We start from the raw sequence: 106887 nt of genomic DNA, 5'->3' as shown, positions 1-106887 counted from the left end.
TTTTCATCATTGGGTTTCGACTTTACTAAAGTATTTCAATGATCTATCTATAAAACGGAGTACACAATAAATAACCATGGAAGTCTTGTTTTCTGTTTCTAAAAATGCCCGTGTTTAATACAACTTTATATACATGGAGTGATAGGATAAACTAATGTAAATATGCCATACTAAAACATAATCAATGTTTTAATGTACACGTATTTACAGTGTTTACAATATGTACCACTTTTTGCCATTGATCACATTTGGTCGCTTTTCGGTCAGAGATTGATGTAAATTAATATAAAAGATAAATACTAGAAATGATAAGATAAAGAAGAACTATAGGAGATGAAGAAGAAGAAAGAAAGTAAGAAAGAAAGAAAGAAATAAAGAAAGAAAGAAAGAAAAAAAGAAAAGGAGAAAGAAGAAGACGAAGAAGAAGAAAAGAAGAAGATGAGCAGGAAGAAAAGACGAATAAGAAGTAGAAGATTGATTATTAAAAAATGAAAGAGGAAAAAGAGGAATTAAAGATATATAAAAAAATAGAAATGGTTGAAGGCAGACAATAGGAAACTATAATGTATTAAGCTGTTAATTGTTTGATTATAAACGACAAATATCATTTGGATGTCTTTATTATACATAATTTGAAACCAGAGCTTAATTAGGGAATACGTCTGATTAGAAAGCAACAAATAACTTGGTCATTTATGTAAAGTTAATTTACAACACCTGTATAACTACACATATAAACACAGCTTGTTTCTCAGAAACAGAAATCCAATGCCCTATGTCATTAAATATATTTACAAAGTAGTATATCTACAAAATTTTATTCGTACCATCGAGAGAAACACTATTCATGGGTGTACGTACTTAACATGGTTGTTGTAATATGGAATAAACAGCATAATTTTGATTTCTGTCGCAGAGACCTTACTTTACAAAACCAAGTCCTCTGACATTATGAATCAGAATTATTGAATAAATTTACATAAATTATGTACAAAATACTGTATGGTGTGTAGTCGCCTCAAAGTAGTTTTGGCACAAGATCTCAATACCATTTCATGTATGTAGTAAATGGAGATGGGCTCAAAATATAATTCTTACAATCACAAAGTTGCATTAGTTTTCTCGGATCTGATTCACTAAGAGCTAAATTAATCTCTTAAGAAGCCGTATACCAATCAGATCTCTTAAAATTGATTTCATCTCACTTGAATTTGATTGTAGTAACTCTTTCCGTACACTTCTATACGAAACGTGAATTCCATTCCATTTTTTGCGGCAACGTGCCATTTATAAAGCACGAGCTTGAAATGTCGAAATAATACTGTTCATATTGTTAAACCTCTAATCACATTAAAGTTCGAGAATATGATATTATCGACATACTAATTAGATTTATTTCTGCCGCATCACACGTCCCCATCCCTCGCTTATTATAATTTGAAAACGAGAAAGTTAATACATGTATATCACATGTAATTATCATGGGGTGTGAATTATCGGTGTGTGTTTGTGGGTGTTGGGGGGAGGGGGGGTCACTCATCACATTGTGCTGCGCATGCGCGTCCATGAAATATGTCGAAATGGTCTGTTTTCTGCATCTCGGCGTCAACGCATTTTTGTGTTTATTATTAAAATAGAGGGTGTCTTTCAGCTTCAAGTGCCGTTTCGAAATTCAGGGTAATAAATAGCAGATTCTATGTCATCTAGGCGTTTTACGCCACTTAGGATATGGCTTATATCTATGGCATTTGTAGACCCATGTTTTCTTCGATAAAAAAAATTACTTCGCGTAATACTTAAAGTTGTGCTCTATAGAGGAATGTTCTACAAATAAAGTGAAGAGAGACTTCAATTTTAAGAGGGAAAGGTCGAAATTAGCATACCTCTTTAAAACAGCATTAAGGATTGTTGATACATGATGATGTCACACATGGGTGGGTGTGGGAGGAGGGTGTGTCCTTGATTTCTGAATTCCTACTATTGTGAACCCTCCCTTATCTGGTCCATATACCTGTACTCTATCTGATTGATTTATCTACTTGATGAATGATAAAAAAACACCCTCTAGAAAATGGTAGATGCAGTTTTCTTCGACGGAACAAAAACTATAACGTCATAGCACAAACTGTCAGGTCGGTTACAGGAACAAACGGCGCCATAACATTTTCAAATGCTTTTTTGGTATCGCAAAGTGAAATAAAAATGTCTTAAATCAAGGCTTATGTTCGACGGGGGCTCACATTGGGTAATTTGAGAAGGGATTTTATTTTATATTAGCATGCACGCTACGTTAGCTTGATTAAACCGAAGTATGTCGAGTCTGGACGCATGTCTACTGTTCTTGACGGGTATGACGACACCACACCCACGTGGTCACCGGCCTCCAATAGCATCACACCGCTAGACTGACACGATCCAAATCTGTATGAAAAATGAGAAGAAGAAGGAGGAGGAGGAAAATAAGATGCAAGATAAGACGAAGAAGAAGAAGAAAAGAAAGAAGAGGGAGAGAGAGAGAGGGGGGGGGGGTTAATTGTTAATAATGGGATACATTGCTCTTTTGTATATATATGAAAAAAATCAATTTTATTCATTTTGATTCATTCAGTTATCTCTTTACTGGTCCATATAAGTTTCTTATTAATTTCTTGGCATTAAATATCAGTGAAATCCATTTGAAGGGTAACAGTCCAACAGATGGCTATTTTGTCAACATTGCAGCACGGCAATAGAACCCATGTCCTTTGTGTTGTTCTTTTCTTTACAGTTTGTTAGTTTCAACTTACATTGTACACTTTTTATACCCATGTTTGTTATATATGTTTATAGTAGGGCCTCCAAGGACAACAGTATATCAATTACTGATGGAGCCACCCTACTAAAAAAAGACTAATGAATAAACACTAAATAAATAAAATGAATAAACGATATGATAATCATCTTACCTGGCAAACGCTGAACCTCTTACTCCCATGCACTTAAGGAAAGGGTCACCATTAATGTTCGTAGAAGCAGCATAGAAAGCCGACTTATCGTAGAACAGCACCTAAAATCAAACACGGTAAAAATATATACTTCAGAGGTAGAGTTTTATTTGAATAGTGGTTGAAATTAATTATGATTGTTTTTGCTAAGTATTTTTAATCTCATTTGCTATTTTTTTTCATTTCAGCTCGAATGTAAGATTCATTTACAATGTAGGGTTCAATAGAACATCTTTCAACATTATAAGACGGGTCCATGGTAATAGACTTGTCAGTTATTTTTTTTTATTCAAGTAAGTTGTATTTCATTTTAAAAGCCAAAATGTAGAAGCAAATTATTTCACAAACTGAGAAAAAGGTTAATTTTTTCCCTATTAAAGTCATGTCAGTGCACCCTAAGTCATGTCCAAAGGGTACATCTCTGCATGTAGCACCTTATAAAAGGGGATATAATGTCTTTGGATGCATAGTTGGAAAAAAGAGCCCCCAGTCATTGCACTCGAAGGGTGCAAAAGTGCACCTTAAAAATGTGCAAGGTGTTTGAGATGACAACAATATAAAATGAATATTCAATTCAAGCGATATGAACAAAAATTATGTATGGTGAGAGGAAAGTATAAATGGGTTTCATTTATCTTGTAAAACTATAAAGCTGATAAAATGGAGAGATTAACTGAAAAGCAGAGTTTGTTGAGTGCATGTGGATCTCTCAAATGAATATTGTTATAGAGTTGGTTGAAGGTACGATAATTCAATGCCATTGAAATTATACATATATGTTTTTTATAAAATCGCATCGAGTAATTATTTAGTGTGAAGATTAAGATGAAAAGTGAAAAATAAGACAAGATGGGGATCAGAAAATAGACACAAGATTGCATCGTACTCACGCTACTATACACGAAGTAATGACCGCCAGAGAGAACAGTCACGTTACCATCACGACCAAGCGAAAAACCTCCTGTTGTCGTGCTAATAAACCACGAGTTCAAGTGACCGTACCGATCTGAAACATGAAATAATTAAATTTTGATGGAATTTTTCATCAATAGGGTGTGTACTTATTATTCTGAAGTTTCACAGATCACGAGCTAGGTTCTAAGCCTTTGATTATATTCGATATCAACTTTCTTAAAAAAAAACGTGTTAGGTTATATAATTTTAATTTGATTTGACTCGAGTTATTCCAGATTATTATTCATTATCATTCATTCAATTTTTATTGGTATTCTATTTGATGCATATCAGTTTATTTCAGTTAAGTTCGTTTATCCAATCATTTAAGATAAAAATAGATGCACTGATGACAATGAATGATGAATGAAATTTGAAAGATAAGGATGCCCCTAAAAATCAAACGATTGATGGGACACCTGCAACACAAATACATGTACATAAAATAAGTAAATACTTAGCGTATGATCACAAATCCAGATTACATGACAGTTCCGTTTAGGATGAAAAGATTAATAAATCATAATCACAAAATTAAAATCAAATTAAAGTAAGTCCCTTCTAAGCTACGTATTTACTCTTATAGGTTCTGGGACTCTGTATGAAAACGACAAAGGATATAAATGGTTTAACTCTTAAACTATGTTATTAAAGGAAACAAATAAAAAATATCAACAAAAGTTGAGAGTTCAGCTTTTAAGCTTAGTATGATGAAGCTTTACATATCGATTGAATATTTTGTAAGAAAAATTAATACAGTGTCTCTGTGATTATGTCTTTTTATTGAGAAATTTAAAGAAAAACATCTTGAAAATGATTAAAAATATATTTTACCGAGTCTAGTTAGTCCAGAATAAAGGTCTTCTGGCATTGCCTGAAGGTGAATGGCGGCCAAGGGAGTGGTAGACGTACCAAGCTGAAAGAAAAATTAATTGATTTGTCATTTCTTATTAAGATACGCCATAAAATTAAATATACAAAACAAATCATATAAAACGTGAATCAAACTAAAATATTTCCTAGTTACGTCAGGGTTCCCACAGCCAGGGAAAATCCTGGAAAAAATTGTGGTCATGGAAAGTCAGGGAAAAGTCAGGGAATTTGGAAAATTTGTGGAAAGTCATGGAATTCCATTTAGCTCTTGGCTATGGAAGCTTTCTAGTTTGTCGTGTCTCGCAGCTCTCATACCCTGTGATCATACTCTGCTATTATAATTGGTGTTCAAGATTTCCATTTTTCCCAGTTTTGTGACATCCCAAATTCTACATGACTCCCGGGACCTCACGGGAAGTCACTGAAAGCAGCAATTTAGTCATGGAAAAGTCATGGAATTCTGTTTTCACATTTCTGTTGCCTGTAATTGTTCTAAATGATTTAATAAAGCTCTCCTCTACCAATGTGTAACATACATCGTGTTGAATGGAATAACGTTGTAATGAGAATAATTCAAATTTATGCAATTACAAAATAAAATAACTATCATGATTTGATTAGGGATAAGGTTGTGCGATAAACGATATGTCTGTTTGTTTTGCCTCTCCATCTCCAACCTATTTCTCCTCTATTACTTATTTTTTCTCTCTATCTCCCTTTCTATATCTCTTTCTCTCTGTCTTTTTTTCTCTCTCTCTCCTTCCTCTCTTTCACTATACATGTACATGTATATAAATTCATGATAATAAAGTTACTTTCGGAGATAACAATTGTAAACATAAAAAAAAACTTCATCAGTGTTTATGCTTTGTATATAGTAGTTTGAATAAATCGAACAAAAATAATTAAAAAAGAAAAAAAAAAGAAAGAGCCGTTTTTCATATTTTAGCTTACCTGTGAAGCAGCAAGTCCAGCAGTCATGGATGTTCCTTTTCAAAAGAGTAGGATAGTCAAATGAACAAGAACAACATTCAAATTTGTATAAATTATTCTTGACAAAACATTAATTTATTCATAGTACCTAGTTTGAGAAACCTCACATAATAGTCAACGCGTATATAGTGCAATATTTTACAATATTGCGGAATTATCAAAAAGTGAAAATAAATTTGATAAACAAATAAGATAAAAAGCTAATTTATATATAATTATTTAAACGATTATAAGACTACGGATATAACTATGAAACCTATACAATGAATAATAAAGGTAGAAACTGAAACGAGTAAAAAAAACAAAACCAAAACTTTGATAAATACTAAACCAAAAGTCTGAGGGAATAGGTTGTATTTTTTTAAGTGCACACCTAGTTATCAATAATGCATAAAGCATTTCCATTTTTTTGAAAGCAGGATAAAAGAGCATTGTAGATTAAATGCCTTGTATCAATTTTTCAATCGATTCTTTGACTATCGGACCTGATCTGAAAAAATAAATGGGCAACCATAAAATCAATGAAAAATCATCAGAACATAATTGAAGAAAAAAATAATGCACTGGATATGACCAAGGACCTGACAAAGAAATATAAATATAACAAAATTTCATTAAACAGACAGATGGATGAATTGAAAATAAACTTTTATACAGAATTAATGATAAAACACATGGATTGATATCTTTTCTTTGTCATGTTTTGGGTTTTTATATTCTAATCAGGTAAATCTGTGTTAAATATTAAAATTCGAGATTTATAATAAAAACGTATTAGTATATACATATGATTAAGAACAATTAAAGGACAAGTCCACCCCAACAAAAACTTGATTTTAATAAAAATTGAAATATTCAACAAGCATAACACTGAAAAATCATCAAAATCGGATGTAAAATAAGAAAGTTATGACATATTAATTTTTGCTTCATTTCACAAAACAGTTATATGCACATCACGGACAGTATGCAAATGAGGGAACTGATGACATCACTCACTCACTATTTCTTTTGTATTTTATTATATGAAATATGATATATTCAGATTTTCTCGTCAGTGTCATGTGAAATGAAGTTCTTTCCTCCCTGAACACGTGGAATTCCATTATTTTAACATTTTGTGGTTCAGGCAAGGAGGTCCTAATTGTCATATTCGTAAAAAATGAAATATTGTGTAATTCAAACAATAAAAAAACAAAAGAAATAGTGAGTGAGTGACATCATCGACTCTCTCATTTGGATGTAACTGGCTCGTTCATATTACTATTTTGTTAAAAATAAGCGAAACTTTGAAATTTCATAACTCTCTTATTTTACATCCGATTTTGATGAAATTTTCAGCATTGTGCTTGGCTGATTTTTCTCTATTGATTCAAATCAACATTTTTCTGAGGTGGACTTGAAATTGTCAATATAATCATACCTGGGGGCCCTTGTGGGCCAGGAGGTCCAGGGGGTCCTTTTACACCCTTTTGCCCTCTAACACCTTGGGGACCTGGTAGGCCCGGGGGTCCTCCGATACCGGGCTGACCGGGACTTCCTGGTACACCCTTAGGACCAGCTGGGCCTATAGGGGCAAAAATAGAGAGAATGGGATTGATTTCATGGTCGTTCATTTTATCCAATACGCCGAATATGATTTAAGCTGAAAATACATTCGCATTTTTAACTTGTTCATACGCAACCAAGTAGCAGATAATTTCAATAGCTAAGTTAATGATAAAATTGTAACTTGTGTTATTAATTATAAAAGTGTAACTTTGATAAAAAAAAACTACTCAAAAGAGACGAACTGTCATTCCCTGAGAGTAACCAGTTCTCGATCGTCACACGACAATAAGTGACATGTAGGTCATAAGTCAGAGGTGTTGTGGCTCAGTGGATAAATATCAGGACTGTAAACCACAAGGTCCGTGGTTCAAACCCCAACGCAGCTCAGGCGTCCTTTGGCAAGGCGTTTATATACATTTGCCACTCTCGACCCAGGTGTAGTAAATATGTGCCTGGTAGAAAGAAATTCCTTGAATGCTCGATGCGCCCGATCAGGGTAGCCGTGCTAAAGCCGGGGTAATAGTATGCAGCGCTTAGAAACATTTGTATTAAGCGCTATAAATGTTGCATATTATTATCATCATTAACGAAGTAACACGACACAATCGTACAAGAACGCCCGATCTATTTCCTTGTCTTCGTTTCTAATCGCACGCCATATCAAACCATTGCTCACTGTTCGTTCGGCTCATTTGGTATTATCAATCAATTTACTCAAAGAGGTGAACCGAAAATCATTTATCCTTCGCTTACCGTTCGTTGATAAAATTTGACAAAAGTTACTAATCGCATGATTTGACGGACATTTTATTTGAGTTCGTTGAATTCGTGAGTATTTTGTGCATTTTTCCCATTCGTCACCCTTCGTCCGCCTACATTCGGTCAGGTGTGAGGGGGCTTTAACTTATATATTGAAATATATGTTTTGACTTCATAATCCGAAAGATGTGACTGGGCTTACTGTTGGCGTTCTGTTAACATGGTTAAGATACCAACAACGTTTCTGTGCGTCCGGCACTGGACATTTGGATTTTAAACTGGAATATACATTTGTGGACTAACCAGACCTGATTCTTCAATATGTATAAATGACTAAGTTTTTTTTTATTATTCTGTCATTTGTTGTATGTAAATAAATAAGAAAGAAGAAGATATTTTATCCAAAATTCTTTTGATTATTTGTTGCCATATCGTGACAACAGTAGTAAAAATTGATTAGCTAACATTTTTTTTTATATCCGAGCACATCACTAACCGCTAACGGCCAAAAAGTAGAGAAAAAAAAATATGACGTCATCACCTACCTGGTTCACCGGGGATGCCTGGATTTCCTTTGTCACCTTTGACCCCTACGGCTCCATCCTGCCCGAAGACGCCATCTGCGCCGGGTTCCCCCCGTTCACCCTTCTCTCCTGAAACAAAAATCAGTGTGGCATCAGTGCAATTACGTTAGCTCCAGTTACTAAACGTTTTGTTTATATGTGATGTACATGTAATTTTACCTGACAGTGATATTTGGTAATAAAGTCAATTCAAATTATCTGCGGGGGGGGGGGGGTGCGCTTTATATATTTCGTTTTATTGGATCATATTGGGTATCATTAAAAACGTGAGAATTTTACGTGTACCAGTTATGTTTTCGTCAATACTCGATAATTACATGGCATTTTTTCATGCCCAAGACAATGTCTGAAATACTTTCAATTGATATCCATTAAATTGCATTGTCTTCCTCCGTTCGTCCGTCCCCACCTCTGTCACTCCCCGGCTTTCCTCCCTCAGACCCTCGCTCCCCCTCCCTCCCTCCTTCCGCCCCTCCCTCCCCAAGTCCCTCCCTTCCTCAGAGTTCCTCCGACTCTTCACCCCCCCTCAATAAGCTTCTTATGAAAAGAGAGAAGTACACACTTAAAAATGTAGGGCAACGTACTATACTCTGTTGGGTAATGTATGTTGGAAAAAATATATTCTTGGCAATTTTTATTTATTGAGCAAATGTTTTACCCAATTATATTTTTTAAACCAATAGTTGTGTCGACGGTATGTTGCTCAGTGATCTTTATTCTTTTTAAGAGTGTAGGTCTATTCTTTTATTTAAATGCATATTTAGATTCTATTAATTTTGACTGGGTTGACAATACTTTTGTATATTTGAAATACAAATTGTATTGACTCCACCCATTCTTATAAGACATAATTCAAGTTTTGAATAGATTGTTTTAGAGTGTTTTACCTCTTCTGCCAGTCGATCCTTGTCTCCCTCTTTCTCCTCTTGGTCCTTGTTCACCCTTTGGGCCTGTAGAAGAATGTATGAAATTACAGTCAAACCTGTATTAGTGGCCACCTGTCTATAGTGGCCACCTGCGTATAGTGACCACTAAAACCGGTTCCCATGGAGAAAGATTTGTAAGAACCTGTCTATAGCAGCCACCTGTCTATAAAGGCCACATTTTGTGTTTCCCTTGGGTGGTCACTTTAGACAGGTTTCAATGCAACGCATGTATGTGGTCACAAACATGACAAAGGGCATGAAAGGGGAATGGCTACATATCTATAAACGCAATGAATCTATGTGCGAATTCATTTCAAAATCACAAGGCTTTCGGAAAGGTACTAGCCTTTAATAAGAAATCGCCTTATTTACGTTAAGAGCCGAGAAACGAAAGGATACACTGAAGTGTATTGACAATTCCATCGTCAAGGCAGTGAAAGTGTAATAGATTCACGCTAACGCGGTTAAGTCATCTCGGTAAAGAGCATCGTTGACGAACGATACCGAGCAGTTCTACACACGTTAGGAAGGGGGGGGGGGGGTGGCAAAATGATGAAGATAAAGTAATATGCTTTAAACAATAACAATAAAAAAAGAAATCAATCATGGCATTAGGATACTAGGATAGGTGTGGATCCATGGGTGCTGCACGCACTGTAAAAGGTATTGGGTAGAATTTAACCAGCACGAGGGTATAATGTATCCAACCAATTTTGGGAATTATTTTACCCAATGCGGAAGCATATTGTCCAGTAAGATTTAAAAACACAAGTAGCAATTGCTTAAGAACGGGCAAAATTTTCATCACACTTGATTAATAAAAAAAATGCCCAATGTTGGTTGGACAAATAATTACTCTCATGGAGCATTTTTACCCAATATTTTTAGAGTGTGTGTGTGTGGGGGGGGCACATACCATTTGGCCGAAAACTGACATTGTGATTCCCCTTCCATGCTTTTCAGTGTTATGAGCTATGAGTTATGAGCGAGAAACTCTTTCGAACTTTTTGATATAAAAATGGGAAATTTGTGAAAGAGTCATGTCATGTTATAAAGAAACGGATATTACATTTCACCCTATTTTTCGTCTTCCTCATCTCATTTTCTTTGTTGGTTTTGGAACTTTTTTTGAAGGGGCATGGCCTCCAAGCCACCATTTGTACGGTTTATTGTCCAATGCAAATTCGTCCGATTGCCAACTCGTCTACTATCATGCGGTCTACCATCAGTTCATCCACCATGCACATGGTCTAATTACAAATTTCCATCCACTCACCTTTTCGTCAAATAACCAGTTGGTCCAATAGCCATTTACATGTACTCTATAAACCATTTGGTATAATAATGGATAAGCGTTAATTGGGCGAAATGAATGAAAAGAAAATGGGTATTAGACCAACTGGTTATGAGACAAAAATGGCCATAGACGAACTGGTGATTAGACGAAGTGATTATTGGACCAAATGGTTATTGGACCAATTGCTTGTTAGACGAAATGTTGATGGATGGAATGGCATTCCACTAAATGAAGTTAAACCACGCGATGAGTGGACGAGTTTGCAATACACGAATTTGCAATTTATCATCATTCTGTACGCCAGTATGCCAGTGGTACCTTCATTGATTATGGTCCATTTATTCGAAGTGATATCACCTTTAAGATTGTCAGGAAGTTCTTTGACAAATATGACCCACTTACTATACATTGCCCTTTGATTTTTATGAAACTCTGCATCCCGCCCCTAAATGAGATGAAGTGGAGCGTTGTGGCCCAGTGCATTTGTCGAATCCCAGTCATGCAGAATTTCCTTCAGCAAGAAATTTATCCACATTGTGCTGCACCCGACCCAGGTGAAGTGAATGGGTACCTGGTAGGAAGAAATTCCTTGAATTCTTGGGCGCCTAGGTAGCCTATAAAGGTAGCCCAGCTAAAGCCGGGGTAATAATTCCAAGTCCTTTGGAAGCACTTAGAGACGTTATTCATAATGTATCATGCGCTATACAAGAACTGAATATTATTATTATCATTACCTGGAGGACAATCACAGCTAGCTGCCAGCATCTTCCTGCCGATGTATAAGCGGGCATCCTCCGTCTCACCGACACCCTTTAACCCCTCCTCATCCGCCTCCCTCAGCCTCAACTCCGACAGGTCTCGTGTTTGCCTCATCACCCTCCCCTCCAGCTCCCTGACCCGGTGGTACAAGGTGATAGATGGAGCCAGAGACACGGCCAGCACCATACACAACAAAGCAGCACCCCGGAACACCGGGCGGGCTCGGGACAGGATGCCCGTAGGGGCTGTCCCATTTGACGCGGTGCGTTTGGATGCATCTGTACCATATAGGAGCAAGCAGAAATAAGATTAAGACATCGGCATATTGATAAGCCTGGACATAGTTAACTTAATGTAGATTATCAATGTCTATTTACTTATGCTTACGTAAGCAAAACATTTATATTTGTATGTTCTGGCATTTCTTACATGCCTTATTAATATGATAAATGATAAAGTTAAAGAGGCTTAAAGCCAAAGTATATCTTAACTATATATCTTGTGTATATTTTCCTTTTAATTAAAAATGCCTTTCTTTTTTTCTCTCTCTCTCTTACAGTGTCAATTTTTTTTACATGCAAAATAGTTAAAGCAGGACAAACTCTTTGTCCGAACTCTACTTATTGAATAAAGATAAGAAAATAAAAAACACATTTTTTCCAGATATTTTCCTCTATTTGAATACGCCCTGGCGACTTTAAACATGATGTGATGATGTTGAACAAACCACACTCTTTCCCCCCTTTATTATGCTTAGCGGTTTTAAAACGTTTTTGCCCGAATGCTGCTAAATCGAGTGTTTGAGAAGATTAAACGCCGTTTCGTCACGTATCTATGTCACCTAGTTCATTTTAACCGCCAAGTCTGGGGTAAAGAACATGATTTTCGCGCGCTTTGCCAGTGGCATATCGGCTTTAAACTCGAATGACAAAGTCGTGTCGCATCGCCCATCGCTAATGTGTGTACAAAGTATCTAATAATGACACTCTACTCTGTCGGTTTGATCAATATAACTCCCTTTAATTCTCAGTGATGGTGAGGGAATTATTCACGATTCGTGTTCTTCATTTATTTTTAAGGACAAAAGCTGCCATATTCTGTAGATACAGTATATGTATATATAGCTTTTAGGCGTATAGGCCTGCATTGTTCCTGATCTGTTAAATAAGGATCTCTTTCAATACCGTTAACACACCAATCTATTATATTTCATTGTCATTATCATCTCATTCTTCCCCTCGTCACCCTGTCTTTGCTTTTCATTTCTTCATCCCGCTCTCCCATCTCTCTCTGCCTCATCTCTATCCGGCCTTCTCTCCCTCTTCACCCCCCTCTCTTCCTCCTTCATATATACCCCTGTCTGTATGTCCGAATTCGTTCTTAAAACTCTTAATTTAGAAGGGATCAAATAGAATTTCGATATCTTTAAACATATTCAAAGACATACAGACGCATGTGGGGGAGGGGGGGGGGGAGGGAACCATAATGTGTCAATAACTGAAGTAAATTCAAGTGAGGTTTCAAAGCATATAGGCTTATGAACACTTGGAATTGCATAGGTTCGAAATAAATAAATTGACCCTTTGCAAAAAACACCCCACAGTAAGTTTTCCATCTAACGATACCTTCCATAGAATCCTTGATTTTGATTGGTTGTTGAGTATCGTTGCCATAGTAACAATGGATAGCAAGTTACAAGCAATACCAGTAACTTTTACGCAGCAGGTAGGCCCGCTCTAGTCAATGACCAGTCGAAATACTAATTTGATTTGAAACCTGAAAGCTTTCTTTTTAAATCTCAAAGAACATAAGATTTAAATAAGCAACCAACCTGCATGGTAGCGCGATTTTTTTTTTGCTTTGGTGACAATTGCTCTTTGGCCAATTTCTGTGAAGATACGAGGCGAGGGGATATGAATATGATATTGTTTTTCTTCAAAATAATACGAGTTTAAAGTTTTTAGGCTTGAAGTTATGTTTAAGTTTGGCTTTATTTGTGGATTTCTAGTAGGAGCAATTGTCTCCGGAGCAATCGCAAATTTTTTAACCTTAAATTCAAATCTTTAAGGTTTAAATCGAAATCCAGATCGGCAAGTCCGATTCACACAATATCTGGATTTACTTTAAATCTATTAATTTTGAGTCGTTTTGACCAGTATCCTTTTATTCTTAAGCGAATTATCATTAATAAAATTATCATTTGCTTTAATATTTCATTTCATTTTGGCGAGTTTAACTCCACCCTCATTTCGATGTGCGTGATGATGGGTAGGGGTTAGTCACCAACAAGGTTACTCGCTTCACAGGTGCGCGCCAGCGTAAGCCTTCCCTCAAACAAACGAGTTCGCATCTTATCCCACCTAACAAACAGAAAGTTCAAACTAAAAGACGACATCGCAAATTTGTAGTGGCATTAATCCTAAACCTCCCCGTTGGCAGATCGCTCTTTTCCAGCACTGCACTTTTTTCAGCGGAGAATGAATCCCGGGCATGAATTCATCACAAAGTGCTTGTTGGAGATGTTTAGACGATTTACTTTTCCATTCACTCTTCCCGAGTTTGTATTATACACAATGCCCGTAACGAAATTTCTGCTTCACACGCGTTTGGGGTTTTCTTTTCGATGAGTTTTTGTAAGGTGAAAGGGAAAGTTGAGTCCTATTGAATCATAATGGAAATCTTAAACAGACATGAAATTTTCAGGCAAGGATACAGTGATGATTTCGGCAGAGTTTGGATGTTGCTGATAATGACGGAGACATACATATTCCCCTAATTATCGGATGGTAGATGAAGTTGTTTGGGAATTTATTCCTTTTTGGAAAGTTCATTTTACTCTTATACTTTCTTTGAACTCTTGATATTAGTCCATTAAATAGTTAAGTGATGACATTTATATACGTGTGTAGGTGTGTGTGGGTGGGAGGGGGACAATAACAACACACACACACATTCAGAAGTTCAATTTTAACATGTTTGTTTTCGTTCATTGACAAAAGAAAAATTGGGGAAGGGGTGTCTGCCCCCAATTTCCAGCCCCCGTTTTTGCGGTCCCTGAAAAAATACGTGTTCAATACAAGGACATTTACATTCAAGATTATATAATGATAATAATAATCTTGAACTAATAATCTAGTGAGTGCATTAAAAATTGAAAGTCACTCCTTTCTCGGAATATGGTGTTATCCTGTGTATTCTGCATGTATATCAGAGTTATAATAGTTTAGTGAAACCGTCCCTCAATATTGAATGCACTCTGCAATGCTGTACGTTGGGTTCAGTGTCCTGGGTATGACCGTTCAGGACCATCGCCAGTCACCACTCGACGACACCCCTGCACACAATCAAGATGGTCAAACTAGCGTCGTCATTAATTACAAATGAAATTGCTTTCGAGTGAATTGAATTCAGAACGGTTTGCCCATCGACGAGATCTTCTGGAGTGGGTTATTCTATCCCAACCATTTTGTATTCATATGCCAGTACCTACATGACAATATTCTTATTGAAGCACTTGAGCTTGCCAGGTAGAATATTGCCAGACATGTTCCCTGTCAGTCGAGACTAGTACCTCAGTCACACGAAACGAAATGACTCCTAAACGATCAAAGCTATTACCTTATTTCGAATGGCATATCATCGATCGGTCCGGGACCGGTTTGGTGGTGTGAATGTAGCGTGTTTTGATGGAGATAAAGGGGCCAAGATGCAGGTTAAAGTGTAAGTTCAACTGACGTTTAGTTGGAATAAAAAAAACAATGGATTATTATTAAGAATTGAGAATAGATATAGGCTTTTATCCAGAATATCACAAATTGTGGATTTTTAAAATGTTATTGTCGTCACATGAAAGCAGCTGCGCTTATTCCTGTAGGAAATAACAGTGTCACACAATGTGTTTACATAGTGGGTTTCCGGTATGTTCCCAGTGTCAGATAAGCGTGTTCACGTTGTGTTCCCAGTGTGTTACCAGTTTCTGCACATAGTGTATTCATAGTGTGTACACAGTGTGTGTAGGAAAGAACACAGTGTCACACAATGTGTTTACATAGTGTTATTCCGGTATGTTCCCAGTTTGTTCACAGAGTGTTTGCAGTGTCAGATAAGTGCATTCACATTGTGTTCCCAGTGTGTTACCAGTTTTTGCACATAGTGTGTTTTGGGTGTGTTCACAGTGTGTGAAGGAAAGAATACAGTGTCACGCAATGTGTTTACTTAGTGTGTTTCCAGTGTATTCACAGTGTCAGATAAGTGTATTCACATTGTGTTGCCAGTTTTTGCACATAGTGTGTTCACAGTGTGTACACAATGTGTGTTTCAAGTATGTTCCTAGTGTGTTCACAATGTGTTCACAGTGTTAGATGTATTCACAGTTTGTTACCAGTTTTTGCACTCAGTGTGTTCATAGTGAGTATACAGTGTGTGTAGGAAAGAACACAGTGTCACACAATGTGTTTACAAAGTGTGTTTCCGGTATGTTCCCGGTGTGTTCACAATGTGTTTGCAGTGTCAGATAAGTGTATTCACATTGTGTTCCCAGTGTGTTACAAGTTTTTGGACTTAGTGTGTTCATACATTTGTAGAGTATGCACAATGTGGGTAGGAAAGAACACAGTATCACACAATGTGTTTACATAGTGTGTTTCAGGTATGTTCCCAGTGTGTTCACAGTGTGTTTGCAGTGTCAGATAAGTGCATTCACATTGTGTTCCCAGTGTGTTACCAGTTTTTGCACATAGTGTGTTTTGGGTGTGTTCACAGTGTGTGAAGGAAAGAATACAGTGTCACGCAATGTGTTTACTTAGTGTGTTCCCAGTGTATTCACAGTGTCAGATAAGTGTATTCACATTGTGTTGCCAGTTTTTGCACATAGTGTGTTCACAGTGTGTACACAATGTGTGTTTCAAGTATGTTCCTAGTGTGTTCACAATGTGTTCACAGTGTTAGATGTATTCACAGTTTGTTCCCAGTTTTTGCACTCAGTGTGTTCATAGTGAGTATACAGTGTGTGTAGGAAAGAACACAGTGTCACACAATGTGTTTACAAAGTGTGTTTCCGGTATGTTCCCGGTGTGTTCACAGTGTGTTTGCAGTGTCAGATAAGTGTATTCACATTGTGTTCCCAGTGTGTTACAAGTTTTTGGACTTAGTGTGTTCATACATTTGTAGAGTATACACAATGTGGGTAGGAAAGAACACAGTGTCACACAATGTGTTTACATAGTGTGTTTCAGGTATGTTCCCAGTGTGTTCACAGTGTGTTTGCAGTGTCAGATAAGTGCATTCACATTGTGTTCCCAGTGTGTTACCAGTTTTTGCACATAGTGTGTTTTGGGTGTGTTCACAGTGTGTGAAGGAAAGAATACAGTGTCACGCAATGTGTTTACTTAGTGTGTTCCCAGTGTATTCACAGTGTCAGATAAGTGTATTCACATTGTGTTGCCAGTTTTTGCACATAGTGTGTTCACAGTGTGTACACAATGTGTGTTTCAACTATGTTCCTAGTGTGTTCACAGTGTTAGATGTATTCACAGTGTGTTACCAGTTTTTGCACTCAGTGTGTTCATAGTGAGTATACAGTGTGTGTAGGAAAGTACACAGTGTCACACAATGTGTTTACATAGTGTGTTTCCGGTATGTTCCCGGTGTGTTCACAGTGTGTTTGCAGTGTGTTACAAGTTTTTGGACTTAGTGTGTTCATACATTTGTAGAGTATACACAATGTGGGTAGGAAAGAACACAGTGTCACACAATGTGTTTACATAGTGTGTTTCAGGTATGTTCCCAGTGTGTTCTCAGTGTATTCACATTGTGTTCCAGTGATTAACCAGTTTTTGTACATAGTGTATTCATAGTGTGTACAGAGTGTGTTCAGTGTGTGTGAAGTGTATACACAGTGTGATTAATGTGTGCCCAGTGTGGTCAAATAGTACGTTCACATATTACGTTCCCAGTGTGTTCACATGTTTTGTTCACACGGTGTGCTCACAGTGTATTCACTGTGTGTTCTCAGTATGTTCACCATGAGTTCACTGCGTGTTCCCAGTATGTTCACAGTGTGTCTCAGAGTTCACACAGTCACCTATATATATGTTAAGATATCATTCATACTGATAAAACGCTCAAATTTGCTAGTATGAATACATTTTTTTTTACTGTGGACATTTTTCTCCCAGTGTTAGTACTAAAATGCTCAATTTAAACAACGTAAATATTATTTACATTGTGTCCGACACTGTTTATCCGCTTCTTTGATTTTTTTTTATTCCCTAATCGATGAATTTCAGATTATGGAATTGATGTAGAGGTGAAGAATACTACTTTAAACTACCAAAAACACTACTTTCCTTGATTTTCGATTCATTTTTTTTCCTAGTTTTGAAATTTTGCCTCGTTTCTTAAATAAAATCCTTTTTCAATATTCTGGAGCTCTTGGCATGCTCAATGAGTATTGCGTTTCGACCAGCTAAAACACCCCTTTTATACGCCATTTTTTCTGGTATGGTATAATTGCCCCCCCCCCCCCCCCTATTCTCGTCGGATTTGTAGATCATAGACAAGCACGTGACCGGTTTGTCATTAGTGGTAGTCAGAGGAATCAATTTGACATGCGACTATGATCGATCTAACAACCGTCATTAAGTATTCTAGCAGCTTCTTTATCAGTCACATGGCGTTACACCACCAGGCATTGTGTACAGTGGTAGCCACGGGGTCCCCGGATAGTTAATATCCGTATACGGGGTAATATCAAAGCAACCTCAATGAAAACGGTGTTTGATATTGCACGGCGGTGCACAATACGTGCTATCGCCCTATCAAAGGGTGACTTTGCTACCTTTTATCATATATACATGCATATGATCATTGAATGGTTTCCAAATATTTCAGAAATTCAGCATTTTTTGTATTCAACATTAAGTTCTTTCTGTATAATAACGCTGAACAAAACACTGTGATGTATTGCGAGACACTCGACTATCACAACGAATTTCAGATCTTATTTTCGTTCATTTTTGTATTTTATTCATGCTATAGCTGCTTTATTGGGTTTTGATTTAACGACTTATTCATTTTCTAAGAATGTTACTTCTAAATCCATTATTTAAAATGTAATTTTCAAATTGGACTTTTAGAGCCTAACACGTTCGCACCAAAATGTTTTATACCAACATTCTTTACAACATTAATGGTACCTCTCCAGCAGTCATTGACAAAAAAAATGAAAAAAAAAATCGTTTATGATTTTTGCGCCTATTTTACCGATGTCCTCTTCGAACACAAAGAGGACTGTAGCTAAAATGGTGATATACATTTCATCCACAGTGGCATCGTCGATTTACCAATAGATAAACCCCCTTAACATGGATAAGAGTTGAATGCACCATAATATGAGAGCATTGATCAGAATAATCATGAGGAATATTTTTTTCGGTTTATATTTCATTATAGCAATCTGCATGACGTTTTTGTGATCCCTAAGAACTGGCGTACGGATGGTAATTAGCCTATTACTATCGACCGGATTGGGGTAATTCCATACGATATTAAGCCTCGGATGATCAACAATGAGAATGTGATGAGAGAAGATAATGGGATTGGCACATCATCAGTAGCATCCCCGATTCAATCAGGGGTTATATGGTTACAGCATCAGTCATATCTCATTTCGGTATGTGATACGACTGGGATGAACTGAGTTGTGAACTCGGAGGGATTGGAGGGGGCTGCTAGGGGTGCATGGGAGGGATCTGAGGGGGTGGGAAGGGTGGATGGGAGGATTGAAGGGGGCTGCTAAGGGTGCATGGGAGGGGTCGGAGGGGGCGAGAAGGGATGCATGGGAGGGATTTGAGGGGGCTGCTAGGGGTACATGGAAGGAATAGGAGGGGGCTGCTAGGGGTGCATGGGAGGGGTTGGAGGGGGCTAGAAGGGGCGTATGGGAGGGATATGAGGGGGTTGCTAGGGGTGCATGGGAGGGATTGGAGGGTGCTAGAAGGGATGCATGGGAGGGATTTGAGGGGGCTGCTAGGGGTACATGGAAGGAATAGGAGGGGCTAGGAGGGGTGCATGGGAGGGATAGGAGGGGGACTGGTAGGGGTGCATGGGGAGGAATGGAGGGGGTCTGGTAGGACTGCGTGGGCTGGTGGGGGTTCATAGGATGGAGGGGGGGGGGGTTCTGGTTGGAGTGGTGCATGTGAAGGGGAAGAATATGAAGAAGGGTGGTATGTGGTTTGTAGGGGGTGATCACGGTGACAAGAAAGGATGGTGAGACTGAAATTTAGATATTGATATGCATGTATGATGCATTGACGGATAGCTGAGAGGATAAAGCAAGAAAAATAGATACAAAGAAAAACAGGGCTTGCAGCTTACAGAAATAGAGAGAGAGAGAGAGAGAGCGTTGGATATGAAGACGGAGAGAGTGATAGAAAGATATTGATAGAAATAGAGATAGGTATATTTATATTGATACAGTGACAGATAGAATGAGGTTGTGTGAGATATAGAGAGAGAGAGAGAAATGGGGGGGGGGATGATGGAGAGTGAGACCAAGAAGTTATAAATACATTGTAATCCATTGATTTCCATTATATATATTTTTCCGTCATATAATGTTATTCATGTGATATAACTTTACGAATATATAAATAATAAAAATTCAAAATTCTATACACAGACTTAAAGACGTATTACAGACGTAATACTAGAGAGCATAGTCACACTCATGTGTAGTCCCATCATCATGATCATGAAATTCGCCTATGCCACATCGTCATGATGGTGTTTATGATGGGAGATGAGGGTATCTATTCCCCAATAGGGACCGGTTACACGAAGCGTCCTAAACTTCTATACTTGACAACCATCTCATCGACAAGCGAATTATTTTCAATGTTTTATGTATCAATGTGATTTCGGTGAGCTTGGTCTTATGTCATAACAACGATGACACGATTTGTGAAACGCGACCCAGATGATGTCAGTACGTGATGTAGACACCGTCGTGCTTTCTGTCAACGCACGCCTGTCTATTACAGATATCGAATGCATATCTCAGAAAATATGACAGTTGACTTCACTTGTCTTGCAAATTAAAACATCGCAATAATGACAGTATCATCTTCATATGTAATCTACCAAAGAGTGCATGTAAATATTGATCCGTAAGCTCATAATAAATTACGGCTCGACAAAATAATCATGAAATGCAGTATCTGCAGTTCCCCACCGATCTACACAGTCATGTAGTATGGCGCAGAGGGATAAAGAAAATCCAGGAATTACATATTTATAAGCAATGAAATGAATAATTAATGTAGGCGTTAGTGCCTGTGGGGACGATGGATGGATGAATGATTTATGTAAGAATATAAGAAACCATGCGCCAGAATCAGATGTAAACAATAAGGATTTCAGACTATTTCTAAAAGAATATTCAAGTAAATTGAGGATCGCATCCTTATAGTTGAAGAGTGTTAGAGAGATGAAGTTGAATTCTTTTGGACATTGACTTGATAGAGTATCCTAAGTATTAACACTCAGCCGCACTGTGAATTTAAAAGTGGGGGTAGGGCTGAACATGTATAAACTCACAATTTTGATGTTCATTTTTGTGTGTGGTTATTATTCAACCCGTGGGTGTGTGCGTATGTGTGTGTGAAGGAGGAGTGGGGCGAGGTCCCCCTATCCCCAGCCCCGCGACCCTTGTAGATGAATAACAAATGGGAACTGGAGCTTAACACATTCAAGGGCAAGTTAAGATGTCGATTAATCTTCGGCAACATATTTGCGCTCCCCTCAACAAATATTTTCAATCAAACATGTCTGTGATCAAATTCGACACCTGAAGCCATTTATGTTCACCTACGATCACCCGTTCCTTCAATTCTAATCCAGTTATTTTGTAATAACCCCAACACATGACGGTATCAAACGAATAGCTGTTCACTACCAAAACTACAACTGGACAAATCAATACCAGTTTGCATGTAATTGTTTTACCTCACCTTCATTGAGACCAGGAACGAGTAGCATAAAGAATTGTCATCAAATGCAACTTTAGAAATCAATTGCAACTCAATTTTGCACCAATCAGTAGCGCATATAATACGGGACTTGCTTTTGATATTTTTCAATTTGCATTTAAACAGAACCCTTTATGATGGAACGAGCCCCAGATGAGATAGTCAGCTCGGAATTTTTCACAAGCAATTCGAAAATTCCCAAGCAATCGGTACGATGAAGAGTAGCTATGTACGATGCTGATTAGAGCCGTTTTAATTACCAAAAAATGGAGATGCTTAAATGATTTAACACACACACTTGAAATTAAGGGAATAGTCGTCTTCGCCGGAGTGTATTTTTTAAAACATTTTTGTTTTGTTATACTATTTAAAATTTGAATTTTGATTGTCAAATATTGATGAAAAAATAAGTAATTGCATTTGTTTATCAAATTAGACAAAAAGGTGACAAATTAAGCAGAAAATAAGTGAGTATGAAGAAACGATTAGAATACTAGTACGCTATTAAAGAAGAAGGATTTTACACTATGAAGTAGAAGAAACTAATATTCTAAATAGGGAAAATGCAAAAGAAATGATTCAAATAGAATGAATAAAAAAATGAAATAGAGCAAATCAAATTGGATGATTACAATTCATGATTTTATCTGGTAATCATGGAATATGGACCTGACATGCGTATGATTATGAAAAAATGAAAATATAATAAATTTCAATGTATTAAAACTGCACACCCTCCGACAACGGTTTCTCATTGAAATAATCTGTTGATTTATTATGTGCATTGGTGATTATAGTACCGGAAAACAAAATATGAATCACAAAATACCACGGACAGAGAATATCCAAACTTAACAAGAAAAAGAAGAATTCGTGGGACAAAATAGTAAATATATACACCTGTGCTATTAATGACATTGTATACATCTTCTACAGGTACTTTATGCGAAATTAGTAAAATAAAGTCTTTTTGTTATTTGAAATAGAATTTACCGAGCCGTTTTATTAATTTTTTTAAGTTGTAAGGGATAAATATCAAAGACGTGAATCATGTTACTTACCATTTAAAACCAGTTCATGGCAATTGTAGTCATCCGAGTGTGATGACTTTTGCGCATCGTCTTCCTCTGACGGTGCGTATCGCAGCTCCGATGGCTCCTCGAACCTCCTAACCTCTTTCAAATTCTCAATCATTCTAGCAATTTCTTTGCGAACAACATAAACTCGTAGATCACATTCAATGTGGTAGAAATATTGACTTAGATTCCTTTATTAATCGATCGGCTTTATCTTTTATGGTGACCAACAGACAGTGCGATTTCTCGAGAAACGGCGGTTTGCATCTAATTTTTGGTTCGCGCCAATCAATCTCTACAGTCGCTGTCGTCTGTCAGTTAAGCTGCCACTCTCGCACCGTTGAAAAGCGAATTAGGATCACGCACTTCAGAATGCTTAGTGTATGAACCAAGGGGAAAGAAAAGTAGAAAGCGTTTACGAAGTGCAGAGAGGACTTTTTTCTCTAAACATCCTTGGGTCGTGAAGAATAATCCGATTTCAATTTGCCTCATTTTTATGTTTTCACGGCTCTCTATTCCTCGGCCTGTGGTAGGATTTGTACCATTATAAACATGGTGCTTGTTATGTAACAATACAACATCGGAGAGACGTGTTGCGATCGAATGCGTTCGTGCGAGAACTACATGGAGATTACAAATATGAAAGGAAATATTGGTGTTACTCTGGCAAAGGGAGGGGACACTATAGGCATTATGCTGTTTCTTCCACTTAGTCATAATATTAATCCATGTCCAAACAAGGTGACTGGGCGAAGGTGGGCGAAAAAACCCATCTTAGTTAAAAAGAAGGAATAAACGGGTAAAGGAAATGTGTGTGTGTATATGTGTGTGTGAGAGAAAGGGATGTGAGGGTGTGTGTACATGTAAGAGAGAGAGATAGAGAGAGATAAAGCGAATGAGTGAGAGACAAAAAGAGAGGATTGCGAGAAATGCGGGCGGAGCAAAGACTGAAAACACACAAATACACACACCAACACTTTCCCTCACACACTCATGCTTCTCAGTCACCCTCCCAAGCAAGCACACCACTTCTTGTACGCGACCTCACACTCATTCCTAAAACATACACACTTTTTAAGAGTGTAAATGCCAGTCTTCTCTCATGTACGATATTTCACGCCCACAGTTAAACATACATAGGCGCGCACCCACACCCTCACACGACCACCCACGCAACTTAACGCACACAGGTGCGGCAGATATTTAAGATGCTGACAAATACATTTTCGAAATTTACAAAATTCACGATTGGTCATAATTTTTTGTGTATTTTCTAGGTATTTTGATATAAAGACGTAATGGGCTAGGTCCGAGAGTCCCCCCTTTGGAATTTCACTTCGTAGGCCTGGTATGCTAGAGAGCACGATGCCTCACGTGTGGAAGAGAAATTCACAAGAAAATGCGAAGTCGATATAAGATCTTTAGAAGAGAATTCATTTTTATTGCATTTCATTATGTTAATACACTTAGGGGGTGTTGCAAGAAAATATTTGCAATCAATCGCAAATATTCTGTTGCAATTTTACAATTAATTGCACGACATTTGCTTGATTTCGGGAACGAAAATAGACTTGCAATTGATCGCAAGTTTCTTGCAACACCCCATAAGTCATTTTTATTTCTGAATACCATGAATACAATTTTCTTAAATATTTCACAATAATTTTCGTGAAGCTATCACTTATCAGAACTACTTGCACTAAATATATAAAAGAAATATATACACATTAGAAATGTAGAAATCTTTTATTTCAATCTGAGGTCCATGTTTTTATGATAAAAAAACAAAAACCTGCGCTAAAGTTAAAAACATATCGACGAATGGATTATTTATAAGTACTATGAGTCGCATCTGTTATACTCATCTTATTCATTGCGTTTATAATAATCTTAATCAAGATGGAATAATAAATCCACGAAGCATTTCAAATGGAATCAATGACACTTTTTGTGGGCCGACAAGACATACTATAGTCATGAAGTGCGATTTCAAAATAATGCTTACAAAAATGAAAATCGAAATAGTATTTCCTTGAAGAGAATATTTACACAGATTCATAATATGTTCTAATGCATAATGTTTTTTTATTTTAGTAACAGCGGCGTTAAACAAAGAAATGGAATGGCAAAAAACTGCGTTAGATTTACGAGAAAAATAGTATAAGCTGCATTTTTTTCTCTTAAAAAACAACTACATAATCTACTCTAACCAACATTGCTTAAAAAAAAACCTTCATATCATGAGGAACACATTAATGAGTAATGACTAAAGTTTTGCAGTGGTATAAGTAGGAATGTTTCTTAACTTTTAAGATATTCGCAGTAAATATCTTTTTGAAAGAAATTCACCCGAAAAATGTAAATCTAAAGAAGAAGATCACATGAATAATTTTGATAACTGATTTTAAAAAGTTGTGAAAAGGCTGATTTTAAACTCCATCAACAAAGGCCCAACATTCGAGAATCGAGATTTCGGCAAAAAATATTCCTATTATTACATCTGAAAATCCTTGTTTGCCTTATTATGATCCTGTTAAGACGACGTTAAAGATAGTATCTAAGCGCTTATATTAGGTTTAATTATCAAACATCATAATATGCAGCTCACCAAGGCACCGTTTCATGAAACTTAATATCGACATTATCAATGGCAAGGTATAAATCCTACGCTTTCAAATGAGGCAGTTTGTATGGTCAAGATTAAATTCATCTTGAAATCGAATCAAATCAACTCATTTGTTAATGACAGATAGATAAAAAAAATAGGGCTCGTGCTAGTCGTGATATCCGAGAGCTCATACGTCATCTGTCTCGGGTAATATAATAGTGACACTGCCTTCACATAGGTGAAATTAATTTAGACCAATCACAAGAAACCAATTAAAACCAATTAAAAATTTCGGTGATGAAAAAAGGCATAAATAATTCAAAATATAATTCTCGAAACAAATCCAGTATTTTCAGGATTTGTCAGCTTTAGAAAACTTTGGCCTCAGCCGCAAAATCTCTTCTCCCCATGACTGTATATTCAATAAGATTGATGTTTGTATAATATTTCCCTTTTCATTTCACAGCAAGTTCAAGCTTACTATTTAACACTTATAATGTAAGCCTAATCTCAAAATTTAAATAACTCAAGACAAAAGCAATCCATGCAATTTGTGAGCTATGTGTATTCCAGGCTTAGATTATTCATTGCTATGAAATGCCTAACTAAACATGTAGATGCATTTTGATACAAATAGGAATGGAGATGACCCAAGCCAAGGTGTTGTTTATCTAACTATTATTATTACAGTGGGTTTGCTGTGGCGCCGAGTTCAATCACGTGATCAGAGATGATATCCAATGCTAAACCAGTTATATTAAAGACCTGTAAGGAAAATAATAGAAATTTGTGAGAGAAAAGGGCAAATAATGTGAGGGTGGGCAAGTAGGTGTGTAGCGATAAAGTTGCAAGACGACTGAACGGAGCTGAATTTTACACAATTTTTCTCCCAGCTTTCGGTTTCTAGCCTTAAGCAAAGAATACAAACAACAAAATCAACTGAAAAGAATTTTTTAAACAAACATGAAATAATTAAAGGAAATATTCAAACTAATGTAAGCAGAGGAGTTAAAATATTTGTAAATGTAACAATAAACGTTATTTCTCAATGCATGGAGTGACTCAGTAGTGCCTACTACAGGGTGTCCGTGGGTGTGTGTGGGTGTGGGTGTAAGTCGAATTCCTATAGGCCTTCAAGCACTAATAAGTGGGCCATGGTGTGACGTCACATAGAGTTCGTGATAAAATGAGGGCGCGACCAATAGCATTACAGGTAGAAAAGAATGGAAATCGTGAAGGGGTGTTGGGAATTACAAATGGATGCCATATTTCTCACTAAAGTATATAGTGTGAACAAATTATTCGTGATCAACATGAATTTTGAGGATGTCAAAGTAACATGCCTGCGAAGCTGCAAACTGTAACTTTTCGTAAAGAAAAAAAAAGAAATTCTACTTACGTTGTTAACATTATCAAAACTGAACTGCGATTGATCAATTTGTTGGTTATTAACTGCTACCGTTGAGCCAGGATCACTCGGCATTCCATACATCGCGATCGCTTCGATAACCGGTAGATCGTCAATAAGCTTAGGATTGTCCTCGATCATACCCGTCCGTTGAGATAAAATATCGATACGGTCCTGCAAATAGAATGAGTGTTTAAAAAGTTAAAACAATTCAGTTTTCATTCAGTTTCATCTTTTGATCCCATTTGTTCAGCCACATATTCTTATAATGCTCTGTTATATTTTTTGATGATTTAAGATCGTGGATTTGGTGAGATGCAAACTGTCATTTAATACGTTAAATCAGTAATATTTAAACTATGAATGATTTCGAACTGAATGATCGATATAGAGTACAGTAACTATCAAAGACGACACAAATTAGAAATTAAAATTCACATGATTAGAACTTAGGGGTTTGATGGACAAACCACTTTCCCATGTATATTGCAAAACAACTACCCCTTAGCTTGTGCAATTGCATTCCAGAATGTATGACTTATATATTCACTTTTTAAAAACAAACACTGAATTGAAAAAAATATATATATAGCGACAATGTTGGCATTGTTGAACCGATATTAATTTCCCGTCCCGTGCCGATTGCTGACAAAAAAATGAAGAAAAGTGCTTTACCCGATTAGCGAAGAATTCCAAGTACAGATCTAGATTCCTCTCGTACGTATCTGTATAAGCAAAGTAAACAGCATTAGAAGTGATAGAAATATTAATACTATATACACTCTAAAGAATTAAGTGCTAATTCAGCTCTTAAAGAGCGTGTATAGTGACTGCACTTCGGAGTGCTGATTTGTCTAGTTCAAATTTGAACGAGAAAAATCAGCACTCCGAAGTGCAGTCACTATACACGCTCTTTAAGAGCTGAATAAGCACTTCATTTTTAAAGTGTAATTGCCCCATAATTCTGTGCAATATTTCCTTGTGATATTATCTTACTGTTTATATATCTATTTTGTATTCAAATTGCTTGTACTTATTTTCCCTGATTTCAGGGTGCTGACGCTCAATTCGAATGTCGCTTAATGAATCTATGCACTCCAATCAGAACCTATCTACTATTAGCTCTTTGTACTCGCGACTATACCGCAATCTTACAATATTTATTATAGGATCTATCATTAAAAATATTTACCCTCTCAGATCGTTGAGTTTCTCACTATAAACCCTTACTATTCGGACAGTAATTCACACCAATCTAGCTATATTACGTGTCCTTTTTCCACATATTTCCTCATATCATATTTGACACTGGTGAATTACAAATGATCATAGGCCTATAATGATGTCATTATTGTGTATAATTTATTTTGAAATACACACACCATCTTAAAAAAAGCTTCGGGTCAACAACGGGGTCTGTGTTACGTTAAAACTTTAGGCTTAAAGGTTTTGACTCCAGAGAGGTATACTGTCCTCTAAAAACACCGACTAGTGTTTTATCAAACACTCTATTTTTGACAGTGTGTATGCAGTGAGAGTGTCATATCGGTGACACGTCATTTGCTCCTGCGACATTTGCTCCGATCTTGATATCTCAGAGGGCATGGGGTAGGAGTTAGGGTTTAAATAGAGTTTTTGGTTCAGAAAAAAGAAAAGATACGGATTAGGGTCGGGGGTTGCATTTTGTGTTGGTCCAGGCTGAAAATATTTATATCTTAATACATAGAGTAGAATTGACTGAGCAAAGTGCCGAAAATTTCATCAAAATCGGATAATAAATAATAAAGTTACTGAAGTTTAAAGTTAAGCAATATTTTGTCAAAACAGTTGTCATGAATATTCATTAGGTGGGCTGGTGATGTCACATCACCACTTTCCGTTTTGTTATTACACAAAATCCTATTTTTTCATTATTTCTTACTTGTGTGAATAATATGTCTCCCTTATAATGAAATAAGTTGCAACGATAAATATCTAATGCACTAAATCAGTCGTCAATTCCATTTTTCTAGTTCTTGGAGGAAAACATCAGAATAAACTTAATTTCATACAATAAAATACAAAAGAACAAGTGGGGATGTGACATCATCAGCCCACCTAATTAATTTTCATTACGACTGTTTTCACAAAATATTGCAAAACTAACTTTGTTTTTTGTTATCAAATTTTGATGAAATTTTCGGCATTTTGATCAGTGAATTCTACTCTATTTATTAAGCTATAAATACTTTCAGCCCGGACCATCCCTTTAACATGCAGATTTTCCATCGGAGCAATTGTCGCCGGAGTAAATGTCATGGAACCGTTATATCTTACTCCAAGTTGTCCCGTCGTCCCAGAAAAGATCTCCATAGGCTTGCAAGCTAACCTCCTCCGGTATCGCGATCACCAACGTAATAGGGTCCAGACGACTGTCATCGGAAATACAACGACAAATGCAGCGATATGTAATGGGAATGTGTTAATGTTATCGGAAATGTAATAACGTATGTATGAATATGTAACGATATCAGACCACCAGCGAAGATCACACGTATAATCAGGTTGGATATCAGTAATCATGGTAATCAAAGCGGACAAATTTGGTTACATTTTTATTTCAATTTGAGCGAATGAATAGTAATATTGAATATTTTTTCCCTCATCATAATGTAGAAGACAAGTTTTTGATTCGTCTCAGAACCCAGAAGTCTGGGTGTAATTTTAACAGTCTTTGGGGTTATGCTCAAACTCTATGGTGTAATTTTAACACTTTTAGGGGGTTACGTTCAAGCTCTATATGATTGATATTAACACGCTCAGGGGTTATGTTCAAACTGTAGGGTGTAATTTTAACACTATTTGGGGTCATGTTCAAACTCTATGGTGTAATTTTTGATGTCCCAGAGTGTGGTCCTCTACACTGCAAAAACTATGATGTTGATTTAACACCAGCCCGTAATGTCCACACCAGAGAAGTATTGATGCTGTTCAAATACCATTTGTGTTGTATAGACATCTATCTGGTGTTAGACCAAAACCAGACTGGTGTTGTTTAACACTTCTCTGGTGTGGACATAATAGATTTCGGGCTGGTGTTTAATCAACACCAGGGTTTTTGCAGTGTACAGGACCACACCTGGGCCGTTAAAATTACACCATACATTTTGAACATATCACCAACTACGACCAAGAATTAGAATATAACACCAAAGAATATAAAAGTATATATAGATTCCGGGCTGGTCTTAAAACAACACCGGAGTGTCTGCAGTGTATGGACACCAGTTGGTGTCAGTTTTAACACCCCATAGTGTATATAGTCTAAACCTTACCTAAACTCTGTTGAGTTTGCTACACCGTGATCGGCATTCTTCTGTAGCGGGATAATGGTCCCACCGCGTTGAACTAAAACGATCTTATCTAAAGGAGCCGAGAGCGTCGTATTACTGTCTTTGACTGTTGCCGGAATCTCGGTCCCCTTAATGAAAAAGAGATCAATTGCAATTGAATTCATTTATTTCTACAAATTCAGCAAACATAAAATATATACAATGCAAGACAGTATCAACATATTTAGAAGAAAATAAAACAGGGAAAAAAAGTATATAATAAAGCTAATTTGGAAAGAGTGGTAACAAAAATAACTGTTATCCAATGTGCATGATAAGGAGAAGCCAAATGAATAATTAATTCATCAATTAAAGCGCTGTAAAACTACACCGGAGGGAATCGTTAGAGGGAGCTCGATCAATTGAGAAGAATGTGCCATAAATCATAGAGGGCTAAATCAGCAAGAGAGTAGCAATCCATAGGGGGTGTTGCAAGAAAATACTGGCAATTAATCGCAAATATTCTGTTGCAATTTTACAATCAATAGATCAATCTTAGCTATAGAAAATCAGTTTACAATACTTGTTGCAAGCATCAGACCAGCAAGCAATCACAAATTTGCAATTAACTGCAAGACAAATGATTGATTTAGGGACCAAAAAAGACTTTCAATTGATCGCAAGTTTCTTGCAACGCCCCAATATTTGAGAGGAGAGATGTTGAAATCAGTACCTAGCCAGGAGGTCCTCAGATAAAATAGAAGATACACAGTTGGGCAACAAACTGTCCACTGTGTTAGGTAATTTATGTTGGTAAAAAATAATAATGAATTATATATATATATATAATTATTTATACTGGACAATTATTATCCAATTGAGCAACTTTATTACCCAATTATTAGTTTTTTTTACCCAATTCATACAATTTGGACAGATTTATCCAATAGTTGTGTGGACAGTATGTTGCCCAGTCATGGTTAAATATTGGGCCTTTTTTGCCCAAACTTATTATATAGATAATAGACAGAAGAATAAATAAGTTTATATTAATAAATAGACGAACTGAACGATATCCATATAAATTGGTTGATAGATAGATAAACAGATAAAGATAGATAGATAGTTAGATGGATATACATGTATTGATAGATATGAAAAATAGATAGATATATAGAAAGATAGATATATAGACAGGTAGGTAGGTAGATAGATAGATACGTATATACTTAGATAGATATATAGATAAATGGATGGATGGATAGACAGATGGATAGATAGATAGATATATAGATGGATAGATAGATAGATAGATGGATTTATAGATAGATGGATGGATAGATATATAGATATATAGATGGATAGATAGATAGATGGAGAGATGGATTTATAGATAGATGGATAGATATATAGATACATGGGTAGATAGATGGATGGATAAATAGATAGATAGATGGATGGATAAATAGATAGATAGATAAATGAATAAATAAATACATAGATATAATATACTCACGTCGTAAAAGTTGTAAAACCTATCATCTGGAATGTAGATATTCACTGACGTCTGTCCCTGTGAAGTTAACACGAAGAGAATGCTGTCTCCTATCATTTGTGCACCAAACGGGTATTTTTGTTTAATTTACACTCTAACGGCATCAAACGCCCATGTCGTCTGCCCATTTTCTTCTCAGTGTTTCTCACTGGTTCAATTTACTTTAACAAACCTTCAATTTTCACGTTTTTATGTATTTATTTTTCAATGGGGTGGGGGGTAGCATTTCCCTGCTATCCCTGCATGTACACAGGCTACCCTTCTGAACTCTATATAGAACTTGTAGAATCAATCGGTGTCATGAGAATGATACACCCTCAAGTTTTATATTCACCATGGAGTTTGAACGTGACACTTAGTAGGCCGGCCTAGTGGTAAAATATCAAATGGAAAGTGTTATAATACGCCAGTTAACCTAACACAGTTGTTAATGGTAATCTACATGGGTATAATATTAGAATTACAACATCATATTTTTATATTCTTTGCACCCGTAAACTACAATTTATTTCCTGCAACCGAATTAAGTTTTATGTGATGTGATTCAATCATAACAAAGATATGAGCATTTGTTCACTTCACATCAGGAAACCTCTCCATCCAAGTTCAGTATTAAATAGTATGTGTAGTCAAGTTCAGCTAACAGTTATCTATTTACGCATGTTAAGTGGTGCAAAATATATTCATTCGCGTTCAGCCATGGGCGTAAATCTACAAGGATATCCTTTTTCAGGACTTCGGGATGACCTATTCATTCATCCCCTCTGATTATTAGATGAGATCAAGAATTAAAAAAATATTTAATTTAATTGATTAATCAATCAATCAATCAATCAATCAATAAATCAATCATTTCCTGTTTGATTAGTGACGTTTAATTAAAGATATCATGCCAATCTTCTTAAACATTCAATTTCCTTCAAGTTCCCTCAAGTTAAGGGCCGAAAATCTAAAAATGAAATAAAAAAGAGTGAGTGAAGACGTGATTTTACTACGTACTTTATTGAACGCAATAACGAAACTTGGATTGAGAGGTTTTCTGATGAGTTCTGAAAGAAAGCTCATAGCTCTGTGTTTAATGAATAATATCGCATGAATTCAAGTCAGTTGTATGAAAAACATGCTAATTTACGATTATAAAATTATACAACATATGATTGAGTATTTTTCACATTAAACTCAATTACAGTGCCGTTGATTTTTTTTGTGGGACACGCTGTAGTGTATAATGCTGGGTGTGATCGTCCTCTTTAAATACCGGCAGGGTAAGGGTTAGTTTCAACATTACTGTGTTTGAAAAGAGCACATAAATGAATAAATCTTGTTGTGATCATTACTGACAACACTTCAAATCTGAAGAACAGAAAAGTGGTTGTAAACAAAGTCCTAGATCACTGTGAAAACCAATTCAGTTAAATCCACTTTTAACAGTACAATGCACCCCAAAATATTATTATCTGAACATCTGGGTGGCACTTTTAAGCTTCCATACAGGGCCTGCCTATATGGCTTACCATCCATTGATTTAAAATCGGTTTCGTTGGTTTGACTGTAAAGTGAATGAGAAAGCCAATGCAACAGTCACATTGGAGGAACTGTCTCCGGATCGATCAAAGCTATTGCCTTAATTCCAATGGCAAACCATCGACCGGTTTTGAGACAGTTTCGTTAAGTGTGACTGTGCCGTTAATAGGTCTCTTACCTGATGGAGGACTGGGGCAACTAGCAAAGCAGGTCCGAGCAAAAATTCCCAGTCAACGTCCCATGAGTTTTCATACTTGGAGAAACTGACAAGCAACAAGATATGCAAATATTAATTTAGAATTCAATTTCATTATATCAATCCGCCTTATTTCATCTCATTTCATTGCATTTACTCTAATCTAATTTGATTAATTTTTATTTAGTTTGATTAAATTAAATTAGATTGAATTAGATTTTGTTTAATAGGATTTCATTTAATCTAATTTATTTTGATTTAATTAAACCTGGTTTGACTCAATTTGATTCGATCAAATCTTTTGTGGACTAATTTAATTCAATTTAATTCAATTCACCTTTCTTCTATTTTGATCTGCATTAGCTTCACTTGATGGAATTTAATATTATTTCATTTCATTTCATCATCAGAAGAGCAAGAAGGAGATTAAAGAAAGGGGGTTAGAGAGAAGAATGAAAAAGAAAGAAAGAAGAAGAAAGGGAAGAAAAAGAAAACTTACTGTACAACTGACATAACACAAGTGCTGGACTTACTCATTAACAATTGGTCTAACCACGGTCCAGCCATCAAGCCTGGCGTGGTAGAATAATGTATAGATATAAGGAAGCAACCAGTAGCGGTATTTTATAGCCTCTCTTGTGCTTTCAAGGAACTCACTGCCCAAAGATGCGGGATCGTGTGGCTGTTGAGAGATAAAACAAATAATCACTTTTAATAGAAATGTTTTAGTGGCCAAAACAAATATGGAGTAGTGTGTGTGCAGCGCTTTGTAACCGAAAGGAAAAGGCGCTATATCAAATGACTTTTGGATTGGATTGGATTGGAATGTGATTCAGATGCTCCGTTTCGCATTCATGTTGTATAATTGAGATAATGGTCAAATGGATTAAGTGAACGAATGAAGTAGTTATAAAAAAGTAAGTATTTAAGTAATTTAAGCAGGAAAGTTAGTGAGAAAGTATGTTAGTAAATTAGGTAAGTAGGTATGTAAGGGAATGATAAATAAGTATGTAGAGGGTAATTAAGCAATCAAGTAAGTAATTGATAAAGTATATAGGTCTGTAAGTAGATAGGAAAGTAAGTAAATAAGTAATACATAAGCAACATAGAAAATAAGCAAGTGAATAAAAAAGTAAGCAATCAGTAAGAAAGTAAATAAGCAGCATATTTTGCCCTTTTAATTTCTGCTTCCCAATGTAAAAAAAAATGTGAGGAAAACTAGAAAGAGAGAAAGCCACAGGGACAGAAAGTGCATGAAGAGCTGGGAGAAAAGAATATTGGGATGAAAATGAGAGTTGAAAATAGGGTTGCATTATTGATTTCCCTACTGGAAAGAACACAGTGCATACCACAGTGTGTATCAGAGTATATTCCACAGAGGGAACCACAGTGTATTCCAAAGTATGTACCACAGTGTGTTACAAAGTAATTACCACACTTTGTACCGCAGCATGTACCACAGTGTATTCCAAAGGGTGTATCAGGATGTATCCCAAAGTGTGTACCACAGTGTTCCACACTAGTTACCACAGTGGATACAACCTTCATCACCTTCACATTGTCATTTGAGGATTTAATAATGTAAATCGTATTATCATATGTGGGCACACTGTGAACAATCAAACTGTCGAAGCTTCCATTTTGTGAGAAGTTCTTTTTTCACGCTGTTGCATTTGAGCATTTTAACAGTGTGAATCTCATCTTTGCATAGTCCACTATGTTAACACGCTATGCAGACATAATGTGAATACACTATGTAAGCACACTGGGAACACACACTGTGAAAACAGTATAGACACACTGTGAACACACTGAGAATACACTGTGAACACAATGTGGACACACTGTGAACACACTGGGAACAAACGGTGGACACGATGCGGAAACAATGTGAACATACTTAACATACTGGAAACACTTTGAACACAATGTGGACACACTGTGAACGCACTGGGAACAAACTGTGGACACAATGCGGAAACAATGTGAACACAATGAACATACTGGAAACACACTGTGAACATAATGTGGACACACTGTGAACACACCCGGAACACACTGGACACAGTGAGACCAGAGGCATCCACAGTGCGGAATCATCTTCAGGTTGTTGATCGCATCTTCACACAGGCAAATGTGTAATCACATTGCGTGCACACTGCGTGACACTGTGACTTTCCACCGGTTTTGTAAAACTTACTTCTGTTCCACGTCCTTTGTAGGTTCTGAAGAGTGGGAAGAAGGCTGACATCTGTGTCCATCTGATGCACAATTCCATCGGGGAGTCGTCATAGTAACTGCATGTGTTTGGTCCAACCTACAATTATGAACAGGAGGCAAATAAATAACGATAAATTGTTACGCCATAACCAGGTGTCAAGTACTTCAATTATTCATGACATCCTTTAAAAACATACAAACATAAATTTATATACAAGTATAATATGATACAACAACAAAGGAGTAAAAGAATTTAGATCACAGTATAAGCAATACAAAATGGTAGAAATATAAAAGAAATGAAAAGAAAATATAGCGGATGTAAGAAGTCAGAAAGGCCATTGACCGTCAAAGCCGACTGCCTTGATTACTACTTTATGGTACGATTAAAGTGATTGGTTAACATTGGTTTGACTTTTCAAAAATCTGAGCTAGAAGGTCACACTTGTCACCTGTGTCTGTGATATGTTACAAAAATGAAGCCCAGAAAAAATTGCGTTCGAAAATAATTATTTAGTGCTTCAAAAATTGAAATATAAAGTGACCGGAAACACCATCTTAATTTCATCCCATACACTTATGTGTACTATTTACAAAATCGGGGTTTGCCTTGTAGTTTTAGCTTTTCATTCTCAATAATGGTTGTTTTCAGGGTTTATTAGTTCTAATACATGCACTTGTACACATGTTTCATCTTGGTTTGAGAATTTTTTAAATTGGCTGCTCACAAAGTTAAACAATACCTTTAAAACACAAATAGATAGTGGCAAAAAAATAACAGACACGAACATATCGACATCAACCTACCCCCTTTAGATAGGTAGTTGGAACTTTATCTTAACTATAAGTAGACAGTTGGTTTTGTTTCAATCTACGTTTTAATGATGAGAATATAAGAGACAAAATTAATGACCCATTTTTCAAATTTTGATATCTATCTTATTTACCATTCGTGTTTTTTTAATGGTATATATTGGCAAAAACAACACATCGCAGCCCAAAGGCTGAATTACATGAAGTTTACAATTGTAATGTTAAAAATTTGATTACACATCATTTTCACAATTTAATTACATAACAATATGAAATAACTACATCGTAAGATTAATACAACTTTTAACAGACTAAGGGTTTCAGGTCTTGTTCGAAATTGAATTATCCTGATATAAACAAACTAAAACCTCATTTTATTGTGATGAAAAATAATAATACATGATAAAGAAATGCTTGAATATCATTGCATGCTGGACAAACTTACGTATGGGATCCCGAATAAGCTGAAATCCATCACAGCTGAAATAAAAAAACAGAAAATGAACAGTATTATCACCACCTAATCATTTAATTGAAAAATAATGCAATAAAAGTGTAACAAACAAATAAAACATAAATGTTTCATAGCCCAGAGCAAATTATAATAAGTCAAGAAAGGCCCTTCAAATATGAACAATGCATGCACAATAGATAAATAATAACTATACTCACATTATAATGATAATATTAAACATTGTGTTTTTACGGGAATGGAAATATGGTTGGGTTTAGTTAAGAGGCCAAGTTAGTGACGGAAAGAAGAAGAAGAAGGAAAGAAAAAGAGTAGTAGAAGAAGAAGAAAAGGGCAACAAGAAAACAAAAAAAGAAGATTATAAGGAAAACGTAGAAAATAAAAACAACTAGAGGACAACTTACATACAAGCGATTGGTACATTTCATCCCATCCTTGTTTATTCTTTCCTAAGGCGTGCCCGGCATATCGTCCAGTACCAGGGAATGTTGCCCGTGATAGCACCAAACTACGCTTGTCTGGTTTGACCTGCTCCATGATACTGTGAAAATGAAAATATTAGAAAAGTATTAGAATCATGGCATGAAATAAGGATCTAGGCAATTGTTGAATAGTGTTCTTGTGTTAATCTGCTGATTATATTATTTTTTTGTATACATAGGAAAGGTCAGATTTTATTGGGCGTTGTACCCCGTCAAGCTTTCTATTTATGAAAATAATCGTGCAAAATCATCTATGAAAAATGGTCCCATATTTATGAAACCTTAACAGGATCATCTCCTTGTTCTATTGCAGATGGTTGCGCATGTGATAACTAGGTTCACTGTAAGTATACCAAATGCATATGACGTCATGATATCATAGCGTCCTCCCTCAGAGGATATAGGAATACACATAAAAGGAGCAAGGTAAAGGCTTCTGCCTCTAAGATGACGGTTCCAGGACGTCAGCGCATAAGGTCTATCGATCTGCGTCTTGCATTATTCGTTATTATGAATTATGATGAGTCAGGTATATGATTATAAAGATTTTGAAACATATAGCAATTGCAATCAACTCATTTGCACATTTTGCTCTTCAAACATTATCCAAAAGCAATGACATAATCTATAGCCTATAACACTGCCTATTTGTTAAGTTTATATAATTGAGAGGGTGCTTCAATTGCAAGACAGGTTTTAGATCGTAGGAGCGGTTTATTTCCAATTCGTCTATTGCCAATTTGCCAACTCGTCTACAACCATTGGTCCATCATCAGTTCGTCTACTCAACACATGGTCTGCTTTCATTTAGTCTAATGCCATTTCGTCTAATAACCAATTCGTCCAATAGCCATTTAGTCCAGATACCACTTGGTCTTATTAAACTAAAGTGCTCATTGTGCAAAATGAATGAAAAAACAATGGGTATTGGACCAACTGGTTATTAGTCGAAATGGTGATTAGACGAACTGACGATTGGACCAAATGGTTATTGTATTGGACCAAGTGGTTGTTAGAAATGGACGGGATGGCATTAGACTTAATCAAGGTATACCATGTGATGAGTGGACGAGTTGGCAGTGGACGAATTGACAATTTACCGTAAGAACACTGTCTCGTAAGTTGTACAAAATTAACTGCAAATCCTGATTGGCAGTCTTTTCTAGTTACACAAGGTGTAAATTAATTTACTGTAGTTAAAGTTAATCTATAAATCTAAGGTTTCAAATCGATTAAAGTAAAGTTTCCTGCAACATCGCCTGAGATAAGGATGAAAGAATAAGTCTTACTACTGGCCAGCCTCGGCAGCGAAGTGTCCGTTTAGACTGTGTATGTTATAGTGGAGACCTAGATGTTGTTGGTAGTCCATACATAATGTTTTGTAGTAGAGCATGCGACTGTAAAGGTCTGTAAAACGAAAAGAAAAGAACACTCGGTGCGCTAGTAGTGCTCTTTGGTAAGGCATTTGTCCTCATTACCAGATCCCTCGAAGAGGACCTTAAGCTGTAGGTCCTCTGGTTGTTTGGTCATTCATGCTTTCTTAGCAATCAGGTAAATAAAAAAATCACCAACATCTATAACAAAAACGTTTTCATGAACATAATCATGATAATGGTTAACTCTACAAACATGACAAAGAACTGATTTTATTTTGATTTCGGTATTTTGCCGTTACTTTTGATTTGACTCGCAGGTATTCGGTAAGAATATTGTTTTGCTCTTGCTCAAAACAGTTTTCACTCTTTTATTTTTATTTTTTTTATTAAAAAAAAAAAAAAAAAAACCAAGTTCACACCTAGTTACCAATAATGCAGGTAGCATTTCCATTTATTTGAAAGCAGGATAAAAGAGCATTGAAGATTCAATGCCTTCCTCACGGGCATAGCTGCCGTGGTCGGGGATCGAACCCGGAGTTTTTCGTGTATAGCCAGGCGCCTTGGACCACTCGGCCACGGCACCTCCACCTTTTATACGCATGCTAATATTTTCAATAGCGCCATCATTGACACTCTATACCATTATGATGATTGTACTTATTCATCCCCCTATCAATTCCTTGAAGTATTCTAATATCTCCATTCTTAACCTTTAGTGTGCCACGGACATATTTTCGTGCAATTGTACTTATTATCTATACAAACATAATAATTAATTTTCTCTTTAATGCTGGTAGTATTGGCTATGAAAAGAACACGATAGGCCTACTAATTGCGTTGTGTTTGTGGATATCTTATCAGTTATTCACACGAAGTAAGACTTCTTCATATTTTCTTAAAGCTTAAAAAATAAAATGTACCATTTTTCAATACAAAATAATGTGGCATATTAAGAAAATAAAAATGTGATATATAATTATACCAGACATCTGATAAAATTGTAGAATTAATTCAAATAATCGACATCTTTATAGCTTTGGACAGTCCATAGAGTCGGTGTCGATGATGTGATTTTAGTATAATTCACACGACGATATGCAGTTAGATTTTGAATAGATTAAAACAAATGAAAAAAAATTATAAGATATGTGATCGGTATACACCCAAAAGTGGATCAAGATCTACGAATAGCGGGGTAGGGTGGGTCGGGATCTTGAAGAATAGGTGTAAAAAAGTAGAAAGAGGGCAATGAAGTGATTGTAAAAAAGGCTCTCCCGGCTTCAAGGTGTGTTTGCTTGTTGGGGGACAATTGGAGTGTTTTTTTTTCTTGTCAGATATCTATCTATAGAGGAAAGTCCATCCTAAAAGGGCAAGGACCTGTACCCGGGATTGTGAAAAAATGTCTCGTTGTGCGCCCCCACTTGTGAATCCTGGGGCCCGTCTTACAAAGAGTTGCGATTGATCCGATCAATGGAAACTATGGAAAGCCAGCAAAGTCAACACATGAAATGCATGTTTGTTCAAATTTTTTTTATATTTATCCATAAAGTCATTGATTTCTAGACAATTTGGTGTGTTTTTCCTTTGCTTACAAAGGACGTTTTGCAAATTTCCTGTAGAAAAAAATATGACACTGATGGATTTCCATGGAGTTGCAATTGATTGGATCAATCATAACTCTTTGTAAGACGGGGCCCTGGATTCACCGTTGCATATACTCACTTGGAACCCAGGGAGGGAAGTTCCATTTTCTATTCCCACATCCAATCTTCGATCCGTTAACCATATTACCAGGCTCGTTCATGGTCTAGATAAAGAATGAGATAAAATATGTGAGAGAGAGCAGGCGAGTGGGAGGAATGACACGCAAGAAGGGGAGTGTGTGTGTGTGTGTGTGTGTGAGAGAGAGAGAGACGGAGAGAGAGATTTTATTTTCTTTCTTGATGATTGAAGATGTTCTTTTGGTTTTGTTGCCATCGTTCTGTAAAGCAGAAATCTTTGGAACAAGATCAATAAAACTCTCCATGCGCCGTCAATACCCCGTCCCGTCATTATTTCGCGCAGTATTTTAAATCTAGCCGTGATATTCTTTTACACGATTTTAGAATTTCTTGTATTGAGTCCTTCTGTAAACAAACGTAATGCTATTTTCATTCATGATTACTGAACAAAACACAAATGTCTCGACAACTGCTAATTCTCTTGGTGTTATTCAAAATGACGGCACTATTGTACCAGACTTGTTGTGTCATACAATAATAACATACCATACTATATTTACCTTCCAGCATAACCCAAATGGACCATACATGTCCTTTCTATATAATCCCTTTTTAAATTTGACGATAGTAAACTGTAATAGTCAGTACAATCGTCGATTCAAATGCTGAAAATATTTTCTAGAAACACGAGGTATTCTGTTTTAAAGGTATTGTTTAACTTTGTGAGCAGCCGATTAAAAAAATTCTCAATCCAATATGAAACATGTGTACAAGTGCATGTATTAAAACTAATAACCCCTGAAAACAACCATTATTGAGAATGAAAAGCTAAAACTACAAGGCAAACCCCGATTTTGTAAATAGTACACATAAGTGTATGGGATGAAATTAAGATGGTGTTTCCGGTCACTTTATATTTCAATTTTTGAAGCACTAAATAATTATTTTCGAACGCAATTTTTTCTGGGCTTCATTTTTGTAACATATCACAGACACAGGTGACAAGTGTGACCTTCTAGCTCAGATTTGTTTAAAGTCAAACAAATGTTAACCAATCACTTTAAGTTCAGATCAGACTTAACTAGAGAAAGCTTTCGACATCATCTATAACGTAGACGTAAAGTCCTTTTAAAGCGTCCCGATAAAGCACGTAGCCCATCATGCTCATACTACATGCGGTTACACTTCGTAATTCCGAAGGTTCGTTAATCCGAAAAGGAAATGAGGTTCTAATTCCGAAGGTTCGTTAGTCCGAAAACGAAACGAACAACGAACCTTATTTCGTTTTCAGATTAACGAACCTTCGGAACAACGAACCTCATTTCGTTTTCGGATTGTCGAACCTTCGGAATATCCGAACCTTCGGAATAACGAAGCTTCGGAATTACGAATTTATACGCTACATGCACCCACAAAAGGACACGGAAGTTTAGGGAGTGTTTCACGAAGCCCCTTTTAGTTTAATTTAGTTTAATTTCAACTCAAATTTTGCTCTGAGCCAATCAGATGCAAGGATATCGGTAGCTTATAACCAATAGCCAATAAATTCACCGACTCTTAATTTTGTTTCTTGCATGTAAACCTTGATCTGAGTCGAGCGTATGTGAATGCGGAATTGATATTTTGCTGTAAAAAACATTAAGGATTTAAGTTGAAATGAATCAGAATCACTAATCTTTTAACAGTCCTTTCGTATATGGTTTTGAATCTCGTGAAGTTTCTTACCATATCAACTCCATCAAAGGGAAGAGTTTGAGCGAAATCATAGGCAAATATAGCCCACCAATCCTTGGCGTCAGGGTTCGAGAAATCTGTAAAGGCAACTTCTCCAGGCCATTGCTGAAATAGTATAAAAGAAATAATTAAAACTTATTGTGATTAAATGAGTTCTATTTCTTTATCATGTCTCTTAAAGTTGTATTAGCGAGTTTTTAAGAGAAATTGGAGCGTTTTGGGGCCTGCTGAAGAAAAAAAAAACTAAGAAGAGCGGCGTTTAAACGTAACCAAAAATAGTCGTAATTACTCTCATACCGAGATGCGCGTTTCTAATTGGTCGAAAGAGTTAAGGACTAAGTAATTTAGGAGTTGTGTTTGAACTTTCACGTTCTCAATGTCATCATTAATCTTTCAAAAGCAGTTCAAATCTAGGGTAGTCAGTGGCGAAACGAGGATTTCTTAGGGCCCCCCAATTAGGGTCCACTTTTTCTCCCAAATAATGTGAATCCACCAGTAAGCATGGTAAGGGAAGCCGAATTTAAGGGGAAAATGTAACATTTTTAAAGTTTCACTTCGAGGGAAGAGGAGTGACTAAATAAATAGTCTAATTGTCGAAAATTGTCATTTCCCTTCGACAACTTGACCAGGGATCGAATAATATCTCAACACAAAGCAATTTGAGTGCACCTATTGGGGAGGAAGGGGGGAAATAAAATTTGCCTCCTATGTAACATACATATAAGAATACTGCTTTGACATTAAAACTTTTTGTGTCATAAGATTTTTATCGAATCGATCATACTGTAACATTTTTTATAATAAAAAAAAAACTTTTATTTTCTTATGAGATATCTTCCAGGGGTATATATTACTTGAGATTCCATGCTTATATCCAAAGAGGACAATGGACTCAGTTATAAGAAGAAGAAACCTGTTTTGTTCACACTTCAGTTTACTCTTACTCGCAATACTGCATACAGATTGTTAGATAAATTATTGGATGTGTGTTGCAAGAATCATGTACAAAATTTATTTTTAACTCATTCAAATCATAAAATGTAAAATTCAAGAGGATCAAAGCCAATAATATTGGATGTTTGGTGTTGCTTAGTGTCAAATTTTATTATTTCTAGTGTAATTTACTTGGACCTTTTTTAATCATATGACAACTTGTCAAAGCTTACTACTTTTAACCTTCTCTTGAAGAACGTATAATATGCTGTTACATGTAAATTTTCATGATTTTAACTTACAAAGCCTCTAGCCTGCGTCTTCTTGTCCGTCTCGTTGATGTAAAATCCGTACTTGTTTCCATAGTAATAGAAGTGATAGAAGTTTCGTGGCTCAGGGACTTGACTAGAAACTCCCGGATTCTATAAAACATAACAATGATTGTCTCATATGAAATTACTGTTGTAGTTGGAAGAAAACAATGATCTTGCTGTTGATGATGGCTATTATGATGACGATGATGATGCTGTTGGTGATGATGACTATGATAATGATGATGATGGTTATGATGACGATGATTATGATGCTGTTGATGTTGTTGATGATGATGACTGTGGTGGTGATTATGATGATTACAATGGTGATGATGAGGAGAAGGATGGCGATTATTTTAACGGTAATGATGATTATGATGATGACTGTGAAGGTAATGATGATTGTGATGAAGACGATGACGTTGATGAGGAAGATGGTGATAATGATGATGGTATTGATAATGATGGGATGATAATAATATTCATCATTACACCACACTACACATGCGTCTATTATCGGCTTTCCATAAAGATGTCGTCGAGTTAAAAATAGTGAGTTTTCGCTCCGCCACGTGTATACAGGGGATTTCAAGAACACGGTAAACATATTGAAAATGCCCGTCTAATGACAAAGAACAGCTAGCAGGCGCTTGTCGAGAATCGGTTGGAACAGCAGTTCCTATCAAGTTTCGGAGCTGACAAAGAAAATATGCTAATATGTCGTTTGTCCATGGTCAAGGACCAAGCTGCTATTTTGATTCATCAATTTTCGACAAAGACTTCTTGGTTGTTCATTGTCATGAAGGGCATTTGGCAATGGATATTTCTGTTCTTGATTCTCCTCACGTCGCTGTGCAAACCCGCACCCCCACTCTGACTCTACAATGAAACGTGCCCCATATTCCAATTCTTACCAGTGCTATGATGTATTTCATTCCGCCTGCGTTCAATTCCTGAACGAACTCTGGTAACCCTTCAAATGTGACGTCATCGAAGGTGAAGGTCATGAAGTCCTTCATGTAATTAACATCACTATAGATGGTATCCTGCAAAGCAACAAAGAAATAAGAAGATGCTGATGAGACAATCATCCTTCAATTCACGGGCATCAGAACGATTTTGAAAGTGGGGAAGCGGGGAATATGTGCCTATTACAAATATCATAATTGGTTATTTCCATTTTGCAGTGCGCATGCTAAACGCCATATTTCTTTTTTAAAAAAATCTGAAGTACTTTTTTTTAGACAAGTGCAACCTAGTTACCAATAATGCATATAGCATTTCCATTTATTTGAAAGCAGGATGAAAGAGCATAGTACATTAAATGTATTGCTTACGGGCATAGGTGCCGCGGCCAGGGATCGAACCCCGGACTTTCTATGTATAGCCAGGCACCTTAGACCACTCGGCCACGGCACCTCCACTTAGATTACTTAGATTGGAAATCAATCTATGTGCTGGGGGACCAATCGGAAATTAGATTGAGAATAAGATTGAGTTTCAATCTGGATTTGTCCCGTATGGCATGCAGTATAAAGAATCTACAGAGACAGACAAGTTAAAGACTACTGCTTTAAGCTATTGAAAGTTGATTGACTACGAGCCAATAATTATGCAGAAATTGCTATTCATAAAGACTTACGAATGGTACACCAGCGGCGACGTTGTTATCAACGACTTGTCTGATTTCATCTACGCTCCTCCAATCCGCACGGCCGATCTGGTATCCCAGTGCCCAATAAGGAGGCATGTGAGGGCGCCCTATAATCTGAAATGAGCAACAATTAGTGGAATTAAAAACAAAGTAATAGAGAAATACGTTGTCACTCACTTCATCTTTTATATACTGAATTTTGCTTGGTTCGGCAAATTGAAGTAGCTAACAAACGTGAAAGAGAAAGACAATTATTATGAGAGGTGCAGTAGTGAATGTGTACCCCATCAACCGGGGACGTCCCCGGTCTCCGTTACGAAACCAATCAATCTCTCATCTCATTTCAAACCGTTCCATACAGTAAACTCACGGTTTGTAATAGTGAACTATGCCCACGTATGTCCGAAAAATGAACACGGTTGGTGGATTAACACACGTTTCCACTTTGACGACTATAATGACATGTGAGTCCCCGATTGTCCAATCACAAGACTGTGTGAGTGTGTGTGTGTGTGTATATATATATATATATATTTATTTATATATATGAGAGAGAGGGGGGGGGGGGGGAGAGTGTGCGTGGGAGAAAGAGATAGAATGGATGTTGGCACCTTTTTTCTTAGGGGCGGCAAGTGCCCCAGACCATATCTGTAACACATTAAGACAATTATTTTAGACGTACCTCAGTATATTGGGCGATAACCATCTCCGGCGTCGGTCCAGTAAATATCCAGAAATCTAAGACGCCTCCAATAGATCGCCATGTTACTGCGGAAGCAGGCGTAAGCATGACATCTGAAATGATTCAAATAAAGATATGAAATAATTCATATTCTTGTGCATTCATTTCCATTATAATAATACAATTTTCAGCATAACTGAGAATAAACAAACTTTTTTTATCGACAAAAATTGTAATATGATTATAAATAAATGTAAGCAAATATAAGATGATCGAGAGATCTCCACTGAATGTTACTCCCCAAATGATACAAAACTATGTGTTATTGGCCTACGAAATATACAAATAACAACAAAAAGAAAGCAGGGTTAGGACAGCAAATAAAGATGGGGCGAGATGTTTGCTGCCATAACATAAAGGCGAAAAATTACTTTTGCAATTTGAACAGATCTTGAAATCATCGTAAGAAGTTTCGCAGACGAAGCACGACGAATTCAAGAACATAGAAAATGTCATTGTCAAATACCCTTTTATAAAAAAAGAAGTCAAGGAGTCTTTGTCGAAAATTGGAAAATCAAAACAGCAGTTTCATTCCGAACTTAAGGCAAAACTACGTTCGGTTCACCATTTTTCGACAAAGACCTCCCAGCTGTCCTTTCAAATAGGGCGGGCATTTTCAATATAGTTAATGTGTTTCTGAATGTGTCGTGCTTCCAGTAGCGAAAAATTCCTAATGAAAAGTTGATAAATTACCAATTCGTCCTCTGCCAACTCGTCCACTCACCATATGGTCTACTTTGCAATTCCATTCATCAACATTTCGTCTAACAACCATTTGATCCAATCAACACCTCGTCTATTCACCATTTCGTCTATGACCATTCCGTCTCGTAACCAGATGGTCTAATAATCATTCCATTTCCATTAATTTTACACAATTAACCCTCAGTCCAATTACACCTATTGGTATTTGGACTAAATGGCTATTATACCAACTGGTTATTAGACCAAACGGAGGGTGGACGAATCGGCATTTAAACCATGTGGATAGTGGACAGTGGACGAGCTGATGGTAGACCAAATGATAGTAGACGAGTTGGCAATAGGACGAATTGGCAGTTGACAAATTTGGAAGTAAACCGAAAAGTTGACCACGTCTCGACTGGTCTTGAGCAGTGGTGGCCAGTGTCCGTGCATTAAATAAGCGGCTTACAGACTGGTGCGAAGATTGACTTTAGCGATCAATTGTATTGAGCACTGATTATATGTAATCAAGAGTAAACCAATTGTCGTTGATGTCGGCATACTTGATGGAATGAAGGTATTGTGGAAACCACCCGTTTGTAAAGACCAGACCAGGAAAAAAGGGAGATTGGTTCCTGACAATGTAGAGTCAAGATGTTAAGAATTTAAGTAAACATATAGTTCGTGAGGTTGAAAAAGTTGGTCAGCAATGTGGTGTGTGATCGATGATTTCTTTACGCTGCTTTGGTCATTTTGATCAATCTATTCGATGTCTACATGCTCGAATTACCAACCAAATTAATGATCGCAACTGTATGAAATTGATTAAAAATATCGAATAAAAAGAGTCTGACATTACATGAGAGTTCCATGATGTTTAGAAGAGCCATGGTAGGTATAGGCAAATTGTATTTAAAGACTGTATTAACATTGAATAGTATTGAAGGTTCTTATGTTTAATTAGCGACCAACTTAAACGGATCAGACAATCATGCATGAGCAGACTTGGGTTTCTCGGTGTATATATGCATAAGGACAAAACAAGTACTCGGATTGAAGGGTTAAATGAATATTGTTAAACATGGTGAAGGAAGGATGAACCAAGAAAGTAGACGCATTGTGGATTGATATGACGCGCGAATTCATAATGATAAGAAAGAAAAAGAGAAAACATGGACAAGAAAAGAGTTTTAAAAGATTTAAAAAAGAGTTTGATCGGGCAAAGGCGAGCAGGGGTAAAAGGCGCGATTTTTTTTTCAAACTAGCGGTGCCGTCAAAGATCTTTCGTAGTCGCAAAGTGTAGTGGCAAGTTTTCTGTTAACAGATGCTTGCTGATGTTTTTAATTGATTGTGTTACTTTACAAAGGAAAAGAAAAACTGTTGCGATATGCCCGCAGCAGGGCCGTTATATTTTTTTTCAAAACTGTGTCGTAATTGGACGAAGCAAAGAATTTACCCTTTTGAGATAGTTTGCTCTTAAACAACTCATAAATGATTTCCTTGTTATTGATGACATATTGTTAGTCATGTATGCGTTCCATTCACTTGGAATCCAACAGTTTACTGTTAAAGTGACTAGTTTAGCGGGAGAGTCTAACGGTATACCGTTAAAACATGGATGTTTGTCGATTGTATTGAAATTGCTTTTCTAACAGTATATCATGGATGATGAAGGTAGTTTTTTATGGATCAGTTGAAAGATTATTGCATCGAGTAGCGAGAAGCGGTTTAGGCCTTTTAATGGATATAGAAAAGCATTACATTTTATTACGATTTGCAAAGTAGCCATGTCTTTGATTTAGTTGGATATCGTTTAGAGAAATTCCAGTAAGCTCGAATATAATTTTGTCCATAATGATTTCATTATGATGATGATGATGAGGAGGATGATGATGATATAGTGACGATAGAAATGATGAGACCATTACATAAATTATGATAATGATTACTGAGGATGACGATGATGATTCTAAAAGTACTTGCGTTGATAACGATAATCATAAAGATAATGATGCTGCTGCTGATGATGGTGATGTTTTTAGACGAAAATCATAATGATAACGATGTCAATGATGACGACATCCTACCCTGTGCGTTACTGTTTGCAAAGTACACCCCGAAGGCATCTCCAAGGTCGTCTACGGCCATGAAGAATGGATGATGCCCATTGAGATTCTTGTACTGATTTTCCTGGTAAAAGAAAAATGAAGGGAGAATGAACATTTTGTTGTTATTCCTGAAAAAAAATAATTTTCAAAGAGTGATGTCAAACAATCTTAATTGATTTACGTCAACCTCATCAATGGAGGGATCACTGAATCACTACGCAACTAAATATAATACAGAAACGTTACAGGCGCTGATATAACATGTTAACTGGTTTGAACTATTCGTAACGACCGTGGTTGGAGGGAAGGGGGGGGGGTTGAGATGGGAATACCTCTTACATAAAGCTGCAGTACAAGATTGCAAATTTTGAGGGGGATGGGTTATATCCGTCTCTCCCGGGAATGTTTATTAATATTTGCGATCATTATGGGAACAGTTTTGAAAGTGGACTGGGTTGGGGCGCAAGTCGGGGAAGGAGGGGGGGGGGGTGCTGACTGCGCAAGAAAATCACAGTAATATTGGTAAGTTTCTAGGTTCTGGTACATTTATATTTAAAAAAAAATGTGTGTGTGTGTGGGGGGTGGTGAAACAGCCCTTCAGTCCACTTCTTCCTCCCATGATCTTTTAAGTCTGCGGGCACAGACTCCGAATGAAACTTTGTTCAACAGGTGGACAAAAACTGCACAATCACAAATTGCCGTTTCAATTTCAACCTGTATATTATTAGTCATTTGTATCTGTTGTATCATTAACTGCATGCAATTGTAGATTATGAATGTCATTTACAAATAAATTACTGTATTATATGAAGAGTTTGGTTGCAAAAGGGGTTAGGTCCACTTTGGACCATTCCGAGAAAAATCATGTTTTTTTTTATTCTTACTTGTTGCAATATCCATACAAGAAACTAAATTGTCATGAAGTAATACCCTAGTTGAACATAAAATTGGTTATAAAAGAAATCTACCTGTCTTCAATTTTTTTCTATATATTTTTTTTAAAGTGATTTTTCTTTGCCACTTTTATTATCGCTTTAATGTGAATTTCAAATTTTCTTTGGTATCATTATAGCGACTAAAAATCAATAGGTTTTGAGACAGAAAACAATAAAATTTATAAAAAATGGACCTAACCCGTTTTGACAAATTAGCTCTTCAAGAGAGTTGGTTACAAAAGGGGTTAGGTCCACTTCAAGAAAATCATATTTTTTTAAATTCCCCCATATTGCAATATTCTTATGCGAAACAAAATTTTATGACACCCTACCATTCGAATATGAGATTTGGTATAAAAAGAAATATACCTGTCTTCATATTTTTTAAAATATTCTTTTCCAGAAAAATCTTTGTGAACCTAACCCCCTTTGCAACCAAACTGAAATTCACCTAACCCCTTTTGAAAAAAGTGATTTTTCTTTGCCATTTTTGTTCACTTTTTAATGGGAATTTCAACTTTTCTATGTTATCATCTTATAGAGCAACTAAAAATCTATACATTGAGAAAAAAAAATCAAATTTGATGAAAAATGGACCCAACCCCTTTTGCATGTTTTGCAACTATGCTCTTTATTTAAACAAAAATAATTTTCTATTCATTTCATTTCATTTATTTTATTTCAACACGGTAAACAAAATGGTAAATTAAGAGGCATTTATAAACGAACTACAGCCAATATTGCTGTTCTTCTGAACGTCCATGCGTACATATTAAAAATCACATTACATGTATATACAATTAAGACACATAATACGAAATAAATATACAATTAAAATATCCGAGAAAACCTAATTAAAGTTCTTGCTTACGTGTGGTCAATATTATTACTTCCAGAATACTTTTGACAAGCGATAAATGTTACAACATGAATTTCTAACATGCTAGTCCAATTAAACTACAGGGACTACCAGAAAGAGGCATCCACGAATACATGACAAAATCAGATCAGATTACATATTTTTTTTTGAAAACATGTCAATTACAATGTATAAAAATTATTACTATTCAGTTGCGGGTATCATATCAGAAACGCACACAAAAGAATAAAAAGAGGAAAGAATCTATGACCTATCATGTCAGCAGGGTTATATAAATTTATTTTCTGCCTGGCTGAATTATATAGATCAGTCGAGGTCACATCGACCACGCAAAGCTTAAATGGTACCACGGAAATTATTATTCGATATATCGGTAAATATTAAAGGGGAAGTTTATCCTGAAGGAAAGTGTGTTGTAAAAATCACAGAAAAATTAGTAACAAAAAATTCGTGATGGTTCGAGGAAAATTCCCCTCATTTCCATTTATGCTCAATATACTGTTTTTTGTTTTGTTTTACGAAGTAAGAATGCTCGTCTGTAAAATTGTATTTGATTTGTATTACTTTATATTACTTTGTATTATGTTTTGAATGGAAATGGAATAAAGAATTGAATTGAATTAAATCCATTAACGATTAAGAAAGTTATTAGAATTTTAATTTTTTGATTTGTGACGCCATAAACGAGCAGCAGCTGTAATATATAAAGTACAAATTTCATTTATTTAATGGTTCGTGATGTCTTATTTGGGTTTTCTTTTTAGGAATACGTGCTGTTTATTGATATTGAAGGTGCAGAAAAAATATATATATTCTCAATTTTCTGAGAAAATGACATTTCATGGATTATTATTTTTTACCATACGATACGTAGAAAAGCTGCTCGTACATGATGTCACATATCAAACAATTAAAATTCTAATAACTTTTTTTTTATTCTTTGATGGATTTTTCTCAAACCTTCGACATATTTTTTTTATTTTTATGCTCTTTTTACAATAAGTTTTTTTTTCAGGGTGGAATTTGCCTTCAACACACCCAAATTATGCAACACAATTTCTCCCCTTGCACATAACGTAAAAATAATTCCACATATTTTTTATTATCCACTTGCCCATAACATCGGAAGTTTTCTCTTTACGATTAATCATGCATTATTTCCCTTGCTATTTCTTGTCTGGGCCAGAAGTTGCAGTACTTTGCTTTCACACTGCAAAAATACCCGCGACCTTGGAAAAATCCAAGCGAAAGTTCTCTTAATTTTGACAAGCACCAACTATTTAGCGGGTATTTTCTTTCGGGGAGATCGTGCGTAATTTGCTTTCACACTGCCAAAATACCTGGTACTGACGAACTTTTAGGCTGTCTGAAATCAGCATACCTTGAGCTCTATCCAGGATTTTGACATCGATGATGCTCCCCAAATGAAATCACAACACTTCAAACAGTCTAAATGGTATACTTACATCAGGGTCGTTATCTGCAGAAAAGATGCCGTAAGTGTGCCAGTTGACTTCATGTCTAAATCTTCTTTTGTTGTGTTCTCCCAACCCATACATCATACTGTTGGGTATCCTCGCAGATAACTGAAGGAACTGATCCTCAAATACCAAGCCTCCAATGTTTGTATCCAACCTGATCAGAAAAGAAAATAAATTTTAGATTAAATTTCGAAAGGAATGAGAGTTTATAGAAGAGGTATATACATGTAGAAGACGATTATGATGAAGGTGGCATATAATTAGTATAGAATATATGTAAAAAGTTTATGGAAGTTACCAACATTATAATTTCTTCCCGTAATTGTTTTCTAAAAAAAGCAAACGCTAATAAACATGATAAACAAACATATTTTCTTTCAGTATAACCATATCAACAACTGAGAGTATCAATGCCTTTGTCTTCCAACTTTTTGCTCTCTCTCTCTCTATCTCTCTCTTGGTGCCTTTTTCGGCAATGGTTTAAATTGCTTAATCAACTCGTCATAAACACCATTCATCATTTCGATCAACATCAGCCTGTTGGGTTGTTACAGGCTGTTCTCACTACGTTCCTAAAACTAGTATACTGGAAACTAGTTTAGTGGAAACTAGTTTAACGCGTAGTGAGAACGGTCAAAGCGGTCTTGGAAGCGATCTTCCAAACCAGTTTGGAAAACCACCTCGCGATGTAGTTTTCAAGATCGCTTTGCCTCGTTAAACTGGTTTTAGCGTATAAGTGAGGACATAACCGTTCTTCGGGAAGCGATCTTCGCACATTTTGAGCGCGCTACTCCACACAACAGGTGTAGAATGCCTATGCTGCGGTTTCATATTTCGCGCGAAACGTCTCACCCCACTAAGAGCGTTTCCATAGCAACAAGAGCGCTTTACGTGAAGTGATTTTGAAAACCACTTTCGTGTGATCAAGTGAGAACGCTAGCAAAGCGATCTTCCAAAGTGGTTTCCTGAATCGGTTTCCAGTAAACAAGTTTTAGAAAGCGTAATGAGAACGGACTAGAATGTTATTTCAACCACTTTGAACCACCAGGTCAGGTTTTCACCGTGGCGCACTCGCGTCCTTTGGCAAGGTGCTTATCTACATTTTGCCTCTCTCTACCAAGCTGTAGTAAATGAGTACTCGGCACGAAGGAATTCCTTGAAACCTGCCCAACATGCTCACGGTAACAGTGCTACACTGTTAAAAAACGTGATTTTACAGAAAAAAAAGGATTTTGCAGAAAGCAATAACAGAATCATTCTGTAAATTCATAAAACATGACCTTTTCTGCAATCTAAGAGAACAGGTCTGTTTAAAAAAGGGGAAAAGGGTGTTTTATTCAAGGAAGTTTGTAAGATTCCATACACCAAATACCAATTTCCTTTAAGATTACAGGTGTTCTCGAGACTCTGCTGCAGGAACATTTTCTAACAGTGTAATGACGCGGTAATATGAGCGCTTTGAAATATTTTATTAAGCGCTATATAAATGTTGCATAATATTATTTCTTATCGTGATTGTTATTATTATCATTACTACTATTAGTATTATATTGTTATTATTGCCATTGTTATTATTATCATTATTGTTATTATCATTATTATTTACTATTATTGTTGTCATTATTATTATCATGAACTATTATTGTTTTTAGAATAAATCTTATAATTAAGTTCGTAGCTCTCAGCCAACCACTGTCCTGTTATATTCTACATCTCTTACAGCGGTGTATTTGTCCTCGATCGCATGATCTTGAATGTGAACGGGTTCCTTTCGTATTGGATCTCATACTCAGGCCAGCTGTTCTTTAGAGTGGTCTTGGGGTATTCAAGAGGAATTTCATAGCGTGGTTTCCAGTTCCTGTCTTCGAATTCTGCAAACCTGATCTCGTCCCTGTCCACGTAACGGTACTCGAATATCTATAATCGAATTGTGGAAAAAAAAGTGATGATTATGATACCATTGATATAATATCAAGTATTGAATAATGATCAAAGTCATATGATATAGTAATGAATTGGGATTGATTCCGAATACTTTGATTATGTTTATAAGTATGGAAATGGTCATATTATTAAACAATTGACAATGATAATGATCGTAATGCTTATTATGATGATGATGATGATAATAATAGTATAGATGATAGTGATAATAATGATAATCAGAAAATTTGTAACAAAATAATAATTAGTAGAAGGCCTATTGAATGTATAAATGGACAATCATGGCCCTACTTCGATGGTAAAATGACCAGGCGCAGATCCAGGGGGAGGGGGGGAATCCCGGATTCGTCCCTGACTATGACTAGCAAGATTCAGCGTGTATTACATTAACTTAAAGATTTTATGATAATTTGATTTGTTACTAATCCTATTATATATATAAGGATGTATGTGTTTGTGTGACTTAGAAAGGAAGAGGCCGATGCAAATTCTCGATATATATATATATATATTTATCTCCCTTTTTAGATCTCATGGCACTTAATGCTAATATTCAGTCATATTATTATAATCATTATCAACATTATTTCTTAGTACTTATACTGCGCTTTTCCCATAAGGCGCTTTCAGTGACATATCAATTGCTCAGCCAATCATTAATCTTCTGAAGTATTTAAACTTTGATCCTTTGATGTTACACTTTCGATTTGAAATATAAATTTTTACATTTAATAACATACTGTTGCTTCATCTTGTGCTACTATATTCTTTATACGTGATGTTCTTAGCTGTCGTATATTTGATAGGTTTGTTCTACTAAACGACAAACATTGGGTAGTGGAGCAATGTAAACATTTAGAGTCGATCTTTATACGGTACGTCATTACAAGTCTTTGAGTCATCGTCTATAAAACGGGCAAACAATTACTGATTTTTATCGCTTTCTAAACATGCAACGAACACATAACAAGTGGATTTACATATATCACATATGTGTGGTATACCTTCGTGCCATTCAGTATCATGTATCCATTGATTTACAAAAAAATGCAACATACGGACGAGCTCTGACATATTCCGCAGGAAATGATCGTATATATAGAAATGTGATTGTGTGCTTAATAACCTTTGATGCATAATTCTATTCCCCGGCTTCCCCCACGCTTGAAAAGAGTTTATCCTTTATATTAATAGTTTTCAACGTCAGTACAATTAAAGGTCAAGTCCACCCCCAAAAAATGTATCTTTGAATAAAAACAGAGAAAAAAACATTATGCTGAAAATTTCATCAATATCGGATGTAAAAGAAGAAATTTATGACATTTTAAAGTTTCACTTATTTTCCACAAAACAGTCATATGCACAACTCAGTGACATGGAAATTACACAGTCGATAATGTCCCTCACTGACTATTTCTTTTGTTTTTTATTGTTTGAATTATACAATATTTCATTTTTTACAGACAATAAGGACTAACTTGATTTAACCAACCATATATTATTGAACAATGCTAATTCCACTTGTTCAGGGTGGAATTAATCTTTGTTTCTCAGAACAGTTGGAAAATTGGAATATTTCACATTTCATATAATAAAATACAAAATAAATGGTGAGTGAGTGATGTCATCAGTCTTCTCATTTGCATACCGACAAGGATTTTGTTCAGGTTATGTTTGCATTAAAAAGATTTGATGATTTTTTTTATACATGTATATTCAAATTTTTAACCTGTTATATCAGGACCATGATGTAAAACAGCTGTGCTGATCATGTTTATATCCTGAATAGATAAATGAATATATCTGGGTTTTTTTGGTGAAATTAAGCGAAACTTCAAAATGTCATAACTTTCTTATTTTACATCCGATTTTGATGAAATTTTCAGTATTATGCTTAATTTGGATTTTTCTCTTTTTATTCGAATAAAATTTTTGTTGGAGTTGACTTGTCCTTTAAGTAACTGTAACATTACTATAATTTATGTGTTTGCCCTTCTCCTACACTTATTTTCACTAATTTCCCCTGTCGATTTTCTGTGACCCTCCACACACGCTAGTCCTTTACCTTTTTTCTATCGTTTTCTAGAAAGGCAAATACTTAGTTTCATTAAAACTTTGTGAATGTTTGTTTTCCCTAGTATGTTTTTTTTCTATATTATTCTGTATTCCTTCTTTTCTTTCTTTACCGGATTGGAACGACTAAGATCCAACAGATCTTTAACGACAGTCCATACACGAAGCCTGTTTTATACACTATCATGACTATTTTACTGTATTTTCATTTTCGCTACTTTGTATTGTTCTTTCGTGTCATTTTGTAATTTCTTATTTACCTGTATATTATAGTTATTTTTATGGAGTGAAATAAAATGAAATGAATTGAATTGAACTTAAAATATGAAAAAGCGTTAGCGCAGTACGTGCTGTAGGTTATTTCGCGTCATCAGATTTTGTTCAGGTTATGCTTACATTACAAATATTTTATTTGATATTTTAGGAATTTCCCGACATATTTTATGTCGGGAACAAGACAGAAACATCCAAACTTCAAAACATCATCCTTCTCCAATGACTTAAAACTTTATTCAATTGTAAAGTTGTAGATTTTGTAATTTTCTGGAGGAAAAATCGTGTCACCCATTTTTTTTTTGTAAACAGAGGAAACTCCAATCCTGCATAGCTATAAATGCAAAGAATGTCACAACAGTCACATGTACCTCTCTTCTTCTTCTTTTTCTTTTGGTGGGATGACATTTTATATTTTCGCCATTTCTGCACTGGATAATAAAGTCTATGGCAATAATTTTACAAGTTTAAGTTTGATGATAGCCAGTTAAAATCGCTTCATTATTTGTATTTGGTTATGATGAGGTTTTGATCGATTTTTAAAGATTTGTACATGACTAGGTAAAGCTTTGTACATGACAAGATAAATACCTAGGTATTTATCAAAGCTTCTTCTTCAAAGAAGTGGTTTTGTACTTCGAGGGATTTTTTTTGGTCAATGTATTATATTTTTGACAGTTGATATGGATGAAGATTCTTGTTATTTCAAATTTTTATAAATGGTATATTTTAAATTCCAATAAACAGTAAAGTGAAGGATCAATTTTGTTAAGAATGTAAATTAGTGAGGGTGAAAATATGAGAAATTACTACTCATACTCTACTACTACTACTACTACTACTACTGTTGTTGTTGCTGCTGCTACTACAACTACTACCACTGTTCGTACTCGACTCTTCTACTCTACTACTACTACTACAACAACTACAACAACTACAACAACAACAACAACAACTACTACTTCTACTTCTACTACTACTACTACTACTACTACTACTACTACTACTACTATTACTACTACTACTACTACTACTACTACTACTACTACTACTACTACTACCACTACTACTACTACTACTTTTATTACTACTATTGTTGTTGCTGCATCTACTACAACTACTACCACTGTTACTACTCCACTCTACTACTACTACTACTACTACTACTACTACTACTACTACGACTACTACTACTACTACTATGACTACAACTACTACTACTAATAATAATGATATTAATAATAATACAACAATAACAACAACAACAACTACTACTACTACTGCTACTACTACTACTACTACTACTACTACTACTACTATTACTACTACTACTACTACTACTACTATTACTACTAATACTACTACTGCTACTACTATCACTACTACTACTACTACTACTCCTACATCTACTTCTTTTACATCTTCTACCATCAACCCTTTTTACTGTGACCAATGTTTTTCTATTTCTAATAATCCTCCCCATAATCATCCAACTCCTATTATTACTACTACTAGTTTTACTACACCGATTGCCTACGTAATGTAATACTGGACACCACAAACTGTTATTACTACTTTTATTACTATTTCTATTACTACACTCTAAAAAAATTACCCACTATTGGGTAAATGGGAATATGCATGTTGGTCGGGCAAATATATATTTGGTAATTTTTACGCAATTTTGCGTTGAAATAGCCCAATACGGGGTTAAAAAAAACACCCAGCAAACATGCATGTTCGCATATCCTACCCAAAATATTGGGTAAAGTTTTACTCAGTGTTTTTAGAGTGTGATATTACTACTACCACTTCTTTTATACTGCTGCTGCTGCTGCTACTACTACTACTACTACTACTATTACTACTACTACTACTACTACTACTACTACTACTACTACTTCTACTACTTCTACTACTACTGCTACTTCTGCTACTACTACAGCCACTTCTACAATTACTACTAAAAATGCTACTACTGTACTGGTAGTTGTAGTAGTAATAGTAGCATCATGCTGGTGGTTGAAAATTGAATAACCTCGATAAACAATTTAGCTCAAAGTTTTTAATTAGTAATATATAAAAAAGGTAAAATAAAATGAAAATATGAATGGTAGATTTGATGATGCATGGAAGTATATACCTTCATATGAAGGATGTTTTCCTTGTAGAACTCTGCTCTAAACCTCAGGTTCTCAACTTCCTCGTAGAAGAACCTTGGGGTGTGCAACCTGAAGAGCTCTAGCTGAAACCCTTCAGAGATGTCCTTCCTGTCCCCTATGACCCGGTAACCAACCCCTAGGGGAAAGTAGCACTCGGGGATCTTGTTCAGGCGATCCCAGGTGATCCTCTGGTAACAACATCCCCTGCTCTCGCACTGACGGGCCGTTGGCCGGTCCATGTCAGGGTAACAATTGATGCGCTCATCCTCCACGATCTCGCCGCAGACCACGGGCTCGAACTGGCCCCAGTTGGAGAAGGGCTCGATGGTTATCACCATCGAAGGCACGAAGATCAAGATGCCGACAAATAGGAAGATGGCGATGGCAATGAGGGCTTGGACGATGCGGCTCATGGTCGATGATCACGGCTGCTCGATGGTTTATAAAAATGAGTCCCCTGTCGTGGAGAGTTGTTGTTGGGGAACGCGTTTAAAATGTGCTTCCTTGAAACAAAAGTCTTTTTAGTCCTCTTTTTAAAATACCACTCAAATATAGAGATTCCGTATAGTCTACAATATCAATCCATGATTCCGAATGGTATCAATTAGTCATGTTAGTCATCCATATTATTAAGGTGTGTATTATCAGATGTACCAATTGGTATGTGTTATTCGCGCGCTCCAACGGGTATTCAAAATGGCGACCAAACATTATGATGGAATACAAAAAGAAAGGTCGCATATTTCATTAATTATTGACATTGTCAGGTCCAGAATCTAGCCTTCATCAAGCCGTAGCATCGACACGAAAATGTATAAACACAACAGTTTGATCGTGTGTGCAAATCAAATTGGATAACAATCTCAGGAGATTTCAAGCAGTAATGCTCTCCCCCTCTCATCTCCAGATTATTAAATTTTTTCCGAAAAAGCATGAGCTACAAACCATTTTGATCGTTATTGGATAATAAATGTCTTGTAAAGAGTCTATTTTCACGGCATATATTTGTTAAGTTTTGTCCTATTAGTCAACACGGGTTAGTTAATATTCAACTTTGTCTGTGCGTCGCCCGCGTGTTAATAATTAATCGACATGCAATATCTTCGCAATGAATCAACCCTTTTTGGCCAGACTTTAGACCTAGGTCCTGTAACACAAATGTTAGCAATTAATTTCTAATATGAAAGAACAATTCTGATTGGTTCCTCGCCAGTCTGCTTAGCAAAGTGCGCATGCAAGGATGATCCCGATAGGCTAATTCAGTTAGCGATTGATCGCCAATCATTGTCTTACGGAGCCCAGGCCAAACAGTGTTGAGATGAAAATTCTAAACATTGAACTGTTTTCAAGAATCGGAACATACATGGAGATATCAAACACTGTGCAGATAGCTGCATTTGGCTGTGATTCTTTACAGTATCATGAAAGGTATTAGTTGGATCAGAGAGGGAGAGATAAAAAAAAACAGGAAATAGTTCTTTACTTAACTGAGCGATGAAAAGAAAACAACCCATTGAAATCAAAACTCTTTATAATAATTAAATAAATGAAACGAAGTGAAGACGGAATGATAATTACTTGATATATATTTCCTTAGATCCTGTTTATATATAGGAATATAGCATATTCTATGGATTTATGCAATGTTATGCTTTTATCCTTTTGCAAAATTACGAAAAAACAACACATTTCTGTTGTCATGTGAGTGCAGATCACTCGCACAATTTATCATTATCAACAGCGATTAGAAAATAATTATAGTAACACACAGAGAGAGAGAGAGAGAGGGGGGGATAGAGAGGGAGAGACCGATAGACAGATAGAGAGACAGACAGAGACGGTGGGAGAGAGAGTGGGCGGGAAGAGGGTGTGAGTAAAATAATAATAAAAAAAGGGATGATGCAGTTGCTTAAGAAATTGTTGGGCATAGTTTTCATGCACTATTTTACTGGTTGTTTGTATCATAGCTATCTTTTATTTTACTTCACGGCAGGGGTATACTTAAATACATGTAATTATGTCTTAATTACTCTTTGCTGTTGTAACTAGTATTCATAAATTATTCTGAAAAAAGTTCAACTTTTAAAAGACTCTTTATTGAGAAAGATAACATCACCGAAAGAGGACGTTTAATTTGAATTAGCAGTCAAATTCACAATTTTTACAATTAATGAAAAGTGGAATAACGTTGCTTCTTCAAATGTAGGAATAATACCCAAACATCAATCAATCTGTCAATCAATCCATCAAATAATCAATCATCAATAATCAATCAATCAATCAATCAATGAAATAATCAATCAAAAATAATAATTACTAAATTACCTTAATTAATAATATGATTGTAATATAGCGATTCTTTTATTCCCATTTCCAAGTCACAACCACCGACTATTAAATAACTTCGACCTATATCTCTTTCTTACATGTCAATTCGCTAAAATTGCAGAATCATTTTCATTACAAAATGGTTAAACGAAGATATTTCTAAACACATTGACATTCATCAATTCGGAAACAGACAAGGTCTATCAACTATACCCATCTGGTAAAATTATTGCATTGTGTATTGAACAACTCTGAAAAATCTAAACCAATATCTACTGTTGTTTGCACAGACTGTTCCAAAGCCTTCGATCGACTTGACCATAATATTCTGATTCGAACATTAAGTGAATTTAACGTAAGAAAACTGGTTCACAATCTGTTAAACATCAGGGCGTATTGTCTTTGTATATTACAAATCATGCTTGAGTGCCTCAAGGCACAAAATTAGGCCCGATAATATTTTTGATCATGTTTAGTGATGCATGTCAGAATGAATCTTTACCGCACTTTAAATATGTTGACGATCTTACTATAGTTGAAAATCGTCCAATACAAACTCCTTCTGTATTGAATTGAATTTTGTAATGTTTTGATATTAAGAATAATAGCCACAAATAATTCATTCAATTCAATGCACGTATCAATCGATCAATCAATCAATCAATCAATACAATTATCATTCAATCACCCAAATCCATGATTCTAAAGCATTTAAGATACCAAAAAGATTGTAAAATATTCTAGTAGAAACAAGAGAACAATTTCAGGACTTGGCCAAATGATGCTGTTTACGAATAGGCAAAGGACAGAGACAATTCTTTTGGCCAAATAATAATAAACAGTTCAAGTTTTATATACACTGGAAGGTCATACGTCTGTTTATTCCTAGAAATGGCGCTGGTAATTCATTACCATATTTGCACAGTAATAATTCCTCTTAAGTAATTCAATAAATTAATACAACAAAGGTTTGAGACAAAATGAAATTTGAAAGAAAGATCCTGATGGTTACTGGTTCGCCCAACAAACAAAGTGCAGATGCAACATGGATCGCAATTAGTCAATTCAATTGTGCTATAACACTTGCCTTCCTGAGACCTGCGAAAACCCCAAAGCAACAAATTTCATTCCAAAAGAAAAAAAGGTATATTCCAAAAGAAAAAAAAATGATATAAGCTACGTATGAAATAAATAAAACAGTAATAGGTCGTAACAATTTTTAAGAATATTTTTCTTTTAAACGAAATAGTGAGCGGAGAGGAGAAATCCCATGTATGCATGTTCGTAAGATCAACTGCATAGTAGTCTTACAGCAAGTTGAATACTCAATATGGACTCCTTCTGTTTTGTAAGTAACCACTGTATAGTGCTCAGAAATAATAAATGAAATTGATGGTTGTATTGATGGTTGTATTCAACCAGTGCAAGATCTTCAGCATGTCAGGTTTCAGAAATGCTTATTGTAGTTATTGCATCTGGAATGGGTCATCCTACATGTATACATTAACGAAGTGACGACATCACATGAAAACCTTTTATCGCTTTTCAAAATGGATGCCATTTTGTACCATCATTGCAATTTTGTGGCCAGGCAATTTGTAAACAAATATTTATGCCTCTTTCGAGACATAAGGAATAAAAACCGGGTGAAGTTATAACTTTTAGACCCAGAAGTCCTAGCTGAATTAAAAGTACTAATAATGAATCCTGTTTTGCTTATCTCTTTATATTTTCATTATGTAGGCCTAATGTATTCATAGTCCATGGGTAGGTAAGCATGTTGATGTATCACATTTTCCTTACCTTAAAGGTACATAAAAGATATACATGCGATTTATTGCACTTTCCTTCCAACGCCCCCTGTAATTCACCAACTTCATTATGTTCTACAATTTCCGTGATCATTTTAGCAACAGTACATGTTCATCAACATGATCAAACATTTGATACAAGAGATCATGAAACACTTTTATGTAAGCTATCAAATTCCGGTATCAGAGGGACAGCGTTACAATGGTTCAGGTGTTATCTTACTCATAGAAATCAGTTTGTTACCGTAAATGAATCAGAATCTCCAACAAAGCCAGTTGCCCGTGGAATTCCACAAGGTACTATTCTTGGCCCTCTGATATTCTTTATGTTAATGATATGAAAAATTCATGTCGTGTTCTCTCATTCTCTTTGCTGATGATTCCAATATTGTTTACACACATCATGATCCACATTTACTTGTGAGCACTATGAATGCTGAATTAAAAAAGTAACAAATTGGTTTAAAGCCAACAAACTGTCATTAAATCTGCAAAAAACAAGTTACATGCTTTTTAGTTATTCATTGAAACATCTGCCACATCAAATACGTTTAGATGATACTGAAATTAATGAATTACAAGCAACAAAATTATTAGGTCTTACTATTGATAACACATTTACGTGGAATGCTCATATCAACAATATTTGCATAACTGTTGCAAGAAATATTTGAGTCACCAACAAATTTAAAATTTTTTTCTTCCAGCACAGGCGCTATCCATGTTGTATTGTGCATATATTCTACCGTATCTTAATTATGGGATTCTAGCATGGAAAAATGCCTCTCAAATGGGGCTCAACAAAGTATTTATACTTCAGAAAAAGAGGATAATATGTAATATGCCATCAAGAGTTCATACGGATGAATTATTGCGTCAGAAACGTATCATTAATGTCCTTAAAATCTGGAATTTTCTAGACAGAGTAATAAAAGAGGCATCTACTCTGAATCGATTTAAATTTCTCATCAAAAAGTTTCTTCAGAATTCATACTGATTTAATCATATCCACGGTAGTGTTGATTATTCTAAAGTTGATATGTAATTTTGTATACACCTTTGTATTGTAGTGTTTATATCTACACAAGTTTATAGAATTTTGCTGATTATTTTACTATATTCATATCATAATTACCCTTGAATATAATCTCAATAGGGGTCTACATCTTACAAGCTTCGCATTTTAATAGGCCCCTCCACTTTTGTTTAATTTTATTGGTACGTTTAAAAAAAACTATATATGCAGATGATGTATATTCTACTGAAAATGATTTATTATGAAACGTACTTTAGAATTTGTGGAATATGAATATATGAATAAATAAATAAATAAATGACTAACAATTAAGTAGTTTAAACTATCGAACACGTTTTATCCTTTGCTCAGTCTTAGAGAGGTTTATAGAAAATCCTAATACATTTTTCGGAGAGTATTCCTCACGGCATTGCCCCTTCCACCATGAAGAAAAGTCTGGGGTACGATGCTTCCATGATGATTCCGGACTGAGGTTTAGATGGATAAGTTTTTTGAACAGATAACACAAATTGGCCTCAGGGGCAGTCATCAAAAAGGTCCTGGCCGATAGGCAGGTTATCTCAATTTCTTTTCGCCAGTCGAAATATTTCATGTACGCCTCCTCATCGGAGTCTAAATGGTGAATATAATCAACGAACGCACTCATGTTGCTGAAGTCTTCGAGATGAATGAAGGATTTCCTCGGCATCACTCGCTCGTAATCTTCCCGTTTTGCCCCAAAGACAATGGGCACAATACCTTGGAGAAGACACGTCCTCCATATTTTTTCGGTGATGTAATCTCGACAGTCACTGCTCTCAAAAGCCAGATAAAACTTGTACTTTGGAAGAATCTGTCCAGCCTCATGCAAAGAAAGACTGCCCTTGGTGCCACACTTGCCATACGTATCAACTGATATGTGTTTCCGAAGTTCCCTGACAAGCTCGGTTCTCCTCCAAGATAAGAGACGACAATTAGAAGCCATCCATGCTATCAATTTAGTTTTCTTTGGTATACTTGGCATCAGATCCGAGTGAGAATGGCTTTCCTTGATAAAGCAATATGGAAAATATATATCAGCGTCCACAGAGTAGGTCATTGTAAGGTTATAAGGGTTTCCAGTTAGACCTTCAGGGGCATAATCGGCATCATGGATAGGGCTCTCTCTGCCATACAGAACCCAGAGTTGTCCAGGAGGACGTATGCCTATCAGCCTCTTCAATTGCAGTCCTTCGTGGAGCGAGTCAATCAAAAGAAGCACATCAACAGATTTCATAATTTCGGTCGAGAGGTAACTGACGAAACGTGTTTCCAGACGACAAGATTTGGAAAAATCACATTGAAATGGTGCCCATTCCCTTGAGTGATTCCTTTGCAGCAAGTGATCACAACGGTTTGCGCAGTACTTGGCTATTCTGATGACACATCCATCATTGGGATGCACTCGAGCTCGTTGAATCTTGTGGATGAGGCGATTCTCTTCAAGGGGAAATGCAGTAATGGCGTCCAACGTTACACCGACATCCATGTTCAGAACGTCATATTCAATTTTGGCTATGCTTCTCTTAAGTTTCGATGCAAGTATCTCTTTGACAAGAGGAGGCTTCGGTTTTGTTAATGATTTCACCTGGTTGTCCATTGATTGCTTCCTTCCCAGAGGTTGCGGAGGAACAACTTCTGGTGGCTTCAACTGGCTCAATGCTTGCGAGAGTTTGGAGAGTTCCATCAGACTCATGTTCGGAAGTTGGTTAGGACATTCCTTGAGCGTTCTTGTCCAATTTGCATGATCTCGGGGATAATGGAGCAGAAGTATCTCGATAAGTGACACGAGCGAGATGATGATGAGCGCCTTGAAGTACTTCTTCATATTTTCCATTTTCATAACAGTTGAACGGAACAAAAAGCAGGCAAATTATCGAAGCATAGAGTCGCGACCAAGATGAAAGTAACAAAAACCAAACCCGACATCGTATTCGTTATGCCCTTATCAAATAATTATGCAACTATTAACCATGTTAATCATTTGGAGGTCAGAGAAATAAAATTCAATTCATTCTTGACAGTAACTCTCCACGATATGATCGCGTCCACATAAGCAAACATCTTTCACTGGTCTTCTTTAGGGCTTTGCAGCATCAAACATTCCGTCTTGTTTGTCTTAATTCTTAACTTCTCCTCTCCCTCCCGTCAAACTGCTTAGCGTCTCTTCTCAAATAATTAAATCTCTTTGGTCCGAATTTCAATGTCTATCCAGATATCATTCCATAAAATAGCTAAAAAAAGGACAACTCATATGCAGTGAACATGTTGAAGGAAAAAAAAATAATTCTATTCTCCAAATTTTCGCGGTCCTTTCCCCCTATATCAGGGAAAACAAAATGATTTCGACTGAAAACAAGCCACAATAAACTGATAATGAAAATGATTGAGGTATACATAACAACACAAAATGTTAATTCAATGCCCCTTGGTGATGATTGCACTACATGGACCAAATTGAAATGTGATTCGTATGGAACAATATATAATGTTCCAGATGGAGTGATAATTGCTGGTATTTTCAGGACACGACAACATTCAACATGTTCAATGGTTGTTGTGATATTATAATAATAATAGCTGTACTCATAAAGCCCCTTTTGCCTGAGGACACAAAGCGCTGCTATCATTATTATAAATCGTGGAGCGTTGTGGCCCAGTGGATTAGTCTTCTGACTTTGAAACAGAGGGTCGTGGGTTCGAATCCCAGTCTTGGCGTAATTTCCTTCACCAAGAAATTCATCCAAATTGTGTTGCACTCGACCCAGGTGAGGTGAATTGGTACCTGGCAGGAATTCATTCCTTGAAATGCCAACGCGCTGTAAAAGGCTGCGGGGCTAAAGCTAGGGTAATAATATTCAAGTCCTTTGAAGTGCATAGGGACGTTCTGACATAATGTGATATGCGTTAATATTATTATTATTACCCCGGCTTTAGCTCGAGCTACCATATAATATATATGGTATTATACAATAGGGGTCCAATTGTTGTTTTTAAAACTATCCCCGATTCGGTTACTTACCCCCCCCCACCTCCGATCAACCACCAAAAAAAAAATTGCGAGAGACACCAACCTCGCAAAAGAAATCGTAGTTGAATATGATGGCGCTCTTCAATTTCTCGAGTTACACGCAACAGGACGTAGGTTGTGTATAAGTAAAGGGCTCACATGAGTATTACAGACCCCCATTCACTCACGTGTTCAATCATAGCTCATCAAAAAAATCATCAAAAATTAATCCCACGATATATTTTGTTTTAATTTACTGACGATAGTCACAATTAACAGTACATTAAAACTAGATATGCTAATCGGGTAATTGCCCAGCTCAATCAAAGTTAAATGGCCTGAAATAAGACGAACAATAACTTCGGTCAGTTCATTGCCAGAAAACCCCGAAATGCATTGTGGATAATAATAATTAAAATAAAATACAAAAATGCAGTCTAGCCTCCCCAATAAAAGTATGAACATGACATTGTTTCTATCATATATATTTTGATATTCAAACATTTGTCTAATTTTAATGAATTATTTTAATCAATAATTTACTTACGCCTGTCCGGCATGCTTTGCGCGTGGTTAAATTACTCTCATGTGCCCATAATGGACTTCGGTCCAGGTGGGCTGCACAATACTCACTTGGTATTTGGGCCGATAGAACTACCTTTTCTCCCCTTTCCTTCTTTTTCTCTCTCTGCCCCTCACTTTTCCCCCTTTTCTTTTCCTTTCTTTTCTCTGCTTTTATATTGTTTTCTTTTCTTTCTTTCACATTTCTCTCTCGTTCCCTTTTTTCATACACACATGCTTTCAATAATTTATTATCGCGTCCTTCTCAAGCACGATTTGACAAACTTTCTCACTTAAGAAAAAGGTTATGATTTGTAGTATGCATGAAAATTAGAGGTACTAACTTTCTTGTTAACAAAAAAGTTAAAAACCTAATAGTAGGTCAGACCATAAAGAGAATGTAGAATCTATATCATCTTTGTTGTCTAGATTTGAAACTGATCCGCAATATCAAGTAGTCGTTGTAGTCAAGTAGGGAGAAAGAACAAGATTAGATTTTCAATTTGCTTAGTTCTCAATTTCATATACAATTTTTTTCTTTTTAAATTGCTAAATGTTATTTGTTTATTGAAATAAGGATTACACAAGAAAGAAGTGTGAAAAAACCACAAAGTAATTAAAAAAAGTTAAATTCTACTTTGAGAAAACTTTTATGTAGTATACATACACTCTTAAAAAGTTGGGCAACATACTGTTCACACAACAATCAAAAACAATTTATCCAACTCTTGGTAGTTTTGGAACAATACTGTGTAGTTCTCACCCAAAGCACACATTAATGGTTTAAAACTACCCAAAATTCGATAAAGTTTTAACCAATTGTTGCCCAACATTTTTAAGAGTGTACAGATCTTCACCATGCTGGACATAAAATAAATTTCGATTTAGAAAAGGGATATTAGATACAACTTTATTCTAATTCGACATGATTTAATTCAATTCAGGTAAACATTTTGTTCTTCCCATTGATATCATTTTTCATACAAATCAATATTAGTGCGAGAAAGAGAGGGTTAAGAGAGTATTTACAAATCATGTGTACGGAAGAAGACGTTTAGCTCAGGAAAGTAAGGGATACGCATGTAACACTTAAACTCAACAAAATAAGGAAGGGCGAAATATGCGAAGAGAGATATATAAAAGAAAGTAGAAAGAATGTGGAGCATATAGAAGCTTATACATGCCAACCAGATAACGAGATACACTGTTAGAAAATTCATCCTTAAAATAAAAGAAGTTCCTGTAGCAGAGTCTCGAGAACACCTGTAATCTTACCAAATTGCGTAAATCTTACAGCAAATTGGTTTATGGATTCTTACAAATTTCCTTGAATTAAACACCCTTTTACCCTTTTTAAACAGACCCGTTCTGTTAAATTGCAGAAAAATTCCTGTTTTATGAATTTACAGAAAGATTCTGTTATTGCTGGTTTTTTGTCTAATCACGTTTTGTTTTTAAACAGTGTAGGACAAGAAGTCGACTTAAACAATGAGACGACGATTTGTGGGTATTCTGCAGTCGACTTAATTCGGCATGAAAAGACAATGAGATAAATGGCGAATTGTCGAAACTTGGCATGTCGACATTCCGATCGGCATCTAACAATTCTCCATTTTGCCTTCCTGTCCCAAACAAGTCAAGATACTCTGTTTTAACAACGCATCACCTTGTCTTTCAGCCAAAACATGTTGACTTGCCAAGTTTCTACATGCTGTCGCCTTGTCTTCTTGCCCCAAACACGTCAACTATCCAAGTTCCAATAACTGGTCATCCTGTCGTTTGGCCAGTCTTCTCGTCTTCTTATCTCGTCATCTGGTTGGCACTAAGTCGTTAGAATATGGAGTGTTAACTTGTTAGTGGCAAGAAGACAAGATGACGAGTTGTTGAAAATTGGCAAGTCGACTTATTTTGAAAGTAAAAAGTCAGCGAGCGGTGCAGTCAAAAAATTTCGCGCGGCGAAAATATCGTGCGATTCGTTGAGGGGGGGGGGGGGGGCCTCCGAGCCCCCCCGGCCTAGATAGGGTTAAAAGTGGACAGTTGCAGGACCACGTCTCAAAGTATCTTATGACGGATTGTTTTTCAGAAAGAGAATCAGCAATTAGAAATTAAGTATAGTGAGGGTCGAGTTATAATTAACGCCTCGTGTGTTGAATTTAAAAAGCTTCATACCCTAGATCCGACACCATGTATATACATATATCAGCTATATACATGTATATAGTTGACTCATGAGAAATTTGTTAAATGAGCAGATAATTGAAAATTACAGAGAATACCGAACTGCGTCGCCATAATGTATGTGGTGGGTATGGATAATTGGATTTTGAATATGATTAAATTTCATTTGTGATGATCGTAAATGGCATGTGTGCGTTATCCTTATTTTGAATGGTACCATGTGACACTAGATGTGAAGCGTTTAACATGTGTAGAACAATTTATAATCTTGTATAGCCAGAAAAAGAAAAAAAAACGAAAAACTTAACGTGCAAAGGTGGTGACTCTCCTCTACACGGGGCCTCCATTTAACGTCCTATCCGAGGGACGGAGCGTTTTCCATTGTAACATAGCCTGCATTTATGAAACATGGGAGATACTTTTACACACAACGCACTGGCTTCAGTCATCCGCCCGGGGTGGACTCGAACCCACGATCTTTGGTTTCGACGGGCAGACGCGTTACCGACTAAGCCAACACCGCTCTCTAATGGCTTTATCTTGGAAAAATAATCATATATGTATGTTTTCTGTAGCCTAGAGAATTGGAAGTGGCACTCCAGCATGTCCGAAACTCGAACTGTCAATTAGTCTCATGCACTATGAGGTTTCTTGCTATTAAAATATTAAGTGTTTCAACATTAGGTCGGTATGTTTTGCACGTCATCAACAATGATTTGACATTAGTGGTATGAAACTATTCTGAATACACGTAACTTTGCTGTACAATACTGTTGGTGAAAGGCGATTCTCGTGATGTATTCGAAATTGCATATACATTAGGCATTCTGCATTTCACTTAAGCGCTTATTTTATCTGCTTTGATATGTAGGCAAAGGATATAGCGTTGCAATTATTTTTTCTATGCATTGTTTGTCATGAAGGTGCGTTGCCATCTGTATTTAATCAATGGAACGAACGTCAATAATAGACTGCATTCAGGCGCGCCGGAACACTTTCAGTATTTTTGGGGCAAAATCCCGAAGGGGGCACGATATTTTTGACAGCGTGAGATACCGAAGCGATCGAGCGGGAGAGGCTGTGGGACCCCCCCCCCCCCACGGTAAGGACTTTGTGTAAAAATGGAGTATAAAAGTTGCGTTTCTAAGAGCATTCAAAAATAAATTTCTTGAGAATTAAATAGTCTTGGAATTCTTTTTGCTCCTACCGTTTCCTCCCTTCTGACCCAGACTGGTGTTTCTTCATGATCAGGGTCGCAGTTTCAGCAAATTACGAAATTGTTTCAAACCAATGTAATATAGGCCTTTTAAAGACTTTAAGATGACAAACATGACCGTACGCAGCCGGGGCCGCCGATCGAGAGGGCAAAATTCACCAAAAGTGTGCACGAAATCCTTCAATTTTATTCTAGAAAATGCAAAAGCTCCCCCATCACAAACCCCCTCGCTCTTAAGTTTCTTCGAAAATTTAGGTCTTGCAGCCCCACCCACTCCCGGATTGTTTTATTTTTTATTTTTGCAAACGTCCATGAATAACAAAAGCTGGGATGAACCAGAGAACATAGCTGCCATCTCGATCTGATTAGTAACAGGTAATGGGAAGAAGTTTTGGAATCTAAAATACATAAGTGCTTTATCATATGAGCTGAAATAGTATCAGACAAAACGCCTTCCAATCATGCCAATGAAAAGGAATAGAGGAAAATACGGGGCTGTGAAAATATCTTAAGATTTTTTTTATAGTAGAGCAGTACTGTAACGCTTATTTTTTTCTTTTATATTCTTTATTTACATTTTTATTCATATCTCGGATAATATGAGTCCGGTCTAGAAGACACTTTCACAGATGATTTTATTTTATTCATGTCTAAACATTATATCTAAGTTGCTTTCGAGTGGGATTCACCATTTTCACAATTTATAAATTATAATCTTCTACACATGATTATTCTGTGTGTTAGTTTCTGATAACATGTCTATATTGAGTTGAAATGACCTTGGTATTTTCTTTAGGGCACTGACTTGTTATCACTGTATTAACTCAATTAATATTTAGTTGAAAATAAAATAATTGAAACAAGTTTCTCGAGATGTTATGGTTTCTGGGCTTGACAGCTATGACATAGATTCCATATGTTGCTCGAGCATGTCGAGTAACTAGTGTTCACGCGCGTTAGTGATATCAAGTCCGGTCAGGGCGTTTCTGGGCGACCGCGCGTTTGTTAGACGACACAGCCAGCATCATAGAGTTATAAACCTAATCATTGGTGGACCACTATCAATTTGCCATTCGCTTTTGTTTTAGTCTGAAATGTGTTCATTAAAAGGTTAAACGTTATCACACTGTAATAAAATGGAAAAGGGGCTTATCAAAGGTATGTTTCACAGAGGAACTGCTCTTCAAAAGACGTGAGGCTTACTATGATAATGTATTTGCCGTCAGGGGCAAATTTTTTTCATTTTTGACAATGGAAATGACAGTTTTCAGGCAGAAAAGTGCCTTCGTTTACTTTTGTCCTTAAATATATTAATTTATAATTTTTCTACTTTCAGGGGGGGGGGGCACATTGTGGGGGCGAGATTTTGCCCCCCAAAAAATTTATTTGGGGGGGGGGGGGCAAGTGCCCCCCTGCCCCCCGCTTCCGGCGCCCTTGACTGCATTAATTATGTTTGTCAGAATATGTTAAGGGATACTTTTTAGAGTGTGCGTTTTATTTTTATTTTAAAGGTATATTCCCTTTCCTTTTATGAATATCATGCTAATGAACCAAGGACTTTGCAATAAAATACTTAAAGTTGTTATCATAACACAAACTGAAATGACATTGCTCCTGTTGTCCCCCTTCCCTTGCCAGTTTTGGTAGTTAAAGAGCATGCCCTTTCCCAACAATTTAAATTGAATAGAAATACAGTATAAATGTGGAGCTTGCAAGGGAAAACGAGAAAAAGATCCACGAGTCGCCACAGGATGTTCACGTACACCAAAAAGGTTCTCGATCATTATCAACAGCGCCAAAAACAGCACTTGCTCAGGATTTGTTCATGCACATTTTTTAGCGGATCCTATTGCTCGAGTCGCGATTGCAAAATAATATTAATACATGGCAATTTTATTCTATATTTTTTTCATCAGAATGATAGACCACGGCTATATGATAAAGGTACCCCCAGAAATTTGTTAAAGTGACGCCAAACAATTATAATATAATGATAACAATAATGTTGATAAAACCTGATTTTTAACCCAGATTTGTGCCTCTTCATGAGATCAACGATACATTTTCAATATACGTTAACTATTCCAGGAAACCCTGTCCTATGTGGGGAACCATGATTTTCATTGATAAAAGACTGTTAAAATTATTGGTTAAAAATTAACTAAAACGAATTAGGCCTATTTCGGGCTAACAAAAAATAACAATGATAATATTTTGCCAGTGTAACTTTCAATCCACGGGAAGTAACTGTGTTTTCTTGTCGGATTGGTCAGCAAAGATCAGTCTTAACCGAGATAATATGGATTAAAATAAACCACTTGATCATTACAGACGCATTTGGCCTTAAGATTTATTTTGAAGAGAGAACGGAAGAGAGAGAGAGAGAGAGAGAGAGGGGGGGGGGTCACAGGGAGACAGAATGGTGGCATTGCGTCATTGATTAGTGGGACCAGATATTATTTTCGATATGATTTTTAACTATTTTCATGTCAACATTTTCACAGCTCGAAAAGTCACAGGAGTGGGTAACCCTTGCCCGAGTAGCATTGCACCTGAATAATGTACCTAATCAATCAACATCGGTATTGTTCTTCATCGACACAACTTTCTTTCTAATGATAAAGGACCAACAGTTAAAATCCTCCACAATGCACGAAACACACATTATCTGGAGTTTGAGTTTCGATACTATCTGTAATTAATAACCAAAGACAAACTTGACACGTTTGTGTTGTATTAATGTCACCCTTTAGGTGATAAAAATCCAGTAAATAATTATGGCATCCTGATATCTGAAGGAAAATAACATGAAATCTACTTTCCCTGTGATAAATGACCGTCTTCTCTTCGTTATTTATGGTACTCATGTGAACACACTTATTGCCGTGATTTTCATTCACAATAAACTTTAAATTTAGACATATACTACTTTTTTATGGCAACTAGGAAATGAAGATGATAATGTAATGCAGGGCCCGCTGGTAGAGCAGTTTCTTAACTGAAGTGGCTACCCTGGGTAAATAAAACGTTATTATTATTATTAACTCAGAAAACTGCATTATATGAAAAGGACAAATATGATGTATATTTACTAATAAAGCATTTATGTCTTCATAATCTTATCCATTTGTATTAGGGCATTAATGGATGTAATTATTGCGAATAAATGCAATTTCATATCGTCCGTTTTAACAACGGTGGGACAATTAAAGTTCCAAATCTTTACATAGGTGTAATAAATTTGCATTTATTTACACTGCAAAAACGCCTGTGTTGATTTAACACTTTAACCTGTGTTGCTTCAAGCACCTCTGTGCTTATAATAGCTGGCCCCTGTATTTTACCGAACTATATCACATGCTAAGGTATGATTTAATTATCAGTCTTGTTTGTATTATTTACATTGTATCTTTTAAATTGTCACATTTAATTTGTATTCATTCAATTATGTGAACATGATTATTAATCATTGATTTCTGAATAAAATGCAGAAACTCCTGCCCCCCCCCAAAAAAAAAATATCGGTCCACACCGGAGGTTGGGCGTTAGGCTGACTCTTATTTTGCATTCAAGCAACACCATTTAGTGTTAAATCTATATCGGTGTGATTCTTAACTGGTGTTGGTGCAATACTTCTCTGGTGTGTCCCGATATAAATACCGGGCAGGTGTTAAATCAATACCTGTGTAGTTCATCAAGTTGTTTATAAGCGAAAAAATATCAACGTGAAATTATACTATTGTCGAGGTGGTTAAGCTTCTTTACACATCACAAAGACCTCGTATAAACATGATAAGCGACCTTTATGAATGTAAAATTGTGATACTTATGAACACATGATTTAACCCTTCATGAACCTTGGAATGAATTAGAGAGTATGAGTGTGTGGAAGTGGGGGCAGGGGCGGATCCAGCTTTCGCCAATAGGGGGGGGCCGAAAAAAATTTTCATCAAAATTTTTCTCGATTGGCCGCTATAATCTGATTTTTTTGTGTGTGTTTTTCAGGGGGTAGTCCTATAACAAGACTGAAGTTTTAAGTATATGTTAGTTGTTATTGTTATAAACAAGAAAAGGTATCTCATGTGGTCTTCATATATAATGCGAGCGCGAAGCGCGAGCTAAAATTCTTTGATATTTTATGTCCTTAGAGCTGAAGATTCTGAGCAGTTTTTATAATCATGAACAAAGATAAGTATCCAAGTAAACAATGCGAGCGCGAAGCGCGAGCCGAAATTTTATTATAGTAACGTGAAAAGGGACTCACTTAGGACTGTTTTTAGTGATTAATGAAGAGGATACAAGTATCACCAATTAATAATGAGTGCGTGCTCAAAATTTTTGATATTCCGACCTGAAAACTGGACAGTCTAAGCGCGTTTTTATTTAAATAAAGAACAAGCTGTGTGTCTCAAACAATTAAATGCGAGCGCGAAGCACGAGCTTATTTTTTTTGATATACTGACATGATAAACAGATAAAGGAGCATTTTGACAAATTTTTGAAAGAATTTCCAAAGAGGATAGGTATCTCACAAATCAAACAATGCGAGCGCGCAGCGCGAGCCTGAAAATTTTGATATAACAATTTCTGTAAATCAAACAAAATAATAAAAGCTTGATGTGCGAGCTAAAACATTGTGAGCAAATTGATATAAGAACTGGATATAATATTAAGTGTCATTTAACCCTCTTAAATGGGATTCATTACACAGGCAATGCGAGCGAGAAGCGCGAGCGATTTTTTTTTATATAAAGTCTATTTTCCGATTCTTCCCCTCACTCTTTTCTTCTTTTCTTGTTTCCTTTCGGGGTCGGGCCGGCCGTTACGAGGCTGCATGTAAATTACACATCATGGTTATAATACCTCTTTCTTACTTTTCTTTCTGTTTTTCATAGTTTCTATCAAGTTAAAGAGTAGGCCTACACTTTTTCTGCAGGTTGGCAAAAAATAGGGGGGGGGGGCCGGGGCCGGCTCGGCCCCCTCCTGGATCCGCGCCTGGGGGTGAGTGAAACATGCATGACTTCACATATTTGTGGTCATTTTTACGATCTTTACATGCTTACTGAAGGGGGGGGGGGGGCGCTATTTTTGTTTGCGCGTGGATACTGAAAAAAAAAAATCCGTGTTATCATGTTGCCTTTCCACGACCCAGCTGCTGCTTGAACTTACTTGACAAAGTCCTTTATTGATTTGAAGTAATTTTTGCACCATGCATTTTGAAGGGAACAAAACAGAGCAGCAACTACCAAATGAATAAATGAAATATTGCATCCAATGGAAAAATACTCTTTCTGTAGTGAAAAAAAATAAAGACAAATTTCCTATTATCTGATTATAGACCTAGTTCATGAAATACTCACATAAATGATAGGGGACAACCATGCATTTAGACCTGATAATTACGGATACTAAAGTAAACACTACATATTTCTTAGAAATGAAGCCCAGCATAGCCAATGACCAATCCCAAGTTAGACTAAGTGTAGGTTTCACATTGTAAATTGGTATCTATCAGTTTGGATATCGTTCTGTCATCATTCCAAATTAATGATCGTGGCAGTCTCCACTCGTATGCTGATCACGCTATAATGTAGTAAAATGAAAATCAGATTTCACAACCAAATCATCGGCGATAAAGGTTATGTATTCTTTTGTGTGAAGATTGGATAGCAGTATTCATCGTCCAGCCCAAGAAAACTTCCATTTGCAGCAAGGGATATCTCTTTGCGATCCCTAATCATGATTCTGACGGAGATATTGGTAATGTTATTTGTAGTTGTAGCAATATTCGGCGATTCAGTTTACGTCGCTGCAGATCCGAAATGTAGAGGATGGAAAAGTGATACGATGGATGTTAACATCGGGGAAACTGTTGAATTGCCTTGTTTATTAGAACATGACTTAAAGAAGGATGAACTGATAATCTGGAGAAATGGACATGGTGATAGACTCGTCGTATGTGGGCCTACACCAACACATTGTTCGGAGATTTTACCGAATAACTCAGAAACAGTGGAAATAATTATTAGTAACGAGAAAACGTCTCTGAACATCACGAATGTACAAGTTGATGACTTCTCTAAATATACCTACCACTGTGAATTCTACCGGCCAAACAAGATTTTTTCGTGTGAGGTTTCATATTTCATATTAACATTTAAGAAGGGTGATATTAAACCATCAAGTCCTTATCCATTGCTTTCAACTGAAGGATCTGATTCGACGAGTAAATTCATGTCCAGTTCAAATAGGTTCATGTCTAGTACAGTGCGTTTGTCAACTATCCCGAAAGAAACATTCGGAGGAAACACATCGTTCCCCAAAACCGACTATACTCCCGTAATCATGGTAATTGTTATAATACTACTCGTTTTAATGCTGTTTGGTGCAGTAATTTGTATATATATTACCAAGACGTTTCAAATCTCTTTGACGCCAAGAGGCAACATGAGCAATAATCGAGAAAGCAATATACTCGAAATGAACCTGATAGGAGGTGACGGGGATGAACAGACTAGACAAAATAACATTAAGAATGACGGGACTGTAGAGTCAAAAGCAGACCTCCATGAAGTTCACCAATCAGGGAAAGAACATCCGCTCCCTGAAGCATTAGGGAATGAGGACAGTAATGACTATCCTGAGCCCTTATATTTTACAGTTAATGCTTCGAAAAACAAAACAGATGATGGTTCTTGGACAAGTATTAATTTTCTTTCACCTTCAACCGATTCATCAGAAGACTGCAACAATGATTTCAGCAGCAATGACGCAGGATATCTCACCCCAAACTTAAAATTGACATCGCAATCCGAAGGTGAAGTTCAAGATTATTCAGCTTACTTACAGCACACCCCTGAGATGAATACAGATAATGATACGGACCTTGAGAATAAACAAGACCCGTCAGATAATACAACTTCGTCACCATCTTCTTCGGACGTGGTACCACCACGACCGTTACCACCTCGACCGTTACCTTCCCCGCATGATCCGCCTGAACCTACAGCATCTCAACCGCCTTCGCCTATTAATAGAGCTTCATAATGAATTACCTAATGGATACAACTCACTTGCCAGAATGGCCAGTGGCGGAACATACGACAGACTGAAACGCTAAAATAAGTTGTCAATTCATTTTTACAAACACTGTGGCTTCTCACAACCTCCATGAAAATTAAGTCTTGTAATGTAGATACGTCATTTTAGAGGTTTTTTTTCTCTCTCTAATACGAGGAACGCGTCTACTGGTAGACGGAAATTTGGTACAAGTTCAATGAAAGTTTTCATTGACGGGTTCATTCATTCGACGGGTCCATTTGTTTAGAACCAGGCCGCCATATATGACACCATGGGAACTGACGTCATCGCTTCGGTACTCTATGGACTTGGGCGAGGGAGGGGGAAGTGGTACCTGTCTGGTGTGAGAATTATGTGATTTGTATGGATGCATTATGGGTGTTTGTGCAGATGTTCATAAAGAGACGGACTCTATTGTCGTGTCGGCGGGGCGGCCGGCTGCGTGACCAGTCGCGGCTTCCTTGGTCGCGACTCCTCGTGTCAGATCGGGGATCCCTGGCCCACTTCTGTCCCGACCCTCTTGAGCCTCTGACCGTACTTGCCTCCGGGGTTTGGCATCTCCTTCCTTCTCCTTTTCAGCCGGGGCTAGAATTGATAAGCTCTGCTTTTACTAGCCCCGGCCACATAATCTACCATTTTGTTTCAATTATCTTGTATATGTTTATTTCTTTAATATGTCCATGGAACCGATTTTTCTCTTTTTTGGACGATTTTCTGTAATTTAAGTTTATGTAGGTTTTTAATGTGAAATACATGAAATGAAATGTGTTACTCACATGGCTAGGAGAACAATTATGATTATTATTTTGGTTGAGTTTTTCTGGTCCATTTGGATGAGAAATAGCATTATCTATAAAGAAGGTATATCCTTGTATAGGTTATTACCATTTCTAAAAGGAGTAGATCTCCGGGCTGAGCAGGGGTGGGCGATAAGCCTCATTTTTACAACGCTTAGTATGATATCATAGTTACTACCGGATTTTTTAAAAATAATGTGATATGTGCGATCTAATAATTATAGGACACGTAATAACAGAATTGTAATTTTCATTATCTTTGTAAAGTGTCCTATAATGCAAATACAAATATTATGATTATCTCGCACAGCTAATTTGTTATGAGTTATATTGAATAAAACTTCCTTACTTTCAAATTAAGAATATAAATTGACAGGCAATGATTTTTTAAAAGAATAATGAGAAAAACCATATCTGTGTTTTGTTCCATAAAGATATTGAATGATAATTACTTTCAAATTATGATAATTTTTATCATGGAGATCTTTTTTTGTATATTGAGCATTTTCCAAACGGTAGCTACATGTATAATATACAGATCCTGGCAGTAATGAAAGCTGATGGTCAGTTTAATTTAAAATAAAAGTTAATATTGATTAAAGTTTTGATATTAAACATTGGCAGACTAGCGTTCTGTATTATGATGTTTTTAATGTTTCTTGTACATTCAATACGTTTCTTGTATATTCTTTTATTAGCCATAGCTCCGATGCTATTCAATAATGTATTGATTTGCTCCCCAAGTCATGGTTTGCAGTTATGTAAATTGCAGACTAGCGTTTTGTATCTCAGGTTTTATACCTTTCATTTGCTCTCCAAGTCAGGGTTTGCAATTATGTACACTTAGGACTAATGTTTTGTATTTGAGGTTTCATACGTACATGACAGCTACGATGCCTTTTATGAATAGACTGATTTGCAAAATGTGCAAAGAGAATGTTATTCACATGAAAATAAGAGTCAGATGGTAGTGAATTCATTAACTAGCCGATGAAAGTCCAGCTTTTGTAGGTCCATGCTTTACACAACCTTTCCGCTGTGTTGATATTTTCATTCAGCCCGTGCCATCTAAATAACAGGGGGAAAATCCACTAGAACGACTAACACATTGCAAACTAGGGTTCCTCCCTTTGCCATCTTCATTGTACATTGTACATTGTACTGTGAACGATCTTTCAAATGAGGATGCCTTATAGTAAACTCATGTTTTTACTAGTTCATTTAGTCTGCGTGGGAGCTTTGTACCATGGAGCTATTAACAGAGGCCAGTGCTTCTCTTACATTTGGCGTTGAAAGAGACGCTACTGATCACTGCTTGGCTAACACATCTCGAGATAATACGGTAGTAATTTTTACTCGTAGTGACAACGGAAAATCCATACAATTTCGATGTTCATTTCCTGAAAGTGATTCTGATAGAGAGGGGCAAAATTATTAGTGATTTCCAACATAATACGTGTCAATCTATGGAGGAAGGTGATGCATGTGAACATGACAAAAGCCGACGTCTCTCTAGAGGAATTATTAGAGAAAAAGCATGGAACAAATCTTGGGGTCACAGGTATCCCAGTATAATACACAGTCAAAAGTGTGCAAGTGTTTACCAGATGAATCCCGTCCAAACGTCGAGATCTCTGAAATATCACAATACGAACTTTTTGAAGCTCAAGATTATCAAATTTTGGAACCTGTAGTCGACGCAGAAAGGAGCACCGAGTAGGCCTATTGAAATTTGTATTTTATTTGTCAAAATGGCGGGGTGTTTTTTACGACACCATGTTAACTCAACAGCCTCATTCTATCATAAATCTTATGTGACAACCGAAGGTGTTCCCGTGTGGTTTTGTTGCTTCCATCAGCATGACGGGATGGTACCTCTGTGGTAGCGCAATCGTGTCCTAAACCATTGAAACGGAGATTCGTGGGTTCAATCCCCGACACAGCCATACACTGTTAAAAAACCGTCACTTTACAAGGGAAAAAAAAAGATATTGCAGAAAGCAAATTCACATTAGAAAATGCAGTTTTCATAGACTCAGCCCCCTAAATAAAGTATGCCCTAATATACCCCTTGTAACGGGATTTTGTTTTGTCTATTGTAAAGATCTGACTTTGTCCAGTATAGGTTGAGGGTTAATCAATACCCGGGGGGGGGGGGGCACTTACATTGACGAGTGGATACCATGCGCGACCCAAAAAACACGTAAAAAGCATGTTTTTTTCACGATAGGGCACGTTACGTGCCCTATCACGTACGTAACGTGATATAAGGGTGTCAAAAAGACAAAAAAATGGAAAAAAGGGTATCTATTTCGCTAGGAAAATTACGTGTTTAGGGTCAAATTTGCGCGGATGATAAAACAAAATTAAAATGTTTTATAAAGGATGTCCTTTTTGCCCCAATACTTCGTGTTTAGAGGGAATATTTGCCAAGAGTATCGTTTCGTTTCCAATACCTGTTAAGGGTAGGGTTTCACACGCCAATACTTGTTAAGGGGTGCATTTTCAGAATATGGAAATTACGTGTTTAGGGTGCTTTTTGAGACACCATGGTCGCGCATGGTATCCACTCGTGAATGAAAGTGGCCCCCGAAGATCAATACACTCATTATAACTTTCCATCCGTGCTTCTTTAAGTGGTGATGATGATGATGAATTTGGAAGAAACAGAAAGCAAAAATCCATTAAAAACATAACTAGCCATTAGTAACCGCAGGATGGACAAGCACGCGATACGTTTGTCATTATGATTTGTAACACACAAACCTTCTTTCACGCAAACACTCACATGTATTATATTATTTGCTCCATCTTGCATGTATAAATGTAATTTCAGTTCCTCCATTGACGATTCAACATTCGAAGGGTTATGCAAAAATATATAAATAACATAGGCCTATTTCATAATATTTAACTTAAATTACTGATTTTACGGAATGTCAATATTTTAAATATTTTCGATTAATACTTTCATAGAACATGTAAAATGTTCGCTTTGTGAATTATTAGCATGGCATACAAGTAAAACAAGTGGAACGCCTATATGGCAGTCTCGAGTGCATTAGCGATTTGTTATAGCAGCAGTGCTGACTTTGAAAACAGCTTTTGAATAATTATTCACAAGAAAACATTCAACACAATCCTATGTCCATTGACTCTAAATGACCTTTGACCATGATCATATGATCTTAGGACGTGTGCAAAACCCCTGTGTCTGTGTTTCATGAACTAGATCCATATTTGTTAATGATACCAATTCAACGAATACCCCCAATACGGCCAAAGTTCTTTGACCTTACATGACATTTGACCTTAGCCATGTGACCTGACACTCGCAGAGGATGTTCAGGGATATGTGATTGCATTTATGTCTAAGTTTCAAGAACTAGGTCCATATACTTTTTTATGTTATGATGAATTATACGGATACAGAAAAATATAATGAATATTATCGTTATATCACAGTACTGTATCACAGTATATCAAGTACCATCCCACCTGAAATATTACTCGTTATATTTCCAACCGCACATGCGCACTAGCATGATCCTGATTGGAAATTCTCATGCTCTATTTATATCTGACAAATGAAGATGATAGTAAGTTCTTGTATACACTTCAAAATATCAACACTGATGCATAGGCGGCGGAAGCGGGGGGACGTGTCCCCCCCTAAATTTTAGTTGGGGGGACGGTCCCCCCCCTAAATTTAGTTTTGATAACCTTTGTTTTTTTTTTTGCTTGTCAAATTTTTTCCTGCGTCCCCCCTAAATTCACGTGGCCCCCCCTTAAACGTGTGTTGTCCCTCCCTAAAATTTAGGGTGATGACCTTTTTTTCTTTTTTTTTGCTTGTCAAAATTTTTTTGATTACCAACTCATAAAATTTCAGGTGGACACCCTCTAAATTTTCTAGCTTCCGCCGCCAATGCACTGATGTGAAACTTGACACTTGAACAGCGCATAACAATTAAACAATCTTATCATGCGAGCTCGTTGGCTGTGTAAAGGTCATTTCCCATGCTTTTGGTCATTAATTTTGAAGAAAAAAAATATTGCACACGAGATTATTATCTAACCTGAGATCTGAAGTTCGAAATATTTTGGACATTCGTGTATTGATTTTCTTAAACATTATTGTCTTTGCATGCAGACGGGTGGACAGAAGTTTGATGGGTTCACTCCGGAGGCAATTACTCCGCTCTAAATTCTACACACCAATCGAATGACGAACTCCTACACCGGGTTTGTACCTTACCATAAATCTAGCGTAAAACCATAATGCGACCCAGGGGCGGATCCAGAATTTTCAAGAGGGGGGGGGGGGGCACATTTTCCCCGGGGAGATTTTGACAAGCGCCCTCCCCCATTAAAGTTTTCACCCCAAATTTAAGGTCATTTCGTCAAAGCAAATAATTGGCAAGCAAAAAAAAGGGGGCCTCGCTTTAATTTTGATTATGCCCCTCAAAGAGGGGGAGGGGGGTGTCAGCATACACTCACACGCTGCTCTTTGATATCAAAGTTTCATCTGTATCTCTCGCTATTTTCTGTTCATTATTTCATGTTTTACTCGCTTATTTTTTTAAAGTTTACTTCGTTTTACTTTTAAGAGCGATATATTTCACACGACGTCAATCTATGTACAGGTTCCTTCTCTACACACATGCGTTGACACGACTGTCATTTTCCTATCCTCTTGGAAACTCTTGCTATATTGACATTTATGTCGTTGTTGTTGTTTTTTCTTAGGATTCTTCCCGTTATTGATGATAGTTTCATAATCATCACACTCTTTTGCCCGTTATGGTAATAATCTTCATCCAAATATAAGAAAACTCAGTTGTGTATACACACTAAGAAATGGGGGTTCAAGTTAAAACCCTAAGGATTGATACAATAACACCACCCCAAGGGATGCTAGTTAGTGCAATTTTGCTTATTTGTGCACTTTTAAAGTTTCAGTTAGCTATACTAAGCACCCTATAGGGTGCAGAAGTGAACCAATGTTCAAATTTGAAACTTTTTTTAATGTCAAGTAATATGCACCCTAAAAGTTTCAAATTTGCATCTTTTACATTTTTGCACTTTCGTTTCCATTAAGGGTGCAATCTTACATGCCAAAAGATTAGTAAAAATGTTCATATAGGGTTACAAAAATTCTTAGTGTGTAAATTTACGCCTTCATAATTCCCCTTCTCGTTTCATACATATCATATATTGTGGTAATTTCCATTTTAAGATACTTAATTCAATGTTTACTTTTGAAAAATTGTGCTAAGCGATTTTCCATTTTTTCATTACATTGGTGAACATGATTACGTTTTATTTCTTTTCAAACGAGTAATATTATTTCTAAGGCATAGTGTTCCACGATTTATAGTTATACTGACGAGTTCTTTTAGTGATACTGACGAGTTATTTTGTAACAGAGAGTGAGACAGGGACTAAATATACCCCTTGGCGTTTTAGTAATTCAATCAAAGAAAAAGTGCGTCAAATTAGTTTAAACATCGTACTCCTTTATTTAAATCTGACTTGTCGAAATTTGATGAATAATGACAATATTTCAATGATATCTGTATTGACGATCATCCTTTATTGCAAACGGTCGATTATATCATCATGATAAAAAAAACTCAATGATTCATTCAGGGGTAATTCAATACTGTCCGCCAAATCATGGAAATGGCACAGTCCTTCGTTAAATTATGATTTTCAAAGTTTGTTTTATGATTCGTATCACTTACTTATAGAGGTCAACAAGTCATATTTTAATTCGATCAGAATCTTCCAACCTTGTTCTCGTTAGACTCTATTACCGCTTGTGACGGGTTAACTATATCGCATTGTCTGGTACGAAATCATCTCTGGTCATTCTAGGATTTCATATTGTCATCAGTACAGATAGTCTGAGGACATGAAGAAGGGATCGTGCAAACGCTGTCTTGCAGCTCTACCTTTGAAAAGAACATTGCCGAAGCATTTCATTTTTTCCCTTCTTTTTAGCTATCTGAGTAATATTGACACAATTATGAAATTCAATTTCTGGAGATGAGAGGCACGTCAGTTTGTCAGTGCCGTTAATTATCTACAACATTCAGAATCTATTGAAAATACCCGTTAAATCACAATTAACAGATTAAAGGTCATTGTTTAAAATTGGTGGACCTGCATGGACATCACACCGTCGTAAGATTCGAACCGGACAAAAATGTTGTTTTGATACACCGATTTTCGACGAAGCCTCATTTGTTATGAAGGGCATTTGACAAATATAGGACTACCCTATCAAATAAACAAACAAATATTAATTTCAAACGGCCGATCGGGGGAACTGTGGCTGAAAAAAACCGCCCCCCCCCTATTGGCGAAGGCTGGATCCGCCCCTGCACCACTGCAACTCTTCCGATTCCTCCCGCATTTCCTTCCAACTCCATTGGCACTTATTCACTTCACCACACAACACTAACTTCCCCATCCTAGCTCCTCTGTACAATTTCCAATCAGATCCTTCTCCGCATCCAATTTCAGTCCATCCTAGTTTCTCATCACAAATCCAAATAAGTTATTCCTCAGCCATTCCATCTCTAAATTCCATCCTCATGATCCTGGTTCCTATTCACAAATTCAAGTAAATGTCCTTCTCATCTTCTACTTATCGAAGTTTCTCCTGCTGGGACCTCCCCTGCTCACTAGGTTAGCGTGGACATCTCGAGCTCGATAGCAAGGTTCGTTTTCTTGAAGTATACAAAAGTGACTTTGAATACTTTTCCCCTTTACCTTACCATTTATCTCTGCGTAAGATCCTAACTATCGGCACATCATCAATCAATCAGCACTACTCAATTGGTCACCTGGTAAAGTTAAAATAAATGATTCATAAGGATTCAACATCGTAGCATCACTAATCACTAAACTTACTTGCTTTCTCACGAGTGCATTGCGCAACTAAATAAATTATTGTCTGAAGAATTTGAAGTAAAGTTTAATGGACCCAATTAAACTATTTACCTTCAATCATGACTTGAAAGACGTCAACTTGCAACACATTGAATAATTCATCATAAAAATTCATCGAGTTAAAGATTCGAGCGTACTGTATAGTTCTATATGTACAGGTGCTATAATTACTTCATAACCTGCAATGTAAGTCTGTTTATTTAATATAAACTTAAGACGTTGATAACTACGAAGGTTATCTGAGTAACTATATAATAAGTAAACAAATTTTATTTCCATAGTCATAAATTTTAGGTGCAGAAATTCAAGTATACTGAAGGTTTGAGTGAAACTGATAGAATTTGGGCCAACCAAAATAACTGAATGCATTTAAAACAATGCTAGAACTGAAGTACTCAATTCTATAAAAGGTACAGAATCCATCTTTTCCTATTCTAATTCCGAGTATAAAATACTTCCTAAGTCCTAACCTAAGTCCTAACTTAGTTCACCTTAAATCCGTGGAAGAGTGTCTTGGTCGAGTATTTGTAGAAACTTGTAAACTGTTACCACTGAACCTTGGTCAAAGCACGGACCATACTACGAAAAGGTACCTAGAACTTAAACCTTTCTCTCGTCTTTCAATCAGAGGGACGTGGGTTTGATTCCCAGCCATGGCATGTTTTCCTTCAGCAAGAAATTTACCCGTTTTGTGCTGCACTCGACCCAGGTGAGCTGAATGGGTACCTGGCAGGATTATTCCTTGAATGCTTTAGCGCCTATACGGCGGCTCAGCTATAGCCAGGGTAATAATAATATGATGCAAAGTATCAAGCGCAATGTAGTATATGCAATAATAGTAGCGGCGCTACAAACATATTATTGAGGATTTCTTACATTTGCAAATGTAAGAAATCCTCAATTCATAACGTTCAAACTCCATAGCCTATCTTTCGAAAACATAAAACCATCTTGTTTCAAACCGCCTCGATCATAAGAATCCCCGTTAAATTACGAGAACTTTTTTTAGGCTAAAAAAATACCCGAACCATACCCTTCGGAATAAGTTCCTGAAGTTACGAGCATGCGCAGTATGGTCTGATAAGCAGGCAAGTCGCGAGATTCAAAATCACTAGCCCAGCAGCCACCCACGGCAACGCGCCCAACGACCCGCTGGGCTAAAAGTTCCCGTAAATTGCTTTCACCTGCGACCTTGGAAAAATCCCCGCGAAAGTTCTCGAATTTCGCCAAGTACCTACTATTTAGCGGGTATTACGCGTAGTTTGCTTTCACATTATTTTGATCGGCAGTTGTAAATTTCATCAGAGCAAGTGGGACAGCGGGTATGATTCTCACATCATAACACATTTGGTATATATTATCTTACACAAAAGAAGGTGACGGCCGTTACACATTTTCCAATTTGAAAACTGACTCCATGATTCTTGCAGCAGTTCCGAGTCGTATATTTCGTCAAATTTTCAATACTGGAAGAACTAGGACAGTGACGAAAAGGATAAAAACTGGTGTATCAGTTCACGTGACGTGATGTCACGCTTCTCTCCTGGCTAGAAATTCTGCGCTTGCGTAACCTAGCATCCCTACTCCTAGAACACACACCAAGATTGTCAGTTTGATCCACACACAGAGGAAATTACTGTAGGCAAAGGCCACGGTGAAGCCGACGGACTCCCACAGACGATAGTTGGAGAAGGCCTGCTCCTGCTGGTCACGGAAAAGAAGGCCGTAGAGGGCTGTCGAGGAAAAAAGAAATAAAACGGAGGGAAAAATCCGATGCATTTGTTCTATTCAATTAAATTTCAAAAATTATCCGGCCGTACAATTAAAAAAAAATTAATAAAATGAATTTCTATTTTTATAAATTTGTACTGAAGACTGTAGCTCCTTTACTCATTCATAAATAAGTTTCCAAATTTTTGTTTTTTTTGGTTAAATATGGATTAAAAAATCTTAAAATAACATCAACGTGCTGTATATTTATATTTGTGTGAAAATTTATGAAGCAAAGACGCTTATGGCTTATTTTACCCCCTAAAACGGTTATCCCGGTCGCATCGACCTGCGCTCCCCCATGTAGCCCTAACTCTGAAGATATGTCGATCTATGACTCTTCAGGCAACCAGCACCATGATCGGTGCTGCTGAACAGGGCTTCATCATATCAATGGCTCTGAATAGAGTGATCCATCCGTATATTTTTATGTGCATGTTTATATATTTATATTTAATATCATATCTTGTGCAATGTATTTTATTGTGATTTTTATACGGTAAATAAAACCAAACCAAACCAAACCATTGATTTGGGGGAATTTCACATGTATTATTTTTAATTTTGTATTGTTTCTTGTTTTTTATTAACCGATATTAAAATGAAAAATGTGTTTGTGTCATTTACCATTCAGTTGAGTCTGCCAGATGGCATCACCGACACCCCACAGGGCTGCTATCACGAAGAAAACAGGGAGCTGGTCATGGTACGGTTCCCAGACGAAGAGAGCGACGATGAGGGAGACGTTGATGAGGGCACCGAGGCAGAAGAAAGGGATCTGACCGGTGTACTTGACTAGACGTCCGAAGAGAACGGAGCAGATAGCGTCGGCCAGCCCGTAACAGATCATGATGTACCCCACCCAGCCAACGCCCAGACTGCACGTGACGTAGGACTAGGAAGATGTGTTGGCAAAACAAAGGAATATAATAATATTGATAATAATGATAGCGATGATAATGATAATAAAAAACAATAATATTACTCCTCCTACTACTACTACCACTGCTACTACTACTACTACTACTACTACTACTACTACTACTACTACTACTACTACTACTACTACTACTACTACTACTACTACTACTACTACTACTACTACTACTACTACTACTACTTCTACTACTAGTTATTATGATAATAGTAATACTAATGATAGTAGGAATGGTCATGATGATAACAGAGATGATGAAAACAACAGTGATAATGATGATGCTGCTGATGATGACGATGACAACCCTTCCAACAATGCTCAACATCGTTGTCGCCCAGTGGATTAGTCTCCGAAATTTGAAACAGAGGGTCGTAGGTTCGAATCCCAGCCATGGTGTAATTTCTTTCAGCAATGATCCATAGTGTGCTGCATTCGACAACACAGGAGAGGAGAATGGGTATGCCTGACAGGAATTAATTACTTGAAATGCTTTTGCGCTGACGGCCGCCATGATGAAGTCGCGTCATCCGTGTTCTTTGGAAGCGCATAGAGATGTTATGTGCCCAGTAAAAGAATTTCGTTATTACTATTAATGCTGTTGTTGTTATCATTATCATTATTGTTATCATCATTAATAATACTCATTTTATTATCATTATTGTTATTATCATCATACAGGTTTGGTAAGACTCGAACCTTTGTGAAGTCGCCTGCGATGAAAGCTTGCTCCAACCCGCTGAAGATGGTCAGGGGAATAATAGCGATCATCTTTTTATCCTTCATCAATCGCGCAGTGGCGAAAAATAAGTCCAGTGTTCCTTGGTCTTTGATTTTTTTGCTTGCGCCAAGGTTGTCGACGAAGACGACGACGATGATGACGGCGATGATGCCGGAGACGAGATAGATGCTGAGTAAGGTGTAGGTTAAGCTCTTTTCGGGAGGATCGCAATACGTTCCGTTATCATTACCAGTCTCTGAGATTGGGGGAAAAACAAATTTATGATACATCGAAAAACATACTTGACGACATGACACTTTATTTTTAGTCTATTATGTATCCAAGTAATAGTACGGCAATAATGCCCTTAAAAAGCGTCAATCACTTGATTGAAATCTGACTGAAATACATTGCATCTATGGTGACAGTTTTGTCAAATGTATACTTTCCTAATTTACAAAAAGTTCAAATTGCTTTTCACAGAAATAATTTGTAAATTCTACTGCAATGCTTACAGAGAAAAATGCATACCAAATGACGTCATGAGAAAATCCAGACGCAAAGGGGGGCACGACAGTATAACACAAGTAATCGAGGGAACGAGTCGACCGAGCTCATCACATATTCGTTTTCCTTCTCGTGGGGACATTTTTTAAGGTTGAATTGGAAGAATTCGGTGCTGCGTACAGCCATGGTGATTGGTGAGTTTTCACATCGTACAAAACCAATTCAAGAACACAATAAATATATTGAAAATACCCGCCAATGACAGTAAAAACCAGAAAGAGATCTTGGTCGAAAATTAGTTGAACTGGAACAGTACATCGTCCTTATTGTGGCTGACGAGCAATTGCAAATAGTTATCCAAAGTTCAGGACGAAAATTGGTGAATAAAAACAGCAGTTTTGTCATGGGGAGCGTTTCATGAAAATACTTGTCAGACGTTTTATCTGACAATAACCATGGTAACGCTGCTTCTCAGTCAATCAAAATCAAGAAAAGTTGATGAAACACTTTCTTGGACTCTGGACTAACGATATGTGCATAGGCGGCGGGGGTGGGGGGACAGGTCCCCCTAAAAATTTGAGAAGGGGGGGGAAGGCCCCCTTAATTTTAGGTTGATAACCTTGTTTTTGCTTGCTTGTCAAATTTTTTACATGTGTCCATCACAAAAATTTCAGGTAGACCCCCCCCCTAATTTTTTGGCTTCCGCCGCCAATGCACATGTAAGCACTTTTTGTCAACTCCGAAACTTATGACGAACTGCTGTTACGGTTGATCAATTTTCGACAAAGTTCTCTATACTATTTTTCGGTCATTAGATGCACATTTCCCAGACATATACTTTGTTCTTGAATTGGTTGTGTCTGGCGGTGTGGAACCTCGCTACTGACTCTGATGACTGACTTATGGGGTGTTGCAAGAAACGTGCGATCAATTGCAAGTCAATTTTTGGTCCCTAAATCAATCAATCATATGTCTTGCAGTTAATTGCAAATTAGTGATTGATTGCTAATTTGCTCCTTGAAACAAAAAGTTGAATCTGATTTGCTACAGCTAACGTTGATTAATCAGTTGTAAAATTGCAACAGAATATTTGCAAATATTAGACAGCCAAGACAGATAGCCAAGCGCGATTGGTCCATAACGCGTCACGTGATATGATCAAAATCAATGTATTTTCCCAGCCGGTCCACCTTCGATGAATATATTGACCAACCGGTCCATGAATATATTTTCTACGTGTATGGCGCCCTCTTGTGGATTAGAAGTTACCATGCATTATCGGCCTGCCTTGGGTCCTGGACCTGGACTGGGCTCGAACTTAGATTTAGATCTAGGGCTAGGCCTAAACAAAGTTGATTTGAATAGAAAAGGGTCATTCACTGCGTTAGACTAACGTTACTTAGATATCTATAGATCAAGATCTAACGTTAGATCTATACCAGTTCAATCAATCACTGTGAATATCATAAACATGCTGCACGCATCGTTAGGCCTAACTTTATCTTCATCATTGGAGGCTATCTAATATAACAGATATTGACTGATGGGATGTGTAAAAAAAAAATTCTTTGGACCACCTAAAGGATTAATATTTTCCCTCGTGATCATATTTTCCCTCAGCGCTGCGCGCTTCGGGAATATATAACCCCTCGGGAAAATACAAATCCGGCGGTCCAAAGAATGTTTATATTACACACCCCATTAGTCAATATCTGTATATTGATCACAAATATTTTCTTGCAACACCCCCTTAGATTGGCAATATATGGTAACAAGGGTTATGAATTTACCAACATAGCAGTCCTGGGAACCACATTTGTATTGTGTGTCGTTTTGACCGTCAATAGATGTTTCTTCTCTGAAGACCAGAGATGAAATGAGATTTCCGAGAATCTGCGATGACTGGAAGAAGAAGAAAAATATGCCCCAGAATCGGGAGACAATGGACGGGACGGTCTCGCCTGATAAGGGGGAAGTAGATGGTGTAAAGGTAGGAAACGAGAATAAAACGGAGGGGAGGGGGAGAGAAAGAAAAAGACAAATTCATTTCATTGGTTTTCTATTTCATTTATTGATTGCTTTGTCGGTAGAGCGGGGGTTTCAGACCCCGGTGACCCGGGTTCGATTCCCACTTGACATGCTTGGTGCGCTAGTGCCTTTTGGTATTAAGGCATCAATCCTCATTACCAGGGCCCGTATTCCATAAACGAGATAAGCATGCTTAAGTCAAAAATCTAAGCATTTTGTCTTATTTTTCTGTCTAAGACAAAACTCTTAGCCAAAACGCGTATTCCATAAAGAATTGGCTAAGAATTTTGTCTTAGAATTTGGCTAAGAGGTTTTGCGCAACTAAGACAGATATAGGGTGAATGGCTAAGTAACTTTTCTTAAAACTGCAGAGTCTGTATTTCATAAATACAACATGGCTAAGAATTTAGCCCTAACTTTAAGACAGCTGTGAGTTGTCTTAATTGTATTAGTTTCAAGGTAATTCAGCCAACAAAATTTTTAGAATTTATACCTATGTTGCATTTCGAGCTCCTGCCTCATTTTTTAAACCGATTTTCATGAAATTTTGAACACACATTGGTCTTAAGGTAAGGAGGTGGAAAATGTTTTTCTTTTTCAGAAATTGTGTTGCCATGGTAACAATATATTATGGCCAAAATTTTACCGTTTAAAATACTTCATTAATTTTCTACCAATTCTCATGAAAGTTGGCTCACACATTGGATTTGAGGAAAAGATGTTCAAGACACATTTATGCATGTGTCGGAATTTATGTTGCCATGGTAACGGTATATATTGGCAAAAAATATGTATAAATCTTGCTGTTCCAACTACTTCCTCAGTTTTTAACCAATTTTCATTAAATGTGGCACAAACATTAGTCTTGATGTGAAGATGTGCAAAACATATTTTATGCCTATATAAAAAATTGTGTTGCCATGGTAACAAAAAAATACCAAAAATAAATGAAAATCTTGTGATTGAATTACTTCATCAGTTTTCAACTGGTCTATTCTCCTAAAATTTGGCATACACATTAGTCTTGAAGATGTCTAAGACATATTTTTGACTGTATCAAAAGTCGTGTTGCCATGGTAACAACATATAATATAATGAAATTAGGTGAAAAAACTTGTGGTTTGAACCGCTTTTTAGTTTTCAACCAATTCTTATAAAAGTTGGCTCACACATTGATTTTGAGGTATAGATCTGTATGACATAGTCTATATTGAAAAATGTGTTTCCATGGTAACAGCATATCAAATCAATAAATGTTTAAACAGCATGATGTGGATTAAACTACTTATTTTATGACATTGGCCTGTATGCTCATGGAATGCAGGTTTTGCGCTAAAATAATCTGCAAGACACATTTTCTCATTCATCAAATCATGTGTTTGTATTGGTACATGTAACTGCAAACATCTACGCCAAAATAAAATTAAGACAATGGTCAATGCTAAAATCCTAAATTTTGTTTGGCTACATGGAGAACTACATGTAGCTGTGGGCTTAGTTCTAGCTTTTAATTTTAGGGGGGGGGGCTAGGCCTCTAGATCTCAAACTACAGCCCCTAGCTTTAGATGTAGGCCTAAGCCTAAATCAAGATCCTTTAGTCCTAGAAATAATCCAATGCTAGATCCCTAGCTCACTTCCCTTTTCAGGCCTAATGTTAGATGAATAGATCTAGACTAGCCTACATTTACTTTTTTTAGAACTAGAATCTATATTTTGATAGAGTCTATAAAAAAGTCTCCACTCTAGATCTCGACCTAATACTATGTAGGCCTACACCTAGATTGATATAGTTAGTTGTACTTCTAGATCTAGATAGGGTGTAACTTTTAGTCTTAGTCATTTAGTCTAGATGTAGGCCTAGATCTACGTTAGAGATTCTAGATCAAACAGTAGACTAGATCAACCAGTCCTAGCGTTAGGGCTACCGGCTAGGCTAGAAATAGAATCTAGAATGAATAGAAGAAAGCATAGCTATACTAGGCCTAGTAATACTAGGCTAGGCCACCTAGATCTAGTAAATTTATATAAATCTAGGCCCCAGTCTAGTCTGAGCTGTTGGTCTAGGTTTTATTTCAGGCCTGTTTTCTAGAAACCTTAGATCTAAACAAACTCCCCAAAATGTATAAAATAGAAACTCCTCCAAACAAACAGATGGACCAAAAACAGAAGAAGATCTAACTTAGATCTAGGCCTACATATAGATATATAGGCCTAGGTCAGGACTAGATCTAAGTTTTGGCAAGCAATGTATAGCGATGGGTACTCTAGCACTGTAGACATGAATAACCGTCGTTTCTGGGAGTTATTTAAAAGTTTCTGACATATACTGTCATATCACATTGGTGAGATTAAGGTCTAGGCCAAACTCCCAAAGTAATGTTACAATTAGACTGTCGAGTGTCGTATTCGTAGACGTAGGCCTAGTCGTAACGTTAGTTTAGCAAAAAAAAAATCGGAGACTGAAATGAAGCTTTTGTTCTAACTTTACCTAGGCCTAGTCAGATCTATTCTAGTCCTGCATCTATCCCTGTCCTAAGTAAGGCTAAGCCAGGCTAAGTCCTGAATGTTGTTCTAGGCCTAGACCAATACTGATAGGCCTACTAGGCCTAGGTTTTTATGTACTTTATGTAGCTTCAGTGTCGGTTGCTCCACTATGTCTATGGCACTTGACTAGTCTACAGTCTAACAAAGTTACATTTTGCAGCCTTCATGTCTCATGAAAATAAAAAAAAATAAAAATAATGTTCAATTCTCCTCCAAACAGACGGATATTATAGATTTTGGGCCTAGGCTAGATCTAGGCCTAATGTTAGACCCAAGACTAGTCTCAAAAGGTTTTCCCTAAGGGGGCCTAGGTCTACTTAAACTGAAGTTAGAGTAGAGATGTCGAGAGGAATATTTCAATTTATATTTTGACAAACAATACATGAAAAGTAATAAATGGGACTGATACACAAAAAACTGTGCAAGTCACTCGGTTTCGGATTGAAATGTTTTGGTAATTAACAAAAATATAGAAAATTTGAATTAAAAATTCTTACCATATATGGGTGATGAATGCTCTTCTCTTACTACAATAGTTGTAATTAGTTTCAATAAAATCCAAATTTTTAAGAAAAAACAACTTCTGTGACATTTTTGCAAGTTTGTTGCAGTCACCTCTGCAGCAATTTATTATTAAGAAGGTCACTGAAGGTCATATAATTTGAGACTTTGGCTTAGCCATATCGCCTGACTTGAGACAAATGTCTTAAAGTTTATAGAATATCGTTAGGGAAGATTTCTTAGACAAGCAAAATGCTAAGACAAATTGCTAAGACTTAAGCAAAAATCTTATCTTGTTTATGGAATACGGGCCCAGGCCCCTTGGAAAGGACCTAAAGCGGTCGGTCCGCTGGTTGCTTGCTTACAAGTATTCATGCTTTCTTAGCAATCAGGTAAAAAAAATCACAATCATTTACGGTTTACAAACAAATCAATAGATAAAATACAATAAACAAATAATGTAAACAACGTATTGCAAGTAAAACAAAGAACGAATTAAGTTCTATTTTCTACGGCGTATATTAAACAAGTTTACATGCAGTGGTTGGTTATTATTGTTAAGGGTAGCCTATATGCGTGCACGGCAACCCTGGAAATTAATAGGGAATTAATTTCTATATTACCTGTTCATAAGATATCGTCCGGTAAAATTAATATGTCAAATGGCAGTCTGATTAAAAGTATGAATACAGTAAGAGAAAAAAATCAGAAGCAAGAGAGGACAAACAAGAAAATTATTAAATTAGAAGTAGAAGCATGGTCACTAATCCCTACACTCGAAGGTAACCATGTCAATATCATCTCACACACCTGACAGCTTAGAATACACCCCTGCAGTGGTTGTGAGGTAGGTGCTCTTGGCGGTCCAGAGGGGTGCAGCGCCGAGCCCCAGGATGACCGAAGCGGGTATGAGAGTCGCCCAGGAAGGGTAAAAGTTTGCTGCTGTGTACAAGGCGTAGGCCACCTGACTCACCGCCAGCGTCCATTTTAATCCAAGATGGCGGATCATCACGGAAGGGACAAACATGGCTGACAGCGCCGAAAAGGGGAGAAAATAGATATAAATGAAACAAATTTAGTAATAATAACAAATAATCATATAATCGCATATTTACCGTAGATAAAAATATACGAAAATAGGTTTAAAGTGACAGCAAATCACTGTGAGAAAAATAAGATGTAGGGCCGAATATAAATAATTTTAAAACAATATTCACTGTTTGTCAAATGATAACACATGTACCTACATGTATTTGTACATTGGGGAAAAATACAGATGTGCTCAATGAATATGTAGATCAAAAGAAAATAACATGTATATAGTTTATATACTGAAATAAATGTTGAAAAAATGTTAGATTTCATGTGCACGCGCGGCTAGGAGAGGCTGAGCGAGAACAGTTTCATTTTTTCCAGTGATAAAAAGTGGTGAAAACATAGAAATGAACAAAAAAGGGACAGAGAGATAGAATGGAGAAAAGGAAGAGATAATTTTTTTTTGAAGCAACACAATCATTTTTAGACTCCAATATCTTTATACCACTGTGTAATCTTAGCTCGACTATATGAATTCAATAGCGCAGTCGCTGCTAATTTCATTTGGATTCAATGGTAATTTCAATGATATCTTTTGAATTATATGTTCAATCGTCGGATCCTCTAATCTAAGGAAAACCTGATTTCTATACTTCTTTTCAAAGTGTACACTGACCCATATCAGGGTCAGCGATGTCAGGCCATGGTATTTTGATGGGAGGAAGGGAGAGGATGGATACGTGGCGACCAAAACGCTCATTTCCTTGTAATTTCTAAAAGATAATTGATTACACGCGTGAAAAATGAATATCTTATTTGTTGTCTTCATCACCCAACGAATTAATTATTCCACTACTTACACGGTCCAGAATATACGTTTTCAAATGCTCTTCTTTATTCCTTCTCTCGCTCTCTTTCATATTCCTTCTCCTTCCTTATCCCCTTCTCTCTTTAATGTTTCGCTTTAATAGTTACAACAATTTTATTAGATAGTCATTGGGACAGGCAATTCCCGCCCTCTGCCCCCATGACGACATTCCTTAAATCAAGTTCCTACCTGATATACTTGTTCGTTTAAAAACCGCCATAATTATGTCGTCATGGATAACCAGTTGTGTTTTTAATCCTATCAATAGTTGTTGGGAAAACCACTTCATAATCATAGCATCTATATTTTGTTTTGTCTACTTTATTTACCAAATCACCTATCTTTGTTCAGATAACACTGATATTAAGTCATCACTTTGCCACATTCCTATTTTGGGGGGTGGGGAGGATAAGTGGGTACGTTTTTTTTTTATTATGGTTGTTATTTTTTTTTTGTGTGTAACTAACTAGTGTTTATGTGATTTGTAATCACCTAATAATCATTTGTAAATTTTGTGATTTATTTTAATTTGCTATAATAAAAACAGATAAAAAAGTTCCTACCTGATACAATGAGTGTCGCGTAGATGACGCTGAGAGAAGCGAGACCTAGACCCTCATCGCAGTTGATACTGCTCTGTAGGTTAGAGAGCGCTTGGAACGCCGTGAAGACGAAGAGGAAGGAGCTGCTGATGAGGAGGAGATTCTTATAGATCCTCCTCCCGGTCCACGACGACGCGACGCCCTCATCGTCGTCCTGGTCGTCGTCCTTGATGACGGTGAACTCTGCCGCCGGCATCCCTGTGTCTTGGTCGTTGCCTGTCTCAACCTGCTGCTCGTATACGCCCTTTACCTTGACTTGTTCTGGAAGCGTAGATACATCCAATTCGGATGTTTCTATGTCATCGAAAACGAAGAGGAAAAAAAGCCCTTACTATTTGAATTCAACGAAAATACAGTGGTTCGTGTGTTGGAGAGGACTGCATCAAGCAAACCAGCGTAACCCAGTGTTATGCTTATGGTGTCATTTAAACATCCATTATTGGTTTGACAAAATTGTTGACGAAAAATACCAATACAACTCTTTTATCTATCCCGCTTTGGGCTCATGCTGGATAGATTTGTTCAATCATTTTTAATATTTTAAACCCTTTACCAAAACCGGCACCACGCAGTCATCAGATCAATACAACGGTCATTTCCAAAACACATTTGTCAACATACTTACAGACATTCATCCATACATTCACACAAGCTCCAATAGCCCTAAACATATACCTGTATACCTTTGCATTATTTACACTTTAACAATCATGCCAATAAATACTATAAAAAACAATGTGTACTTACAACTGCTCGATGCTGTACACTGATTTATAACGAGTTCGTTAAGTTTAACGTTGAATCCCATACCCTCAATAGATTTATATGAAATATTATATGATTGACATAAGCAAAGGATTTGGTTGTAAATCAGAAGTGGTACCGGTACATCTATTGCTATATAAAACCAGCCTGATCTGATTTCCAGTAGGTCAATATCACGGGTCAATGCGATAGCAAAATGAACAATATCAGACCTTTCGAAACAAATATTGTATGATTTATATGATGCCCCAGAGGTATATTTACTACTGTATGGAATAGGTGATAATAATTGAACAACAAACATAAATTCGGTCAAGCGGAGCCATGTTGTTTGGACATTTTGATTACATCGAGTGGCTACAGATTATATATATTGTAATGACAAACAGAATGAAATAGATTAAAGTTATAGTTAGAGCTATTTACATAAAAGTCACTGGTAGGATTGTATTATCTCAGTGGCGATTAGTTTCCCTTCAATTAAATCTTGTGGATCGTGATCTTCTTCCTCGTCGTGCTCATCATCATCATCGTCGTCGTTATCATCATCGTCGTCATCATCATCACCATCATTCTCATCACCATCAGTATTTTCATCAGCACGTCACATCATCATCATCATCATCATCATCATCACCATCATTCTCATCACCATCATTACTTTAATCATCACGTCGCATCACCATCATCATCATCATCATCACCACCACCACCAACATCATCGAAATCGTCGTCGTCATCATTATCATCATCATCATCATTATTATCATGATAATCATCACCATCATCGTCGTCGCCGTTATCATCATCGTCGTCATCATCACCATCATTCTCATCTCCATCAGTACTTTCATCATCACGTCACATCATCATCATTATCACCATCATTCTCATCACCATCATTACTTTCATCATCACGTCACATCATCATTATCATCATCATCATCATCACCACCACCAACATCATCGTAATCGTCATCATCATCATCATCATCATCATTATTATCATGATAATCATCGCCATCGTCGTCTTTATCACCATGATCGTCATCATTTATTGACACCTCAACATTATTCACTTCGGTCAGTATCGGTATTCAATTAAGAAAAAAAAATCTCCTCCACAAAAGTGTTATAGGATAGGATATACCTGTATTCATGCCAATTTATTCATATTATCAAGGAGGTTTAAATGAGATGGAGTGACAGCAAACAAAATCCCTTTGAACAAGGTTCGAAGCCGCCAGCAAAAAGCATTTCAGGCATGCACTTTGCTCAACATCTCTTGCAATTGTGTAGACAAATGATTCCGCGTGACTCCACATAAAGGTCATATATAAAGGGAAATATGCTTTTGTGATGATAATTATTTTTTCACGCATCTGGTTTGGTTATATGTGTAGTACATAATTTGGAGGCATGCGAAAATAAACTATGCAATATGTCCTGAAATATGACTCAAATTTCCTCGACTGGGCATGTGCGGGCACTCATCTGGCATATACAATAATGAATAGCAATATTCCATCGACCACATTTGAAATTTTCATTTGCCGCAAACGATCGGAAAAGTGTTAAAATCTGGTTTCAGTAAAGGTCAAATTCTTACTTCTTCCACTAATTAAAGGTAAATTGATATAATCTGGGCAAATATCTCAGCGTAATAGTGCTTGGTTATTGATGTCTTGTCATGCGTACAAATTTCTGTTTGTTTATTAATATAAAAGATGGAAAATTGATCCAAATGGATATTCGTAAAATTTCACTCCTCGGATTTCTTCACTGAAACTGGCGGCTTCGAAGGCGGACATCAAAAAGGTCTTAACTGCCGTTCTTTCTTTTGTGCTTCTTTAGAAATGAACAGCTGCTTGAATAAATTTGTTGCCTGTTGGAACTCCAGTCTTAGAAACTTATTGATATCATGTATTGATTGTAATGGTATTACAATTACACAGTCCTTTTATAAATCAGTAGCAATATATGTTTGCAATGCAGTAAATACAACCTGAATCCCAAAGCCGCCGAACCTGATAAGTGACAATGGTTTCAGATGTCAACTTACATGACGATGCGGGGGGGGGGGGGGGGGCTAATTTTGATAGTTAATGTTACTTTGGATATGCACTATTACTTCGATTGTATTTTGTTTATTTCGTTGAACGGAAATGAATAAATCTACTTCATGACTGATCATGTTCATTTTTTATCATTTCAACATCGCTCCCGCGCCTCGTACGATATGACCCGGATGTATTATGTGAAGTACATTTCGCTAAACATTTGAACTTTAGACCCATGCAGATAGTGTAACACATATAGTTGTATTTGCTCTAACCGTTTGCAATCGTCATGGTCGTCATTTTATGAGACATTAGTTTAAAAAACAGTATTGACAATTGGAAACAGCAATGCCAAATATTCAACTTGATGCTGTTTATTTCTTTTTTCTTACGATAGTTGGTACAAATGATCAGAGGGCACCGAGCACCGGTGTAGGCCTACTTCGAAATGGGTCGGCGTCCCGGCGGGACCACGGAATTAAGATTTATTTCCGTGGGCAGCACCCTAAGAGGACATCACGAAAGGATATAATAGCAAAGATGCTCTAAATAACACAAATCATGTTCCGCCATTGAAAGGCCCACTTTTCTTTTTTTTCTCCCCCTTCTTTTTTTTCTCTCCTTTCGCTCATTTTCAATTCTTGAAAAATCAAAGGAGGTGCAAGGGAAAATAGTTTTGTCCGCAATGTAGCTCCGCCTCCCCCGGGGGGGGGGGCACTCGACCAAAAAAGTGGTAGGGGTGTGCCGCGGGCGAGACAAAAATAGGGGGCCTTGGAGCGGGCTTATTGGAAAAAGGAGGGTCCTCGGAACGGGCTTCGGAACTACAAATGTTTGTTTGCGACTGGAACGGCGTAACGAAAAATATGCGAAGCTTTGGAGCGGATTTTTTTTTCTTTTTTTTCTCGATAAGAAGAAAATACTATGCCTTGGAGCGACTTTCTTTGTTCTTTTTCTCAATAAGACAAAAATGCTATGCCTTGGAACGGAAATTTTAGTGTAAAAATGGGGGTCCTCTCCGCGGCACATACCTACTATGCATTATATACTGAGTGCCCCCCCCCCCCTCCCGGGGGCTCCGCCCCTGCCCTTCGTATGATCCAGGGTATTTCATAGTGGCACAATCTCTGATATTATATTGTGTTATCTAAACAATTTTTTTTGCATAAATAAAAGTGGTAGCAGTGATTGGGGAATTTCTCGTGACGCAAGCGGGGGTCCTCTTGTATGTGAGATGTTGGAAAATTACGCGTTTAGGGTCAAATTTGCGGGGATGATAAAACAAAATTAAAATGTGTTTATAAATGATGTCCTTTTTACCCCAACACTACGTCTTTAGAGTCCGATTTGCGCGAGGTGTACAAGGTGGGTCGTACTAAACCAAATGATGTGTATAATAAAAGATACAACCGACGACTGAAGGACCCGTAACAATAAAACATTTCTGTACTTGTTTAGGGGTTCATTTCAGGGAATATTTGCCAAGAGTATCGTTTTGTTTCCAATACTTCTTAAGGGTAGGGTTTCACACGCCAATACTTGTTAAGGGGTGCATTTTCAGAAAATGGAAATTACGTGTTTAGGGTGCTTTTCGAGACCCCATGGTCGCGCATGGTATCCACTCGTCAATGGAAGTGCCCCCCCCCCCGGGCTAAGAGTGTCTACAGTGTTGAGACCGATGTGAAAAGGGCTTAGAGATTTAGCATTTACAGGCTAGCAAATCCTAAAATCCTTCAAATGACTGCCCTCACACCATGAAGATCAGCAAAAAGGACCCAAAATTACCAAGATATCCATAAGAGTTGTATTTTAGTTTTCTGTAAAAAAAAAATTGCCTACATGGTATCTTAAAGTCGGTAAATATTGTAGAATTCTGATTTAAAAAAACATCAGGTGAATAATACATTTGTTTGTCTTTATTTGAATTGTCCACTGGAAAAAACGAATAGTTTTAATATTTAATGTCTCCTGTAAATTCTGGAATTCTGCATTATAGAAGGATTTTAATTTGATTTGATAGTGAGCATCCGAAGGGATGTTTAATCTTGAAGTTTATACGGAAGTATGTTATCATTGAAGCAAGACGGTAGTTAAGTAATATTATTGTTGCATGATTATGAAAGTGAACTTTCCTTTCTAGAAATTTGTTATTTTTTTTCAAACAGTCGCAGTTTTCGTTTACTGCTTAGCTGGGCTAAGGGATGTAATTTCCATGTGTAGAAATGGGACATCGGCTCTGTGCCGGAATACCTGTACCGCCTTAGTGATTGGAACTTCGACGGACTTGCCGTCAACAAGCCAAGGGCGGAAATCTCCTCCCAAACATGCCAAAGGTAGGGGGACCAGGGGCTGCAAAATTTGACAAGCAAAAAAAGGAACGTCATCTCGTCCAAAATATATGCTTATTTAGATTTTGAATGATGTATTTCTTTCCACCAAAAATAGTAGGGGGACATTTGATAATGTGTCCCACAACCACTTTGGGTACCCATCGAGATACAAAACTTTCGTTCGTCGAAAAGATAACGGTTTTGTTCATTTTGGCCGCTTTCATTGAAATAAAGTATGATTTAACCGAAATTGAAAAAAAAAATATAATTATACAAGAACTCAATTCCCAATCAAAAACTTTAATTATAAAGTGTTGAAAGCGTTATTTTTTCTTTATGCTGAAATTACTTGCTTTCGTAAAACATCTCTTATAATTCATTGCTATGGTTTCTGTTCAAACTAAAGCAAAATATTTTTTTTTAATGTTGGATGTATATCATTTATCTGGTTATTGCGTGCTGAAATTAGCTGGTATTATAAGATGATTATTATTGAATTAAACAATTGAATTACAAACGTCAAGCATTAAACTTTCCTCGTGTTATTGGTATAGTAACCATATTATTCAAAATGAATCATAACTAAATTGTTTTAAATTGAAAACAGGCAACAAACAAGTATTTTATGTCTGTATCAATAAATTGCGAGGATGATTTATTTCTAACATGTACTGTATCAACTTTTGTTAATAATCGAAATAGGCCTACTGTTTTCATGGTTATCAAGTGTTGTACAAATGCCCAAGAAAGTCTGTTTTTAACAAAGATCAAAGTTATTCTCATGATTTGTTTAAAGAAGAATTTCGCTTTCATTTAGCACCTTTTAGAAATAGATATACAGTGCGTATCAAAAAAATTACACTTAGATTTTTTGGGGTAAAATTATATATTTGTTAATCCTGCAGAATTTTCAACATTTTAACATTGGTACAGATCCATTTAAGCAAATGACGATATAACTGTCGAAAAATATTTCCGCTTGAGTGAGCACTACATACTATTGAGAAGTAAGTGAAAAATGATTTGCGCAGAACTTTGAAATATATATATATGCGAATAAAAGTAGACCTTAATCATGAAGAACACGAGGGATTTAGCTAGTAGAATTGATTTGATGATATCTTTTACCTTTTTAAACTTGTTTCCTTGCCCAAAACACTTTGAAGAGTGCTTGCGTCCCACCCCACTCCCACACACCGAGGCCATATACTGAGCAGTGATTTACAGAAATGGCTTAGGCTTGATTTTCATTTTGTTAATCATTGTAAAAGCTTGGGAAAAGTGTGGAGAAACAAGTATTAAAAGAAAAATGAAATGTAAACCCACTTTAAATAATACAAACTTAGTGAAAAAATGCTGGAGATGTCTGATATAAACTTTTGTTCAGATTCAGTTATGTCCTCAGATCCAGCTGGCACAAAAAAAGATAAAGGTTGTGCTTATTATGTGTTGAAATTTCAATTTGACTGGCAAAATTGCTACAAAATGCTTGAATGTTTTATTTTCAGTTGACTGAAAGGGCAAGGGAAATGTATGAGAAATGTTTCGCAGGGTAATTTGATTTCGCCTTGTTTACACAGCGTGAAAACGAGCATTTCTGCGCAAACAGATTTCTGTAGGCTTTACAAAAATGGACATTGCTCACTCAAGTGTAACATCCTGTCAAGACTTTTAATAATAATAATAATAATAATAGCTGTATTTATAAAGCGCTTTTTGCCTGAGGATACAAAGCGCTGCTATTATTACCCCGGCTTTAGCTCGAGCTACCATCACCGGCGCTCAGTGCATGCAAGGAATTACTCCTGCCGGGTACCCATTCACCTCACCTGGGTCTAGTGCAGCACAGTGTGGATAAGTTTCTTGCTGAAGGAAAACACGCCATGGCTAGGATTCGAACCCACGACCCTCTGTTTCAAAGGTGACAGCCCGCTAGACCGAAGGTCCGGTAGACCGAGGGTCCGGTAGACCGAGGGTCCGGTAGACCGAAGGCCCGCGAGGCCGAAGGTCCGCGAGACCGACTTTTTTCCCTTCATCGGTTGCCGGTTGAAAGCGTGATATTCCAAGCATTTTGGTAACAGTGATTAAGATGGGTAACTAAAAGAACAATATTGACGCAAGCGTGCGAGCTGAAAATTTTGATATTTCGATCTGAAAAAAATTGACAGTTTAATGGATGTTTTTAATAAAGAACAAGATGTATATCCAACCAAATATTATTGCAAATCGAAGCGGAAGTTTTTTTTTAGGTTTACCTGAAAACGGGACATTCTATTCACCTATTTAATCATGAATGGGTTTATTGCTAAAGAAGTGATGCGAGCGCGAAACGCGAGCTGAAAAATTTTATATTCCACTCTGAAAAACGGACATTTTGAGCACGATTTTGAATAAAGAACGAGTTGTGCATCTCAATTTCGCTTGCCGATTTCTGTCTAACATTACAATCTTATTTTATTTTTACACATCCGGAATTATTGGGGGGGGGGGGTAAAACGATATGTTTGCCCCCCCATCCCCCAGGATCGACGCCTCTGATCGTAAGTTTATACAGTAGCAGAAACACCCCCTCCCTGCACCACACCCCACCCCCTAGAGAGACGTTTCGTGCGCGCATTACGTGTTTCGAACCACCGCTAGGGCGGTGGTGAGCAGGCGTGCTCGCATTATAATTTATTGGTGAGATATGTGTCTCTTTCTCATGAGTCATGAAATCCTAGCAACGCCACTGATTCTATTTAGTTACCGGGAATTATTTGGCACCCCCTCCCATTAACAGACACCTATTATACGCAACTTCAACGAGGCGTCTTAAACCACTCGACCGCGGCAACCGATGAAGGGAAAAAAATTATAGTCTCGCGGGCCTTCGGTCTCGCGGACCCTAGGTCTCGCGGTCCCTCGGTCTCGCGGACCCTCGGCCTCGCGGACCTTCGGTCAAGTGGTCGGACCCCGTTGCGAGAGTCAGAACCACTAGACCACGACGCACCCACATTTTACTCTCATTAGATAGATGAGACCCAAACCCGAGATTATGAAAAAATTACCCACATGTTGTATATTTTTTTAATTCCCAGGGCTTTTTCAAAGTGTAAACTTTTTTTATACGCTCTGTATCATAACACATTCCAAATACCCTTCCAAAATAATAAATTTTCATTGTTACAAACTCACCTTTGCCGTGGGAACTGTCTTGTATCGTCATTTTGATCACTGTGATGATTCAATATCCAAACTTAAAGGCAAAACGCGTTGCCAAGTAAGGCATGTAGATATCAGCACAAAACTACATATGATTTTGAAACGCATGTAGCTCACATGTGGCAGAAATAGAGTTTAATTTGACATCTGTATAGCCATTCGTATCTCGATATCATCCAAAGCTTTTGAAATTAAACGAAGGAATTGTCAAAACATGCAGAATTTCAAACATGTCAAATGAACTTTGAACTGCTATACCTTGACAAGCCTTTATTAGAACAATCGAACCTCTTAGGCCTAGATCCAAGGGACGAAGATGTTTACCCTTAAAGGGGCGTCACTGTGTTGTCATAGAGCTATTGGTGTTATGGTGTTATGTTTTTTTATCTTAGAGTTGATACATATTTAAGCTGCGCTATCACCATGATCATATTTAGAATGATTGCATCGATTTTCATTGTTTTGATAAACGTTACGAACAATAATCAAGATCATAAATTAATGTTATGCGTAATAAATGCTGACTTGGCAAAACATATTCGTATATATTAGAGAAGTCAATTCATAATTTTAATGACAACAAAATTCCAACTGTAAATTAAGCACTCCTCGTAAAAAAATCAAAATTGACGTTAATCTCCCTAAAATAAATATTCGAATTTTAAAGTCCGAAAATTCCTTTTCGGTCAGATTCCCTTCCGGGTCATTAAAATTACCTGAAATTGCTAGGTAACAAGTCCTTATAAATATGATCGTATTCCCAACCATTCTAAATCTTCCAAATTAATTTTCAATCAGTATTTATTCATTTCCACATAAATTAATACAAAATAATTACATAATATACATTCATTGCAATGGCACAAGTTAGAATAATCAAAAGTTCCAATCCGGTTGAAAGTTACGCGAAAGTCACACATCATTCACTTCCGGTTCATTGTATCTATGTGCACAAGATACTTTGAAATTAAAGAAAAGCATTGACGAATAAACGAATCAATAAATCCATAAAACGCTTCCCATATTCTTATCATCAATATTAGACTCTCGAATCAGAGAATATGTTTTGTCCGGGTCAACCTCATGCAAACGGCTACTTATTGTAACCAACTCGGATCGGCATTACAGTGTAAAATCGCTGTTTTAAATTTTATGCACGATGTTTAAGCCTGCACCTCTTATAACGATTTGTAACACATTGGTTAGAATTTTAAACAAGTTTAAACAAAAAGTTTAAACAACGTGTTGTTACAGTGACGGGTGTGGCTGCGTTATCGCTACACTGATGGAAACTTGTAAAACGCACACATCTAAATAATCCTGACAGCAGAAACATTTCATAATTTGCATGATGCCTTTAATTCCGCTGGTTAGCGATGGTGGTTTAACTGTATGACAAAGAAAACAATGTTCATCTCATCAATGTCTGTATCATTTCTAAATGTTCATTGTAGTGTAGATATAACAGAACAGAAGGAATATACTCATATGATATACGTCAAATAACAATACATGTAATTCTTCATCATATTCGCCTCAGGAGTTAACATATAAATACATAGTCTTACAGTTTCACTATAACTACATTTATTCAAAGATTTATGTAAGAAAATGACAATAAAATAATGAAGTATCTTACTCACCAAAT

The 106887-nt window shown here is 36.6% G+C and overlaps 4 protein-coding genes across 4 annotated transcripts; all 4 read right to left on the bottom strand.

The window, feature by feature from the left end:
• Positions 1-455: 455 nt before the first annotated feature.
• On the bottom strand, positions 456-23246 carry LOC121430142 (ectodysplasin-A-like). Its single transcript, XM_041627423.1, has 10 exons — positions 22767-23246; positions 11656-11958; positions 9586-9648; positions 8660-8767; positions 7228-7371; positions 5766-5800; positions 4773-4854; positions 3875-3990; positions 2946-3046; positions 456-2421 (listed from the first exon to the last, which is right to left on the bottom strand). Exons 1-10 carry the CDS (start codon positions 22897-22899, stop codon positions 2286-2288), a joined length of 1221 nt encoding a protein of 406 aa, XP_041483357.1. The 5' UTR covers positions 22900-23246; the 3' UTR covers positions 456-2285.
• A 1175-nt stretch (positions 23247-24421) lies between these two features.
• On the bottom strand, positions 24422-59109 carry LOC121429824 (sucrase-isomaltase, intestinal-like). The gene is made up of 22 exons (XM_041627065.1): positions 58366-59109; positions 53653-53849; positions 51918-52086; positions 48616-48718; positions 45785-45897; positions 45091-45216; positions 44363-44494; positions 43437-43556; positions 42193-42306; positions 40469-40553; positions 38660-38777; positions 37293-37429; positions 36862-36896; positions 35584-35700; positions 33917-34065; positions 33366-33450; positions 31625-31681; positions 30112-30257; positions 29114-29208; positions 27473-27522; positions 26789-26971; positions 24422-26154 (listed from the first exon to the last, which is right to left on the bottom strand). The coding sequence occupies exons 1-22, from the start codon at positions 58795-58797 to the stop codon at positions 26074-26076; spliced, it is 2844 nt and encodes a 947-aa protein (XP_041482999.1). The 5' UTR covers positions 58798-59109; the 3' UTR covers positions 24422-26073.
• A 4116-nt stretch (positions 59110-63225) lies between these two features.
• LOC121429919 lies at positions 63226-65585 on the bottom strand. The gene has a single exon (XM_041627180.1). It carries the CDS (start codon positions 65418-65420, stop codon positions 63882-63884), a length of 1539 nt encoding a protein of 512 aa, XP_041483114.1. The 5' UTR covers positions 65421-65585; the 3' UTR covers positions 63226-63881.
• Positions 65586-86578: 20993 nt separating this feature from the next.
• Positions 86579-105357, bottom strand: LOC121429705 (protein unc-93 homolog A-like). Its single transcript, XM_041626875.1, has 7 exons — positions 105213-105357; positions 96848-97180; positions 95192-95410; positions 91099-91269; positions 88780-89057; positions 87774-88041; positions 86579-87109 (listed from the first exon to the last, which is right to left on the bottom strand). Exons 1-7 carry the CDS (start codon positions 105241-105243, stop codon positions 86907-86909), a joined length of 1503 nt encoding a protein of 500 aa, XP_041482809.1. The 5' UTR covers positions 105244-105357; the 3' UTR covers positions 86579-86906.
• Between the last annotated feature and the right edge of the window lie 1530 nt (positions 105358-106887).

Source organism: Lytechinus variegatus, chromosome 16 (assembly GCF_018143015.1).
Source record: "Lytechinus variegatus isolate NC3 chromosome 16, Lvar_3.0, whole genome shotgun sequence".
Taxonomy (NCBI): domain Eukaryota; kingdom Metazoa; phylum Echinodermata; class Echinoidea; order Temnopleuroida; family Toxopneustidae; genus Lytechinus; species Lytechinus variegatus.
The sequence above is the reverse complement of the archived record's forward strand: the minus strand, read 5'-3'. Positions and strand labels throughout refer to the sequence as shown.

Excerpts from the sequence above, each read along its gene's own strand:
- LOC121430142 (XM_041627423.1), bottom strand. The coding sequence starts at position 22,899 with ATGATTGAGAATTTGAAAGAGGTTAGGAGGTTCGAGGAGCCATCGGAG. Across the intron at positions 7,372-8,659 it reads AGGCATCCCCGGTGAACCAG|GCCCAGCTGGTCCTAAGGGT; the intron begins GTAGGTGATGAC and ends TTGCCCCTATAG. Across the intron at positions 3,047-3,874 it reads ATTACTTCGTGTATAGTAGC|GTGCTGTTCTACGATAAGTC; the intron begins GTGAGTACGATG and ends GTTTGATTTTAG.
- LOC121429919 (XM_041627180.1), bottom strand. The coding sequence starts at position 65,420 with ATGAAAATGGAAAATATGAAGAAGTACTTCAAGGCGCTCATCATCATC.
- LOC121429705 (XM_041626875.1), bottom strand. The coding sequence starts at position 105,243 with ATGACGATACAAGACAGTTCCCACGGCAAAG. Across the intron at positions 97,181-105,212 it reads AGACAGTTCCCACGGCAAAG|AAACATCCGAATTGGATGTA; the intron begins GTGAGTTTGTAA and ends TCGATGACATAG. Across the intron at positions 89,058-91,098 it reads TTCCCAGGACTGCTATGTTG|AGACTGGTAATGATAACGGA; the intron begins GTAAATTCATAA and ends CCCCAATCTCAG.
- LOC121429824 (XM_041627065.1), bottom strand. The coding sequence starts at position 58,797 with ATGAGCCGCATCGTCCAAGCCCTCATTGCCATCGCCATCTTCCTATTT. Across the intron at positions 48,719-51,917 it reads CTGCAGATAACGACCCTGAT|GAAAATCAGTACAAGAATCT; the intron begins GTAAGTATACCA and ends TTCTTTTACCAG. Across the intron at positions 34,066-35,583 it reads ACAAAGGACGTGGAACAGAA|CCACACGATCCCGCATCTTT; the intron begins GTAAGTTTTACA and ends ATCTCTCAACAG.